This window comes from Astatotilapia calliptera, chromosome 23 (assembly GCF_900246225.1).
Source record: "Astatotilapia calliptera chromosome 23, fAstCal1.2, whole genome shotgun sequence".
In the NCBI taxonomy this organism is placed as follows: Eukaryota; Metazoa; Chordata; class Actinopteri; order Cichliformes; family Cichlidae; genus Astatotilapia; species Astatotilapia calliptera.
The window spans coordinates 31,350,183-31,494,361 of record NC_039323.1 but is presented as its reverse complement, the minus strand read 5'-3'; the positions used below and the strand labels follow the sequence as shown (position 1 = coordinate 31,494,361).

The window sequence follows — 144,179 nt, the reverse complement described above, 5'->3', positions numbered from 1 at the left end:
CTGGACCAGGCGTGGATGAAGGCACAGAGGCTGGACCTGATGGCAGCGGGACGGCTGCAGAACCTGACGGCGGCGATGCTGCAGGCGATGATGTGAATGCTGCAGGCGATGATGCTGCAGGCGATGATGCTGCAGGCGATGATGCTGCAGGCGATGATGTAGAAGTCACAGGGGATGATTCAGCAGGTGACGGCTGAACAGACTTCCCCGGATCGTCAGCAGATGTGAGGATGTGCTGGCTGGGTCCTCCAGGACCCTCAGCTAACGAGGCGTGGTGCTGGGTGGGCTCCTCGGACCCTCCAGCAGACGTGGCATGAGGCTGGACGGGCTCCTCGGACCCTCCAGCAGACGTGGCATGAGGCTGGACGAGCTCCTCGGACCCTCCAGCTGACAAAACTTGAGGCTGGCTGGGTTCTCCCCTATGGGTGACTGAACTTGAGGTGAAAGTGGTGGTGGTGGAGTTGGTGACTGGGGTACAGGCGGCTGCTGAGCAGGAAACACTGGAAACTGTGCTACAGGTGGCTGCTGGGCAGGGGACACTGGAACCTGAGCTGGGAACTGCCATAAAGGTTGTAGTGATGGTGGTTGTGATGGTGACTGAGCTAATCCTCCTGAGCCTTCTGAACACGAGAAAAACTGCTGGAAGGGCTCACCTGAGCCTCCAGCTGACACAGGGAACGGGTGCCGGCACCAGCTGAACACCAACCCCTCCCACCCGAGGAACTGAAACGGGTGGAGGGGAACGCTGGGCCCGAGCTACCCTAGGAGCAGAAACAGGAGGAGAGAGAAGCTCAGGAAGGGTCTCAAAATGCCCAATATTGCCAACTGGGTCTGGGCATACAGCCTTAGCAGAGTGGGCAACCTCAGAAACATTCAACTGGGACACAGAACAGTCCCTGGTAAGAGCCACAGTCTTAATAGATTTTAGAGAGGTGCAACTTGACTCCTTAAATGTCCTTGGGGAACAGACAGCCTCTTCCTTCAGAGAGCCTAAGTTACAGCCTGTAATTTCTGTCCCTACCAACTGCCTGTGCCCCTGCTGAAAAGTACATAGCTAAAGGCTGGCTTAGAAACATTAACCCCCTCCCTTTCAGCTGACTTGAAAACAGAACTTGTAGCCTCCGGAAATTTCACAGCAGTTCGAACATTTCTCCCCCTAGATTTGAGTAGAGTAGTCAAATCCACACAGTCTGCTTCGCTGTGACACTACTTAAAAGTATTTCATCTTACTCTCAAGCTAAAATTTTAAGGTAAATATGTGGTGATTCATTTGTGTTTGGATGAGAAGTCTTAACATCAGTGTTGTTTTTAAGGCAGTATTTGGATCATTTTCTCTAACTTATTATCTTTATGTTTGTCAGATGTGATTAACTGATGGAGGAATTTGTGGAGCAGGCTAACACCAGCAGCCAAATGCTGACAGTGGCAGAGGTACAGTGGGGCAAAAAAGTATTTAGTCAGCCACCGATTGTGCAAGTTCCCCCACCTAAAATGATGACAGAGGTCAGTAATTTTCACCAGAGGTACACTTCAACTGTGAAAGACAGAATGTGAAAAAAAAAATCCATGAATCCACATGGTAGGATTTGTAAAGAATTTATTCGTAAATCAGGGTGGAAAATAAGTATTTGGTCAATAACAAAAATACAACTCAATACTTTGTAACATAACCTTTGTTGGCAATAACAGAGGTCAAACGTTTACTATAGGTCTTTACCAGGTTTGCACACACAGTAGCTGGTATTTTGGCCCATTCCTCCATGCAGATCTTCTCGAGAGCAGTGATGTTTTGGGGCTGTCGCCGAGCAACACGGACTTTCAACTCCCGCCACAGATTTTCTATGGGGTTGAGGTCTGGAGACCGGCTAGGCCACTCCAGGACTTTCAAATGCTTCTTACGGAGCCACTCCTTTGTTGCCCGGGCGGTGTGTTTTGGATCATTGTCATGTTGGAAGACCCAGCCTCGTTTCATCTTCAAAGTTCTCACTGATGGAAGGAGGTTTTGGCTCAAAATCTCACGATACATGGCCCCATTCATTCTGTCCTTAACACGGATCAGTCGTCCTGTCCCCTTGGCAGAAAAACAGCCCCATAGCATGATGTTTCCACCCCCATGCTTCACAGTAGGTATGGTGTTCTTGGGATGCAACTCAGTATTCTTCTTCCTCCAAACACGACGAGTTGAGTTTATACCAAAAAGTTCTACTTTGGTTTCATCTGACCACATGACATCCTCCCAATCCTCTGCTGTATCATCCATGTGCTCTCTGGCAAACTTCAGACGGGCCTGGACATGCACTGGCTTCAGCAGCGGAACACGTCTGGCACTGCGGGATTTGATTCCCTGCCGTTGTAGTGTGTTACTGATGGTGACCTTTGTTACTTTGGTCCCAGCTCTCTGCAGGTCATTCACCAGGTCCCCCCGTGTGGTTCTGGGATCTTTGCTCACCGTTCTCATGATCATTTTGACCCCACGGGATGAGATCTTGCGTGGAGCCCCAGATCGAGGGAGATTATCAGTGGTCTTGTATGTCTTCCATTTTCTGATGATTGCTCCCACAGTTGATTTTTTCACACCAAGCTGCTTGCCTATTGTAGATTCACTCTTCCCAGTCTGGTGCAGGTCTACAATACTTTTCCTGGTGTCCTTCGAAAGCTCTTTGGTCTTGGCCATGGCGGAGTTTGGAGTCTGACTGTTTGAGGCTGTGGACAGGTGTCTTTTATACAGATGATGAGTTCAAACAAGTGCCATTCATACAGGTAACGAGTGGGGGACAGAAAAGCTCCTTACAGAAGACGTTACAGGTCTGTGAGAGCCAGAGATTTTCCTTGTTTGAGGTGACCAAATACTTATTTTCCACCCTGATTTACGAATAAATTCTTTAAAAATCCTACCATGTGAATTCATGGATTTTTTTTTTCACATTCTGTCTCTCACAGTTGAAGTGTACCTCTGGTGCAAATTACTGACCTCTGTCACCATTTTAAGTGGGGGAACTTGCACAATCGGTGGCTGACTAAATACTTTTTTGCCCCACTGTAAGTCACTTTAACCTGACACATGCTGAATAGAAACCTATAGGAGAATCCTGTAAAGATGCCCTAACCCTGAAGAGCCAATCAACAGGCCAGAACATGTGAGCCAAACTCTGCTGCACAGAAGCGATTTATCACAGAGCAAAAGGGCCAGGGGAACGGTTAATTTAGCATATTTGGCATTACAGGTACAACCAGGATATATTTTTACTTAACTTTCACTAAAATTGAGTTTCCCTGCTCACTCCAATTATAGAATGGGATGGGCAAAACGAAGCAATTAATATTAAAAGTTATTGTTGTGTTAATGAGCATGCTGACAAGGGGGGAACATACTGCTGATAGATAAACTTGATGCCTAGTGTGACACCTAATTGATATTAAGGGAGGCTTTCTTTTTTCTGAACATCATCAAAACATCTTCTGACTACACACTTTTTTTCCTGACGCACCTGACAGGAGGAGTTCATGAAAGAAGCACACGACAACTCTTCTGACATTTCCCATTTCCACTTTCTTCATGACAACTCAAATATCAAATATCAATATCAAATCAAATATGGTTGTAGATTGTTGTTACTCTGTCCATCTCTTCTTTCTCTTTAGATACAGACCTGCAACTAGGGCTGGGCGATATGACCCAAAATTCATATCTCGATATTTTTTAGCTGGATGGCGATATAAGATATATATCTCGATTTTTTTTTTTAAAGCCATAAGTTAAGAACAAAAAGAGAGTTCTAAGTCACACTGTGTCCCAGATGTCACACGGGCACTTTTATTTACATACAGCATAGATGTACATGAAGAAATTACTCAAAAATAAATTATCAGCATTTATTAAATAATCATGGTCCATAAATAAAAGAAAATGTTGTTTTTGTGCATAACAAAAAGCTCACAATTGTGCAATCAAAATGTAAACTAATAGACGCTGAGCATAATAACAAAGAGACAGATTTCACAGCTGCACCACGTCTCTGAACAGGTGCCATTTGTGGTCCTTATACACACACAGTACGTATCACTCCGCGAGGCTCCTCCCCGGTAGCCGTAATCCTCCGACATCACGCCGTGCAGCTCCGTAGCTTAGCAAAGTCATATTAAAACATTTTTTGACAGATTGCTGAGCGCTGTGTACCACATAAAATCGGTTCGCGGTCAGTAAGCACAACCAGAATTCATACATAAGGCGCACTGTCGAGTTTTGAGAAAATGAAAGGATTTTAGGCGGGGCTGCATGTCGTTAGCGCGGTTAGCTCGTTAGCGTGGTTAGCTCGCTAACACGTTGACGCCGTCCAGCCCCACGCACGGGGCCATCCGCGGTAACTCGCTAACGGAGATTTTCCGCTTTCATCTTGTCATTGCCTGCAGGTGAAGCTATGGGGGAGGCGGAGTTGTGTTCAGTGAAGGAGAGGCGAGGCAGAGTAACGTTGCGTAGAGACAAAAGTGGACGAAAGAGAGGTAAACCTGCGGCTCCACAAGTATAATTATAACGTAACATAGACTATATCGATATAAACGATATTGCCACATCTTATATCTCGTATGAAAATATATCGATATTTTTAAAAAACTCGATATATCGCCCAGCCCTACCTGCAACCCCAAAAAGACCTCACAATCAGAACACGGTAGATGTTATGGAAGGGCAGCTGGACCTTCCCAGGCAAGATGACAGAAAACTATTCCTCTGTGAGCTGTGTGGGAAAATATTCAATCGATTATGACATTTGAAGCATCATCATCGTACCCACACTGGGGAAAAGCCCTACTCCTGTCATGAGTGTAACAAGCGTTTAAGTCACTCATCAGCTTTGAAGCATCATCATCGTACCCACACTGGAGAGAAATGTTAGATCTGCCACAAATGCAGGACGCGTTTCAGCAACTCCTCCACTTTAAGACATCAGAATTCCTGTCCTGCCCTCTAACCTTTGTTAAAATATTTCATTTAACTTAATCCAAGCATATTAAAATGTTGTTATTCAGATGTTATTTTTAAATGTAAGCCAATGACAGAGAGATTTTGAAGCACTTACAGAGGTGGGAACTGTACTTAAGTAGAATTTTCAGGTATCTATACTTCACTCGAGCATTTCTTGACAACTTCTACTTTTACTCCCTACATTTTTAAACAAATATCTACTTTCTACTTTAATGTACTCCCAGACAGCTTTGCCAAAGTGGCTGAAGAAGGGCAGGAGACAGATGCTGTCCAGTGTAGCAGGTGATTTATTTACATCTGCCGCGACCGGTTGGGGTGAGAGAAGGAAAACAGGATAAAGACATGCTGTGGATGAGAGACAGAGATTAATAACAAGTATGATTCCATGCACTGAGGTGTATTAACACAGATTCAGACAGAAAAAGCAGGGTTAAGAAGACTTTATTCATAAACACAAGAAAAAACTACTCATGGGAATCGTATGTAGCGTGTGAAACTTGAATGAGGGTCTCTGAAACTGAGGGAGAGAGAGGTTAGACTGGAAGAGATGTATCAAATGGTTCCCTATGGCTTACGTGACTAGCAGGTGTAGAGTCCCTGGGGGGAGGCACTGTTGGCTGGGTGAGTGTCCAGACGGGAAGAGAGTGTTTCTTCATGAGTAAAATAACTGCGAAGGTGGAGTATGATGGATCTGTGAAGCTGCTAGAACACAAGGAGAAGAATATAAGTTTACAAGTATATGATAAATCCCAAGAAGCAAAGATGGCCTAACACTAGCGTAGGTTAGCAGACGAATTAGCCAAGAATAGTTTTGTGTGCTGGTCTTAAATATTACTGATTGAATATCCCAGATCACAATCATGTGAGTATGACAGGTGTGTTGATGGGTGTGCCCAGAGGTGGACTCAGCGAAACGGTGGAAAAATGTAGCCATTCACCAGGACCATGAGAGTTTTGAATTATTATTAATTTTATAATCATACTATACCTTTGGAAAGAATCATGCTCGTCCACCATCACCTCAGGACTAGGATCGCACATGACGGGCATCCTCTTGGACATCTTGTCCCACACCTCTCTTATGGCAGCAAGTTTGTCTTCTCCAGCTCCAGCTTGTTGTGTTTGTCTTGTGGCGCGATCACCAAAGCATATTACGTTCGAGTACACGTAAAATATTTTGAGGGACACCGTGGCCCGGAAAATAGACCTGCTGCTCTCTGTGTCTCACAGACTGGTGGTAGCCTCTCTTCGAGACCTGTAAACGATGGCCAAGATCAGCAGGCCCAAGTGGGTGAGTAGGCTCGCCCATGCCTCTCGTCCTTTGCTTAGACAATGCTTGGTCTATTTACTCTGGAGGACACTGTAAAAACTGACAGTCTGTTACAGGTTACTGAGTCAAATGTTCAGGATACGCTGAACTTTTCCGTTCATAAGAACTGCAGTTTTTGATGCCATTACTGTAGCTTTCTTGGACCTAACATCCAAGGAGAAAGTGATTAAACGTGTGCCAAGTCCAAAAAATTGCAAAGTAGGAACTTGTTATTGTTCCATTTAGTGATGTTATTCGTATAGGGTGGGAGCTGGAGGGTATCACAACCTCTGAAATCACTTCAGTCCTGTTGTTCAGTCCTAGAGGCCACGCGGAATACAAGAGTAATGCATTTTTATGGTATTTAAGCAACTCTTACATAACACATATTTGTGTATAATAAACCGACACAAATGCGTCTGTACTTTTGTCCTGGCTAAAGTCAGCGCTAGAGACATAAGGAGCATTTGACATTTTCATCCAGCTGGAATAAACTCTCAGACAGAACAGTGGAGAGCTGACTAAGTGTGGCTCTCAGTGAAGCAGAGCAGGTGAGAGGAGGTAGCATTGCAAAAACATTAGAGTGAATCTCAATATGTTCAGACCTGCAGCACAGGAAGAGCAGACGGGGGAGGAGCTTGTAGAACAGCTCTGGGACAGTGTTGTGTAATAGGTAATACGAGACAATAATGAAGTCGTCAGCTGTTTGTTTTTTTCCACCTCAAAAGGTGGAAACCAAAGGTTTGCTTTAGTGTTTTTATAAATCTCACATAAATCAGCAGTCTGGGTTTTTTTAAGCATTATTATTGTTTTTTGTGCATATATGTTCCCCATTTCTTATATTCAATATTCAGATATTCACTCTTTCATTATTTTCTTGAAGATTATGATAATAATAATAATGTCTGATCTAAAAGTATAAGGATTACAATGTTGGATAGACTGTTTACCTGTATTATTTAACTGACCGTGTCATATATGCAAAATAGAGCACAACTCCTTGATTAGCCACTTGTGTCACGGTTCTGGGTCGGTTCGACCCAGCATTCTGAGTTTATTTATTTTTGCATTATGGAGTATTTTGGGGTTCTCTGGTGTTTTGATTACTTACGATAGATTTTATTACTGTGGTTCTGGTTTGGGGTTTTGTTCGCAGGGTTTGTGTTCTCATATTTTGTGTGGGTTTAGTTCTGTGTCTGGTCTGCGTCTTTGTGTAGTGTTCTTATTTCCTGTTTTATTCTGAAGGTCTGCGTCTCATGTGAGTGTGTTCAGTTTTACCTCTTGTCTCGTCTTGTTGATTACTCCCAGCTAGTCCCCCACCTGTGTGTCATCTCCCTGTGTTTCTCTGTGTGTATTTAAGTCTCGTCTTCTGTCTTTGTAGTTGCTGGTCCGTCTGTGTATCCACCCTGCTTCATCTGTGTGTTTCCCCTGCTGTCAACCGCCATCTGTTTATGCTCACTCTCATTCATGTTCATGTTCATGTTCAGGTTTGTGTTCTGTAGTCAGTTTGTTCTCAGTATAGTTTAGTCTTTGTTCCGTTCGCCATTTGTCCATTTTTATTTTTGTGTTTAATAAACCACCCTCACACCTTTACAAGTGCCTGCGTTTGGATCCTCCTTTAATTCCCACAGGGCTCGTGTCACTTGCCGTGACAACTTCAGGCTGGCCCGAAAGGTGATTTGTTGCATCTGGACCGTTAGGACCATAATACCTAATGTATAATTTGCGCTACATAGAGTTATTTGTGAGTTTTTTAGACTCGTACATCATCAGTGTGAATTTGTTCCCCCGATGAAACCTAAATAACTTGCACAATATAATTTTAACCATTTAAAAAAACATTCCAGATGTCATTCCAGAAATCATAAATCAAAATAATAATTATTTTGATTATTTTAATTATTGTTTTCACGAATTTTTAATGGTTCATAAACTCTCCATTAAAAAAAAGGAATTTTATGGTAATTTTATATTCAAGGACTTAAGGGGTTAAAGTGACACACTATGATAAAAGATACACATAAATCTTGGGCTCTGTAGCTAATTTCGCCTTTCATAACATTCACGAGGGTGATTTTTTTTTTTTTAAGTAAAGACATAAATTTGTGGGTTTAGCTGCTCTGACTAAAAGCTGTTGCTGAACACTGACTGCTAGGCTTAACCTTCATTGCTATTTTAGTAAAATGGGCCTTTTAACTGTGTCAGTGAATTTTGGACCATTTTAAATGGAATTATCTGTATCATAACTTCCAAGTTCAAGTGGTTTGTGCTTGACTTTGGTAATTACTCAGCACTAACCAGCATGCATGTGTGTAGTGCGATGCAAGTGTAAAATCTATGGTTGTGTCTCACTAACTCATCCCTCTCAAAAAACACTCTGGTTGCAGCGGGTTTCATTGTGGCCCTTTAAAAATCAACGTTTCCCTTAAAGGTAACTGCATTCCTCTTTTTGAGTCCGGTCTAAGTTACATGTTAGAATAGAATAGAATAGAATAGAATTCAACTTTATTGTCATTGCACATGCACAGGTACAGGGCAACGAAATGCAGTTTGCATCCATCCAGAAGTGCTTTAGTGATATAGATATATTACAATATATATTAGCAATAATATAGATATGTGAGTATATTACAGAAATGGGGCTATTATGGTGTGTTATAATGTACACGGTATGAAGTATGTTGTGAATATTCTATAAGTATGTACAAGCTGTAGTGAGTACAAGCTATGTACAGGCAATGAACAGGATATAAATATGAAAAACTATACAGAATATGAAATAAATAACTTTACAGAATCTGAGATATACAGTTATACAGAAATGGGAACTATGCAAGTTGTAAACAGTTGTAGGATTAAAAATTATCAAATGTACAGAATGATTATTTACACAGAGCTATAGTGCAGTTAAGATAAGTGAGATATAATTCCTACAGAGGCTATATAAAGTGCTAGTGGTTGTGAGTGGTGGTTCAGTCCATGTTATTATTGTGTGTTTGAGGGTACAGTTGTCCATTTTGGGTGTGTGTATGTTCAGTCCATGTGTTAACGTGGGTCAGATGTCAGGAGGCAGAGTTCAGGAGTCTGACGGCTGTGGGGAAGAAGCTGTTCCGGTACCTGGTGGTCTTAGTCCGGAGGCTCCTGTAGCGCCTCCCAGAGGGCAGGAGGGTGAAGAGTCCATGTGATGGGTGACTGGGGTCTTTGATGATTTTCCCAGCCCTTTTCAGACACCGCTTCCTGTAGATGTCTTTTATGGCAGGAAGTGGTGCTCCGGCGATGCGCTGGGCAGTTTTCACGACCCTCTGCAACGCCTTCCGGTCTGAGGTAGAGCAGTTCCCGCACCAGACTGTTATACAGTTGGTCAGGATGCTCTCGATGGTGCAACGATAGAAGTTCACCAGGATGTCTGAGGACAGGTGGTTCTTCCTCAGAGTCCTCAAGAAGAAGAGGCGCTGGTGAGCCTTCTTGACCAGCTTGGAGCAGTTGGTCGTCCAGGTGAGATCCTCGGAGATGTGGACTCCCAGGAACTTGAAGCTGCTCACACGCTCCACAGCCGTCCCCTTAATGTGGATGGGTGGATGTGGGTCAGCATTCCTCCTGTAGTCCACGATGAGCTCCTTGGTCTTCTCGGTGTTAAGCAGCAGGTTGTTTCTGTCGCACCACTCAGCCAGACGATCCACCTCCTCCCTGTAGGCAGCCTCATCGTTGTCACTGATGAGGCCAATCACCGTGGTGTCATCTGCAAACTTAATGATGGTGTTGGAACCATCAGTAGGTCTGCAGTCGTGGGTGAAGAGGGAGTAGAGGAAAGGGCTCATCACACAGCCTTGTGGTACACCGGTGTTCATTGTGATGGTAGATGAGCAGTGGTTATCCAGCCGGACATGTTGGGGGCGGTTGGTCAGGAAGTCCAGTAACCATTTGCAGATGAGGGAACTGATGTCCAGGTCTGTCAGTTTCCTGATGAGTTGTGAGGGGTGGATTGTATTGAACGCTGAACTGAAGTCTATAAACAGCATTCTGGCGTAGGTGTTGTTGTTGTCCAGGTGTGAGAGCACAGAGTGCAGTGCGATGGAGACTGCATCCTCTGTGCTCCTGTTCTGGCGGTATGCGAATTGGTGGGGGTCCAGGGTGGGGGGGAGACAGGATTTGAAGTGTGCTAGGACCAGCTGCTCTAAGCACTTAGTGATGATGGGGGTGAGTGCTACTGGGCGGTAGTCATTGAGGCAAGATGGGTTGGAGTATTTGGGTATCGGGACGATGGAGGTGGATTTGAAGCAGGCCGGTACCACAGCGTGGGCCAAGGACAGATTGAATATGTCTGTGAGCACTCCTGCAAGCTCCCCAGAACATGCTCTGAGAACACGCCCGGGGATGCCATCAGGACCTGCAGCCTTGTGGAAATTGATCCTGCTCAGCACCGCTCCTACATCGGTGGGGGAGAGAGTCAGAGGTTGGTGGTCTGGCGTCACGTCTGCTTCGGTTGTGGTTGTGGGGTTCCCTTGCTCAAAACGAGCATAAAAGTTGTTGAGCTCGTTGAGGAAGGAGACATCAGAGGATGTGGGGGAGGGTTTGGTGGTCCTGTAGTCTGTAATGGTCTGGAGTCCTTGCCACATGCGTCGGGGGTTGGAGTTGGAGAAGTGTTCTTCTACCTTCTTTTTGTAATGGTGTTTGGCTTTTTTGATGCCCTTCTTTAGATTAGCCCTGGCTGTACTGTAGGCGTGTGCATCTCCTGACCTAAAGGCGGTGTTGCGGGCCTTCAGGAGGAGATGAACATCCCGGTTCATCCAAGGCTTCTGGTTGGGGTACATGGTGATCCATTTCTGGGTGGTGACACTGTCTGTGGTTTCGGAGATGTAATCCAGTACAGATGAGGCGTACTGGTCCAGGTCTGTGTGGGTGAACATATTCCAGTCTGTGTTTTTAAATCTGTCCTGGAGCACTGCGTCTGTCCCCTCTGGCCACACTTTAATTGTCCTCAAAGCAGGTTTCACACGTTGGATGAGTGGTGAATACCTAGGTGTGAGGAACAGGGAGAGATGGTCCGATTGTCCAATGTGGGGGAGGGATGTGGCTTTGTAGGCTCCAGCCAGGTTGGAATACACATGGTCTAAAGTCTTGTCTCCTCTGGTGTGGCAGGAGACATGTTGGTGGAATCTGGGGAGGACTGTCTTTAAGTTGGTGTGGTTGAAGTCGCCAGCAACAATAAAAGCAGCCTCGGGGTGTTTATTCTGGTGTTTGTTAATGGCTGCAGAAAGTTCTTTCATGGCCAACCTAGCATTAGCGTCGGGGGGTATATACACGGCAGTGAGTATGATCGAAGTGAGTTCTCTGGGGAGGTAATAAGGTCTGCATTTGACCATTAAAAACTCCGCATTAGGGGAGCAGTGACTCTCAGTAGTAGTGGAGTTCATGCACCAAGCATTGTTAATATAAATGCACAAACCTCCACCTCTGGTCTTGCCGGAGTCATCTGCTAGCCTGTCGGCTCGGTGTGTGTGGCGTCCTGCTAACTCGATAGCATTGTCCGGGCAGCTGTTGTTCAACCATGTTTTGGTGAAAAACATGACATTTGAGTCCATAATCCGTCTGTTGTTAGTGATGGAGAGCCGTATCTCATCCATTTTGTTTGCCAGAGAACGGACATTGGTGAGGAATGTTGTGCTATTTACAGTTAAAACGAGTACTTAGAAACTTTGTTACTCATCTCCTTCTGTGCAGAACAACTACTTCTCCCCAGGACATAACTGGTCTAGACTGCTGACTTCTCACCCTCTCAACTTTTTAAACACAACACACAAACACACCTCTGACCTAGTCCACTGTGGACACTTGCTGTTGTCTTTGGCATCAACTCTAGACTCACAACACCATGTGTCTGTATCATTAAAGTGCAGAAACACTTTTTGTACTTTGTACTCTGTAACCAGATGTGCCCTGGATGTGCCCTCTCCGGATAAACACAAAATACGGCTACAAACTACAAATTCTTTTGTAGATACTATTAGTCGTTTTTTCCCATCTATGCCTGTAAATTATTAGCATAGTAAATGTATTTAGTGGAAAGTTTGTCCCCAGTTGTTATGAAGAGCAAAAATAGCCCCACTGACCAAAACGTATTTTGTTAATTTCTCCCTTAAAGTTGAACATTTTAACAGACTCAAGTGACCATTAGAGGAAATGCAGTTTTAATATTTATTTACTTTTAGAGTTGGCTGTTAAGATTAAAAAATATATATATTATTGGTTGTTTAAAACATACTTTTTCCATGTGGTTCTCAAAAGACTAAGATCAGAATTACACGAGTATCAGCCCACCTCTCACTCAACCATAACTCAATGCTGATGCATGTTTCACTTTCTGTTGCCTGGAAAATGACATAATTAACCTTTTTTAGATTTCAAGAATACATGAATCCTGTTCCCCCTCTCAACAACCTGTTCAATTATGCACCTCATTGCTCAACTCTGCCCTTATTATGACGGGCAAATCCCCCTTGAGCGTGAAAGATCTCACTGAACTAAGATAACGCTTAAAATCTGAGCACAGCCACATTTAAGGCACCCAGTGAAATGTGTTTTAATTATCTGATCGCATATTTCAGGATCAGCATGGGCCTTTGGGGGTTGATGACACAGTTAAAGATGGTCAGTCTGAATGAAATAAAAGTTGTTATTTGAGAGAAATCACTGCCTTTTACTGTTTTTGTAATGATTCCTAGTGATTTTTTTTGAATAATTGAAAACCAGATTAAAGGAGAGCATTACTTCACATTGTTAGTTATTTACTCTTATTCTTCCATGCAGCTGAACATAAACACGCTCATGCAGCATGAATAAAGTGTAACCCTAACCTATTTCTGTCTGTTTCACATGCACAATGATTGTGATTTTGTATTAGCCCCGAGGACAGTTATTTTTGTCTGAGTGACTTCAGCATTATTATTCAATGTTTCCTTTTCACCTTTATCCCTGTTTGTTGAAATATTCCTATCGCTCCAGCTTTTGGAACAGCCAGCCACACAACATCCAACACTCTGAGAATCTGACTAACACAGATGGTGAATCACTTTCTTTAGAAGGAAAGTTTTTTCCCACATATGTTTTGATGCACACTTGTGACTGTTTGGGAAAGCCTGTGTTTTGCTAAAATTACACTGCGTGTCTAGAGATTATTTTTCAGTGCTGTGTAATTTTGGATATTTCTGTGTTGTGAAATCCTTCCAATCTCCTGGATTTCTCCACGCTCTGTGACCAGAGGTGAAATCCCTCAGTATCTAACCAATTCTTTTTCACTGCCTCAAAATGACCACTAATCTTTCTTTGTTCACCAGTGTTTCTACAAGTGTGTCAGTGAGATTTGGACTGATGTGACAGTAAGCAAAGAGGAAAGCCTTAGTGGTTTGCAGAGGAAGTGGCTTCATGATTAAGATGGGTGAGAGGAAAAGAGGAAGAGATCTATCTTAGGAAAAAGTCTATGACTGTGATTATGATATAAATTCCAAGTAATGAGTTTGTCAGTGATTAAGCTGTATAGAACTTAAGTGGGTAGAGTGGAGGTTTCATGAATCACATGATGCACTGAGTGTTTCTTCACTTACCTTTTTTACTCGCCATTTGTTTACACACCACTCTACATTTAATCTTTAGTTGTTATTAATCTCTGGCTCCTTTCCACAGCTTGTCTTTGTCCTGTCTTCAATTTGTCCCGATTCATGATTGAGGTGTGAGACAAACGACTACTGGTCCAAGTGTGTCAAAACAATGATTTTATTAAACACGTGTGGAAAGATGCACAGCTTTATATTGTCAACACTGATCTTCCGTCAAAACATACTTTCAGCATGGTTTTATTGTGTCAGGGTTAACGCCCCTTCTCACGTCAAACAAAACATCACATATATAGGTTATAATTAACGACAGTTCAACAAGTTTCCGTGTTCAACAGCATTTTTCCCTATATGGTTGTCTGGCCCCTCCAGATGTTTCCTGTAGACCCCAGATCACTAGTTGCTAAGCGGAGACAAAGCAAGATGTCTTTCACCTTTACCCTAGAAATTATACTTAATGTCTATGTAAGCATGTTAGGCCTTCATTCACAGCATACAAGTCATTTCATCAATATATCAATTCAGACATAGCGCTGAACGATGCTTTTAACCTTCATTAGACTGTATGCTCAACTCTATCATAGGTACAAATGCAATGTGTGTAATAACATGATTGAAACTGTATGTTTAATAAATGGAATAAATGTTTAATCAAACGGCACTGCTCAAAGCTAAATAAAAAGATGTAAAAGAACTAACATGATATAAAATGATATAATCCCCACAAATTCAAATTTGAAATCAACATTTGGGAGACATGGATGACCCATCCTCCAAATCAAAGAGGAGATGGAGCATCTGTGCTTATCGAATTGACAGCTTACACGTCTTTAAAGTCAACATCAATTCTCAAATGTATATATAGGATTTCGAACAATGTATGCTCCCTTCAAGATCTCTTTTTCAGTTAAGGCATTTATGGAGTGTTACTGAAATGACCACATTAAGAGTCTATGATCTCAAATCTGAAATCATTCAGATCAAGACTGGACAAAGTGTATGAGCACCCCTAAGGATGAGTTATGGTTCATAAATGTCTGTGAAGGTTCTCAGTCATCCAGGTCATCGTAGTCAAAGGAGCTTGCAAAGAAAAGCGTCTGGACTTCTTTAAGTTGCTTGAAGACGTTTCACCTCTCATCCGAGAAGCTTCTTCAGTTCTAAGGTCAAATGGTGGAGAGTCCCAGATATAAACCTAGTGGGAGTGTCCCCCCACAGAGGGACAAAAGGACCCCCTGATGATCCTCTAATCGCCTGAGCCAAGGTGTGAAACTGGGTGTGGGTCCCAATCAGCCAGAGTTTCGGGTGAGTTCATTGTGTAATCTGGCCCCACCTTATCATGCAAATTCCTGAGGTCAGATGGCCCAGGATGTGAGTGGGCGTTAAGGCGTCTGGGGAAGGATCTCAAAACTGGATTATAGATGGCAGAGAGTTGGTGTCGTAAACCCCCGCCTCTGTTCAAGGATGGTCGCTCACAGTGGACATAGATGGCTTCTTTCACTCCTCTTTCAAACCATCTGTCCTCTTTGTCCAAAATGTGAACATTGGCATCCTCGAAAGAGTGTCCTTTATCCTTAAGATGCAGATGGACTGCTGAGTCTTGTCCTGTGGAGGTGGCTCTTCTGTGTTGTGCCATGCGCTTGTGAAGTGTCTGTTTGGTCTCTCCAATGAAGAGGTCTGGGCATTCCTCGCTGCACTGTACAGCATACACCACATTGTTAAGTTTGTGTTTTGGCGTTTTGTCTTTCGGGTTTTGTCTGAGCGTGTTGCTGGGTCTGAAATGCACCCACTAGGTTTATATCTGGGACTCTCCACCATTTGACCTTAGAACTGAAGAAGCTTCTCGGATAAGAGGTGAAACGTCTTCAAGCAACTTAAAGAAGTCCAGACGCTTTTCTTTGCAAGCTCCTTTGACTATGGTTCATAAAAACTGTACATGTAACGGAGGGAAGGTGATTCTATTTCCACAGTGTTTTTTCTAAAGGAAGGAAACCTTCCTCCAAACGGACAGAGCAGTGGAGCCGCCAAGGGAAAGCACACGCTTAAAAAACTGTATAATTAAAATATAATTTATTATATTTAAATAGTTAAAAATGTAAAATGAATTAAAACAACCCTGGCCAAGGGGTAGCACAATAAAAATCAATAAAACACAACATTAAAAGTCCAGTGGCATCCGCCACGGTATAAAAGTCACAAAGAGCTAAGAAATCCAGCGAAGTGGTGTAAAAGGGAAACCCAGCGGAGTCCTCGCCTTCCTCCCCGCATTCCGCGTCCCGGTACGCTGAAGAAAGGGAGGGAGCGGCAGTCACTATTCTTTTCAGGCAGTTTTCATTCGTAAAAAGGGGATAAGTCGAAGACTTACCCCGGGTGGGCAGAGCTCTCAACTCCGCCCGCCGCTTCTTTAAAACTGCAAATCGGCACCAGCTGTCTCGACGCCTCTGCTCTCCCGCAGTGCACAAGTTGGGCTCTTGTTACTACTGCCGTCCGACTGTTCGCTCCGCGTCCCTAGTCGCTGGTGCTGTATCCTCTTCCCCTAGAACGCCAAGCTCCAGTCTTATGTGTCACTGAGCACTCTGTAAATTACCCTCTTTTTCCTCTCAGGTGTGTCCAATTAGTAAAAACGGGGGAAAGGGCGGAGTCTCTCCAGGACAATTTGACGGTATAACCAAAACATGCAATCTAAATAAAACACTGCACAAAATATGACCAATACATGCAATATAAAAAATAAATAAGTACACTTCACATTAAAATACAGCACAGCAAAACAACATCCGTCCTTCCCTGGATGACATACATACAGTGACCTCATTACAAACCACTATTATAATACAAGAGAAAATAAAGGAACTTCTAAAAGGTCCTCTTCAGAGTTAGTTGCAAATGTGAGTACTGAGCAGGAAAACTAAAAAGGATGCTGGAGTTTGGAAGACCGAGCCAAAGGACAAACATCCTAATGTCAAATAGTCTGAACTACTGTCTGTTTGGAAGTGTTCTTTTTCCTCCCAAACAGACGTGTGAATGAGATGAAAAGCAAGATTTCTAAATGGTTTGGGAAAGCCAGTCATAGATTCCATTGCATGTTGTAGCAAGACCATCAAAGTTACAGCAGTGAGCCAACAACCAGACCTGTCAGTATGTTTCATACAGTTAGTTTCTGTTCAGCCAATTCCCCCCCCTCCCCCAAAAAAGTGGGAGGTGTGTCAAAATTAGTACATCTAAAAAGCCGGTTGTGTCTCTCTTACAAACCTGTTGCCTGAGCTCCCCCATGTTTACATTTGTTTTTTTTCTCCACTACATGATAGTGCAGATAATTTCCCCTTATCTCTTACATGTTAAATGTTATATAATCCTTAAAAACGTTTGTCTGGATCTGCACAGCAGATTAGATGCAACCAGCCATTGGGTATCTGGAATGAATATATTACAATTTTGAACAAAACTGTAATATATTCAATTAGTGGTGGTCTGTGTTACGGTGATCAGTGGACAAATGGAGCATACTATCTTCACTATATCAAGACCTGAAATCACAGATGATTACCAGAGGGCAAAACGGATGAAATCGTCTGATTTAGTGTAATTTCATCTTATCTTTTCATGTATGTGAATTAAACAGGAAGTTAAAAATTTTTTAACTAATACTAGGGGTCCAGTTAGATAAGATAAGATAAGATAAGATAGAACTTTATTAATCCCTCGGGTGGGTTCCTCTGGGAAATTCGACTTCCAAAAAAAGCACAGCAACGACCGAAGTTACAGTTACAGAATTGTTATATACACACACACACACACACACACACACACACACACACACACACACACACACACACACACACACACACACACACACACACGCACACACACATATATATATAAATACAGAGACAAATATAAATAAAATATACAAAGGGGATAAATAGAATAAATAGGAATAAAAAATAAAAATACAAGTGAATTGCACATTTCAAGTATTGAGTCTATTGCACCGTTGACTATTTACAAAAAGTATTGCACAAGGTATTGTACAGTGAGGTGAAGAGGCACTACAGCTTAGTTGTTCCCCCCTCCTTTGTCCTCCTGTTTCCCCTCCCTCTCCCCTCCAGAGAGGAGTTAAACAGTCTGATGGCGTGTGGGACAAAGGAGTTTTTAAGTCTGTTAGTTCTTGTCTTGGGGAGAAGCAACCTGTCACTGAACAGACTCTTCTGATTGTTTATGGCCGTGTGCAGAGGATGCCCAGCATTGTTCATAATGTCCAGCAGTTTCTTTAATGTCCTTTTCTCTGCCACTGTCACCAGAGTGTCCAGCTTCATGCCGACCACAGAGCTAGCCTTCCTGATCAGTTTCTCCAGCCTGGATGAGTCCCTCTTTGCTGTGCTGCTCCCCCAGCACACCACAGCATAGAAAAGTACTCCAGCAACCACTGACTGGTAAAACATCCTCAGGAGCTTCCTGCAGTTGGCCCCAGTTCCCTATACACTCCCAGTTCAATTCAGTTATTTTATATAGCGCCAAATCACAACAACAGTTGCCCCAAGGTACTTTTCGGTGTAAGGTAAAGACCCAACAATAACACAGAGAAAACAGAGAAAGCCTCAGAAATTAGATGTGAGCATAGCTGGACTGGCCATCGGCCCACCGGGCAACTGCGGAGCTTACACAGATTCAGTAACATTAGCAAGTGGTGGAGGCCAGCAGATGCAACACGCTGGCAGGTGGATGACGGAAAGGCAGGAAGAGCAGAGACCCGAGGCGGTGAACTGAACTTCAGGTAAGAAGTTATGGTAAATGGTAAATGGCCTGTATTTATATAGCGCTTTACTAGTCCCTAAGGACCCCAAAGCGCTTTACATATCCAGTCATCCACCCATTCACACACTGGTGATGGTAAGCTACATTGTAGCCACAGCCACCCTGGGGCGCACTGACAGAGGCGAAGCTGCCGGACACTGGCGCCACCGGGCCAGGCAATGGGTGAAGTGTCTTGCCCAAGGACACAACGACCGAGACTGTCCAAGCCGGGGCTCGAACCGGCAACCTTCCGATTACAAGGCGAACTCCCAACTCTTGAGCCACGATCACCTGGGTCACGTTATGACCTGCAGTCTATCTGGGTCAGATATAAACCAAGTTTAGGTGGAGTTTATTTTCGTTATGCTGACTTTTTACAGTCAGTTACAATAACTCGTACTGCGTACTAGCTAGCATGATGGAGTTTCTATACAGCTGGGCGGGTGCTATGATGTTACTGATGTTGAACTTGTTTTATCTTATTTTATTCATAAGGTTAGTTAGCAGAGTTTCCAACCGTCCCGTAAAAAACGGAATTGTCTGGTATTCAGAGAAAATATTGTGCGTTTCGTATTGAGCTGAAAAGGAACAGTTTGTCCCGTACTTCAGCTACAATGAAAAAGATACAAAGCTGGAGTTATTCTGTCTTTACGCTGTCAGCTGCCTCTTCTTCTCTCATTCTCTCCCCCTCCCTCTCCTGTTTCTACTTCAATCATGAACCTGATCAATGATCAGCTGATCGGCTTTTCTCTCTTGTTTGTTTATCGCCCACTTTGCGCCAGAAAGAAGAAACCAGCGGAGGTCGCGTTAAACAACAGCAGCACGTTCAAGCTCGATCAGCTGTTGTTAGAATTTATTTAATATTCATTTCTAGTATCAGCTGATGTTTGCTGGAGCCACAGCTGTAAAAGCTGCTGGTCATGATGTCGGTTTGGTTATCTGGTGAGAGGGAAACATGAAGATGAAACCAGGAGATGTCCTTACTGAATCATCAGAGCTGAACAGGTGATGGAGAAACAGGTTTACCTTTTAGGTGACATGAATGAGTTGAAGGGAAGTTATGAACTGTTTCTGAGAAATAACACCAGGATCCTTTTCTGACAGTAGCTGACAGCTGGTAACTGTGCAGGGGCGAGTCTAGCAAAGTTTTGCCAGGGGGCCAGGTCGCGCATTAACAGGGAGAGGGGGGCACAAAGAAATACTTTCTTATTCTCATTTAAAATGTCTCGCTTTTAAAAAATAATTATCTGAATCTTACAACAAACGTTTTCATCTGATGTAAAATGTATAGAAATCCATTATTGTACATAGTAATTTTTTTTAGGGTCCCATCATAATTTCTTCAGAAGTAGCTAAGTACTGTATATGATGCCAGTATTTTCCCACATTTTCTAGATACTGTACCAGTACTGTGTGTAAAATGCCATCAAAAAGTCAATTAAGATTTATTCTTTCTCACCTGTCTTTCTGTCTCCTTTCACTTTTTAAAGGTTGCCATGTTAGAAAAAATATTTTGCCCTGCCATGCTGTTTATTGATGTGGCAAACGAATAGTTTATGAAAATATATCTAAATCTGTCATCAGTAATCAGTAATGATCAGGTCTCACCTCTAGTCTTCTCTGTCTTAATTTCAGGGTTTCACCATGTGTTGTAGATAGTTCAGGAGGTTAACTCGACCAAGCAGTTTACTTTTGGGTACTGTTTAGAATACCAGAATAGGGAGGATGGTGTAGGTTTAAGTTTATTAGACTGATACATATATACCAACAAGACAGTGTACATCACTGTGACAACAGTGTTTGTTTTCATTCAAAGGCTTTATGCTTTTTCCTATAATACCTGGTGGGCCGGTCACCAGTCAAAATGCCCGGGCCGATTTTTTGTCCCAGTCCAGCCCTGGATGTGAGCCAGGTGGGAAGGAAACCCCTTTTAACAGGAAGACACCTCTGACAGAACCAGACTCAGGGAGTGGGAGCCTTATGAAGCGCCTTGAGGCGACTTTTGTTGTGATTTGGCGCTATATAAATAAAATCGAATTGACTTGAATCTGCTGCGACTCATGAGGTGAGGGGAGGAAGACAGGACAAAGACATCGTATAGATGAGAGCAAGATATAAATAACAACCATGATAAAATGTCCAGTTTTAATAGAGAAATAAACAAAATGTTATTTCTCATGTTACTAGTTCTTAGTCTCATGTCTTGGTTCCCTCTTGTGTTGTGGTAACCTTGGTTTGGTCTCTTTGTGTCCTTCAGTCTGTCATGTTTGTTGCTTGTTTACCTTTTGTGTATATCAGGGCCCTATTTCAGGAAGCCGGTTTAGAAAACTCAGAGTGAAAAACGATACTCAGGGTTGAGTAACCCCGAACTGTCCAACTCGGAATATTCGGTTTCAGAAAGGCTGATAACAATTAGTTCAATCAACGTGGAGTTGCTTTCACCCCAAGTTAAGCGCGCGCACGAGGATACATAAAGCCCTGATTAGTGGAGCACAGATTAAGGGAGTCACCATGGAGACGGAGGGAAAGAAGGCGCGGTCAATGTATTTTACAGCGCTTGAGGCCGAAATTCTGATGGCAGTATAGGGCTTTGGAGCGTGATGTCACGGGGGTGGGCGATAACATGCAAATTTTGCAGAAAAAAAGTAACACAGCCTCAGCTGCAAAAGAAAGGGAGCATGCATGGCAAAACATAGCCGACAGAGTCAATGCGTGAGTGTTAATTTAAACATTGATCTAGGGATTTCCACCCATTTAACACGTTATTTTATTATATTTTATTTTATTTTTTATTTCATACATTTTATTTTGTGATGTGATTTGAGCGCAGGTGCAACCCAACAGGCCCCAAATGTTCCTGGCAGCAAGTAAAAATGAAATATAAAAATATAGTCCAAACAGGTATGGTGTAATTGTATTATGAGCCATAGTGCTTGGTCTGTTTGTCCGATGTAAATCGATTGCAGTTAGAGGCTACATTAATTTCCCCTCTGTAAGCACTTATTGAAATTATCTGAGCACATTACAAGTACATATTTGCTTACTCTGTATGCTCATATGCGACCCGTTATAGCCAACAGAAAAAAAGCGGAGGCCTGAAAAACAGGTGGGGGTCCTCCTCCACCACCACTCACAGAGGCTGAGCAGTTGGCTTCCACATTTGTGATAATGTTGGCAGCATCACATATGATCTTCACAGTGCAGAGAACACAAATTAGCATCCATTACTATAATGAAATAATTTGTTAGTTTGAAATGCTACAGGGAACTATGTACCTGTACATTAATGCTGTGGAAAGACTTCCTGTTCACATAGTCTCCTTCATTTACTGAAGGAGCAATAATTGGAATGTGAGTGCCATCTATACAGCCAATCACGCCTGGGAACCGTGAGAATAAATGTAAAATTTAAGTAGTAGTTCAAGTATCACCACATCATGAATTAAGTTTCGTTCATCCTGCTACCTGCAATTTTGTGGCATCCCTCTTTGATAAATCTTGTGGGTCTATGACCAGGGAACACCACAAACGAGTACAGGAGACGTTTCAGTGCAACTGTAACATTCCTGACTGCTCGACAGACGGTAGCCTTGGAAACGTGCTCAGCGTCACCAATATTATACAGAAAGCTCCCGTTTGCAAAAAACCGAAGTGCAATACAAATAATATGTACAGAACTGAGAGAATGTCCGCGATGTGTCACATGAGCAATATTAGGCCTGAGGATGTTATTCAAATAAATTATAGATTGTGCTGAAAAACGGTAACGTTCACACAGGAAATCATCAGAAAATGATAAAATGTCCGAACGTGCTCTAATCACTCTCTCCCGGCGGAGAGCTCTGCGGAGAATTTGGGCTTCAACATCTACTGGCTCTTCAAGGAAGGGACACGCCATATCTGACACTTCCTACAGTCAGGTTTCCGACAAAGAGGCGGAGAAAGTCAGGGTTAGTTGAAGTAAACCTGCTAGGGGGCAGGTTAGCTTCACGGAGTGTGTTGTCATAGTAACTCGCTCAGAATTAATCTAAACTCGCTTTGTGAAACCGAAAACCCAGAGTTTTCGTTAACTCAGGGTATACTTACTCAGATTTTGCTCTAAACCGGCTTCCTGAAATAGGGCCCAGGTTTGTGTGTCTCTACCTCAGTGTACATGCTTCCTGTTTTAATTTTGTGGTCTCTCGCCTCATGTGTGTTATGTTATGTTCAGTTCTGCTTCCCTTGCCTCATTACTTAGATTCAGTTCTGCTATGTGTTTTTTCCCCAGGTGTTTCCACTTCTCCTAATCGCCGTCTATACAGTTTCTGTCTCCCCTTGCTGATTGTCAAAATGTCTCCCAGCTTCAGTAGTCCTGTCTCCTAGTGTTGGATCCCAGTTTAGGTTTCTGTTAGTGAGAATTTTCAGTTTGCGTCTGTATGTTGTCTTACCTTTATTTTTTACTATAACTGCCTAAATAAATGGCTCGCTTTTTGTTTACTTCAGTTTGTCTCCATGTGTCTGCATTTGGGTCCTATGTTGTGCATTTTCAGCCTCATAGCTTATTTTAGATTTCACTAAAACTGAATAACAGATTCATTTTATGTAAAACATCAGTTTAAATTGAGGTCTAAAGCTGTGCATTTTTAGGTGTGTGGCCAGTTTAAGTGACAGATGGGTGAGTTTATGCATTCATGGTCCCTACTGCTTATGCTAAATGTCCAGTTCTACATTTGGTCATTGAAAATCTTAATGATCATTATAACCAAAGTCCTTTTAAAGATGTGCAGTGGTCCAATGGTACAATCTTATTTCCTCCACACCTTTTCCCCCCCTCTTTTACGCACACAAGACTTACAGAAGCAGTGTTGACAATTAAACACCGAAGCTTGGACAACATTTTAATTGCACTGCAAGAGGTAATGTCACTAAACAGCATGTAGATCTACTGAGAAAGAGCAAAATTCGGGAAAGGAGTACAATTTCAAAAGGTCTCAGTAAGAAATATTTGTTTTTCAACAGGTTTAGAAGTTGCTTTGTGGCAGCCTTTTAATATTGATGTTAGGTTTGCCTTTAAATTCAAATAAAAATAGACTTTATCTCATGCCAGCGTGTGAGAAGTAGCACAAGTGTGTGTGGATAATTCAAAATTCCTAAAAGGTCCCCTGGTATACCAGATTCCATGTGAATTGTTTTTATGATTTTGATCAGCTATAACATAAAATGGTCATTAAAATGTAATACACATACTATTTCAGTTGTGTGGCCTCTTATTCACACAGAAGGTGTAAATGGTGATATTTTTTTCATACGACCTAACTCACCGCCTGCTCACTCTTACAGCAGCCTTAATAAGAACATTTCACTTTGGAAGTGTGTTTTTTCAAACATCTGGGGTGCATGGTAAGTAAACAACATATTCATTTCTGTTTTTATCCTCCCTTTATCTGAATTCCTCTCATTCAGGACAATACAGATAAGGATATGCAACACAGATGTTGGAACACGGCATACTTGTACTTCAAGTTCTTTTTTTCGATTCAGGGCTGTTAGTTAGATACCTGAAAAAACTCTGTGGTTAACCCAAGCTTTACACATTTTACACATTTTTACACACGTAGGTAATGCCGTGGGTATGAGATTACAGAGGTTTCGGGTGCATGAAACATCAACACATGAGCTTGCTTTGGTGGTGGAGGTCAAATGATCTGAAAAATACAAATACGCAGAGAGTGAAAAAAGATGAGTGAGGTTAAGAAGAAACACTCAGAACATCCTGGGAATCCACTCAACAGACTATTATTGCAGCATAACTAAGGGATGGTTCACTGTCACGTTACCAGAATTCTAGTGTCTGGTGTCTTTACCTTACAATTTACAGCATCTAGACATTGTTGTTGTTGTAAATTAGCACAAAATAAGTAAAACTGAATTGAATTGAATCTGCAAACTGGCTTTTTTTTCTCATGACTTTTGCTTCAACAAGCCATTTAGCCATTTAGGGGCCTCAATTTGTCAGCTGCCTGAGGAAAAGCAGGCCTCTTAATTAGATACAGAAGAGGAGGAGAGCAACCTTTTAAATGAAGCTGTGCTTTCTGCAGCGTTTGTGTTTGCGGTTTCAAATATCACATACATTCACATTGTGACAGGATGCGATTTCCGCAATAAAAGCCTTGCAGACACTTTGAGCAGTTTTCAAAGCTATTAGCTGAAGAATGTCTCCAAATTATAGTGAGGACAAAGGAGATGAGTGCCAGTTTTCAAATAGAAGTCTATGTCAGACTGGAAAAGTACAACAAAAGATTCTCAACTTCTTCTGGCAGTTACCTGACTTTCTCATTGGTTATATTAGTATAACTGGGTTATGACTAACAATACTGCAGCAGTGAGAGCATCACGTATTGTAGACTTCCTTCTTAAATTACACAATCATAAGCTGTCAATGTGTTCCCGGACTTTTACAATATAAGGAAGCTTTTGTCACCAGTGTCACCAGTTATAGATGGACTTTGACACTAAAGAAACCCTACACGGTGGTAGAGTTTGTATGTTTCCCTGACCCTGGATCGATTTCTCCAGTTTCTGCCCCACAGTGCAAAGAATGAATGGTTATTTAGTTATTTGGTGATCCTAAAATTGATTGTAAATGTGAATGTGTGCATGGGTGTTCCACTTGCGAAAGTTAGTCCTCTGACTGATTTACAACCTAGGGTTTACTCTGCTTTATATATATATATATATATATATATATATATATATATATATATATATATATATATATATATATATATATATATATAGTAATGACCTGGCTGGGGTTGTTAGCCAGGTGCATTCTGGGTATTGTGTTGTCTCTGTGTTTTCTATCGTTCTGCTAGTTCATATGTGTTTGATTTGCATGTTGTGTTAGTGTTATGTTAATGTAAGCCACAGTGAAGTTGATGTGTGTTCTGTGGAGGGGGGTGAATTGGCATGGTTGGCTGACACCGCGACTCTATGTGGTGGGAGCGTGATAGGGGTTCGGTGTCAGCAGTGTTACGTTGTTGTTGAAAAAGATGGTGAATAAATGCCTGTGGTGAACCACTACTGCCTCCTGCTGGATTATTCTGCTGCTGAGACGCTCGGGGTCATGCGGTGTACGAGGCACGAGCGCTCTCCATTCATTGCGAAGTTTAGCAATAGCTGCTAGCGCCCCGCTAGCCGTTTAGCTAGTGAGCAGTTTAGCCAGTCAGCTCCCCAAACCCACAGTCGTTACAATTGGTGTCAGAAGTGGGATTCATGAGTGTCTAGCAGACACTATGGAGCCGACCATAGGCGAATTAGAGCGTGTAATCCGAGACAACAGCTCGCTTCTGGAAAGCATGGCTGCCGAGACCCAGCGGAGAAGACCCGAGCTGGGGCGGCCAGAGGGCCACAGCGCACCCCGGAACAGCCACCCCCTGCTCTCCCTGCGACGGGAGGGGATTCCTGGGGCCGCACCACAGCTTCCTGGCAGGACGGCTGCTAAGCTACAGCACTACACTGGGGCGACGGAGCTGGAGCCGTATCTGGCCCAAGTCACGCTGGCTGCCACTCACAACGGGTGGGGTCAAGAAGAGACTGCCACCCACCTGGCGCTTGCACTGGAGGGCCCAGCGCTCCAGGTTCTGCTGGACCTGCCCCCAGAGGAGCAGCGCGACCTCCAGGCCTTGACCACGGCGCTTGGCAGACGGTTTGGACAGAGACCACCAGCCGAACAGAGCAGGGAGGAGCTGGCTTGCCGACGCCGATGTGAGGGAGAGAGCCTGGGGTCCTTTGCTGCGGACGTCCGCCTCTATGCCCGACGGGGCTACCCGACATTCCCAGGAGCGGCACGAGAGGAGCTGGGTCTCCACGCCTTCCTGAGGGGCCTCACACCGGAGAGGCTGCGACAGCATGTCCGGCTGTCATCCCCCCGAGACCTGGAGGAGGCACTGAGGGAGGCTGAGCGGGCTGAGGAGGTGCTGCGGGGCGAGCCAGGGACCCGACGATCGGCCAGGATGGTCGAGCGAGAGATGAACGCGTCCCAGTTGGATGAGGAGGAGGAGGCCAGACGAGCCCAATCAGAGGCAGTTCCACGTCGGAGGCGCCGGACGGACTGCTGTTATCGGTGCGGGGAACCTGGTAACCTCGCCCGGAACTGTCCCGCACCTAGTCCTCGGAGCCGAGTGACATCACCGACGGGAAACGGCCACGGGGTGGGACAGTGAGGGAACCCCCACCCCAATCGTTAAACCCTCTCCATGACACTCATCCCGTGGTGGGCCGCTGTGGGTCCACCTGTGGACTGTACCTGGACTGTATAGTTGATGGACGGTCTTGCCGGGCCCTGGTAGACACGGGGTCCACCATCTGCTTGCTGCGAAGGGGGGTGCTCCCGGAGACGGGTGGCTCATTGCCAAAAGACTGGACCCCTACTCACACAGCGTTGTACACTGTCACAGGAGAAAAGACTGTGATGCCGGGGAAAAAGACTCTGCAGGTGGTGGTGGGAACGAACAGTGTGAACCATGAGTTCTGGCTTGCCGACATAACAGACGAGTGCATTGTTGGACTGGACTTGCTGGCCCACTGGGGGGCACGGGTCGATGTACCAGGAGTTGCCATCCACCTTGGTGCTGAGACCGTGCAGCTTCAAGTGGGCCGCGGTAGCCAGGGACAGACCCCCACCCCACCAGCACCCCCAAAGCCCTTACGCCCCGCAGCTCCATGCCACAGCCAGGGGCTGAGGGCGGCAAGGGTGCGGAAGAGGACCCAGGGGGTGGACGTAAGCAGGGCCAACATCCCGCAGCCAGAGTCGCCGCCTAGCTCGGCAGTCTCCCCGTCACCTGAGACTGTCGCGGCAGTAGAGGAGCTTGGGCGGCGAAGTGGGGTGCACCTCAGTGCGACACAGCAGCAGCAGTTGCAGAGCCTCTTGGCAGAGTTTATGGACACTTTTGCCGCCAGGGAAGAGGACTGCACAAGGACGGGCCTGGTGCAACACACTATAGACACTGGAGCAGCTGCTCCAATCCGGCTGCGGCCCCACCGCCTGCCCCTCGCCAAATGCCAAGCTGCCGAGGGACTGATAAAAGAGATGGCAGCTAATGGCGTCATTGAACCCTCGGATAGTCCATGGGCCGCACCTATGGTTATGGTGCGGAAGAAAACAGGGGGGTGGCGCCCTTGTGTGGACTACAGGCGTCTGAACGCGGTCACCCGCAAGGACTCTTACCCGTTACCTCGCATCGATGACGCACTGGATTACATCGCTGGGTCCAGTTGGTTCAGCTCGCTAGACCTCCGCAGTGGGTACTGGCAGGTGGAGCTCGCTGCCGAGGCGCGGCCCAAGACTGCATTCACCATAGGGCAAGGACTGTGGCAGTTTAAGGTGATGCCTTTTGGACTATGCAATGCACCAGCCACGTTCGAAAGGTTAATGGAAAGGGTCCTCAAAGACATTCCCCGTGCCCGCTGCGTGGTCTATTTGGATGACTTGCTGACTCATGCTAAGGACTTTGAACAGGCCGTGGCCAACCTACGAGAGGTTCTGATTGCCATCCGCGGGGCCGGACTAAAGCTGAACCCGGCCAAGTGCAACCTTCTTGCTCGCCAGGTGAAGTTCCTGGGACATGTGGTGAGCGAACAGGGGGTGGCTACTGACCTCGAGAAGGTGGTTGCTGTGGGGGACTGGCCTACCCCATCGAACGTCGCCGAGCTACGAAGCTTCCTGGGGCTGGCCTCCTATTACAGGAGGTTTGTAAAAGACTTTGCCACCGTCGCTAGCCCCTTGCATCAGTTGACAAACAAGGGTCAGCGGTTTGGTTGGACGGAGGGCTGTGCAACGGCTTTCGAGCAGCTGAAAACTGCCCTTGTGAGTGCCCTGGTCTTGGCGTATCCTGACCCCAGCCAGCCTTTCCTTTTGGACACCGACGCCGGCCCGGACATTTGCTGGACTACAGTGTGGACAGTTAAGGTTGTGGGGACACTAAACCTTTTTGGGAGGGGGCTGTGTAATGACCTGGCTGGGGTTGTTAGCCAGGTGCATTCTGGGTATTGTGTTGTCTCTGTGTTTTCTATCGTTCTGCTAGTTCATATGTGTTTGATTTGCATGTTGTGTTAGTGTTATGTTAATGTAAGCCACAGTGAAGTTGATGTGTGTTCTGTGGAGGGGGGTGAATTGGCATGGTTGGCTGACACCGCGACTCTATGTGGTGGGAGCGTGATAGGGGTTCGGTGTCAGCAGTGTTACGTTGTTGTTGAAAAAGATGGTGAATAAATGCCTGTGGTGAACCACTACTGCCTCCTGCTGGATTATTCGGGGATTACCAGTCTGCTGCTGAGACGCTCGGGGTCATGCGGTGTACGAGGCACGAGCGCTCTCCATTCATTGCGAAGTTTAGCAATAGCTGCTAGCGTCCCGCTAGCCGTTTAGCTAGTGAGCAGTTTAGCCAGTCAGCTCCCCAAACCCACAGTCGTTACAATATATATGTATGTATGTATGTACCGTATTTCCCGGACTACAAAGCGCACCTGAATATTAGCCGCACAAGCTAAAATCAGGGGAAAATCCTGTTTTGTACATACATTAGCTGCACCTGACTAAAAGCCGCAGGTGTTTCAATGTTGACTTATCATATGTAAGAGAATATGCACAAAGGGAATTGTCAGGAAAGAGATGGCTGTTTGGAGACACATCACTTTTATTAATATTTTGAAAAACAAGTTATGGGTACATATTTGCATAACTTTTTAGGTATATGTACAAGTACCGGTAATTACAAGTACGAAACATGTACTGTGCTTCATAAATGAGTAACAAATGTAGTACATAACAATAACCTACAGCACACTAGAAAAATAGATTCGGACTACCTTTTAGGCTCAGGTGCAGCGACACGGCTTTAACAAGAAGAAAAGTCAGTCATTCACCACCATCTTTCTCTTCTTCCTGCGCTCTAAAACCACCAAAGTCCTCTTCTCCAGTGTCGGAAACGAGCAGGCTCAGGGTGGCTACGTCATCCACTCTCAGCTTCTCTCCTTCGTTGTCACTTTCAAAACCAAAGAAATCCTCCTTGTCAGTGTCAGAGTCGAACACCCTCAGAAGGGCCGTGGCGGTGTCCTCCTCTCCATCATGCAGCAGTCCAGCCCTTCGAAATCCGTTGGTGATCATGGATGTTTTCACACTTTTCCACGCTGTCAGAATCCACTGGTGGAGTTGAGCATAACTTGCTTTTCGCAAGTTTATCGCCGCTTATCATCCACGCCTCCCGCTGAACGCGTAGCGCTACTTTGAAGTTTGTTTTTCGCGCTACTTCGTACGGCACTACGTTGCCTGGCGGATGGACATGTGACCAGCATACCACTCTTGAACCCCGATACTGTGTGTCTGATCACATGCCCTTCCGCCAGGCAACGTAGTGCCGTACAACAGCGGAACAAACAAAACAATCCTCTTACGATATCACAAAAATCACGGACAATCCATAGAAAAGCCGCACCTGACTAAAAGCCGCAGGGTTCAAAGCTTGTGCAAAAAGTAGCGGCTTATAGCCCGACAATTACGGTATATATATATGTATGTACATAAGCTCAGGCATGACTTTTTTTCATTAAGTTAACAACTTGTTTTTCCTCAGAACTAATGAGGTGTGAAATTTGCATATTAAAACAATATTGTTGATTATTCATCAGCAACTTGAAATTAAGTGGGTGATTACACATGATGGGAATGCTGGTTGACTAATACCAATATTACTCATGAGGAAGTGGTTTCAGGTTCGAGTTTTTCTCGAAATGCTACACAAAGTTAAAAAAAAGGGGGCGGGATCTAAACCACAAGTTTACTGAAACCTAAAAGCAAATGTTCCTAAACATCATTCTTCCACAAAAGACACACTGTAAAAATGCAGAGTGGTGTATAACACAGTTCAGAATAATCCTTATTTATATTATATAGGCCTTGATGCAGCACCTCACCCACTTTTAGCTCTTCTCCCTCCAAGGCCACCCCTGCTTTAATCCAGTTTCCTTTTGATTCACTTTTTCTTGTAAAGCGAACAAAGGTGGGTGGGGGATTGGGGCTTCTGTGACTTATATTTCATGTTAAGCCTATGATCTCTGTTGACATTATGCAGATTCAAGAGTAGGAACAGTCTGAAACTAAGTGTGACGTAACGTGTGTCTTACAGGAATTACTTGTGGACACACTAACCGCATTACAGTGTTTGCAATTTTGGCCGTATTTAATATGAGCATAAACATGGGCTAGTAAAATAAAATCAAAGCTAATAAACACCACTTAAAGCTAATAAGTTCCAAATAAACGGAGACAGGGCTGAAAATGCAAGATCAACTGCCAAGAATCTGCCCTGCATTTTGCTACGAGCTGCCAACCAGGAAATGCAAAATGATCTTACTTCACCTGTGACAAAATAAGAACCAGGAATCTTGACAGTTTATTTTTGTCTTCGTGTTCCCACCAGAACTGAAATGAAAGCACATGGCTATAGCCTGTTCGAAAATAAGTGGTTTTTCCCCAAAACTTTAAACGGAAATTCTGGGCCTCACAGTCTTTGAACCATAGGCCACACTGTTGTTGTTTTTGCCTGTACTTTCAACCAAACACAACTTTTCCCACACATTCAGATGTGAAAGAGGTTAGACCTCAAAAATGCTGAGTTGTTGTCATTTCCTGGTAATTACTCAGCTTGAGCTTCCTTTTAGCTTTTATCTGCTGCTGCTGCTGCTTTTGTCTCCCTATTCCACTCCGAACCTCATATCGAGGTTTCTGATTTGTGAGTCAAGCTGGCTGCCTCCTGTGCTTTAATTTCCCTCCAGCATGTGAGAAATCAGATCAGTCTTCTAGTCCTACTAGCTGTGGATCAGTATCGTTTGTAATTCTACCCACCATCCTTCGGGTAAGCCCACAGCACTACGATGCCACTATCTGGAATTAGCAATCTATAAAACACAAACACAAAGTAAACACACATGGGAGCTCCTTCCTTCCTTCCTCTGACCTAATCGAAACACAACAAGAAGAGATTATAAAATTAACCAGACAGGGTTAATTAATCAGTTTTCAATTTTGCAGAATAAACTTAGTTAAGGCTAATGTGTTCCTGATGTCTGGTCTGCTGACTAGACATTAGCCGTTTGTTGTTGGGACATTAACTAACAGAACACATGGTGGAATACAGGTAATTATAAAGGGAAATGGCATTCCTATCACGTGGAATCAACTGATGTGAGCTTTCAGTGATGACAGTGTGGGTCTGACTCATGAATTAATTTATTATTGGTTGACCTTTGTAGATCGAGGACTTGGTTGTGATGTGCCTGACTGCTAATTAGTGTGTTTCTAGTAATTAAACCATGTCTTATGTACTATCATTAAATCAAGTTGGTATACACACTGATTGCTGATGTTTTAATGGAACATTATTATATATTGTGGTTCCAAATGTCCTAAAAATGAAAGTACTGTGTTAATGGCTTGGTTCCACTGTGTTGTCTACATTGGCCACCATGGAAAAATGTATTCCCCCGGCAAACATGCTAGTGGTAGTGCGATGGCCTTCGGCTGCTTTACTGCTTTTGGATAGCTGTTTTTACTTAATAAATTAAAGCAACATTGAAAAATTGCAATTTGTCATTTATGTGGGTTAGCTCTGGCTAATATTAAAATTTGTTTAGCAATCTGAAACATTTAAGTTTGATAAATATGTCCCCCCCCCCCCACCAGTGTTTCCTGTTCTGACTTGTTCAAATATTATTCACATTTTCTGGGCAGTAGCACCTCTCATTTAGGACAAAGCTGCAGCAAATCAAGTGCTCTTCTGCCAGTTTCACAATTACCCAGCTAAGAATAAATTAGCAACACAGTATATTGGTTAGCACTGTTACATGATGGCAAAAAGGTTCTTATTTAAATAGTTGGGGCCTTGTGTAAAGTTATTAACCCATGCTTGCATAGGTTTTGGCCCAAAGCAGGAGCGATCTTTTTCCATTTGCATTCCACAATTCATTTGGGTGCACGCTGGAATATTACCTTCAAAAGCAAACAATATTAGTTAAATGGCCTTTGGAGTGTCTAAGAATAAATTTAAATGAATAATCTCACATTTCAATATAATACAGCGTTTTTTGTCTCAAATCTGAGTCAAAGGAGCTTGCAAAGAAAAGCGTCTGGACTTCTTTAAGTTGCTTGAAGACGTTTCACCTCTCATCCGAGAAGCTTCTTCAGTTCTAAGGTCAAATGGTGGAGAGTCCCAGATATAAACCTAGTGGGAGTGTCCCCCCACAGAGGGACAAAAGGACCCCCTGATGATCCTCTAATCGCCTGAGCCAAGGTGTGAAACTGGGTGTGGGTCCCAATCAGCCAGAGTTTCGGGTGTGTTCATTGTGAAACCTGGCCCCACCTTATCATGCGAATTCCTGAGATCAGATGGCCCAGGATGTGAGTGGGCGTTAAGGCGTCTGGGAAGGGAACTCAAAACTGGATTATAGATGGCAGAGAGTTGGTGTCGTAAACCCCCGCCTCTGTTCAAAGATGGTCGCTCACAGTGGACATAAATGGCTTCTTTCACTCCTCTTTCAAACCATCTGTCCTCTTTGTCCAAAATGTGAACATTGGCATCCTCGAAAGAGTGTCCTTTATCCTTAAGATGCAGATGGACTGCTGAGTCTTGTCCTGTGGAGGTGGCTCTTCTGTGTTGTGCCATGCGCTTGTGAAGTGGCTGTTTGGTCTCTCCAATGTAGAGGTCTGGGCATTCCTCGCTGCACTGTACAGCATACACCACATTGTTAAGTCTGTGTTTTGGCGTTTTGTCTTTCGGGTGAACCAGTTTTTGTCTGAGCGTGTTGCTGGGTCTGAAATGCACCGGGATGTCATGCTTGGAGAAAACTCTCCTGCCTCAAATCTGAGGCAAAGGCTCAATATATGACTTGCAGAATTTTCCAAAATATGTTAAAGATTTTTGCACTTGTTCTCAGGCTGTATTTAGTCTGCCTCAGTGGTTTCAACTTGGTTAAACAGATGTTTGAACAGGCCTCAGGGGTAGCCCAATAAAATCACTGTGGCCCCTCAATTGAATTCTATTGATACACTGTAACTATGAGTTAGATTAAACCATATAATTTGGTAATGAAAACTAGCAAACTCAATTTAGTAATTTACTTCACAGTTATTTAGTACTTCTGTAGTGATCATGGGCCTGTGCAGGTCAGACTTTTTCCCTCTCAAACAAGGCCATTCATCTCCCCGCTTTGTCCTGACCGTCTTCTGCTTTACCAGGACAGATATTTTAGCACCTTTATAACATAGCATATATGGTTGTACGTTGCATCCAAAAGTAAGAGAGCTGATCATAAACAAAGCAGAAGGTCTTGGTATGTAGTTTTAGCTGCCATATTCGACTCTGTTCTCTACATCTGGAACCCATCCACATACTGCATATAAAAAGTGTGTGTGTGTGTGTGTGTGTGTGTGTGTGTGTGTGTGTGTGTGTGTGAAAAGTTACAAATCTGGTTGCTCAGAATACTTGGTAGATGAGATGTTTATTTACACAAGCCATAAAACACACACACAAGCTTGTGCGCTCAGTGCATTCAATTTCATGTACAGTACTTAATTACAGAAAAATCCAGGTAGGTAGCATTCAGGTTTGACATTACATTTGCTGTCTGTCACACAAGCTGATACATATCACAGGCACACTGACACAAAGACTCACATACACACGCTCATTCTCAAAATCACAAGAGAACACATTGGCATTAGTGCACACAGAAAGAACACATTACCACTGACAGGAAGCAGTAAGTCTCTGTCGTAAACACTGAACATATTGAGCCTGAGCTAAGAATCAACAACATACCAGCAGAGGCAATAAACTGCAGATTTTAACAACACAACGGGCAATTCTCACAGTGATGCTCACTGAATCTTCTGGCCTTTACCACACATTTCTGTGAACATTTTTCCACTTTGTACTCATTTGAGCACCAAACTATTTCAATTCCTAAACCCAGTCACGTCAGTGGGAGAGTTTTCCCTTTTTTTGAGAGATAATGGCAGGAGAGCAGGCAGAAGTTTGCAGTAGCTTTATTTTATTCCCCAGGGTTCCTTTAAAAGAAAGATATTGTGTAATTCAACCACATATAACTTTTTATCCCATTGAAAGTCTGCAAAAAAACAAAGTGGAGAATACTACCCACATTTTCCAAGAAAATCAGTAGTCATCTGATTTCAGCTGATTTGCTAAAAGTGACATCACTGTTGTGTAATGGTGGGTGGCTGATCAGTAAAGCGCGTGAGCTGTGTAGGCTAACTGCAAAATGATTAATGCGGGGTACAATTCTTAAGGACCTGAAAGGAAACTTACATTGGAAACCTTTGCTTTATCAGCTGAATTTCTAAGAGGATCTTAGCTGTGAGCCCTAATTTAGAAAGATGTCTTGTTTCAACACCAGATTGTTACTGTAGGAGACCCCCCCCCCTACAATGTCTTAATTTTGTATGAGCAAGTCAAGTTGCCATATTAGGCTACTTCAGTTACAGTAAAGTTTTATTCAACCGTATTTTCAATTAGAAAATGTGTGTCAACGTTAGATAGAAAGAACTTTGAGAAGCACAGAAAAACTGCTTGTGTGAATGAGGCAAGTTTATAACATTTAAATGGACTGTTTTTTCTCTACCTGAACACTCAAAGCACCTTTCCATTTAAAGTTACAGTCTTTCCACACTATAAAAATAGAGATAAATTCAAAGAAATCATTAAACGCCCCAAACTATGAAATTCATGTCCATGAAACTTCTGAACACAACTGTTTATGGAAAGCTAGAAGATGACCCCAAATAGGACATAGCAAACACAAATAAAACAAAAATCACATCATCGGCTTAGAAGGTGGAGTTGGGTAGAGATGAGTTGGATACATAGCAACTTTAGCCAGACTAAGACCCAATAAATGGCGTGGCGTGGTTCATATTCGCCAAACAGGTGTGTAAAAGGGTATCATCTCAAACCAGCTGATGTAGATGTAGGGCTAAAGCTCAAGACTTCAGATATTTGTCGTGTAAATATTTATAATGAAAACTTTGAGACAGGATTTATAAATGGCCACTGCATATTCTTTGTATTATGCATAAAGATGCATTTGCACGTGTATTTAGTGAACTGCTGCCAATAACTGTTTGCCATTACAGTGATAAATACTGAATGTAATCAGCCATTTCTTTACAAATCACGCAGCTGACATAATTTAATCTACAGTATCACTTAAGGCAGAAAAGGTATGTTTATGCTATAATAGTTAACATATAAACCTACCTGGTCTGGAAAATTAACTTGATCACATTATTTTTAATTGTTTTGTCATTAATAAGACCCACTTTAAAAAGTACCCTAAGTTCATAAAGTGCATCAAAAGCATTACAATAACAGCCACGTGTCATGAGATTATTGATCCGCTTTTCCTTAACAGTTTAAGAAGCTTAAATCAAAATACATTTGCACATGAAACCTTGTTGTTAATAACATGGTAGTGTATCCTGTATACTACACACTATACATAAAAAATAAATACTGTAGCTCTCTACCTTTTTTGGTTAAAAGATAGCTTAATCTAAGACTCTGTAGGCATCCTGCCTTTTGACTTTTCTAACATCAATCTGGCAGCCTAGATTAAAGTACGAGGTTTAGACTCTCAGGGTTGATAAGAGAAGTATCAAAATACCAGTGATCAATATTTGTAACGAACTTGCACATTGTCTATGACATCACTGCCAAACTTTAGATATTTCCTTTCCCATCAGCAGCCATTTTTCTTTCATTCATAAAGAATGCAAGTCATGAGGGAGACAAAATCTCCGGAGAAGTCAGTGTGCATTTAGCTGAAATGCTAGAAGTGTATGGAAATGCCCACTAATTGGCAAGAGACGGCCCGAAACTGATAAGGCTGCTTAGAAGTTCTTATCAGCTTGATGGCATGGACCATTACCCAAAAGAAACACTGCTGTGACCCAGCAAACTTCTGCAGCTTCGGTGCTCAGGTAGGACAGCGCACAGTCTACTTTCATGTCCAGTAAACATAAATATCAAGTGATGGCAAAGCACTGCTGCAGTCACATATTTTTTACTGAATCAATTTGCTCCGTGTACAGCGTTGGCCGAGACAGTTCTAGTTTGGCATTTTCTTTAGCCAGCGATGATTTAAACACAGATCCTCTCTGGTCTATCAGGGTGGACTGGCAGACAGAGGTCCAGCAAAAGTGCTGAACACCAGGGGAGAGTAGGATGAAGACCCAGGGGTCGACGATGGAGTTGACAGAGATGAAGCGGAGAGCAATCAGGTCTGAGTGATGATCATTCTCGCCATTGTAGTTGATGTACACTCGAATCTGAGGGAGGAAAGAGGAAGCAAGGAGTGAGGATAGAGAGATTATGAAGATTCCAAGGTACAATCTCAAAGCGAACATCATGAGAGAAAGACACACCACAGCTAGCATCCTGGTTCCAAATCAAACATTAAGCCTTTAATAGTAAACCATCACATAAAGACAGTTTGATATAGGGGGCTGAATTTGACTTAATTTTAATTTAATGCTGCCTGCATGTGGAAGGAGTTTGGAATCATCTTGACAGTGAACAGTGCAAAAGCTAGCCAACATCCAAAGAAGAAATTACAAGAAAGCCAATGTTGTAGAATAAAAGTGGTAAAAAAATACTACGAATGTTCATGTTTCATGTTTTTGCATTATTGCTCTAGCTAGCAAAATCACATCCGCTTATACTCGCCCATTTATTTATTTATCTATGCAGAATCTGTGGCTCTACTATATATTGATTATTTTGATTATTGAGGAAATACTGTTGGGACATCTAAGAAACTGGAGACTTTTTCTTTGTTTCTTCCAGCGAGATTAGCATGATAGCAATCAATCCAACGGCGAAAATGTTGCTGGCGAGTGGACTAGTGCGAGTGCTGTAAATTTTTAAAAAGGTGGAGAAATGGTCTCCACTTACACAAGAGGCTGAGGATAGAAGCCCAGATCTAAACTAGATTACATAATAACCAATGATAATTTGGGCTCAGTTTATCTTACAACCTGATCTCATTATGCATAGTTTTAATTGTTTCGGTTTTAGTCTGCATAACTGATTTCTCAAAAATAAATAGCACTACAATTTATCCCTAGTAATGCGCACACAAGATATTTTTACTAACTAATGTTCTACATCAGGAAGAATATTTAAATTTCTTGCAACTCCCAAATATGGGCTCTCATGCTTATTCACTCAGTTTACAGACAAAAATAACAATAAAATGAAAGTATTCTTACATATTTCAGTTTTTTAGCTCATCCTACCAATAATTCAAGAAATCTCCACCATTTTCAAAGCACATAGGTACTTCGGGCCGTTTGGATAAACAGACCAAATATTAAAAATGAAACTCCGTACTTTCTAACGTAAAAACCAAACTAAAATCACACTCTAACTACTCTTGTGGTAGTTCATGATGTACTTGTGTCCCCCCGTGTTTTAGGACAAATTTTCCTTTTTTTTTTTTTACGTTCCAGGATATAAAGTTCCCTCCTTTAACTTTGTTTGCATGAAAAATATTTCTCAGGCCAATCACATATCTACTGATATAGTTAACTACTTGGTTAAGGTTAGGTAATAATAAGCAGTTTGGTTAGCTGTACATGGTCTGGATAAAAATCCTCTCTAAAGAGTCTCAAACATATGATCTGCAGGTAGGAAACATGCTTCCAACTGAAGCACCTTTTAAACTCGACTGAGTTCAAATTCAGATCTTTTCCGTTTTTGTAAGCTCACCATATGATTTTCATCTGCCTCGGTCTACAACCTCCAACCTTGTTCAAAAGACAAAATCAAAGAAAGGTAGTAGAAAAATTGATGTATTATAAAGTACTTGAGCTTTTAAATACAGCTGCTTTCATTAGCACCCCTTAGGCCAAGAATGAGCATCAAATTACACTAATTAGTTCCTCCTTTGCAGCTGGAATGTCAGTGAAATCAGCCACTGCATTTATTGGCAGGAAGAAGCAGTAAATTCCCTCAGCACATAACCACAAGGTTGAGAACCAGCATGTTAATACAATCCATGGAAGCTGTGACTAGTCTGCAGGTTTAGAAATGACTGCTACTCTCTCTCGGGGATCGAGGGGAACAATATACAGTTAAAAGGATCAAATAACAACGGACAATAACCTCCTAATATTTTACATGCTCGCTGTATTCCCTAACAGTGCTTCTCTTATTCACTTCCTGTCCTCCACCCACCCTTTTCTCTTTCTCTGAAATTCTTTTTTTTATTGCTATCTGCAAGTTTTTATTTAGCGCTTTCTCTTTTGCTTTCCACTCTACATTTGTGTTAGCACCTATGAGAGCACTCAGATTATCACCTGGAAATAAGGAGTAATTTGCATGAAAAATTTGCAAGAAAAATCAGCATGTATTTCAAAAATACAAATGATGAAGGAACAATGTGAACAACCTTGGAATAAAACACAAAATGTGCCTTTTGCGTGTTCTGTTCTTTAAGTGCAAACCCCAGTGCCATTTTAAACAAAGCCAGATGGGATCATTACTCTGATCAGTGACAGCCTTCACCATGTGTGAGAAACGAGAATGCGAGGAGACAGAAGTCAGACTTTCACCGTGAGCCCACGTTTCTCTCACAGCACCAACAGGAAGCGTTGTTGTGAGTCTTTGAGGGTATTGATCAGAGAACTAATGTCATCTGTTTTAGTTTCATTTCGAAGAGCAAAATGTTACACAGCTACAGTGTATGCTGAGCAGATACTGAGTCAGAGGTGATGACATTATTAATTTTGCCCTCATGATATCGTGTTACTTATTAATGTTGGCTAGCGTTTTCACATTTTAATGCGATCACAGATAACCACATCATCTGTCCACGATTTCATATCCGCAGAAAAATGTAATATGATCTTGCCATGTGGCTGTGTGTATTTGATATCCTGACTGTGGTCTCACATTACAATCTGGACACCCAAGAGTATATACAGTATATCACTGTGTCCTTGGGAATCTCACAATCATTTTGCAAACATGAAAAACCTTAAATATTTATTCAAGCCCCACCTTCTTGAGCTACAGTCATTATTAGAGAACTGCTCAGTGATGACAGTCACAACATCAGATCTTATCATGAAAAGGGTAGCAGTTTTATCACTTTAAAATACACTTGGCTTGAATGCTAACGTATGACTCTACTTTGAAGGCAAACCTCCATCTTCAATGTGTGCTGCACTTGATAATTTGCACTAACATTCGGCTAGTATTTGCAGGCCAACATGAAAAACTACAGGCAGCTATGGCAATCTGCTAGGAACCAAAGCAATGACTAGGAAGTTTTTGGTGCAACTACTTCTTTGCATCCAACTTCACCCAAGCGACCGCCAAAAACCAGCGAGCGGTGGTAAAAAGTCTGATGACTCAGCCACTCAAAATTGTTGCTGCATAATAGCTGAACATGACTGACATGAAGATGCAGTCTGTCCAACAGAATCACAAACTTTTTTTCTATTAAAAAAATACAGAATAAGTTTGCATCTAAATGATGCCATCAAGTCACCATAATCATACACCCTAACTAACAGCTTTGCATGGTAAAATTAGCAGTTTTGTCAATGTCGTCTGGTGGAGTTCAAGAGTTTGACTTGTTAAGAAGCACCACCTGAAACCAGGAAAAGCACTGAAAATGTTCAACATATAACATACATTTAAACTGATATCAACACATGTAAGTTTACTTTCTTGCTAGAAGGCAATACTGCATCGTTGATGGTGTTAAAAAAAGACTACTATGGGTAACATGTAATTAAAGCGGATTATCCCCAACTAAGTGAAAACAATTTACTCAGAGAATATGATAAAAATCTTTAAATGGTTCTATGGACTGAAAAAAGGCAACCCAGTTCTGGAGATATACATCATCGAATACATATTTTATTTTATGTCTCTCCAGTAAAAATAAAACCACCAAAATTTGACTCTTCATGTATTTGGAATTTAGCAAACTTACAAATTTAGTAGGGGAACAAATAATTATTTCCCCCACTGCGTTCTACTGTAGCCCAAGTAGATTTCCTTCCTCCCTCATGTCCCTGTTTACCCTCGCTGTACCAAAAGTCATGCATTTCACTGAGTTGTCTGTTGAGGCAGTGAAGAAACCTGATCTCAGTGTCTTGTACCTGCCTACAGAATTCTACATCTGGCTGCAGTTGTCTGATAGTTGATTCTCATTAACACAATTAGAAGCTGTCAAAATGTTCAGTTTTACGGCATCCTGTGATGATTACGCTCCTCATTACTGTTAAAGACATTTTTTTAAAAGTCCTGTGTATGAATAGCTTATGTTACAAAAGCACTAGAAATTTTAAGTGAGTGGATGTGTGACAATTTGAGGGATTTACATAACGATCAAACAATAACTGTTAAATTAATAATACTCCTTGAGGAACACTCTCTGAAGGGCTCTGCTTGTAAGAACACGGTTCATAAAGTGGCTTCCGCCTTGGCGTCGTCTGCTTTTTATATTGTGGCTGATATTAAGTTAAGTATAATGCACAACTTGGCAGACACTGCAGAGCTGAAGGTTATGACTCCGTATTTCAGGTCAGAGCTGAGAAGCAACAGCACACGGGATGGCACTTTAGCACATAACCGATGTCTGCAACTAAGTGCATGGCATCATATTTTGCTGGGAAAGCTACTCATTTAGCATTTGAAGAACAAAGTGACGCTTAGGAAATCAAATGTTTCTCATATGTCTACTTTGTAAACATGCTATGCTAGTCAGAAATATCATATAACAAAGTCTAACAACATAGAGGTTTTGTTTTTGGTGTTTTACTACCATCCCCTGAGCAATCATCTGTGATATTGTTACAAGTGACATTTCTAATTGCACTTGGAAAGACAGATACTCATGATCTTCTCATTACAGCCTGAATCCAAATTGCTTTCTGATGACATTACTGATAAAATCTTAAAGGTTGCTTCCAGTTACCAAGCATACTGCAAGTGAAGCTTGCTGTTTGGAATGATAACTTGACCTTAAAACATAACTTCTATTTGATGGGGGGGGGTTGGATTGTAGTCCTGGACATTTCATTATCTACTCACTATTTAAATAAAACTTAAGTATAATAATAATGACAATGTTTATGTGTTAGTCCCCGTAGGGGAATTATTCTTCTGCATTTAACCCATTCACCCAGTGAAGCAGTGGGCAGCCACCAGTGTAGGGACGGTACCTTGCTCAGGGGTACCTCAGGGTAGCTGTTCAGTGGATTTGAACCCCCAACCTTCCAATCATGGGGCAACCACTTCACCTACTGAGCTATCCCTAAATATGTGAATCAATATGTGATGGAAGAAATCATTAGGAAAAATATAGCTTGGGATCATAAATAGCTTTATAAATATCTTGGATTGATTTATTTTTAATTTAATAATTTCGTAATTCAGAGTTGTGGCAGTGCAGAAGCCTGGCCAAGCTGTAATAAACCCTTTCACATAGGAAGTGGCATGTGCTGTGCTGCGCTCTGAAACCCAGTCTTTTCTATGGCTTGTGCCATGCAGTTTCCTGCTGTTTTGAGCAAAGCATAGCATAAGTTTGCCGGGCAGGGAGCACTTGTGGAGGCGTGGCTCAACACAAATTTCTGGCTGATCATTCAACATAGCCGTTAGTGCAGCGCATGCTGGAAAACACCCTGAAAAACTCACCAGTCTATTTTATTCATGCATCCATCCATGCATCTATCCATTCATTCTCTTCCGCTTATCCTTATCGGGGATAACTTTTCAGACACAATTTCTCTGCTGTAGCTGCTTAGTGGCAAAGTGCCTAAAGATACCATTTAAGTTTTCTGATATGTAGACAAAACACTGGTTTATCCCTTGAGTTACAGTGGGGCAAAAAAGTATTTAGTCAGCCACCGATTGTGCAAGTTCCCCCACTTAAAATGATGACAGAGGTCAGTAATTTGCACCAGAGGTACACTTCAACTGTGAGAGACAGAATGTGAAAAAAAAATCCATGAATCCACATGGTAGGATTTGTAAAGAATTTATTCGTAAATTAGGGTGGAAAATAAGTATTTGGTCACCTCAAACAAGGAAAATCTCTGGCTCTCACAGACCTGTAACGTCTTCTGTAAGAAGCTTTTCTGTCCCCCACTCATGTCAAAATGATCATGAGAACGGTGAGCAAAGATCCCAGAACCACACGGGGGGACCTGGTGAATGACCTGCAGAGAGCTGGGACCAAAGTAACAAAGGTCACCATCAGTAACACACGACAACGGCAGGGAATCAAATCCCGCAGTGCCAGACGTGTTCCGCTGCTGAAGCCAGTGCATGTCCAGGCCCGTCTGAAGTTTGCCAGAGAGCACATGGATGATACAGCAGAGGATTGGGAGAATGTCATGTGGTCAGATGAAACCAAAGTAGAACTTTTTGGTATAAACTCAACTCGTCGTGTTTGGAGGAAGAAGAATACTGAGTTGCATCCCAAGAACACCATACCTACTGTGACGCATGGGGGTGGAAACATCATGCTATGGGGCTGTTTTTCTGCCAAGGGGACAGGACGACTGATCCGTGTTAAGGACAGAATGAATGGGGCCATGTATCGTGAGATTTTGAGCCAAAACCTCCTTCCATCAGTGAGAACTTTGAAGATGAAACGAGGCTGGGTCTTCCAACATGACAATGATCCAAAACACACCGCCCGGGCAACAAAGGAGTGGCTCCGTAAGAAGCATTTGAAAGTCCTGGAGTGGCCTAGCCAGTCTCCAGACCTCAACCCCATAGAAAATCTGTGGCGGGAGTTGAAAGTCCGTGTTGCTCGGCGACAGCCCCAAAACATCACTGCTCTCGAGAAGATCTGCATGGAGGAATGGGCCAAAATACCAGCTACTGTGTGTGCAAACCTGGTAAAGACCTATAGTAAACGTTTGACCTCTGTTATTGCCAACAAAGGTTATGTTACAAAGTATTGAGTTGTATTTTTGTTATTGACCAAATACTTATTTTCCACCCTGATTTACGAATAAATTCTTTACAAATCCTACCATGTGGATTCATGGATTTTTTTTTTCACATTCTGTCTCTCACAGTTGAAGTGTACCTCTGTTGCAAATTACTGACCTCTGTCATCATTTTAGGTGGGGGAACCTGCACAATCGGTGGCTGACTAAATACTTTTTTGCCCCACTGTAGGTAGTTTTGTATGCTTGAATGATTCATAGGCCAGTGTTACGTGGCTTAACAAAAAAAAAAAAATCAAAAACAAGACAAGACAAAAAAAAAAGTTAAAAAAGGAAAGATGTGAATATTTTAGCAAGCCCCTGTACACAAACTGAAGTGCATCATCTTTGGCTTTAAAATAGGCAGCAGCTTCACAAAGGCACTACAGAAATTCCTGTCTACACATTGGCATCAAAGCAACCGATAATCTACTGCAATGTTTATGAGTATTGCATTTCCACCACGTGTCCACAGAGAAACAGTTACATTTGCATATGTATCAGACTTCACACAATAAACAGTATCGGCTGTGGGTGACATTTTGATACACATCTGATAAGACAGCAGTTTTTCAGCAACCAGGCTAAAAAAAACAAAACAAAAAACAGTTTTATCTTTCAATCAGCACTCGAGATCAGATAAGCTGAAAAGAGATGCATATACATGAGTTGCATATCAGTCAAACCGCTAAGCCAGTACTTCGCTTTCCTTTTGTAAATAGCTAAACATTGTCTCTAATTTTGTATAAGTGGAACGTGGTTTGTGTTCTAGGGGGTCTGAAATAGTGGTAGTGTAGTATTAAGGTAATGTGACACAGTGTGAACCTAATAACAAGTACTCTAACCAAAATATCACTATTACCAAAGTGTATAAAGGATATAAAGTGTCAAAAAAGACTAGCCTGTAAACCTGCATGACCAACAATGTAGCACAAAAACTGCAGTGACCTAATCAGGCCGGTCACAAATAGTAGACAAGGGATGTTAAACATGTGGTCTGGCGGGCAGAACCAGACAGCTAAGAGTCAGTTCAGTGAAGGGTCTTGCAATTGTGAAAATTGTAGGCATTGAAGTAAAAAAAATGTATTTATTTATTTATTTTGTCTACGGAAGGAGGCGTTGACCATTCCTATTGGTCCCCACTCCCTGCTGTAATTAAGTGGGAGAAGGGACATATTTAGGGATGGGGAGAAAAGGACCCCAGTGCCCATCTGACCCCACCACAGAGAAAAAAACTACACCCGCCCTAACATTCAGTCAACTCCCAGACTACATAAGACAATAAACAACAAGGTTAAGTCCATCCTCCACCTCTGGTAGATTCATCCACCTGTAGAGTGGTCTCCTCAAAAGAAGAGACAAAAAAAACTGAATTGGCCATGAATGGCTCCTACGGATTCAGTTCAGCCCAAACAAACTGATGAACAAAGGTCATTTGCAGAACAACACTCCATTGTCACTTACCACTAGTGGTAGTGTACAGATGATAAAGGTAACGGTCATGACGACCATCATGGTCAGATGCTCCACCTCCTCTGACATGGACAGAAGCTTGCGCTCACTGTTGGATCTCATTGTGGACATCACTGTGCCATTTCTCCTCCGGCGCTGGTACATCCTATACAGCTGGTACACCACAAAGGCGTTACACACTACAATGGCCACCACGAGCACCAGCATAAAAGTGGCATACAGAATGGCATAGGCTTTGTTCTGTGGTTTCACTGCATTCATGTCAATGAAGCACCATGTGCCCGGGCAGTATTGTACATATCTCCCAAATCCAGCAAAAGGGAGGAGACAGAATATTATGCACAACAAAAACACCAGCAATATTGTGATGTATGCACACTTCTTGGTGACATGCCGGCTGTACAGGTAGGGGTACCCAATGGCAAAGCATCTTTCTAGTGCTGTAGAGAAGAGGAGCAACATGGTAGCCAGGCTGAAGAAGGTCATACTGGCACCAAAGTACGAACACAAGCCGCAAGTTTTAGGCCTCATACCAATCAGGGTTAAGTTGCGCGAGTATGAAAGCAGCACTAATGGGCTGACCAAACAGGTTCCAGTCAAGTCCGTAACCACCAATGATGTGATGAGGATGTGGAACAAGCTGCGCTGCCATGTGCCTCCACTCCTTACGTTCCTGCGTCGCCGTATTTCCAAGATCACCAGGGCAGCTACGTTTCCAAAGATGCCTATAGCAAACATGGAGGCGCTGACCAGGGGGTTCACAGGAGGGTTAATGTGGTGCTTGAAGTGGCATGTATCGTTGTCTACATCTATCCTTGAGCAGTTGCTTTCACCCATCCTGTTAAACCAAAAATAGGAAAAGAGATCTGTGAGACGTAGTCTTGACAACAAATTTTTTTTTCACTATTATTAGCTTGATCAAAATGATTGGTGAAAAATGTCTTAACAAAATACAACTCAATTGATATAAGTACTTTTAACAGAGTTCCAAATAACACTAGCAAAATTGTATATGGGAATTATTATCACACTATCAGTATGTATTATTTACTTTTAAGAAAACAGAAAGAACTAGACTCCGCAATGCCTTTCTTTCACTGTACCACCGTGGCCCTCATCAGCATACAAAAGTACAAAGAACCAACCATGTTTAGTATGAGCCAATGCCACGGTGACAGTATATACAGTCTGGTACAACAACTTTGCAACAAATTATTAAGACCTAGAAAGATTCAATTCAATTCAATTCAATTTATTTATATAGCGCCAAATCACAACAAAAGTCGCCTCAAGGCGCTTCATAGATACAGAGAAAAACCCAACAATCATATGACCCCCTATGAGCAAGCACTTTGGCGACAGTGGGAAGGAAAAACTCCCTTTTAACAGGAAGAAACCTCCGGCAGAACCAGGCTCAGGGAGGGGCGGCCATCTGCTGCGACCGGTTGGGGTGAGAGAAGGAAGACAGGATAAAGACATGCTGTGGAAGAGAGACAGAGGTTAACAACAGATATGATTCAATGCAGAGAGGTCTATTAATACATAGTGAGTGAGAAAGGTGACTGGAAAGGAAAAACTCAATGCATCATGGGAATCCCCCGGCAGCCTACATCTATTGCAGCATAACAAAGGGAGGATTCAGGGTCACCTGGTCCAGCCCTAACTATATGCTTTAGAAAAAAGGAAAGTTTTAAGCCTAATCTTAAAAGTAGAGATAGTGTCTGTCTCCCGAATCCAAACTGGAAGCTGGTTCCACAGAAGAGGGGCCTGAAAACTGAAGGCTCTCCCTCCCATTCTACTTTTAAATACTCTAGGAACAACAAGTAGGCCTGCAGAGCGAGAGCGGAGCGCTCTAATAGGGTGATATGGTACTACAAGGTCATTAAGATAAGATGGGGCCTGATTATGTAAGACCTTGTATGTGAGGAGCAGGATTTTGAATTCAATTCTGGATTTAACAGGAAGCCAATGAAGGGAAGCCAAAACAGGAGAAATATGCTCTCTCTTTCTAGTCCCTGTCAGTACTCTTGCTGCAGCATTTTGGATTAGCTGAAGGCTTTTCAGTGAGTTTTTTGGACATCCTGATAATAATGAATTACAGTAGTCCAGCCTGGAAGTAATAAATGCATGAACTAGTTTTTCAGCGTCACTCTGAGACAGGATATTTCTAATTTTAGAGATGTTGCGCAAATGGAAGAAAGCAGTCTTACATATTTGTTTAATATGTGCGTTGAAGGACATGTCCTGGTCAAAAATGACTCCAAGGTTCCTCACCGCGTTACTGGAGGCCAAGGTAATGCCATCCAGAGTAAGAATCTGATTAGATACCATATTTCTAAGATTTTCAGGGCCGAGTACAATAACCTCAGTTTTATCTGAATTAAGAAGCAGAAAGTTAGCGGCCATCCAGGTCTTTATGTCTTTAAGACATTCCTGCAGTTTAACTAATTGGTGTGTGTTATCTGGCTTCATGGACAGATAGAGCTGGGTGTCATCTGCATAGCAGTGAAAATGTATGCTATGTCTTCTAATGATACTGCCTAAGGGAAGCATATATAATGTAAACAGAATTGGTCCTAGCACTGAACCCTGTGGAACTCCATAATTAACCTCAGTGTGTGAAGAGGACTCTCCATTTACATGCACGAATTGGAGTCTATTAGATAGATATGATACAAACCACTGCAGCGCAGTACCTGTAATACCTACAGCATGTTCTAATCGCTCTAATAGGATATTATGATCAACAGTATCGAACGCTGCACTGAGGTCTAGCAGGACAAGCACAGAGATGAGTCCACTGTCAGAGGCCATAAGAAGATCATTTGTAACCTTCACTAAAGCTGTTTCTGTGCTGTGCTGAGCTCTGAAACCTGACTGAAACTCTTCAAATAAACCATTCCTCTGCAGATGATCTGTTAGCTGTTTGACAACTACTCTTTCAAGGATTTTTGATATGAAAGGAAGGTTGGAGATTGGCCTATAATTAGCTAAGACTGCTGGGTCTAGAGATGGCCTTTTGAGTAAAGGTTTAACTACAGCCAGCTTGAAGGCCTGTGGTACATAGCCGATTATTAGAGATAGGTTGATCATATTTAAGATCGAAGAATTAATTAATGGCAGGACTTCTTTGAGCAGTTTTGTAGGAATGGGGTCTAAAAGACACGTTGATGGTTTGGAGGAAGTAATTATTGAAGTTAACTCAGAAAGATCAATTGGAGAAAAAGAGTCTAACTTAATATCAATGGTACTAAGAGTAACTGTAGATAATATTACATCTGTGGGATGATTATTGGTAATTTTTTCTCTAATGATAAAAATTTTATTTGTGAAGAAGTTCATGAAGTCATTACTAGTTAACGTTAAAGGGATGGTTGGCTCAAAAGAGCTCTGACTTTTTGTCAGCCTGGCTACAGTGCTGAAGAGACAGGATACCAAGATGGTGCTCAACAAATTCAGTTAGATTAAAATAACTAAATAAAGATACACTTTTGTATGTAACATGTTACAAAGTTACAAAGTAACGTGATTACAAAGTAACGTGATTACAAAGTAACGTGATTACAAAGTAACGCTTGACTGTAATCATATTAGAGTTTTCTATAATGCAGTAAAGTAAATTACTGTACCAACTGCATTATAAGGCTAACACAACTTCAGCTCTTTGCAAGCACCTGCACAGACAGCATGCAAACACAAATCTAGCCAAGAACCCAGAGTGATGATAAAGCCGAGTCCATGATGACTCCAGCACAGTAACCAGGCCCCGAATTTCCACAGTGATGGGCCATCAGCCTGCAGCCTCCATTTCTACCTGTTTTTGTTTCTAAAATAGAATTACTGGCGATTCTACTTTAATGTTTAGGCTGGTTTTCATCTTTGTTTGGCTTTGTGTTTATAAGTAAAATGTAATTATGTTTTACAGAGTAACGAGAAAGTAATATGCCAAGCAGTCAAATTACTTTCTCCGGCATCTAATTTCATTCCATAGTGCATTCTTTTAAGTCGAGTAAAGAGGAATGTGTAATGCAAGTGTAATACATTGCAAGAAAGGCACTTTCATACACATATTATGTAAAGAACTCAAGAGATTGGGTCTCCAGAGCTATGTAGCCCTAAAAAGACCACTTATCAGTGAAGCTAACCAGAAGAAAGGCTTCAATTTGATAGAGAGTGAAAATATTGGTCTCTACACCAGTAGAAAAAAAGTCACATAGTCTAATGAGCCCAGTTTTACCCTGTTCCAACTTTTCCATGAATTCATTTCTTTCTTCCCTGATTCTGTGGCTATATCCCGAAAGCTACATACTATCCTTTTAAATTGTGAAAGAGTTGTTCGGGGGGCTCAAGACATCATTTTCACATACTGTGGCCACCACTGACTCCGGACCTTCACATCATTCAGAATCTTTAGGAAGTCCATGTGTGTCCATGTGACATCATAAAAGCTAAAGTCAGGTCAACGATATAATAGAGTGTATGATGACAAATAAAATGAAAGGGCATGATAGATTCCCCTCCAGAGAAAAACAAACATGCTACATAACTCAACTACGCCCAGTCATAGTCATCTTTCATGTTTGCAGTTGCTCATGTGTTTTGTGGGTGAAACCAAACTGCTGGCAGTTGAAGACAAACTCAAGTCTGTGCAAAGGAAAAACTAGAGGCCTACAAATCTCTTATCCAGGACTTTTAATACAAAGATTTGTTGATTTATGGGTGTAATGTAAATGATAAAATACTGTCTTTAACTAGTTGTCTAAACAACTCGACAACTGCATTAAAACTGTTGGTTTTAATGTTCATTTTAACATAATGAGGGAACATGAACCTCAACACATGATCTTCACTGCAAAGCAAATTGAATTCTGACTCAGCTTTAGGGAATGCTCTAAGCGCTAAGTTCCAGCAGTTTCAAAATGACTTTCATTTGTTTAACTTCCGCTCACTGGTCCAAGAAAATCCAGTGTTGGCTGCCAAGAATGTTTACTGGTGTCATTTAAATTCACACCATTTTGACTGAAGCCAATAACGCTGATAACACATGGCGCACACTTGATGTTTGTAGGACTTTGTCTGACCTTACTGACCGCACGCATGCTGTGCGCAAAGGAAGATCCCCCCCCCCCCCCCCCTCCCATTTCTCCTTTTTTACATTTGCAAAAATTCCACTAGTATATCTTTTGGAATTGTGAAACCCAAAGTTGTTCCTCTTTTTCCTCAGCAGTTAAGAGATATCAGCTGACAGGCAGAAAATCAGAAAGTGTATCTCAAGGTTTCACACAGTTACTTTTACAACGGCTGTGCTGATTTTTCAAAGTCTACGTCTGCATACTAATATTGCACATTTGCGCCGTTTGCATGACTTTCTGTGGGTGTGATTGCCTTCACTTCCACTGGATGTGTAACAGGCTCACTTGCTGTGACTGATTACGCCCGCTGTTACTTTGGGCTTCAGATGCTCCTGAACTGATTAAACAGCTACAAAACAACGTCGGGAGTCTGAAAGATGTGACCAGGTTTTGGTTCTTGGATGAAGTTCTTTGCAGATTTTTCATGACGTCAGTTTTTGACAGCTATTTAAAAAATTCTGGAAAAATGTGACTTTATTAATTAACACGCTTTAATGAAAACAAACAAGCCGGCTTCCGTTTAATTTAATATCGATGACTTCTTGTAAACAAGACACGGCGGTTTGCTGTCTGGTTTCAAAGTATTTATTTAATTGGTAAAAAGATGTTTGAAGCATGTGACGAAGGCTTTCAGTTACATCATTCACACTCAAGAAAACAACGCGACTGTCCCTCACAGAAGCAACACACATCCAAAAAAATTAAGTTCTCACCTGCTTTTTGACTTTCCTTCACTAGTGTAGAAGTTTGTCGTTTATCAATGTCCCAGTCGAGTCGCAATGCAGGTAAAAACACAAGAAAATACCCACCGTATATTCCCTCTTCTTTCACTTACGGAGCCGCTCTGGATTCAAGGTAAGTTGGTGCGAGAGCGAGGCGCGCGCTGCTGTGAGAGTCAGGCATGAGTGGACCCGGGTAAAGGGAATCGTGCGGTGACGTCACACCCAAAAGGTCCACCCACGCAGTGAATGCGTGCCCGTGCAAGCCTTACCTTAAAAATACTGTTAAATAGCGCTCACTGTGAGTTCAGCTGCAGAACAGTCTTTGTTCAGTTTGTCTGTCAGACTGCAGTCACGTGACGGGGATGATACTTCCCTGTTTAAACAAGTCATGTAGCTTCACTTTGGTAAGAATGACAACCGATCACTCCTAAGTTAAAGAAAGTACCACAGAAGCGAATTATCTACATTGTTTGTAACATTATATGTCTTTATTTTTGGAAATGCTGCATTATACTAACAAATAGGTTATTTAATGAAGAAGGGGTTTCACACTAGCCTTCAACTGGCTTACAATGTTTTTAGAAACAAGGCCACTCTCCAGATTGTACACAAGACTTTTAAATGCGACAAGCAGCTATTTTGGGGGAACTATTGTAAAAAAAAAATTTAAACAAACAGCTGTAGCACTAATGTGAAGTAATTATATAAAAATGTAATCTGCTCCCTTTCTTTCTGAAGTCCCTAAAGCAATATTACATGGCATTATTATTCATGGTGAGTTTCCAACACTAAAAACAAAAAGAAAAGTTATAGCATGGACTGTTTCCTGTCTGATAAAATGACGTGTGTGTGTGTGTGTGTGTGTGTGTGTGTGTGTGTGTGTGTGTGTGTGTGTGTGTGTGTGTGTGTGTGTGTGTGTGTGTCTGTCTCCTGCTTTTATCTTGAATGTACAATTAGGAGATTCAAAGAAAGATGTCTGTTTTCTCATATGTAGGGTTTGTGTATTCTTTTGGGGTTTGTTTTTTTCTTCAAATTAATGTACATTTGAGGTGAGTTTCCCAAGAAGATGAATAAAAGTGTTTGTCCCGTATGAATCAGCATAAAAAAAACCAAACAAACCAAACAAAAAAACTGTAGAAAAATTCCATGCCAATATCAATACATCACTTGATAAAACAGATAGAAGAAGAAAACAGAATAAATGCCAAACAAGATCCAATAATGTGCCTTTATTGGAACATGTTGCCATCGTTGGACATTGTAAGATTAAGCTCAATGGGGATTTCAGGTCAGTGAGTGACTTCTTTACCATTTACCTTTTTTCTTTTTCTTTCTTTTCTTTTTTCTTTTACAATTCGTCTCCTCTGGTTTGAAAAGCCTTGTAATCAGCTAATGTCTAAAGCACACGTGCAACCACAGAATTGTATCACATATAATCTCCTGCCCAACACCTCAAATTCTAAATGTTATTTACAGTTTTCACAGCTCACACACAGAAATTTCACACACCCTTCCTTCCTGCCTGGTCTTTCTTCCTTTTTTAAAAACTCTTTCTATCTCTCGCTCTCTTTCATATTGCAGATCTTGTAGCTTCCACTTTTATTTCCTGTAATACCTTTCGCTTCCCTTACAGCTTGTCTGCTCCCATTTTGTTTCCTTTCCTTTCTTTTTCCTACCTTTCCTCTGTCAGCACCTTTTCCATTATGTCCTTTTTCTTGTCATTTCCCCGTCCTTCTACTTTTTGCCCTTTTACAGTTGATTTCATGCTTTCTTTGATCACCTAACCATTACAAATTAAAAGACTCAACCACAATTTTCAGCTTATAGATACAAAACCTACAAATCCAGATTTTTCAAGTAACAGCCCCACCCGTGAGTCGATATTGATCCAAGCAAAGGATTTATAAATAGCGATCATTGTTGTCTGTCTTTGCTCTTTATTTAGAACCATTTCAATTATTGATCAAGGTCTTGATCCACAAAGTCTATGTCCTGCTGCTCTGGTAAACAGCCTTTGTTGGGAGTTTGGCATCAGTCAAAGTGCTGACAGCTGCTGTACAAATTGTTAGTGTCTCGTGATTTCTTTTCTGCACAAACACACACAAGCCCCACTGCTGTCAACAGGATACAACTGTATGTGTGTGCTTTGCTGTAGCCTGCTAATGGTCTGTGTTTGAATCATTGATGAGTTCATCGATTTGTTTTTCTTTTTTTAGTGAATATTGACTTTCACAGCTGAAGCATAAAGAACTGACATCCTGTAATTACACACTGAAACAGTGAAAAGCAAAACGGAAGATGAACACATCAAACCTTCTAATCACACTATGGGAAATGCACTTTGTTATATATGTGTATTTATTTTATGGCACACGGTCGTCCAATTATAAATATGGGATATGATTGCATGTGGGTCTTCCTTTATTACATGATAGACAGACGGTTTAAAATATCTGTGTGTGTGTGTGTGTGTGTGTGTGTGTGTGTGTGTGTGTGTGTGTGTGTGTGTGTGTGTGTGTGTGTGTGTGTGTGCAAAGTAAACCACAAATCAGACAGCAAAATCACACAGAATAGACGACCCACACTGTGTGGAATTTAATCTCTCTGCTTTGTCTTTGTCTCCACCTACTGGTTTCTGTGTGTAAGTGCAAGCTCGGATTTCCTGTCTGAAGAAAAGCTCGCTGATACAGGTATGTACAGTAGGAAATACTCCTCACTTGTGTCCCATCACTTCACAACACATTTGCGGTTGTTTTTAGGTCTCGTTTAACTTAAAGGAGAAAGTGTTCATTTTTTGGCAATCAGTTCTGCACACAGTAACCTCAATGTCAAGAATCTACCTGTATGAACTTCCCTTGGCTGTTGGACAGGGGCATTTTCAGGGTTTTTGAAATGAAAAGTGGACAAGTGGAGACAAAACAAGAAGTGGCAGACCTAAAAAGGACAAACAGTGTGAAAGTCATGTTGTTAATAAACAGGAAATTATTCAGCAAAAACCTGACCCGGGACCTGATCCTTATGTTGGTCTCAGTGGAAGGCTGGCTGTCACAAGGCCATTCTTTAAGAAGGGAAAAGTCTGAGGTATGCTAAATTACACAAACCTGACTAATATCATACAAAGTAACAGGTTATATGTTATTACTGATTTGTAAATATTATCATCTGGTTGTTACACTGTTTTATTGTTAACAATAACTCTAAAACGTGTAAATGATGGTCTTTAAAGTGGAGTGGTTTGTGTCCACATGAGGAGTTCCAGAGAGAGAGAGAGAGAGCTGAGAGGCTATAGCTGGGACACCAAGACAATTCTAAGAAAGGGGAGAAGAGAAACTGGTAAGTACAAAGAGTAATTTAGCATGACACTACAAGTCTGTATGCTAGCTGTTGATGAGGTAACGCAGAGCAGATATGCCAGTTATGTCAGCTCATGCTCCAGCAGTGCAGCTTGGAGGCCGTGTCTCACAGGGACAGTAAGCCTGTCACTCACACACATCAGCACACAACAGGGTGATGGGGGAGAGTGAGAAAAGGGATGGTAAATCACACTGGTGGGATCGCAAAAAAAATCTTATTATTAAGTTGTTTTTTCTCTTGAATCTTTGATTGATTGGTGCCTAAGATACATTTCCCAAAACAATTCATATATGCAGCAAAATACTACAGATAATTGGATACTACGGATACCTTTAACAGTGTCTAAACCAGAGTGGTCAAAATGTTCGGTACCGTCAGAATCACAAAGTGAATATTTCTCCATGGGAGACGTAACCTCTGCTTTTGTCAAATGCTGATTTCAGGGTTTTGCATTCTACTACTGGCATGAATTATCTGCAGAGGACCCAAGGGCAGAACAAAAAAAACAGATTCAAACAAAAAAAATGACCATTTATTTGGGTAAACAAAGTAGTACACTTTACAAAAAAGCAAAAAAATCAAAAATGAAAATCTTCCCATCACTGAACAGAACAAAGCATATGGACCATCTGTACTACAACTATGGAAATAAAGCATAGGCTGTGTACAATAATACACCGCTCACAAAAATGAAAGGAACACTTTTTAATCAGAGTATAGCATCAAGTCAGTTAAACTCCTGGGATCTTGGTTAGTTAGGTTGCAGATGGGGTTGTTAGTCAGTTTCAGCTGATTTGGTGAAATTAACAACAGGGTCAGTAGAGGAGCTAGGCTAGAGAATCTTTTCCCCTCGTAGTCTTTTATCTGACTGTTTTTCACTTGTTTTGCATTTGGCCAGGTTCTGTGTCACTACTGGTAACATGAAGCCATACCTGGACCCTACAGAGGTTGCACTGGCAATCCAATTCCAGATGGCTTGGTGTGTCTCCTAGTCCGGTGTCAATGCATGGAGGAGATTCCAGGAGACAGAAAGTTACCCCAGATGCTACCCAGTTACTAATCAGCAGGACCAGTATCTGCTCCTTTGTGGAACTGCCAGCGCTGCAAAATGACCTCCAGCAGGCCACTGGCATGAATGTCTTTCTCTAAACAATTAGAGACAGGTTTCATGGTGGTGGCCTGAGGGTCTGATATCCTGTAGTGGGACCCGTGTTCACTGCCTGGCACCATGGAGCTCAGTTGTCATTTGCCATAGAATAGCAGAGCTGACTGGCGCCTGGTGCTCTGTGCTTTTTGCAGATGAGAACACATTCCAACCATGAATACATGTGACCGATATGAAAGAGTCTGCAGAACTTGTGGAAAACATTTTGCTGCTGTTACATTCAGCTTGACAAGTTTGGTGGTGAAGGGATGTGCAGACCTTTTCCGGCTAGGCAATGGCACCCTGACTGTCATGAGGTGAAGGGTTTAAAATCCTTGGACCCACTGTCAGACCTGGTGCAGTGGGTCTTGGGTTCCTTCTGGTGCACGGCATTGCCCAGAGTATGCAGGCAGTTCTTGAAGGATCTGGAACTGATCTAGGAACTGATACTACTTACTGGTTCCCAAGCTTGTCTGAACTAAATCCATTAGAACACCTCTGGGATATTATGTCTCGGTCCATCTGATGCTGCCAGGTTGCCCCTCAGATTGTCCAGATCTGGAAGGAGTTCCCCAAGTACACCATACACCACAAACTAAACACACTCTCACTCACTGAAGCACAATTTGCACAATAATTAGATGCAGAACATTGACCACAGATGCCAAAAGTTGAAGCGATAGAAGCCAGAACCCACAAAAACAGAGAGAGACTTAAATTCAACACTAATATGTAGAAACAATATGTGAGACATGTCTGCTTTATATTTTGGTAATCATTGTAATATTGTGAAACAACCACTTGAGATTAAAGGTCCAAGTTCCAGTTCCTGCACCAGTTGTTTTCAATTTTTTTGATGTGGTGTGCTCTGAATGCCCAGTATTTTCTTCATTTGATTGCATGCATGATCAGATAAAACGATGTGGTTTGAAGCACATCAAAACACAGCTGTTTTGATGTGTTTGTGAGATTTTGCAAGAGTGTTTTTGTAAATGTAGGGTGGAAACTTTCAAGAGAAGCAATGGGCTGTGACCTGCCCAGCCTGTCCAGTCCTAAATGGATGGATTCAAAAAACGTTTCTTAGCAATTGCTGAAAATTGTAAATGACTGTTTTCAAACTCAATTTAGCTGGGGCATGGTGCATATTCTGCAGTATGCCTTTGCAGACACCAGGTGGCAAACAAGACAACACAATGAGTTTTTAGGGCTTCTTGCATGGTTCTGGGTTTTCAGTAAGTAGTCTCTGAAATGCTCATACATTGGACGTGGTGTAAATTGTCTGTAAGTGTGTGTCTGAATTTGTACACCCTATAAAAAGCACAAAAGAATTGTTTATGTTATAACCGTACTACTTTTTCTTACTTAGTCGGCTAAGAAAAGTTCGTAATAATTTTATTTTTTGATTTTAAGTGACACCCTCTAAGGCAGAGGTGTCAAACATAAGGTCTGGGAGTCCAAAGTTGGCCCGCAAAGACTCTAGTCTAGCCCACTGGATGGCTTTTCCAAAAATGTGATAAAGTGCATAAAATTTCAGACTTATTGCTGTATTTCCACAAGTTTTACAGCTGGTTCTACTGATAAAGATTACCATCACTACCATTGCCATTCATGTTGTCTGTACCTCAGACAACTGGACTTAGCACTATAAGCTTTATTTATTTCCTTGTTTTTAGCATTTTGCCTAATCGTACAGCCCATCCAAGAAGCAGATGTGGATTGTCAGGTGATCATACAGGTATATACTTAGAAACAAAGGGTGCAAAACCAAGAGTGCTAACTCCTTATTGTTCCATCTAATATCTCATCTCATTCAAATGTGGCTTCCAAAAAAACTGACAAAGAAAAAAACGAAGAAAAAAAAACGATCTATATACAATATATAGAAGTGTGAACCTAACATACTGAATCATTACCTGATGTGTCGGAATTTTATGTTTTCCTTTACATAACGATATTTCCATTACGAATAAATGCAGAAAAGTCACATATTTGTTAAGAAAACTTTACAAGAATTCAGGAAGTAAGTTAAAAGTTTCCCAGGGAAGTCCTCCAGATCCCCTCACTTAATGTGTCCTCCTCGAAAACCTCAAATTAAACCTACAAACTATTTAAGAAAACATGTTTCTCACTTTGTTTGTTTTTTTAAATGACACCACATGTCTTTTCAGTGTTGTGAAACAGATAGAGTTACATCCGGATTAAAAATGCTCTATTTGTCTTTTCTTTAATACGAGCCAGATGTTACCTCCAGCCCCGGCCTGCTGTCACTCACCCCGCCTTTGACCAATCACAGTGGGCATAAACTCCTCCTTCCCTCCCCGTGGAGTTTGCGGGGGCTCGGTGGAGAGGAGGAGTGAGTAAAGATCTCTTTCTGACTCCAGCTGTGCTTCTCTCCTGCTGCTCTCTCTCATAGCGCAGCGCTGCTCGATCACTCAGGCTGTGCAATGGAGAGATGGGCGATGCTGGCCGCGTGCGTGTTGCTGTGCTGCAGCTGCACTATGGTTACTGCCATCCAGAGGGCTGACATGTTTCCTTACGGCACTTTAAATGGAGATTCGGTGTTGAGAGAGGGCGACGATGAGACGTCCAAAGTGCTGTCCCTTCCCAGACCCTTGTACTTCTTCAACTCCCCTTTCTCCCAGCTATATGTAAGTACGACTTCATTACTATTCATTTGCACTCAGTCGAGGTTGTCTATTTTGTGAGCACCTAAAAAGATTCGCTGAAGTTCCCGCTTCACGTGTCTCAGGTGATATTTGCAGCTGTTGAATAATCTGCGCAGGAGAGTTGTGCTGCTGTTTCCCCTCTGCTAAATGGAGCGATTCATTCACGGCTGAATAAAAAAAAGAGATGGACAGCAGAGGAGATTGGGTTTATTATCATCTGTACTCTTTTTTTCATGAAGGACCAATGTTTGAATAGGATTTCAACAAACTGCGCTCCTAATATTTAAATCCAAATCTCTCAGCAACTTCACTTTTATATTCAGCAGATGTCAACAGATGCAAATAAATTAACTCTTTTTCTTTTACCATAACTGCTGTAGGAGCATCCGGTATAAGTAGAAGTGTTGCTCAGTCAAATGTACTTAATGCTTTAAAAGTAAAAGTAATTATTGCCCAGAGTGCCTCCTGTCAGAGCCTGCAAAGTAGCCATGCTGCAAAGTAGGAGTGAACCAATGGGTTCAAAGGAAAAAAGCCACTTAAAGCTTCTACTTAACTATTTTCTAACTGACTATTATTTGATAGCTTGCAGATCTGGGAAAATAACTCAAAATATAACCAAGAAATAAATGATGTTGTATTGTTCTTGTTTGAGATCAACAACGTTTCTTAGATCCAAAGAAAGTGGTAAACTGTTATTATCCTCACTTAAAACTTGAACTAAGTCTCAGCAATGCACTTCTACAACACCATGGGCTGGTATGTGATAAATAGAGATTATGTTGAACTGTGACTCATGCAAGCTATCCAAGGAGAATCAAAGATTTCAGGATAGATAGATAGATAGATAGATAGATAGATAGATAGATAGATAGATAGATAGATAGATAGATAGATAGATAGATAGATAGATAGATAGATAGATAGATAGATAGATAGATAGGTTTAAGTGGTAGCAACATTGCACTGATTAATACTGTCACATGTGAGAATGCTCATTATGCAACATGGCCACTTTAATAATCAGGAATACCAATATTAATGCTTTGATGTGTACATCACTTTAACACACAGCTGGGTGGGGCTTCTGTGCTCACAGTCAAAGGTTTGGGCTCTCAATGACCATATTAGGGATAGTCCCTCTGACTGATGTCATACAGAGCCAAGAGTAGAAAAAACTGATCTTTTGACTCACGGGGATCTATCTACAGCCTTGTAAAAATCTCCTTCTAAAATGTTGTGAAGTAGCATCAAATGGAAATATTGAATTGCTTGAGTACAGCTGTGGCTGCATGTGGTCAGAACTTTTCTAAATCTTGATCAGAAAAATTTGGGAGGGCACCCCGAGGTTGTTCCAGTGGTTTTTGAGGAAAATAGGGGTTCATTATGGAGTTCCACAGGGTTCAGTGCTAGGACCAATTCTGTTTACATTATACATGCTTCCCTTAGGCAGTATCATTAGAAGACATAGCATACATTTTCACTGCTATGCAGATGACACCCAGCTCTATCTGTCCATGAAGCCAGATAACACACACCAATTAGTTAAACTGCAGGAATGTCTTAAAGACATAAAGACCTGGATGGCCGCTAACTTTCTGCTTCTTAATTCAGATAAAACTGAGGTTATTGTACTCGGCCCTGAAAATCTTAGAAATATGGTATCTAATCAGATTCTTACTCTGGATGGCATTACCTTGGCCTCCAGTAACGCGGTGAGGAACCTTGGAGTCATTTTTGACCAGGACATGTCCTTCAACGCACATATTAAACAAATATGTAAGACTGCTTTCTTCCATTTGCGCAACATCTCTAAAATTAGAAATATCCTGTCTCAGAGTGACGCGGAAAAACTAGTTCATGCATTTATTACTTCCAGGCTGGACTACTGTAATTCATTATTATCAGGATGTCCAAAAAACTCACTGAAAAGCCTTCAGCTAATCCAAAATGCTGCAGCAAGAGTCCTGACAGGGACTAGAAAGAGAGAGCATATTTCTCCTGTTTTGGCTTCCCTTCATTGGCTTCCTGTTAAATCCAGAATTGAATTCAAAATCCTGCTCCTCACATACAAGGTCTTAAATAATCAGGCCCCATCTTATCTTAATGACCTTGTAGTACCATATCACCCTATTAGAGCGCTCCGCTCTCGCTCTGCAGGCCTACTTGTTGTTCCTAGAGTATTTAAAAGTAGAATGGGAGGGAGAGCCTTCAGTTTTCAGGCCCCTCTTCTGTGGAACCAGCTTCCAGTTTGGATTCGGGAGACAGACACTATCTCTACTTTTAAGATTAGGCTTAAAACTTTCCTTTTTTCTAAAGCATATAGTTAGGGCTGGACCAGGTGACCCTGAATCCTCCCTTTGTTATGCTGCAATAGATGTAGGCTGCCGGGGGATTCCCATGATGCATTGAGTTTTTCCTTTCCAGTCACCTTTCTCACTCACTATGTATTAATAGACCTCTCTGCATTGAATCATATCTGTTGTTAACCTCTGTCTCTCTTCCACAGCATGTCTTTATCCTGTCTTCCTTCTCTCACCCCAACCGGTCGCAGCAGATGGCCGCCCCTCCCTGAGCCTGGTTCTGCCGGAGGTTTCTTCCTGTTAAAAGGGAGTTTTTCCTTCCCACTGTCGCCAAAGTGCTTGCTCATAGGGGGTCATATGATTGTTGGGTTTTTCTCTGTATCTATGAAGCGCCTTGAGGCGACTTTTGTTGTGATTTGGCGCTATATAAATAAAATTGAATTGAATTGAATTATGTGGTTCCTGGAGTCCATGAAGGGGTTCTAGTGGTTTACAAGGGCGAATGGGATCATTAGGAGGTTTGTTGGGTTCGTGATAGTATTCCAAATATTCCAAACTAAAGCTTTCCCTCCCTTTAGGTGGCCACCAATGGGATCATATCAGCCCAGGACTTGCCAATGGAGAAGCAATACGTTGATGACGGATTCCCCACAGACTTCCCTGTGGTGGCTCCATTCCTGGCTGACATTGACACAAGCGGAGGGCGAGGACAGATTTACTACAGGGTGACTGAAATACCCAGTGTGCTCAACAGAGTCGCACAGGTGTGTAATGATTACAGTTTTAGTGTTGAAAACTCATAAGATGCTATAAAACACTAGAGAAAAAAATACCTGTTGAACTTTAATTAACTACAGATTTGGTTTGTCTCAATCCATCAGTTCAGTGTTTGTCTTTCATTCCCTTATTTCATGTGTCGTCCTTTCCCTTCCTCCCTCATTCGTTCATTCATCTCCTCGCCTAGGAAGTACACCGGGGGTTCCCAGATGCAAATTTCACACCCACACACGCTGTAGTGGCAACGTGGGAAAATGTCCCGGCATACGAAGAACAAACTCGACCCCCTAGCCCTCCAAACAAGGTAAGATGTTTTAAAGGAAGAGACACCAGTAGCTCCAGGGCCTCCCTGTATGGAGGAGTTCTGTTTTATCATCATGTAAACAGCCCACATACCCCACACTAGTATGTTTTGGTTCTTGTGTGACACTTAATCCCAAATTCCTGGCTGTTGTGCATGACTTGTAATCACCCTAAGGTTGGGGAGATTATTTGTAATCCCTCTTCCCCAAATTTGCCTCTTAACCTTTTTAAAGGGTCAAAGATCATCTTTAAGAGTCATCAAAGTGTCCCCCGCCCTCTTTATCCTCTCCAGTTCACACACCAGTAGACACAAACATGTATTGACCATTGTTGCCCTCCGCCACTAATGGTTTTCCTCGTGTTTCACTCTTTAAATCCTTTTTTGTCTTTCCGTTTTGTGTAATCTAGGATAATTGTGCCATTTTTTAAATGCTGTATTTGCCATTTAAAGTATTGGTCGCTGATAGTTCCTGTTTGCTGTGTAACCACGACCGTAATGACAGCTATCACTAAAGCATGATGATTCTCAGGAATGGTCAATATCAAATCAGTGGAGTCTAAGAATTCCTGCCTCTCGTGTGGGTGCAGAAGCAGTGCAGTCATAATGCAGCTCAGCAGTGACCCTTACATGAGACCTTTCCTGCCACCTACATGCTCATGTCTTTTAAAGTGTAACAAAGTGTAGTGACACTAGCAGGGTTTAAATTATGGTGTATCCGTCAGACATTTGTATCGGTTTTCTTTCATATTAATGTCAATATTAATACTTTCTAAAATCTTGTCCAAGCAAATGATTCAGAACTTAAAGAGCTGTATTAAGAAGAGTTAACAGGAGAAGCATTGGTTGCTTTGTTACAGTCCAACTTTGGGAGAGACTCCAAGTAAAGCCAGACCTACTATTGATCAAACAAACAGCTCCTTGATGTTCTTGGTGTGCAGAATTTGGGGTGAAGAGGAATAAAGGGAGTGGTAGGTTTAAGGAAAAACACCAGGGGATCTTTCTTTCTGTCAGCCCTCCTCGTCTCTGTTTGTTCTTTTTGTTGCTCTCACGGTCTGCTTTCTTTTGGGCTTGTTTCTTCCTCCTTGAATGTTTAAAAAATTATCATAGAGTAGTCTAATGGCTACTGCAACATTAACCCTCTTAACTGCTTTCTCTGGAACTGATCGGGATTTACAAGCCCCCAAGTGGACAAGGGCTTTTTCTCCGAGCCCCAAAATTGGAATTTTGTCTTAGCTCAGTTCTTGACAACATGCTAATTAGAGGATGGAGCGTACCTCCTAAAGTACAAGAAGTGACGTGTTTTGCTATTTAAGCGCTCCGTGCTGCTCATCAGATTGGAGCGCTCTCTTAGTTGCTTGAGTGGGTCTCTCTTTAGACTGATAGCATCTTCCTTTGAAGTGATTAGCCAGAGGTGCTGGGTGGTGTGTGTTGAGGGCAGATTGGTTTGTGTGTGACCTGAAGTGTGTGATTGTTGGGGTGGGTACTGGGGGGTGTTGGGATGCTGTTTCAGGGGGAGGGGGCAGAATGTGTGGCGTCTGGAGATGAAATAACAGGAAAACAGAAGACAGAGAATTCAAGCGAAAGAGTGAAGGCTCACACTTCTAATAAGCTGAGCTGTGTTTTCGATGAAATTAGCCTTAGAGATGCTATTATCAAAATTGGACAGAAATTGCTTGACTTAAAATACACACCCATACATCAACTAGCAGGGTGCTCTGTTAGCTAATTACCGCAGTCATTTCGCTAAAGACTGCTTTCAGTGTTTAGATCTTTTAAGAAGTGTTGACTTTACTTTGAGCGATTATCAGTAACACTAAGCAGCCCGAAGTTGGAAAAATATCTCATCCAAAGAAGCACTAGAGTTATCTTGATGTTAAAAGAGCAGGTTGACATTTCACACATACTCACTGTCTTGTCACGAATTAGATAAAAAAGATGACTATCTTAGCTTAACGCAGAGGCCAGATGAAAGGTAAACAGCTAGCCAGGCTCTGCAAGTTACAACAGCTACAGATTCACAAGCTAACTAATTGCATGTTATAACTTGCTTGTTCATCAAAGCAAAACTTGATAACTTCAGTTCCTTGTGTCCTACTGTCATGTTTCATAGCATAAAGGCAAACAATCAGAAACGCCTGTGTGTCCCTTGAAGTGAGCATTCTCTCTGAGGTGATAAGTGGAGGCAAACCGCAGGTTTATCAGTTCATCTGTCAGATGTCTCTATTTATATTTAATATTAATATATTGTAGGGGTGGGGAAAATGTTGTAATACCGTATAGTATTGCAGTACTTTGCTTGGGGGTATTATATCAATATAGGAACACCAAATATCAATATTTTATCAAATACATTTAAAAAACTCTGGGAATACTACAAGCAAAGTGGCTCATCTCATGCACCACCATCCTGAGATAACGTTAGCCAAGCAAACTTACATTAAATCATCTATATTAAAAAAAAAACAAAAAAACAACAACAAACATTCGACACTGGACACACTCTAATTCAGAGCAAGCTAAGTGCCCGGTCATGCGATTGAAAATAGGACAACAGTCTTTGGACAGACTGCAATTACTCTCAGAGAGAGTCAAAGTTTTGCACATAACTTCTGTCTAATGTATAAATGCAGCAAAAATTTTCTGGCACAACTTCATCTGCTTCCAAGGTGCATGGAGAGGATCAATGAGTTTTTATGAACTACACCTCCTTTTTTTTTATCAGTTAAATTACTCTCACATGAGTAATGTTTATTCAATTAATCTTATTATTTTAGCCAAAGAAGAAGTAACGTTTTAGACATCTCATCTTAAGTCTACAATTTAAGTCTAAATTTTAGAGATTTTACATTTTAGAGACATAATTTTTTTTTTAAACCTGTGTGTATATAGCATCCACCTTTTGCATTTCATGCATGTGTTATTTTCAGACATATGGGGGTTATGCAGAATTAATAGGCAAGTTGTATTTTTGAGGAATAATTTTATTATTGAACAACAACCATGTTCTCAATGAACCCAAAAAACTCATTAATATCAAAGCTGAATGTTTTTGGAAGTAGTTTTTAGTTAGTTTTTAGTTTTAGCTATTTTAGGGTGATATCTGTGTGTGCAGGTGACTATTACTGTGCATAATTATTAGGCAACTTAACAAAAAACAAATATATACCCATTTCAATTATTTATTTTTACCAGTGAAACCAATATAACATCTCCACATACACAAATATACATTTCTGACATTCAAAAACAAAACAAAAACAAATCAGCGACCAATATAGTCACCTTTCTTTGCAAGGACACTCAAAAGCCTGCCATCCATGGATTCTGTTAGTGTTTTGATCTGTTCACCATCAACATTGCATGCAGCAGCAACCACAGCCTCCCAGACACTGTTCAGAGAGGTGTACTGTTTTCCCTCCTTGTAAATCTAACATTTGATGATGGACCACAGGTTCTCAATGGGGTTCAGATCAGGTGAACAAGGTGGCCATGTCATTAGTTTTTCTTCTTTTATACCCTTTCTTGCCAGCCACGCTGTGGAGTACTTGGACGCGTGTGATGGAGCATTGTCCTGCATGAAAATCATGTTTTTCTTGAAGGATGCAGACTTCTTCCTGTACCACTGCTTGAAGAAGGTGTCTTCCAGAAACTGGCAGTAGGACTGGGAGTTGAGCTTGACTCCATCCTCAACCCGAAAAGGCCCCACAAGCTCATCTTTGATGATACCAGCCCAAACCAGTACTCCACCTCCACCTTGCTGCCGTCTGAGTCGGACTGGAGCTCTCTGCCCTTTACCAATCCAGCCACGGGCCCATCCATCTGGCCCATCAAGACTCACTCTCATTTCATCAGTCCATAAAACCTTAGAAAAACCAGTCTTGAGATATTTCTTGGCCCAGTCTTGACGTTTCAGCTTGTGTGTCTTGTTCAGTGGTGGTCGTCTTTCAGCCTTTCTTACCTTGGCCATGTCTCTGAGTATTGCACACCTTGTGCTTTTGGGCACTCCAGTGATGCTGCAGCTCTGAAATATGGCCAAACTGGTGGCAAGTGGCATCTTGGCAGCTGCACGCTTGACTTTTCTCAGTTCATGGGCAGTTATTTTGCGCCTTGGTTTTTCCACACGCTTCTTGCGACCCTGTTGACTATTTTGAATGAAACGCTTGATTGTTCGATGATCACGCTTCAGAAGCTTTGCAATTTTGAGACTGCTGCATCCCTCTGCAAGATATCTCACTATTTTTGACTTTTCTGAGCCTGTCAAGTCCTTCTTTTGACCCATTTTGCCAAAGGAAAGGACGTTGCCTAATACTTATGCACACCTGATATAGGGTGTTGATGTCATTAGACCACACCCCTTCTCATTACAGAGATGCACATCCCCTAATATGCTTAATTGGTAGTAGGCTTTCGAGCCTATACAGCTTGGAGTAAGACAACATGCATGAAGAGGATGATGTGGACAAAATACTCATTTGCCCAATAATTCTGCACTCCCTGTAGATGATGATCTCATTTTCATATTCCTACAGAACAGGTGGTTTGCTGACAGAAAATGTAATAGTTAAATGTGAATTTCTGTCTACGTAAACAGCTACAGATATGTCATTTTCAATGATTTATCCCTGTTAATTGCTGGATTATCAGAAACAGATTGCACATAATTGAGAACCTGACCCCATTTAATTGCAGACTGTCTGCAGACTGACTCCATCCTATGGCAACATTTGGCCAAGTTTATTGACAGCGTTGGTATGCTTGTCAATCTGAATTTGCAGCAAAAAATAAGTGAGGTAACTTTATCTTGTTATATAAGATAGATACTGACAAAGTTTAACTTTGAAGACATAATTTATGGTTAACAAAAGGTGATAAATCTTAATTTATATATTATTACAGTACTTAATATATTGCAAAATATTAAAAAATTGATTCTGTTTTTCACAGGTTTTGGAGTGCCTTAAACCTGTGCTCTTGCTAATGATTGGCATGAGGGGAATCATTTGGTCATAAAAACAAAATCTAGGTGTATAATAGAAGTCAGTAGCAAAATGATTCTCGGCTCCCCTGACCTATTATCTCATTACCTGATGAATTTATGATGATGTGATTGTCCAGTGTCCCTCTGTTTCTAAGCTAGATCCGTCTCTCACCCATACGGAGGATGGCAATAATGCTCAACAGCTGGACTTACAAACCAATAAGTGCCATCCATCATTTTGTATAGTTATATATGGTTTTACTCAGCTTCAGTTCAAGATGTAGTTCACAAGCATTATGTAGATCAACTCAGATAGTGCGTGATGCCATATGTAACATGACTGTCTTTCAAAGTGACAACACAGTCATTTCTTAGCAATCGTCCTGGCCTTTTAAGAGGAAACATGAAGAAGATTTGATCTTAGAATATATCTTTGCATGTTTTCTGGTTTTACAAATCTGTCCTCTGCATTTGCTATATGTGGAAAAAGAAAGGTATTGCCAGCTGAACTGTCTTGTTACTGTACCACAATAGGAGGTGCTGTTGCCATCGGTGTTATTTGTTATTTCTGGTGGCTCCTTGCAGTGACACAGGAGGCATCCCCCTGAAATATGTTCATCCCGGTCCAAAGCAGACTGACTGAACTTCAAGTTTTAGAAGATGTTACTCTGCTTTTACGCCCTGAGAAAGATTTTGCTTATTAGTGGACAAAAAGTAAGGGGAAAAATGAGTTTGCCTTAGTGTACTGCTCTGTGATGTCCAAAAAATGACTCATGATGACTTGGGACATCGCTTTAGTAATTATAAGTACACATTCATAGCTGTCTGGTTTGTAGTTACGTAATAGATTCATGTTCGCAAACCTTTGAGGATCTAAGAAAAGCAGCTATGGTTAACCACCATTTGCTCTTGATTTTAAAAAAAGCTTTTGAAAAGCTTTCAAAAGCCCCAAAGCTGGACAGATTTTTTTCAGCTATAAACAGCTGAAGGTAAAAAAAAAAAAAAAAAAGTCACAAAAAAATAAAATTAGTGTAGAGATTTTCATATGACAACAGTAAGATACTGACAGGAGTGTTGGGCTGTAGTCAGTATGTGTGTATGTGTGTGTGCCAGTTCCCACGCTGCAGGCAGTTCCGTTTGTAGCACTCTGGTGAGGCTGGCAACTGGGCTGCAGCTGCTGTCTGCCTCACTTTGCCTGCTTGGAGCTGTGCGGCCGACGAGATAAAACACCAGCAACTAACAAACAAGTGAAGTCCATTTATCCCGAACTCGTTTCCCTGGGATGTTCCAGGCAAAGCAGACTGGGTTCCAGCTTTAAATATCTGTGACATGATTCAGAACATCCGCTACAGTGTGTTGAGTCATTTATTTAAAAGCCAGATGAGACGGAAAATCAACGAAACTGTCTTCAGTTTAATTTATGTGAGGTAAAGTAGACTCAACTATCTCAAGGCAGTAAACCACACTACTAATAAATAAGTAAATAGTAAACAATCCCAAAGTAAGATAAACTATGTTGAGTAAACTGAGAGAGTCCTAAAATTAATTCTACACAACAGTTTGATATATGTTTGCGGCTGCTGTCGTTTATTCAAAGCCTTGTTAACGTAGTGTCAAGAAAAGAGTGTATATAAAAGATGGATACAGCCAGTGTGTTTACACAGCCCTGTGGATTCATGAATTCTAAGTTTGTAGTTTGGTAATCAGTCTTGACCATGCATGACCATATTTGTATGAGATGTTGTCATACACGTAGTTTAGTGTAATGTTGTATGGCATGCTAATTTTGGCAAGAAATATCCTAGAAAGCAAAGTTAACTTAGTGGAAAAACTGAGGAAGCAACTCACTAAAGTGATTTTTAGTACAACTGAATGCTGAAAGCGATGACATTTTAAAGTGGCCGTTTAACAACATTAAACATGAATAGATTTTGATAGGGTGAGTGATATGAATATTATCATATCAGATAGTTTTTAGAAATAGGGAAACAGTTTTTGTACCAGGCTGTAAGAAAATAAGTTAGGCGTTTGGATTGACTCCTTTTAGCTTCTTTTTCATTGCTACTTGGCATCAGCTAAGCAAACTTTTGCAAAAATAACTTCTTGGCTGTAAATAATTGGATCTATATTGCAGTATATGTAAAATGTTGTTTAGATTAGGGCTGATGAGGAATATTTCTTGCTTACATGATCTGTGTATACAGAATAAAGCTTATTAAATAGTATTATAGTATCAAGTCTGTATGCTAAGCAAAGCTAATCATAGCTAACTATCTAAGCTAGTTCTAGCTTCATATTTAGAGTGCAAACTTAAAAGTGATATCAATATTTTAATTTTAATTCTATTCCTTTAAAAGTAAAACACCAAAAGAAGGGAGATTGTTATGAATCATCATCATATGCAATCACATAAATCATTGGGCCACTCAAAATGCAACAAATGACACTTCATAGGCTGCCATTGAGAGACAAAAATGATGAAGAAAACAAAACTTGACACAGGTTTCAGTCTTCTTTCTCTTCTGTTTTGTCCTGTTTGTTGTACCTGGTCTCATTCCCTCTTCTTTTTACCTTCTCTGTCTCCTCAGTCCCGATTTGTCATAGCGAACAGCCGCCTCTCTCTGAGCCTGGTTCTGCAGGTGGTTGCTTAATGTTAAAGGGGAGTTCTTCCTTCCCACCATCGTGATCACCTGATATGTTGGGCGTATCTCTTGAATATTGTAGGCTTGTTTCCTTACAGTGCAGTAAAAATCACTTTGTGACAGCGGTTGTAGAGAACTGGTCCCATGATAATAAAACATAATTGACTTTAATGTGATTTATACACAGGTCTAAAAGGCAAGTTCATGTAAGTGCTTATCACCTTTCTAAATAAACTTCCGGTATTTTTCTTTAGAGGTGTTTTCAGACTCTCTCACCCCCTGCTGTGGAGCAGACAGGCCTAGCAGATGGATGATGTTACCACCTAAACCTTAAAACAGTCAGCATGGCCCCCAAAAGAAACATTTGTTGGTCCCAGAGACAATTAAACGTCTGTGCCTGCGTCTGCTTGCAGCAAAGAGTGTGAGGAAACGCTTTAAAAAGGTGTGACACAACGCCTGTAGGGAGTCTGAGTGTTGTATATGTGTGTGTGTGTGTGTGTGTGTGTGTGTGTGTGTGTGTGTGTGTGTGTGTGTGTGTGTGTGTGTGTGTGTGGGGAGCGGGGGACCTCTCACATGCATACTGAGCTACAGAGTCTAAACGTCTTTGATGTGTGTTGGCTGCAATTTGTTGTTCTCCAGCTGTGAGACTTCTTTACACACTTGGGGAGACAGACAAACACATGAGTACAAAGACAGAGACGGGATGGGGACCAGCACAGAGGACCTTACAGGACTGAGGCTACGTCCACACTAGCCTGGATAGATTTGAAAACGGTGTTTTCACAGAGTTGTGCATCCACATTGAAACGCCCGAAAACGCTTACATTCCAGTACTGCGCATGCGTGAAACGCAAGGAGATTCAACCTGCCTCATTTCTGTCTGCCGTTTATTTACTTTCCGGTTCTTTGAAACATCGCGGCAAAATGTTGAGGAAAAGTTTTTTAAATGGACTAACAATGACGTGGAGTTGCTGCTGTGAGTAACACAAAAGTACAAAGTTGCAAAAGCGAGTGAGAGTTAAAGAATTTGAAGAAAAGCTATCTGAAGCATGTACAAACTGATATTAATCTTTAATATCGCTGTCAAAATTGAGAGTAAACAAAACAACTGCTGTACAATGCCCTCCGCTATCTTAGTTTAATTGGTCACATGACTGCATCATATGACTAATATGCATCATCGTTTTCTAAAGTCTCCGTTTTCGCTGTCCACACTGCATTTGAAGCACCGTCTTCAAATGTATGCGTTTTCGAGAGCGTTTTCAAAACGCTGTGTTTTCCTCCGTCTCAGTGTGGACGGGAGGCCAAAACTGGGAGAAAACGATGCGTTTTCAAACGAAAACGCATTAGTTCAGCATTTTATGAATGGATTTATTTGTTGTGAAAATGAGATCATCATCTATACCCCCCCCCCCCATGTCCATCACCACACTCTATCTCTATAGGCTGGAACAGGCTGGTGTTTGCTCGAACACTTGGGAAAGATTAAATATTCTCAGCTACTTTCAGTTGCTCCCCAAAGTCGTGTTTTAACTTCTTTTATCTGTGTTTTTAGCAACACTTATAGTTCAGGAGTAAATCACATCGACTTGAGGGGTTATTAGGTTTCATACGGTTGTAGTTTACAACAATATTTCAGTGGATAGTACCTATCAAAGTAACATCCACATGGATGTCAGGCCCAAGCTTTCCTAGCACTCACCTTATCGTAAAGACATGATCAGCGTTACTCACCTTACCTGTCACTGTTTTTAATGTTGTGGCTGATTGGTGTATGTTACATGTAGACAGAGAAAAAACAAACAAACTTCCTTTTGCTTTTCTCAACTTAACCTTACATTTTGGTTGATCTGATATCCTCATATTGGTGTTGTTCCCAGATCATCATACTAAATGTTGTTCCAGGATCAACATTGCAAGTGACCAATCAGAATGTTGTGACGTCATACTTTTGCAACTTCGGGAAAAACCGGCGTAAAACAAAAAACTGTACTAAAGCTGCGTGAAACCGCCTCTGTCCGCCGATCAACGGACCCTGACCCTAACCGTAACCCTTTAATAAACGGTAAGCAGAATTGATATTGTCCTTGCAACATTGGAATTTCATAAATGCACGAATGGCTTGGCGCGCAAAAGAATAACGTCACAACAATGCGATTGGTCACTTGCAATGTTGAACCTGGAACAACATTTTCATGATGGTCTGGGAACAACACCAACACGAGGATATCAGATCATCCTTACAATTTTAGTGCTCCTTTTGCTTCTCGCTGTGTCCTTCATTTCTCCTCCTCCTGCTCCCAAGAAAGCAGCAACAAAAACAGGAGAGACATCTAGTTGGAGTATCAGAATCCCCCCCCCCCTTCCCCCCCAAAAAAAGGTACACATCACGTCATGTTGCTCCAGCGTCTTCTCCTCCTTCCCTGAAAACACAAGCCCCCCTCCTCACTAACTGCGCAGAGCCCAGAGGCTCCGAAATCCCTCCCGCCCACAAACAGCAAGAGCATTTAAAGATGTTGATGTAAACAAGGTGGGGGACACACACATGCATTCACATGAGATTAATATAGGTGGAGGAACATCTGTAGGTGTGTGTGTGTGTGTGTGTGTGTGTGTGTGTGTGTGTGTGTGTGTGTGTGTGTGTGTGTGTGTGTGTGTGTGTGTGTGCCCTCCATGGCCCCTGGCTAACACATTGTAGCTGGTCTCTGGTTTGCATGTTGTAAAGTCATCCTGAAAGATGTTGAGACACACAGGAAGACAGCTGTGGAGATCAACATCTGGGCTGGGGGCTGAGAGTATGAGGTGTGTGTATATCTGTTGCTTTCTTTTTATGTGTGAGTCTACGGATAATTGGATTTTGTTCCAAAGGAAAACAACATGGGATCACTCACAGTGTCTCCTTCATTCACTAAATCTGTGTTTGTTCAACTGTGGTTGAGCAGTGGGCTTGGCCTCCCCCATACGTGTAGGAGATAAGTTCTTCAAGTCACAGTCTCCCGTGTAAATGGAATTCCCTCATTCGTCAGTCCATGCAGACTTCATTCAATTCAGCTTAGTTTGTGTAAAGTGAGATGAGATGAGATGAGATTAAGTAGTCGTTTTGGTGACCACAAGGCGTGGGGGGTGTGAAAGGTGAGAAGTCTAAACATGGGACCCAGCAGATGAGAGAAGAAGGGCAGGCTACACAGGGAGGAGGAGAGGGTAGGTGCAGGAGAGGTGTGAAGTTTAAACATGAGGAGTAAGTGTAAAAATAATGAATAATCGGAGGGAGGTTAAGCTGAGCAGGACACACTGGAGGTGATTTTATAGATGTGTAAAAACTGGATTCAACACTATGTTAATCAGAAAAACATAAATATGTAGTGTAGTTTGCTTCCAGTGAGCCAGACTTTCTCATTTTATTTTTAATTTTTGGGTTAAGTAACTTAACCTGCAAATAGTTCAAGCATAAAAAAGGGAAAGGGGAAAACAAGGCTCAAGCGATGAACTGATTTAAACTGTACTTTAGATACTTTCTTATCAGTAGCCTTTCACAAAAACTTTTGTTTCCATTTATTTAGTTCAATCGATGAAAGATTGCAAATATAGAACAGTCTCACAGGCATACAATACAATAGAATACAACAGTGAAGTTTATAACCATCTGTAAACACGTTGGAGGTTTTGTCATGGTTAGGAGCTGCATGTCAGCCAATGGCGTTGGGGACCTTGTCATATCTGTTTAGATGTTCCAGATTTGATCCACCTGGAAAGTGTTTGATTGACGCCACACAAGCCCCTTTTCCATTAGTAGCTACTCAGATCGGTTTGACATGGATCGACTGGTTTTCCATTACAATTTAGTACCTCTTGATGGACGTGGTTGTCGTCATAGCAACGCGTCTGAGTGTACCACAATGTAATCAATATGCAACACAAAACCAACAATAAAAGTGGACTTCGAGGCAAGATTATACCTGCTGCTCGGGGTAACACGGCGTTGTTCAGCCTTGTTGCTAGGTTTCAAAAATGTGGTTTTGATTTTCCTGAACGACACGCTCTCATGACTCATGGAATGACACCACAGACTAGCCAATCGGTGGCATGCAGTGTGATGATGTCACATTTTAGTACCTGCTCAGATCACTTGGAACCCTGGCTGAGCAGGTTAGGGTTATTTTTTCTTGCTGCCCATGTTGTAATCCGCTTTTGCCTCCACAGGTCAATACGTTCCAGGCTGTTATTGGTTATGATGAGACAGACTCATATGTCCTCTTCCTCTACCCTGAAGGCGGTCTGAACTTCTTTGGCACACTGCCTAAGGTAAGCAAACAAGAGTTAAGTCATCACTGTTACAGCTGTAGGGCAAAATGTACACGAGCAAAATGAACCATTGTATTTATATCACTATTTTTATCACTTCACATAGCCACTGCTGCTTTAGGTGCATAAAGGGGTCAACATAACACCTGACCAGGGTTATGTTAGTATCTGTGTGCACGTTTTGGTTGCTCAGATTTTACATATTATTTTGTTCCTTAATGACTATTGAATTATTCTATATAGTTCCTAATTTTTGTTATTGTTAGTATTTGTTGCTAAATATTTGACAAATTATTTTATTTTATTTTATTTTATTTTATTTGAGAACATGGTTATTATGTTGTTCTGTTTTTTTTTTTTGTTTTTATTTTTTTTAATTTTTCTAGGAGTCATATAATGTTGAGATAGAGCTTCCAGCAAGAGTTGGCTTCAGCAGAGGAGAAATTCCAAATATATTAACTTCCCGAAATGAAGGCCCTTACTACAGTGTCACCAGTAATGAGCAGAGTGTTAAAAACCTCTACCAGTAAGTAAAAAAGGTTAAACCATAAATTTCTTTGCAGCCAACAGTTTAACCTTAGAATTAGATGTACGCAAATAATGACTTGTTCTATGATCAGAATCGAAACAAGTAACAAGATGCATGCACACACAGTAATCGCTAAAACAAATACTGGTAAATAAATGTGTATGTAGTAAGAGCTTGCTAATGACAGTGCATGTATAGCACAATAAGGGGCAGATAGCTAATAATTACAGGTTGTAAATGTCAAGCTAAAATTAGTGACTCAAAAAAAGATGTTCACATTCATTGTTATGTGCCTTGCCTTATGTCCTTTGTTGAACCTTTTCTTCAAATGCTGTTGCAGGAGAAGCTTAGGACATTTATAACAACAGAAAATGTTTTTTTGTGGTGCACATAATTATTTACATCCTTCTGTGAATGTCTGATTTCTTCTGCTCTAGGTTTGGTAACAGTGGAATTCCAGGCCTTTGGCTTTTCCACACTGGAAACCGTTATTCCTTTGACAACATTGTACCTGCATCCATTAAAGGTCCTGTTTCTACTCCACCAACTGTAGGATATGACTCCCATATGGTAATTTTGTTATTTGCTTGATTTAGCTTTTGGAAGATAACAATATATCTTCTTGAAATATACTGTAGTGCATCAAAAATCTACATTTTCTGCCTTATTTGCTTGCTTATTATGCACCAGTCTACTGCTTTGTACAGTGTTGTCGGCCACAATTTTTTCTCCCCAAATGACCTCTAACAAGAAAGCCTAATTTCTGCTATTGAGTACATCAGAAATTTCAACTTTCATAAATCATTCCAGATTATGCTAAATTGCAAAAGGCTTAGCCATGTCTTTAGTAAAACCTCTGTAACTTTGTGAAAAACAGAAAAGTTTGCTTTTCAATTTCTACTATAGAAATTTCATTTTTTTATGACTACAGTTAAAAACAAAACAATTAAAAAACAATTTAAAAAAAACAAATAACACAAAACTGGAAGTCAGAGCAATGAGCTACCAGAACTTTTACTTTAATTTTATTTCTTACAATTTAAGTCCAAAGAGCCGTGCTGACAGATTTCTGTTATTGGCACATGTAGAAAAACAGTTAAATATGTAACTTCTTTACAGAATGGGGAGTTTCAGTCGTCCGGACCGCTTAAGATCAAAGTGGGTTGCACGTAGCCCGCCATGTAAAATGAGTTTGACACACCTGCTGTAGAGCATCTCTGCCATCATGGGCTTCCCAACACACACAGTCAGACACAACGTTCTTGCTATGCTGCTTTCTTTATTCATTCAGTGTTATCTCTAACGCTTTTTTAACAGTGACATGTCCACTCAATTTTATCAGCTCTAGTAGCTCTTCTGGCTGCTAGTCCAAGTGATTGCTATACACACCTTGGTCCCAGCGAGCTACTGCATAAATAGAAGAGACATAATGAGACAATTGCTGACAGCTGTGCCAGCCAGCCCAAAGAGCCCTCTGCTCCAGCTCTCCCGGCGCTGAGCCAAAACCACACCCCGCCACCAAATACCCCAATCGCCCAACCTGGGATGCGGAGCCTAAACTTCCTTTGCCCACAGAAGAGGAAATCAGCCACAACCATCTATACCTCAAGCCTTTGGATCATCGTGAATTTGAAAGGCTGTCAAGCTAGATATCGTTGGATGATCTGGGTGTTGGCATCCTTCGTGCAATGGAGCCATCATTCTGCAAAACATTGCCCGAACATAGGGTGAATCAGCATATCAGGAGATAACAGTGGAGGGCTTCAACTGCCTACAGAATTGCCAGACATTCTTTATCTGCTGTGCTGTATTTAGTCTTGCGCTCTGACAGCTTACAACCGATGTATACCTCAGTCGAATCCCCTCACCTGCAAACACAAAACGGCCACCTGCCCTCAGGGAGAAGTTAGGACTATGGAGCATGGTTATCCCCAGAGAGTTTATTTTACCCAGTCAAATGGAATTTAAAGCTTCCTTGGCACTGCTCTGTCAATGGACCAGGTCTGACTCACACTTTCGGGTGAGGTTGGTCAGGGGACTAGTTAGCTCTGCAAAGTTCATGATGAACCCATTCAGCTCCAAGAACCACCTAACAGCATCTGCTCTCTGGGCTTGTGTGAGATGGTCGTCACGAAGGAATGGCGGGAATGGGCCCCAACCCATCTTTGTCTTTCATCAAGCTCACCAGAGAAACAGGATCTGCCTGCCTCTGCACTTTCAGGCAGTATATTTTTGTGGCTCTACCCCTGGCAGAATGTGCTAACTCATAATTGACATCACCCACCCATCATGTGTGACCACAAAAGACCCTTACTACTTGACAAGTACTTTTCAGCTGGAGGATGGGAGAAACACAAGTAGTTTACCTCCTGGTGTAAACTACTTGAGTCTAGCCTCTCTGTTGTCATCCTCTGACATCCTCTCTTCTTTTATTTTTGCTTGGACTTTTCTCACAGTTTTCTGTAAGTAGGTCCAACACCACACGTGGTTTTCTGCCAAACAGCATTTCAAAGGAAAAGAAAAAATCAGTGGAGGCCTGGGGCACCTCCTACAGTGGAAACAACAGTGGGTCTAACCACCAGTCCCAAGTTCATTCATCCTTGTGAATGAACTTCTCCTCAAACATCATGGAATTTAATGCTTTATTCACACACTCCACCAGCCCATGTGTGAGATTTGAAAAAATTGCCCTGGTCAGTAAATATTTCTTTTGGGATTCAGAATATGACCAGAAACAGCTCATGGACCACACTCTCAGCAGAAATTGAAATGCTTCACAAAGCCACCTCTTCATGATATTGTGTTGCATAATTCACCAAGACTAAAAACAAAAGGATATCCTTGTGCACTCCAGTGAAATGACCTGACTGGCATTCCAAGTAGGACTCATCCAGAAGAATTGGGTCACGATTTTATTATGGTTTTATCATATTATATCAGCACCACCAGCAACAGGATGTACATTTCCCACTACAACATCCCTAGTTACAGCCAGCTGGGTGTGGCCAATAGCTGATCTCCCACTCCCAGTCTGGAGTTGTGGAATTGGCAGCACTGGTCTTTATGGGAGTAGCCCAAGCAGTCCAGCACAGTCTTCCAGACATCTTTAAAGTTCCCCTGAAAAACCGCTGGTAGGCTGAGCGCTGCTGCCTGCCCTTCCCCAGACAATAGGGGAAGCAGCCACACAGCCTTTTCCTCCACCAGCTGCTTACCAGCCTCCAACACTGTATCCTCAAACATATCCAAGACCAGCTGCGGTCATACGTCTCCACTGTCTTGTGTGGCATGATCAAAGAACCATGGTAAGTAGAGGCAGTTGAGTTGCGGCCCCAGACCAGACCACAAGGTTTTCCAGCACCGGGTTGTGCCGCTCGGCCTGGGCCTGCAGTTCTTCCATCTGCCCTCAGTTAACCACCGCCTGCTCCTATTGCACAGGGGAAGTTTTGCCACCATCTGATCCAGGGCTTAGACTTGTTTAACAGTACAATCTGTTGGTGTGACCCTTCTTTGGGTGTTGGGTGGAGTTGGCACCAGTGTAGGACATTTCTACCATCTTGGGCTTCCCAACAGATAAGACAGTCAGACACAACCCTCTTGTTATGATTGTTTTCACTGTTCTTTATCTTACACACTGTTTCTGATGTTCTTTTTAGATAATCCCCAGTCCAATCAGTTTTATTAGCTGCCACCACAACCTCAGACACCCATGCTGCTCTTTACTCCTCTGACTTTTCCATTGTTTTTCCTTCCAGGGCACCACCACCCCAGACTATGATGAGTTTGAAGAATATGTGGAGAATACGTTTGACCCTAATACCCAAGAAAGAGAAGATGATTATCCTTTAACAGGGAGGAACCCTGAATTCCAGCCTGCACCTGCTGATGGTGACCGATCAAGATTCCTTCTACCGCAAAACCATTATGGGAGCGACAATATACCATTGACCTTTGAACCTGTGTATGGTTTCGAGCCACCAGAGAGGCAGTACGCTTCCCCTAATCCTCCACAGACAGTCGCAGAGGGAGGTGCTCAGCAGCCCCAGGAACAGCAACCACAGGTAACAGTGGTTCAAATGTGCAAAGAACTGTAGTATAACCCACTAACCATTTATCATGCACAACTTGGTATTATGCACACCTTTTGCCATCACAACTGCCTTAGTTAGATATGAAAAAAGGGAATTGAAACAGCAGGGTTGTCAGGTGTTAAAAGGATTTTAAATTCAAAGGACAATTTAAGAAAATATCATGGTCATAGTGGAATGGTGTTGTCAACAAAATAATGAGAACATAGCGCAGATCATAACTTTCTGGATTATGATATTTGTAGAGAATTACAGCTACAGGCTTGGATTTTATTGCTTTCAATGCCAGAACATATTTCTCCTGTGTCTTCCTCTGCAGCTGCCTCTGAAAGTGGTGAATGTGCACACCCCACATAGAAATGCTCCGCCTCTTTCCCCTGGAGCACATGTGGTCAGTGTGGATGAAGAACAGGTTAATTTTGACACAGGAGGTAAGAAAAAAACAATGAGTATTTTTCTTTTTTTAAAACTTATCAGCAAACTTTATCCTAAAGAAGTGCACAGAGCAGTCAAATCAATATGTGGTACCTCACTGAATCGTCTAGATACACTTTCCAACAGTTTTCCAAGTTACTTCATAGTGTGCTCGTTTCACGCTTAGGCCAAAATAGGCCATTTAAAGGACGTCAGAAACAAAAGGACAGCTGGTCAAAAGTTCAGTCTTTTTCACAGTCAAGTTGTCATAGTGATAACTGGGCAAGTATACACTTTGTTTTGTTTTTCATGCAATTTTATTTATTTATTTGTCTTTGGATTCCTGTGACAATGAAGTGAGTCACATGAGACTATGTTTTGAGGAGCCATTCTAAAGAAAGCCACAGCCAAAAATGTGCCTATTTCACACAGCCACGTTTTGAACAGGCACAGTCAAACCCATACACATATACAGAGAGTGAATTCTCATAGCTGTCCTCTTTTCATATCAGTAACTTTGTCACTGCCTGCATGTGATGCATTTGGGGACATCTGTACATTGTAGCTATAACAAAATAACCTTGGTTGCACTTTCTCTACTCTTTGAAATTAGTTTCATGGAAAACGCTACCTCGCTGTCTTGGCCAGCTGCCGAGCGGTACCTAATACAATACTGCCGTTGTGCTGTGTAGCTACCAGGTGTGTGTGCTCACGCTCCCTCCCCTTCAAACTACTCCCACAGGATTTTGCCATAAATAAGAATGTGTTCTCAGTGAACCTCTTATATAAGGTCAAGCAAACTGTCTGTGTAAGTGAGTTCATCTTATTAGGTCAGTTTGGGAAAAAGAAACAGTTTTTTCTGAGAAGCCTTCGAGATCTGTCGCCAAGTGTTTAATGTTCTATCTGACATTTTTATGCATGTTTTTAGGAAAACAAGATATGTCTTTAAGCTCACTATTTTGTTGTAGAGCTATAGTAAAAGTGGAAACAGGCAGGATGGGATATGGAGCATCTTGCTGCTAAGGCCATTTTAGACCATATCTTGTAGACTTAAAGAATATCAGACTTCATGTACTAGTATACGTACATAGAGTATTTGGCTATATTTATCAAATCAAATCAAATCAAATTTATTCATAAGCACATTTAAAAACAACACAGGTTGAACCAAAGTGCTGTAGATAATGGAAATAGTAAACATTCATAGTAAAAAAACAATGACTAGTCACAATTAAAAGCTAAAGAATACAAGTGTGTTTTCAAGCGGGTTTTAAAAAAGGTCAAATGTCAAGTGCTATATTTATGTGTTTTGAAGTTTTTAGAAAGCACATTTATATTTTTCGGCATTTTTATGGATTTGATGTTTATGAAACTTGGAGTACAATTGTTACGTCTTTGTCTCCCTAGAAAATTCCAACGTCCCAAAAAGAGAGAAAGAAAATGAGAAAGTCAAAGAGAACAATGCACTCGCTCAGGAGTTATGCAAGCTCCATGTGATGTTTTTTGTTAAGAGAAGTTACTTAAGCATGTGAGGTTGTGGTCAGACTTGAGCAGTTCTAATAAGAATAGGCATTTAAGGTTTCAATCTAAATATCTTAAGTCAGCAGTTTTCTTGCTGACTCAGTTATTTATTTATTTTTTTGTCGATTCAAAGAAAAAAATTGTGCAGCATTCAAGTCAGAGACACTTTCAACAAATAAACAGTCTTTTAGTTTAGAGTCTATTTAGAGCCGTAGTCAGAACATGTATATGCTGTGAAGACATTGGGTCTCATCTTGGCCACATCCAAGGACTGTTTATTACTTGGTATTGAGGTTTAGGTTAATATTTGGCTTAGTTTAGGGTTGTGGTTAGCCAGTGAGTGGTGAGGGTTACAAGACTACACAATGTATTATGTCAATGAAGGTTCTCATTAAAGAGGAAAGATGTGCATGTGTGGATGTTTGAAGCAGGACTGCAGCAGCTGGTTTTCTTTTCATATAGCATCTTGGAGTGTATGCATATATGTCTGCATGTGTGTGTGCAAATTTCATGTTGTTCCACTCACCCCCAACCAGCTGCAGAGTCTCTTCCTGTTAAAAGAGTTTTTCCTTCCCACTGTCAGTAAGTTCTTGGTCATAGAGGGTCATCTGATTTCTTTGTGTTATTGTAGGGTCTTTACTTTGCAGTATAACGCGCCTTGAGCTGACTGTTGGTGTGATCTGGTGCTATACAAATACATTTGAATTGAAGTTTTTGTACAATGTGTAGATTGGAGACAAAATATAAATTGTTCAAGTGAATCATCTTACCATCACTCATTTTCAGGTAAAAGTCATAAAAATAATATAGAATGTTGATCATTATAAAAGATTTTTCATAAATTTTGCAGAAGACATTCACAGATGATACAGAGGGAGATGTTGCAACAGTTTGAAAAGATAAGACTTAGTCGGAAAAACTCTTCTCCCCCTAAACCATCAGCAATATGAAGGTTTTGTCTGAGTAGCAACACTTACTGTTCAGGAGAATACTGCAAGTAGCTGCGTCATAACAGAGAGCTTAAATGAATATGGCTGAGTGATGATGTCACCAGTGGAGCGCAAACTAACCAATGTAGTGGGTATAACTGAAGCATTAGAGTGGAAACATTAGGCTAATGAGTTTAAATGTCGTATCATGTATCCTCTAATCTTACTTTTTTTCTCTCATAGTGATTCAATATACTACAGAGAATAAGGAAACATGTGCCAGGTATGTAAAGAGTAGACATGCAATTTAATTTGCTTACCTACACAGCCAATCAGACATTGTTGGTAAGACATTGAAAAGACATCAAAGACAACTTTGTTAGGTGTCTTAACAACACTGAGATTTGTTCAAAACAGTGTAAAGAGTAAAAGTTGCTTTCTCAGAATCTGAAGATCTTTCTTAAAAAAGAAAAGCTCTTTCCTGCAGAAATAATATTTTAAGTTAGTGTCTGCTTGATCTGACACTTGTCCATTCTCATGCCTTGTCTGATGCCATGAATACATATCAAAAAAGCACCGATCGTACTTAAAACTACAACTTTCTCCTTCTCATTTAGATTCCTGCAGCAGTGCTCCCAGAATGCATTTTGCACTGACTATGCCACAGGCTTCTGCTGTCACTGCCAACCAGGCTTCTATGGAAATGGACGCCAGTGTCTGCCTGATGGTTAGATCTTGGCCATTTTTTCTAAGTGCTGTGCCCATTGGTTGTCTTTACATATTAAAGCTGCTTTGTTGTGTGCGTTCTGTGCTGCTCATCCAGGTGCCCCCCAGCGTGTTAGCGGTAAGGTGAGCGGTACTGTGTATGTGGGATCGACTCCAGTATCGCTGAACAACATTGATCTCCATGCCTACATCGTGGTGGGAGACGGGAGGGCGTATACTGCCATCAGCGAGGTACAACCTGAAAAACAGCCCCATTAATCGTGTACAAGCTTCTTCTATATTGTAATTAAGATTAAGGCAGCCAGTACTTTTTCCATAACAAATTTAAGGAACCAATCTGGTAAGCTTTCAGAGTGGGGCTAACTTATCAGATCAGGAGATCAGGAGCAAGGTTTAACTTACAGTCATGAAAAAGAACGTTTTCAGAGGACTGCACGTAGTCATGAGACAAACTAAGCATACCCGTACTGCTTCCACAGGAATTAAGAGGGTAACCCGAATACTTGGCTAATCGAATGTTTTTGATTAATTGACATCAGCAGGTTTGAGCACCTCTATAAAAGTTTTGTCAGTTTGCTGGTCTGGAGCATTGAGGTGTGTTAACATAATGGAAATCCCAGTGAATTCATTCCAATGTCAGACCAAGAACTACATGGGCATGCTGAGGCCTGTAGAGTCTGAGTCCATCAATGTTTAATGTCATGATACCATCGTTATTTAATAAAAAAGTGCATGTATGGTTTGCTTTGAAGTGTTATCAGGAGGAAGCCTCTAAGAACATGACAGCACAGCTTAGGTTTTCCACTTTGCATCTGAACAAATCACAAGACTTCTGAAACAATGTTCTTTGGATGGATGAAACTAAAGTTTGGCTATAATGCACAACACCAAATAAGGAGGAAACCAAACACAGCATATCAGCACAAACACCTGATATAGTGTCCATTGGGGGAATTCGATTCGAATTTTTTTCAACCACAATTTTTTCAAATCCACCTTGGATTTAATCATTTTTAAGTAAAGGAAATTGAAATATGTTGGTTAAAAAGCCTCTGAAAAAAATGAACATCTTAATGTCTTGCGTCATTTATGTAAACTTAGTCAACTTAGCAAACATTATCCCTCTTGATCAGGTACCAGAACCAGTGGGCTGGGCACTGATGCCAGTTGCACCCATTGGAGAGCTATTTGGATGGCTGTTTGCTTTGGAGCTGCAGAATAGCCAAGCGGGATTCAAACTGACAGGTAAACATGTTTGCACAGTTTTTTGCCTTGTACGTCCTGACTCTTGACATTCTGGAGAGACATGAGGGAACTCCTTAATAGCAAGGACATCGTGTGTCTGTTTCTTTGCATGTGTGTGTTTCTGGTCTCCCAGCCAGATGTAGTGTCTCCAGGGATGTGATGTGATATCAGTCTTCCCCCTCCCCTCACTAATGGGAAACAGCTGTGTGGTTGTGTTAGTGTGTAACTATTGTAGACACTGCACTTTTTCTGAAATGTAGCTTCTGCATGTTTGTTATATATAAACCAGTAAATAAAAGATTGATGATTATTTGTGTTACAAGGTGCTGAGTTCAGTCGTCACGCAGAGGTTGTATTTTACCCTGGGAACCAGCGCTTGTCAATTATTCAGACGGCCCGTGGCCTCGATGACCACAACCACCTAACCGTGGGTACTGTAATCAGCGGCAGTGTGCCCTTCCTTCCTCCTGGTGCTGAAGTTACCATGGAGCCCTTCAAAGAGACTTACCAGTACTACCCCTCAGGTAAAGTCAAGGATTGAACAGCATACATCATTCGATTGCCCTTTTTGTTGCTTAAAGTGACTCCATCTCTCTTTCTACAGTTGCAACCTCCACCTCTATTAGAGAGTATTCAGTGGTTACAGCAGACCGAGGGTCCGAGTCCTTCTCTTTCCAGCTGAAACAGAATATCACCTACCGTGACTGCCCACACAACAACCAAGCTGCCACCCCGGAGACTTTGCAGATCCTTATGGAGAGGGTGTTTGTCATGTTCGTGAAGGAGGAGCGGATCCTGAGATACGCCATCACCAACAAAATCAGCCCAGTTAGAGGTGAGACAAACTATGTTTACAGAGATCACACTTTAATAGCAATTCACAGGTGGTCCAGTTACTGTATATACTACATATTTACTCATATAATGTGTGAGTTTTAACATGGTAGTGTTTTCTTAAATCGACCATAGCAAGTAGTGCCTTGACCTGAAGTAAAGTGAACATTTGCGACTTGTCAAGCCTCTGACCACACGTAATGCAAAGTTCTTATAAAATCAAGTCAACAAATTTACACACATAAACAGCAAACAACAACACAACACAACAGTAGTTTAAAAGCCTGAAGTGCTGTATTTATTTAAGTATTTATTGTCCAGCAATAAATAATAATAAGAATAACATAAAATTTTAGCTAACATTAGCAGGAAGAATTTGTCTACTGAAGCCTGTCTAGACAGAAATGTGCTCGCCAAGCGATTGCTATGGCCCACATCAAAAGGGCGTTTGATTCATGAAGGGACTGTTTGGTTTCGGAATAATATTTGTCTTTCCCTGCCGACAGAGACAGATTGCAAGCTCACATAAGAAAATACTGTCTTGAGTAGTTGCCCCTTGTTATAAAATTATAAAAGTATTCGGTAAATCAACTACATTTTCTTTACGCTGTAATTGCCAGCATGGGTGTGGTTAGCAGGCCAGCTGGCATTTTTTGTGCCAAAAGTGAAAAAGTTATCATTTTCATGATACTTGGTATATAGATATAGGTATTTAGTGCACATGCCATTCCCCTACTTGTAATATAAGATAAATAACGCATGGTACAATGGACAGTGTTTACAAGGTTGCACACATTTTATGAACCTAAACTCATGAAAAGATAACTGACACTGCAGTTCACTTAATGACTGGAGTTGTCGATAACTGTGACAGTTTTTGAGCTGAGATTTTTCTTTAAATGGTAAATGGACTGATTGTTATATAGCGCTTTTTTACTCTCCTAGAGTACTCAAAACCCTCTATGCAATATGCCACGTTCACACAAGCACTGTCTTCTATGCTTTTAACTCCTTAGTAACTACCATTCACACACATTCATAGTCCAATGGACGCATTGGAGAGCAACCTGGGGTTAATATCTTGCCCAAGGATATTTGGCATGCAGACTGGGAAAGCCAGGGATCGAACCTTCCAATCAGTAGATGACCTGCTCTACCTCCTGAGCTACAGCAGTAAATTCTGCCATTATGTAAACTGTTTCCCAGCAAGCTGTCATAAAAACATCTACTAGATACTCTGATACATGATACAGTCATACATGATGACCAAAAAAACAGGCTGTTCTCCAAACTGAAACAATTTAAAGTTTTAAATCAACAAATCTTATGGTTCTAATGGCTAAATGGATTTCAGACCATCCCTGTCATGTGTATTTTATGATCTACCAGTTGTGTCTGTTTGCGTATGGCATTCCATATGGACAGTTTCTGGTGAGGGGTTTTCACCCACCGCAAACATCTTCCTGTGCAGTCTTCCAAAACCCCAACTGCACGTTGCTGGATGCAGATCAAGCTGTCTGTTGTCGAATGCTAACTGGTTGACAAGTGGGCCGTAACAGCAAAGGGAGCCGCAACAGAGTTCGCCAGAGGAAAGAGAGAAGCACACAAAACTCCATCAAAGATAATAATAAAAAATACAAAATGAAAACCACAGATAGTGACTGCAGTGGACACGTCCCATCATTTTTAACACTTGCTTTCACTTCAGCTCTTTGTATGTTATAACTTGGATGGACCAACAACACAAGCCAGACTAGTCCCGAGAATGGTTGTACCACATATTTTGTAACTTCAGTCTTTCAGCTTCAGTCACAACGCCTACAGTGTTGGAAACATGACTTCTCTTCCAGAGCCTTTAACCATTCAGCTATTAATTATTGCAGGGTTGCCACAGAAACCTCAGCCAAACCAATGGCACAGAGTTGGATAGAGCACAGGTTTAAGAACACATGCTGTGGATTTACAGATTGAAACCATAGAAAATGTTGTCATAATGTCTCCATTTTCACTTCAGTGTCTACCATGGTGCAGACACACCAGACCCTTTTAAGGATAATTTGAACCACAGTTTACGTCACAGCTGTCACAGCTGTCTTTAAGGATTTTAACGAATTCAGCTGCAGATGAATCCAGACATGTGTTAACACAGTTAACGAAAAGAGCTGGTCAAGGAGTGAAAACTGTAGATAGGCCAACAGAATTTAATGAGAACTTAGCATGAGTGGGGGAAAAAAATCTCAGAGTGTTGAAAAAAAAGATTTGCCTTACTGTTTAAAAGCACCTTCTGTTTCCAGAGCACAAGCCAAAACCACCAAACCAGAACTGGTTCTGTGGAATTTGCCCCCAAGTTTGTGTTCTGCCTTATCGTCTGCAACCTAGGAATAAAAAAGTAATGTGCTTGGAATACTACTTAGTAATTATTATAATTATTAAAGTATTATTGGTACAACTGACTATGTTTACAACTTTTATGGACAGAATTTTTTAGGAGCCATGAAGAGGCAGAGGATATGAGTTTTAGTAAACTCACTTTCACACTGGATCCACTTGTGTGAAGTGGCTGACAATTAGCAGCTCAGAGTCTGAGTCTCTGGTTCTCAGCTGAGAAACTGTGGATGGCCTCTCCAGGATGGGAAGGAGGGTATTTAAAAGTACCTCTCTTCTGTGGAACCAGCTCCCACTTTGGAATTGGGAGATAGACGACCTTTATTCTAGATTTAAGATTAGGCTCAAAACTTTCCCTTTTGATGAAGCTTATAGTAAGGATTGGATGACAGGTGACACTGAACCCTCCCTTGGTACGTCCCAATAGACTTAGGCTGCTGGGGGTTTCCCATGGTGCACTGAGCATTTCTTCTTCTTCTTCACCTTAATCTAATGATCAAGGAACTGACCTCACAGCCCATTGTTCCTTCAGTGGGCTGGTTTCAGTCATTATGCAAATGTGCTGTTTATAAGCTTGGGGAAACCTGCAGTCAGCTGAGACTGAAGAAGTCACTTGGATGGGTGACGAAACGTTTCTCCCACTGAAAACGCTACCTCCAGATGAACAGAATCAACCTTTTGGAACACAGCATCGTATTTCATCATTAGTTACTGTTAATCTCTGGCTGACTTCCACATTGTCTCTTTGGTTCAGTCTTCCTTTCTTACCCCTCCCCAACCAGTCACAACAGATGGCTGTACCTCCATGAGCCTGGCTGTGCTGGAGTTTTCTTCAATTCATTTTAATTAGATTTTATTCGTAATGTCAAATCACAACAACAGTTGCCTTAAGGGGCTTTATATTGTAAGATAAAGACCCTAAAAATTTAGAGAGGAAACCTCCAACAATAAGATAACCCCCTATTAGCTAAGGCTTTGGAGAAAGTGGGAAGAAAAACTTCCTTTTAACAGGAAGAAACCTCTGGCAGAACCAGAAATTTAGGGAGGGGCAGACGTTGCTACCACCGGTTGGGGGTGAGGGGAGGAAGACAAATCAAAGACATCTGCTTTCTGTTAAAAGAGAGTGGGGTTATCTGATTGTTGGGGTTTTCTCTGTAGTATTTTAGGGTCTTTACCTTAGAATACAAAGCCTCTTGAGGCAACTGTTTTTGTGATTTGGTTCTATATAAATTGAATTGAATTGAATTGAATTGAATTGAATTGAATTGAATTGAAATGAATTGAATGATCTCCCTGTGTTTTTGCGTGGGTTCCCTCCCACCGTCCAAAGACATGCAGCTTGTGGGGATAGGTTAATTGGATAATCCAAATTGCCACTAGGTGGGAATGTGAGTGTGAATGGTTGTCTGTCCCTATGTGTTAGCCCTGCGACAGACTGGCGACCTGTCCAGGGTGTACCCCGCCTTTCGCCCTATGACAGCTGGGATAGGCTCCAGCGCCCCCCGCGACCCTGAAAAGGATAAGCGGAAGCGAATGGATGGATGGAATGGACATTAATATAGTTTTACTAATAAAAGGTGTAGCATTCTCATGTGATGCGACAAGCCAATGATCACTCTGGATGTTAGTCCGCTGTAAAACTTTAATGCGTACCCCAGCGTTAAAACACAATGCCAGTACCGGAAAAACAAAACTCCTGCCACCATGCTATTGGACCACAGTTACGGCAGGTCTCATAAACAAATATTGCTTGGCAATCATTTAATGATTCAATAATCAATGATCTACAGAAGGTAAACCTGAAATTAGCTGCTAGCTACTTTTCGCTGCGTTGGTCACAGAATAGTAACTGTAGGCAGTTAGGTCCAGTGATATCCAAGGTATGGGTTGGATTTGAATGTGTTTGGGGAGTGTGTGTGGTTGACAGGCATATTTGATGTTATCTTTTCTATTTACAGTTTTATCGTTGTTAAAGCTTTACTGCACCCAAGTGAATGGTAAATCAAGCACTTTGAGAATCACAGAGGTCTTTGTGGCTTGCTAAGCCAAAGAAAAGATCCTTTTAGATGAATTATGTTACATTAGATGAAAAGTTTTTCAACAATTTTTCCCGCGTTGTTTTTAATTTTTATGTCCATTACCTTCATCTGCTCTCCTTAAAATAATGGAAGAAAAAATGTTCATAGATATATAAATACAGGACAGAACATGTGTTGTGTTCTTTTTCTGTCAACATGCAGCAGTTGTGCTGTCTTTACCCACTTTGTCTGCTGAAAAGCAGATAGTGACAGTTGGATACGTGACCTTGTAAGATGACGGGAAAAAGAAGTCTGAAAAAGAATTTGAGACAGACACCACCACCTTGTTTTTGGATTCAGACCAGGAATCTGTCATTGAGACGTCAGCACGCTGATTAAAAACGTTATGATGACATATCTCACACATGCACATGCTCACACACAATGATCCACCCAGACCACAGCTGGAAGAGCTTTTGGGGATAAGGGATTTTGTAAACATGGGTTAAGTATGAGCCTGTCACACAGAGGGCATACATATGTGCTGTGGAGTGGGGGGTGTCTTGAATGGGGGTTGCCAGGTAGAATAGCTGACTAGTGATGTCATGAGAATTGTGGAAGAAAAGACGCTGAACTGACAGGTAAACCTGTCATACGCTTTATTAAACTGCAAATTAACTAGTTGTGGTATAGTTTATTGAGGGCCCCCTATTTTCAATGATTTAATTTAATCTAATGTAGCCACCTGTTATTTAAAGTATTGGAGTAAATAGTTTTGAAGTAAATATTTGAAATTATTCATCCATCTGGAGCCTATCCCAGCTGTCTTAGGGTGAGAGGCAGGGTACATCCTGGACAGGTCACCAGTCTGTCTCAGGGCTAACAGATAGACAAAGACAACCATTCGCACTCACATTCACACCCATAGGCAATTTAGTGTTTTCCTATCCCCACTAACTGCATGTCTTTGGACTGTGGAAGGAAGCCGGAGCAACCGGGGAGAACCCACGCAACATGGGGAGAACATGTAAACTCCGCACAGAAAGACCCCACCATGCCACGGTGCCGCTAAAATGATTCATCCATCCATTCGCTTCCGCTTATCCTTTTCAGGGTCGCGCGGGGCGCTGAAACCTATCTCAGCTGTCATGGGGCGAGAGGCGGGGTACACCCTGGACTGGTCGCCAGTCTGTCGCAGGGCTAACATACAGAGACAGACAATCATTTGCACTCACACTCACTCCCGCATTCACACCTGTGGCCAATTTAGCATTTTAGACCTAAAGTGATTCATATTTATCTTACTTATCTGGATTTTGCTTTGAACAAACATCTCGTCATTTTAAAGAGTCTGAGTCTGTTAATGAGACTCGGGCCCCTGTTGTACATTCCCCGTAGTGCAAAAGCCAAAGCTGCATATTTTAAAAGAACTACATGTTAATTGCCCCCATGTTTTAAGCACCATGCCTGCAGTTAGTTTTTTATTTGCAGCCTCACTTTAGCTAACTGTTGACACCACTATGGATTCATTTGGGTAGTTTTCTCCTTAGCTGTGCCGGGTTTTTTTTTTTTTTTAGCCCGATAAACCACTTAAATCCAGCTTTCAGTGCGTTCAGATGATTTAGTGTTGCTGGACTTCAAGTGTCCAGTGCATAAACCCAGTTTGTTTGTGTCTACGTGTTTATGCGTGTGTGGAGGAGATTTTTGAAAAGCAACAGGTGGGAAACTGCACTCACCACTTTGATGATGATGATGATGATGTGTGTGTGTGTGTGTGTGTGTGCGTGCGTGCTTCTCCCATTCTCTCTCTCTTTAATTATCCCTCAGCCTTTTCTACAGTCCATGTGTATCTCACCCTCTCATCTCCCCTTTTTTACCGCCACATTCAGACTTTGCAGGGTCTCTCTCTCTCTCTCTCTCTCTCTCTCTCTCTCTCTCTGATAATGAGCCAAAATTGCTCTCTGGCCTCAGGAGATGAAAACAAGCTGCGTGTGTGTATGTTTGTTTTTGTTTATGTGCAAGTGTGTTGTTGTTTATGGCATATGATGAAGCTGACAGTAAAGCAAAAGTCCAGCATGAAACACTCTAAGATTATTAAAAACGGATATTATAACAGATGTGTTCATGTGCATAACTGAGAATATTTTACATCCCAGCCAACTGGAGCCGACTAACTATAGATGTCCTTGAAATAAAAGCGAAACCATGCAGACACTGAAGGTTTGTGTTTGAGCCGAATCTAAATTCCATATTTGGGCCAATATTTAAATTGTGTGGGTAGAAGGAATATTTAAAGAATGCCTGAGCAGCGTGGGGTATTTTACATTAGATAATATTTTTACATGACACGAGACCAAAGTTATCGATCAAAGATGCTGAGACTTGTTTTAACGACACTATAATATTGCTTAATGTTAAAGTTATAATAATACAAAAAAATAAGAGTTGGAGCATTCTTATAACAGGATCATTGCTGTATCCTGCTGTACAGAGCAAATTTGAACTTTAAGCATATTTATTCATCTTTAACATTTCTATTTTTTCCCCCATGGTTTTCTTTGCTCTTTTGTTTATATTTCTGATTTTCTCAAAATTCGTCTGAGGTTTGTTTTTGAAATTGTGTGTCTGAGCCACGCAGCAGTATGAAGAAACCCTGAACTCACATCCGCTCACTCATCCCTCTGTCCATGTGTCTACCCCCCCATATGCGTCTAAGCTTGTCCATATGTTGAACATAGAGAACATGAAGGGAGTTGCTTCCTAAGAGGAGTCCGTCCTGTGGGAGTTTGTCTGGAGTGATTTTACATGTGTGTTTGGTTAACTTGCCCTGTAATCATTGCCCTAATCACTGAAGTTTCACTAAATAATCCAGACCTCAGTTGATCTGAGTTCAGGATATTTGGTGTGTAGCAGATTTTGTGTGGTTGTCTGGTTGAATTTTCTCACACCAGCTTTAACAATGTTGCTCTTTTATGTCTAATGCAGTTTATTTTCAGATTCTAATGTCTGTTAATGTTATTGTCTGCTTCTTTAAATTCTTTCTTTTTTAACATTTGTTGAAGGTGCCACTTTTAATGTGCTTTGAAAGACTAGAAAATGAAAATGAAATCAAATGGACATTACTGACAGTACACAAGCAATTTTTTCTAATAGAGTAGCTTTGCATGAGTTCCATCAGGTTACCTGAAACAAGCCATTTTCCCTGCTTTTGGCTCTTTAGGCCATCTTTCATCTGATTGGCTGCTACTCCTAAACAGAAGGTTTTACCAGCAAGTGGGTGGGGCTTCTGTAACCATAGCCAAAACAATTTGACTGAGATGACTATAACAGGGATATGGTCTCTCTTTGTCATCATACAGAGCCAGTGTAAGACAAAATAACGTCTGAAATAGAAGAAATATTGAATTATTTTTAAGGCTGACCTCAAATGAAACTTTGAACATGAAAAATCCACCATGGCAGAAGTATATATATTATATTAAATAAGGAAATTATATTAGACACTGGTTACAGGGAGTTATATGAAAGTTAGCATATAAAAAGTACTTAAGCTTACTTATTTGTGTAAATGGGAAGTCCTCTTCACACACTAAGGTTAATTATTCCACAGGATTCCTTGCAAGAGCCAATTCTATTTACATTATACATGCTATCCTTAGCCAGTATTATTAGAAGGAATAGCATACATTTTCTCTGCTATGCAGATGATACCCAGCTTATCTATCCATGAAACCAGATGACAAATACCAACTAGTTAGACTGTAGGTATGAATAAAAGACATAAAGATCTGGATGACCTGTTTCTAAATTCAGACAAAACTGAGTTATTGTACTTGACCCTAAAAATCATAGACACCTGGTGTCCAAACGGATCCTCTCTCTCCAGCAGCACTGTTAGGAATCTTAGAGTAATTTTTCACTGTCACTCTCGGTCACTGTTAAGTTGCATCCACTGTGATTAAAAACACAATCCTTTCTTTTTCTTCCCTCATGAAATGGAAGCTCCAGGCCCTGAGCTGCACAACCCTTGCTATGCCGGGACCCACGACTGTGACACCACAGCCCAGTGCATCCCGTTAGAGGACCTGGCTTTCCAGTGCCAGTGTGCTACTGGTTATACAGGAGATGGGCACAACTGTTACGGTATCTATCTGTGTCTGTGTCAGTCCTTCTGTGAACAAGCACGTAGAGTGAATTCTTCTGTGGATATACTGTGCAGCAATGAGATGGTTTATGTACATTTCAGAGTGCTTCCTCTGCCTTTGTTTAGTCTAGCGTTTTCTGTCGCATACAAAATGTCGAAGTCCAAGACAGTGTTTCTGTGTTTTATCAACATCTGTCCAGCCAGTGTAGAGGGGTCAAGTACAGGTTGGTTGAGCAGAATCGTCTGTAATCACTCTTTTCTTTTCTTTTCTTTTCTTTTCTTCATCCTTCCTCTCCATTCGTCTCTTCAAGGTTAATTTTCAAGTTAAAAGGGCCTTCAGGACTTCAAGCTGGTGTGTGGTCTGTCATTAGCCCAGCAGCAGGTCTTTTTCGCTGCTGACAGCAAAGAAAGCCCCAGGCTCATCCTAAATTCTCATGGATGGGCCTCAGTGCGCCTTTCTGCTCAGATGATCTCCATGTTGTATTACACAATGCATTTTACATTCATGTGAGGAAAAAAAATGTGCACAAGACTCGCCACCATTTCTCAGTTTAGCAGCAATAACTTGAAGTAATTGTTTTCTTTACGACTTATCATTATTTCACGTTGTTGTGGAGGAGTTTTGGCTCATTATTCTTTGCAGTGTCACTTCAGGTCATTGAAGTTTGCAGGCATTCGTTCATGCACAGTTCTCTTAATGTCCCTCCACACATATTAATCGGGTAAAGATCTGGACTTCGAATGGTTTGATGCAACACCTTGATTCTTTTCTTTTTCAGCATTTCTGTTTTAGATTTGTTGGCACGCTTGAGATCCTTATCCTTTTGCATAGCCAATGTATGTCCAAGCTTCAGCTGTAAGACAGATGGCCTGACATTTGTCTAGAATACTTTGGTATGCAGAGAAGATCCTGGTCGACTTAATGGCTACAAAGTCCCCAGGTCCTGCAAATTAACCCTGAATCATCACTCCTCCACCAACCTTTAATATTTAACATGCTAACTGAGGTCTGTAGAGTCTGAGTTGTAGCTCGTCAGTTGTACTGACCTTAGACATTTGCTTCTTGGAAGATTGTGGCATCGTGTTAGCACACACCTGGATGTGTCAGAACAGCAAACTGCCAAAACCCCTGCTTTTCTAGAGGTGCTCAAACTTGGTGATGATCGCTTAATCAAGGGAAGCACCTGCCTGTTATTTACCCTCTTAATTCTTTAGAAGCTGTTAAGGGTGTACTACTAGACTGCACAGAGTCCTATGAAACCTTGCTTTTTCTTTTTATACAGTAAAAGCACCAGTAATGAGCCCTAATTACAGCTTTTACATGTGTTGACAAGGAATTCCTGATTTACAGACTTGTAAATTTAAAGAAAAGCTAATTTCTTTGTCTCCCTCTCTGCAGACATAGATGAGTGCGCTGAGGGTTTGGGCACATGTGGGGATAATTCTGAGTGTGTGAACCTGCCTGGGAGTCACCGCTGTCACTGCCAGAGGGGCTACGAATTTGGCTACGATGGGCGTACCTGTGTTGGTGAGTTTGGAAATTCCTTCAAGAAATGCACAAAACATCTGTATAAAATGTGAGAGGAAATTTTTTTGCAAAGTCAGTAGATCTCATCAGTTATTACGGGTTGCTCTGAGGGAAACATGAATGACTTGACATCAATCAATGGAACTGTATCCAATAATTTCATTAGAAGCCAAAAATGTTGTGCTTCTTTTCTATGTTCTTTTACTTCTCGTCCACCTCTTTTGCTATCTCTTGCATGAATTCTTCGTCTTTTGTCTCCCAGATTGTTTACGTTAAGGGCTGATATCAACTTCCTTGCGACACTTGCAGCCTGCACATTCTGAACTGCCTCCTATCAGTTTAATCACATCATCAGCAACAAGTGTGAACATTTTCAGTTGTTCTGCATAAGAACTGACATGTGTTGCATCATCTATCATCAGTTTATTGTTGGAAAACCCTTTCTTATGAGCTCTTATTTTGAAAATTTTCACTATTTGTCAGCTGGCTAGCCAGGTGACTGGTGTTGTGGCGCTCGGTGTTATTCAGTTGCTTCTCTAGAGAGGATCCAGTCCCTCGGTTGATGATGATGATGACGGTGGTGGAGGGCTGATGATTAGCTTCAGCAAACAGACAGTTAATTTCAACTAAACCGAATGTTTAGCATTTCAGAAATCCCACTTAAGAATATCCCCTGTGTGCAAAGAAATCAACTGAAAGCCATAACACCGTGTCAGTTTGATCAATCTCTGCTTAGAAATGTGCTGGTTTCTGCTGACTTTTTAAGCTGTGGCATCCTGTCTGCTTTCACATACCGTACCTTTGATGCAAATGCAAATTTTAACCAAATATGTGCACACATATTTTTTGTGGCAAACACATCATTCTTCCATTCTGCCTTTGTTGCATTTTATCCATTGTCAGCTGGACTAACTGTCCCCCTGAGAAGTATTCTCGGAGCATTTTGTCCTCCAAGTTCCAAAATGAGTTGAATATTTGGAAAAGGTTCACTTGTTTGTCCAAGCAGAGCTACAACATTTCTTCATCCACAGCTGCAAAAAGCTAGAAAACACAGGCAGAGGGGAGGATAGATGAGAAATGTGAGAACAGAACTAATGTGAGAACGACAGGGTGAGATTAAACAGGGCGGGTGGGGGTTAAGGGAAAGACAAATGGAGCAATGGCACAATGTGTTTGTTGCTTTGGAATGTGTGGAGGAGCAAGGTCCTGGCTGTGTGTGTGTTTGTGTGTCTGTCTGTGAATGTGTGCGCGCATACATGTCCTCCTTTCACGTAAAAGTGTGAACTTTTGATGAACTTTCTTTGAGCCCCCCCAAAAAAATAAAAAATAAAACTAAGTATAATACTTTACATTTAGATAATCACACTACTGATAAATCACCACTGAAATAAATAACATCTATTAAGCAGCCAGGTAGTATTTTTTGTGTGAGTGTTTAGTTGTATTGGTAGTGCAGTTTCCAGTCCAGTTGTGGTTTTTGACTCCTTTCTCTCCTTCTGTTTTTTTCTTTTTTTCAGATATAGATGAGTGCAGCTCTTCTCCATGTCACATCAATGCCAGATGTATTAATGGACTGGGATCTTTCCAGTGTCAGTGTCAGCTGGGGTTTTTTGGGAATGGTTTCTACTGCTCTCAGCAGGAAGGTCAGTAGCACTCCATGGATATTGTATTCTGGGCTAAATCTAGTCAACCAGTGCCTTTGCAAAAGATGCCTTTGGTTTAAAGGCAAAGACTCCAATTCAGTCTGATTTTAACCATGAAGGGGTTGTGTCGAAGGCTAATATATGTCCCTGCTGACAAGGGGTTTTGATATGGTTCATAGCTTTACACTAGAAGCTCTTTGTGCCTTAACCCCAGAGGGGCTTTGTGATTTCAGGTGGAATTGAACTGTTCACCCTTGACTTTCCAAACACGTGTCTTTGCCAGTCAGAAACTTCTGATGTTGACAGACTGTCTCTTGCAACTCATGAATTTATGCTTTTTTCTGGTTTGTGTGTTGTTTTTCCTAAATTTTCTGTCTTTGTGTTTTTTTCTCATTCAGATCGACCGGAGCGTCTTAAAACTCGCTGTGAGCACCACAGAGACAGCGTAAAGACCACCAGTGCTGATGGATATCCTATAACTGGAGTCTACAAACCACAGTGTGATGCAGAAGGACAGTATCTACCTCAGCAGGTGAAACTCCAATTAGTACAGTTTGGCTTTGGGCTTTCATCTAAAACTTAATTTTGTTCTTCTAAATAATGTGTTTCTCATCTTTATTTCAGTGCCATGGCTCCACTGGTTATTGTTGGTGTGTGGACAGTAGAGGAGAGGAGAGAGCAGGAACCAGGACTCCACCTGGTGCAGCACCTGTAGACTGTGACAGACCAGGTGAGACTCTTATTCTAGTGTCCTGTACTTCATTCAGATTAGTTTTATTACCCCTCAGCCCTAAAAAGTTGTGGGGTATTGTTGTCACCCTGCAATAACTCGAGAATAAGGCGACATGGGATTTTCAGATTGGTACCACAGGTGTATCTAATAAAAATCTCAGATGAGTTCAAATCTCAGTGACCTTGACCTAAAGGTCAGAGGTCAAGTTTTCTAAAACTCTTATTTGTGAACAAGGATTTTGACATTGATGCATGCAGGTGCAGCTACTATGAAGCTGAGGGGTAGTACTGGCGGCCACCAGTATTTTACAGGTTTATTTGGAGTTGACACAGGAAGGTTTAGATGTGCTTTGTTTCTCTTTCAGATCAACCAGAGCATGTTAAAACTCACTGTGAGCACCACAGAGACAGCGTAAAGACCACCAGTGCTGATGGATATCCTATAGTTGGAGCCTATGTACCACAGTGTGATGCAGAAGGACAGTATCTATCTCAGCAGGTGAAACTGTGACTTTTTATTTATTTATTTAGTGAATAACTACAGTTTCTTCTGCCACTGTTCCTCCCTTCTTTCATGTCTGAAAACTCTTCACTGTTTATCAAATAAAGTTCAAAATGCCCCAAAGTGGAATGTATTTCTCATCTTTATTTCAGTGCCATGGCTCCACTGGCTATTGTTGGTGTGTGGACAGTAGAGGAGAGGAGAGAGCAGGAACCAGGACTCCACCTGGTGCAGCACCTGTAGACTGTGACAGACCAGGTGAGACTGTTCCCCCCCAAAGATTTATGTAATCAGTTCCATTTATTTGGTTTTCTGTCTGTCTGTTTGTTAGCAATCTAGCGTTCCGAACCAGAGACATCATTATCCTTATGGGAGATTTTAATGTGAACCCAAGATTGGGTTTGACAACACAGGATATGAACAAATCATAGGGATACATGGGCTGGGAGTGATGAATGATAATGGGCAGAGATTAGTTGATTTGTGTGCATTCAACAACCTGGTCATCGGAGGTAGCATTTTTCCGCACAAGTGGATCCACAAAAGAACCTGGGTATCACTGGACAGTGTGACAGAGAACCAGACTGACCACATCAGCATTAGCAAGAAGTTTAGAAGTTTTCTCCAGGGTGTTAGGGTGAGAAGAGGAGCAGATGTGGCATCTGACCACCATCTTGTAGTAGCCAACATGCAGCTGAAGTTAAAGAAGAACTGGACAAAAACAACACGGCGTAGAGCGAAGAATGATGTCAGTCGAGTAAAGATAAAGGGAGGAGTTCGGTTCAAGAGCAAGATCAAGGTGCTTAATTAGCTGCACCAGGGAGAGGAGAAAAGCAGCATACAGGCCAATTGGCAGACCATAAAGAAGACACTGAGAACAATCAGTGAAGAAGTGGTCGGAATAAAGAAATAGCATCATAAAGAATGGATCACAGCTGAGACCTTGGGCAAGATAGAAGAGAGAAAACACAAGAAGGTGGCAGTAAACAACAGCAGGACTAGGGCAGACAAAGCCAAGGCCCAAGCAGAATAGGCAGAAGCCCACAGAGCAGTGACAAAGAGCATTAGGAAAGACAAGAATGTCTATATAGATGGAATGGGAGCTGAAGCAGAACAGGCAGCATACAATGGTAACATGAAACACCTTTACGCAATAATCAAGAAATTGTCTGGGAAGTACAGCAAGCCAGAACGACCCATCAAGGACAAAGAGGGAAAGGCCATCACAGAACTAGTGCAACAGATGAAAAGATGGTCTGAACACTTTGAGGAGCTCCAAGAAAAGACCAGCATATTGGCAGCCACATCAGCACAGGTTGGACTCATCAATCAACAAGGAGAAGACCAAAATCCTTAGGATCAACTCCTATAGTAACAACCCAGTCATCCTTAGTGGAAGTCCCCTGAGGAAATACACTCTTTTACTTAACTAGGTGGAACCGATGCAGATGTCAAGACAAGGATTGGAAAAGCAAGAGCCGCCTTCATCCAGCTCAAAAACATTTGGGCATCCAGAGAGATGACCCTGACTACCAAGATCCGACTGTTCAACTCCAACGTGAAGTCAGTACTGCTGTAAGGGGCTGAAACCTGGAAGACAAATAAAACCTCAAATAGAAAAATCCAGACATTCCTCAACAGCTGTCTCAGAAGGATTCTCCACATTCGCTGGCCAGACACAATCAGTAACATCAAACTACGGGAAATAACCTGTCAACTCGCTGCTAAGGAAGAAATCAGGCAGAGAAGATGGTGCCGAGTAGAGCAGGGCGATATGGCCAAAAATATTTATCACGATATATACTTGAAAATTTGCGATAATGATATAACTGACGATATAATTGATGCGAGACAAAAATACAAAATACAATTCCACAACTTTACTAGCGCAAAAAACCCATCCATTTATTTTCACTTAAACAAGCAGCTGTTTTTTATGTGAATTAAAGCTATATAAAAATTTAACAGTGCAAATGCAAATTCCTTGCTGAAAGTTTAACCAAAGGGCATTTCGAGTAGAAATGGGCGGACATATCCTGAGCATAACCATGTATAATGTCCACTAAAGGTAATGTGGTGTCCTCGGATCACAAATGGTCCCTAGGTGAATGGCAAACAAGCATATGGGAATCCCGAGGACACCACAAAGGTTTAAAAAGAGGTGCTTTGCAACATTAAACTGCAGTGTGCCAAATAAAAAAGTCAAATACGTATTCTTCGGACCATAAGGTGCACGGGTTTATAAGGCACATTAAGCAAAACAAAGCGGTCAAATAAATCAAACTTTATTCAACTCATTCTTCTTGCTTCCTCCACTTCTGTACCATTGATTCGTTAATGCTGTATTCTATCACAGCTGCTCTATTCCCATGTTGTTGCAGTATATTAATGACTAACCTCGTATTGTGGATGGATTATCTCAGTTGTTCTCCTGACTGAAGTTTGGTCCGTTTACAGCATCCTGCCATGGGATTGCATTCGTCTCTAACCATCGGGAACCCTCACGTTAACTTTTATCGAGTGGAAAAGTGTTAGCATTCATCCTCCAGCTTCACTGTTTATGTTATGCTAACATAGCTGTGTTGCTAGCGTAGCGTATCATTATATACCAGCTAGCCCAACTTCAGTAACCCTACAAACATCGCTGCTGTTTAGTTTCCTGTCTTCATTTATGTTGGAAGTTATAGCAGAGCTGTACATTTAAATTTTTTCAGAAATCTCTCAGTCAGAACATGCTATATCATGCTTAGCTCGCTAGTTTCGCTAGCTACCTAACTTCCTCAAACTTCCTGCTAACTTCTAACTCCGTTAAATGTAATAAATTCTGTTTTCATGGATGCCTGGATGTTAAACTTAATTGTTACACCTGGTAAAGCAGCAATGCTGATCATTTTATTAAAGGTGAAATAATTTCGACAGTTTTTAACTCTCAATGTGCCGCAGTGTTCGTTTGACTTTGGGACCTGAAGCGGACGGAGTTTTGGACCCAGATTGCTCCCAGATTTACGAGCACCTTAGTCCGACAAATACGGCAATAACGACGGCCCGCTTTGCATGTTCTACAAAAAATAGTGCTTTGGTGGGTATCTTACGGACAAACACCAAACCAGTTCCACACCACTGAAGGTGCACCATTTTTACAAACCAATTCTGGTTCATCCGTTTCAGTCAACGATCCGCTTTCCCCCTTCTCATTCTCCGTTGCTGCCATGCTTTTTCGGCCATGTGCGTATGAAAACAAAGGCACTGCGCATGCGTGTTTTACCCATATTCTATCGCGATATTTTATATTCTTATCGTTGCCTAACATTATACCAGTATTACCGTGAACGGTATAATATGGCCCAGCCCTAGTGCTTGGCAGGGCACGCTTTATGCAAAATACCAACCAACATCACCAGGCAGGCTCTCAGGTGGAATCCCCAAGGCAAGTGAAAGAGAGGCCGCCCAAGAAACACCTGACGACAGGACCTTGAGGCAGAAGCAAAAAAGATTGGCTACACCTGGACCCAACTAGAAATAATGGCCCAGGACAGAAATCTCTGGAGATCTACAGTACCTTTGGAGGCCCATACCCTGGGAGGGGTGATACGCAGTAATAATAGCGTCCACAAATATTAAAGTTTTAGTGGAGTCCTTTTCTTTCAGGAGCAGTTGTTCTCTCTGGGTGCTGTTGGTATTCCAGTGGCCCATACTTCATTCAGATTGTTTTTATTCAGATTTATTTCCTGTTGGCACAACAAAGCATCAATTTCCTTTTTTCTTTTTTCTCATTCAGTTCAACCAGAGCATCTTAAAACTCACTGTGAGCACCACAGAGACAGCGTAAAGACCACCAGTGCTGATGGATATCCTATAACTGGAGTCTACAAACCACAGTGTGATGCAGAAGGACAGTATCTACCTCAGCAGGTGAAACTCTGACTTTTTATTTATTTATTTAGTGAATAACTACAGTTTCTTCTTTGGCTTTTATCAGTGATTTCTTTTTGTTCTTCTTAAGACCCTTTTTATTGGTGTTAGTTTAGCTCACGTGGTTGAGCAGGCAACTTTATGCTGAAAAGCTCAACACAGCAGTCTATGTTCGACTCTCACTCAGGGAGCTTTGCTGCGTGGTTTCCACCACTGTTCCTCCCTTCTTTCATGTCTGAAAACTCTTCACTGTTTATCAAATAAAGGTCAGAATTCCCCAAAATGGAATGTATTTCTCATCTTTATTTCAGTGCCATGGCTCCACTGGTTATTGTTGGTGTGTGGACAGTAGAGGAGAGGAGAGAGCAGGAACCAGGACTCCACCTGGTGCAGCACCTGTAGACTGTGACAGACCAGGTGAGACTTCTTCACCCTACATCCTACAGTAGTTTGCCAGTCTGCAGATGGAACTGATGGATCATCCAGTTGTTGCTCTTTTCCAAACCACCATATTTAGTGGGTAGTCTGAACATTAAATAGAAGCAAAACCAAGTGATCCAGAAGACTAAATTGCAACATGCTAACTGCCACTATAATAAACACTTCTGGAAAAGCTAACTGCATTAATATTTTGGTTTGTCTTTATCTCGCAATAGAGAACTGTTCCCTTTCAAATTGTGTCCTCCCCTCCTTCTCAGTCTACAAACAGCAAAGTCTCACATTCAAAATTGACACTGAGAGAGCGAGGCTAGCGTAAACACAAGTAGAAGCCAGAAATGCTCTGAGGTTTAGTTTTAATGCTCTCCAATAAAGCGAGTCATTAAAGGGATTTGAACGCGGTAAACATTTCTGACAAAAGTACGATGTGTGTATATGTGTGCCTCTTTAAACACGAAGCATCCCCTCACCATTAGCTTCCAACTAACACTGTAGTATAAACTCAGCAAAGTAGGGAACATCCTGAGAATACAATTGAATAAATAATGATGAACTACAGAAGAATATCATCTGACTTGTAATTTATCTTTAGCTTTATGAATGGAAGTACTGATGGGTTGTTTTGGGGTTTTTGGCTTCCCCTTAGTTGCAGTGACTCCAACAGAACGCCCTGAGAGCATGTGTGAGCGATGGAGAGCCAGTTTGATTGAGCACTATGGTGGGAAACCTGGCCCACAGCAGTATGTACCTCAGTGTGAGCCAGATGGAGAGTTCAGGTAAGCAGCAGATATGCAGTCATCAAAGGAAGTTCTCAAGGAAAAAATAATTGCATTGCTGTTTAAAAGTCTTCTGATTTTTCCGTTTGCCTGCACCATCCCAGTCCAGTCCAGTGTTACGGGGAGACCAACTACTGTTGGTGTGTGGACCAGAATGGACGCATGGTTCCCGGAACCAAATCAGATGATGCTGTCAAACCTGCATGTAAGCAATAATCGTCAAAGATATATGTCATTGTACTGTATTATATAAGTTTTGTCTTTCACTAATTGTGACTCAAACATTTTTATCCATCCAATTACATCCCAGGCATCTCGTCAGTGCCACCGCCTACGGTGCGTCCAACATCCCGTCCAGATGTCACCCCTCCCATAAACACTGGCATCACACTGCTGTACGCTCAGGGCCAGAAAATAGGAGCGCTGCCTCTCAACGGGACCAGACTAGACGAAAGCCGATCCAAAACACTATTGGCTCTACATGTAAGAAATTAATGGGTAGATCACATACTCTATAAAATTATTTTTTTAATCTTTGTTAATTTTTGTAATAAATTTGTTTGCTACTTAAAAGAAAGAAAGAAAAAAAACTGTCAGCATTATGTCTTAAGCAGAATTATGTCTTAGAATTATAAGTAAAAACTGACTTCACATCGTGTATTTCAAATTGTATGTCATTGTAAATACCCGGCACCTTGATTATAGAAAATATCTGACTAGTATAATAAATATTATGTATATAAATATAAAGTATTACATATTTGGGTAGAAAGTTTTAAATTTGTCAGATATATAAATATGGTGTTTTAGTTATTTTGTTTAGTTATTTCTAGTCCTCTCAGGGCACTTTATACTTTAGGAAAAACTACCTAAAATATTAGAGAAAGAACCCCAGGGAATAGGCAGTCCCCAATAAGCAAGCACTTGGTGACAGCGGGGAGGAAGAACTTCCTTTTATAACAGGAAGAGACCTCTTGCAGGATCAGGCTTAGGGAGAGGCAGCTATCTGTCTCGACCAATTTGGTGATGGGAAAGAGAGACCACAATAGAAGAAAAGCATATAGTTCATAGTATCTATAACTAACTTTGAGTTTTGTTGTTGGTTCACACCATGACCAAAATGTTGGAGGTGAGTTCTCATCTTTGAGGTACACTTGTGTGAACTGATGTATGTCAACACTTGTGAAGCTTGTATTTATGTGTGCGTCTCCAGGGTTCCATAGTTGTTGGTATAGCCTATGACTGCAAGGAAAACCAAGTCTATTGGACAGATTTGTCTGCGAGATCAATCAACAGAGCTTCAATGGTGTCTGGTGCTGAGCCTGAGGTTCTCATTAACACAAGTAAGCTTTCACAGTTGTGTGGTGCTTGTTCCTGTAATGATTGTTGTGGAATGCCTTAAATGATTTCAATATCTCCTCTATGATGTCTGGATCTCTGTTCTTCTCGCTTCTGCAGATCTCGTCAGTCCAGAAGGTTTGGCAGTGGATGTCAAACGCCGGCTGATGTTCTGGGTTGACTCTACTCCTGATGTGATTGAAAGAGCCAACTTGGACGGCAGTGGGAGGAGGACCCTGTTTGACACAGACTTGGTGAACCCCCGTGCAATCATAGTGGTTTCTTCCACCGGGTAAAACCATTTGTTCATCTTTCTTTGCTTTCACTAATTTCAAAATGCCAATTTCCAGATCCGTAGTGTTATTTGAAAAAAACTGTCCTTCTTGCTGTTGACGTCAATGTGATGCACTGTCTGAAGCAACCCGTCTCTTCCTCTAACTCCTGCTCTCCTTCCCTTAAGCCCACTGCCTCTCACAAAGAGCAGATTTGAACAGATGGAGTCACAGTGACGTCTTCCGCGGGGTTCTGGATTCCCCATACGAAAGCTTCAACATTAGCAATTTGGCTGTGCTTATGTTGTTTTTTTTAAGACCCTGACGTAATCACATTTGGATGAGATGACTGAATGTTGAGTTGTCAGCTAATGCTGACAGAGTTCTTGATAGTCTGTGCCACATAGCAAGTTGTTAGATAATTCCAATAGTAGGGACCTAGCAAACAGCTACTAGCTACATCTGCTGTCAGCACACCTGCTAATAAAAGCAGCCAATTGTTCTTAAGATATATATTTAAAAAAAAAAAACATCCACCATATGTTCATGGATACAGATTGCTAGCTATAGCTTGGGTAAGAGATATGCGTATGCAATCTAATCTGTCGGGTTGAAACTGGCTGCAGAATTATGACAAAAAAGATTAGGGCTTTTCGATGTCACTATCAAGAATATTTTGCTTAAATTATTTTGTCATAGTTTGAAGAATTAGAAGAATTGTAAGAAGGGATAATATGAAGTCTGCCTTGAACACAGAATACCATTGTTGAGCAGTCAAACAGAGGCATGCAGGTGATGTTCAAGAAGTACAGCGAGTTGATGGCAAACTTACATCTCAGTGTCTGCACAGCTTTCATTTTGAAAGTATTTTTCAGACTAGATAGGATAAAATGTACTGAACATTGAAATGTTTGCAGGGTTACCACTCAGTTCTCCCATACAAATAAGGATAGCCTTGGCTGAGTGTTTAGAGCAGTCTGAAGCCTCAACAACATCACAACATATGTATATGGAAAAAAATACAGAAAGGCATAAAAGCTCTACTTAGAAATGAAGAAAAGTATGTTAACATAATCTGGATTTGCAGACATGGAACAAGAAACAAACAAGAGCCCACACACTGTCTTGCAACAACCTGGAGGTGCTCTGCTGAGATAGCCTTCACTGTATCCACAGAGATTTTATGGAAGAAGAGGGCACAGATGGTTTTCAGTCTGTTACTACGAGAATGAAAATTAAACACTAGTTCTTTAACAAGCTATGACTCAATGAGGCCTGTACCTAATTCATTAGTACAGTGCAAACTCTGTTTTAAGGCTATTTGGCAGTAAGGGGGGTTGTTGAGTCTGGATTCTAAGATTTAGACTGTGACCAAAACATGACTTCATCATTATGAGACTGGCACTCATAGAAAAAAAATGGCAATGGGGATTTTTAGGTGGAGTCTGTCTTTAGTAACACATGTTTGCTAATTCTATCACAAGTGACTTTTAGTGCTGTGTGTGTCGCAGCAAACTGAGCCAAGAAGACTGTCCTGAATTTACTGATGCCATTAATCCTGGACACACACGCTCATAGGATGAAAGCAAGAGGCCTTGATTGGCCAACTCGCCAGGAATAACATCTGCTCTTCATCACAGCAACTAATCACATAATCAACAGTTATGCGCGTGCATGTTTGTGTGTGTGTGTGTGTGTTAGTTAATGTGGTTGTTACAAATGATTAAACACAGCAGCAATAACCCTGGTCATAAAACCTGAAACGTTTGCTTGACATTATTGATTTTACAGCTTAGTTTCTGACTTAGGGGTAAATATATGGGGTGTGTGTGTTCTGACAAAAACTCAGGTTTGAAAAGTAATTACTGTTCCATACGGGCACACTTATGCACTTATGATTAAGCATGTCCTCTGTGGTTTCTTAGGCTGTAAAGTGAACACATGCAGTTAACCCTAACCAATAACAGGCGAATAGACCGAATTGGGGAGGGTCGCTGAATATTCTCATCTCTAACCACGACACTCAGCGAAGCAGACACACCAAAATGACACGCAAAGGCTTTATAAAAGCATATACACGTGTGAATGTGTCAGACATCTGCTGCCCTGCACCTTCACCAAATTCATAAGTGTGTGTGTGTGTATAAGCTGAACGTTCATGTGGTGTGTATTACCTGTAGTTCCCAGAGGACTGCCAGCACGTAAGCAGCCCACACACAGTGCACTGTTTAAAATAGTATTTAAATCTTCATTAAACAGGAAATATGAAAACACTGATAAATATGCCTGCATGTGTGAGGCAGTGTGGTCCACGTTCTCTATGTACACAGATAAAGCATGACCAGAAACTAAAAAGATAAGCCTGACCTTGACCTCAAATCAATGCAAAATGACTGTAGTCAACAATCCAGATGGAAGGGTGTGGAAAGGGGTTCATTCTGCTCATGTCCAGCTCCATATTTTTAATGTTGGACTCTAGAGTAGTTTTGCTTGACTCCCACAAGTAGGTCCCTTTTAACTCTTTTAGTCCCTGAAAGCTCACTAGAAGAAATGCTTGAATTTCTTTTCTCAACAGAGTAGTTTCTGTCATATTCCAGGCCTGCTTAAGAAGGAAATGACTGGGTTTGCATCAGATATTAATGAGGATGGTTTCTGCATATGCAGCTACCTGTTGGAAAAACCTGGACACTATTCTAACGGTCGTCAAATCACATCTTTATTAATATATTCTGAGGTGTAAAAAAATCACCATCATGGTTTCGGGGGAGGTTATCAAATGTTGTCTTTATGGAGAAAAGAGTAAAGGAACAATCAGAGTGAGAGTAATAAGTTTTCCCCTCCTGTGTCTCCCTGCAGTACTCTGTATTGGACAGACTGGAACAGAGAGGCCCCTAAGATCGAGAGCTCATCAGTGGATGGTCAAAACCGCCAGGTGATAGTGTCTGATGGGATTGGTTTGCCAAATGCTCTAACATATGACTCTGCTACTGAACAGATCTGCTGGGCTGACGCAGGTAAACATGGCCTCTATGCTGATGCTGCATTCATGTGAATTGGTCCCTTATTTATTGTCCCAGGGTTTTAAGACATCTGTAAACAGTGTACAGCTGCCTCTCAGACTATATACTGTCATATCTTGCTTATTGAGATAGTTGAAAACTCTTCAGTTAAAAGTTAATACTCTAGAATTTACCTAACCTATATTTTCTTGATGTTGTAATGAGCCATGCTGTCTTCCTGTGTCTGTCAGGTACAAAGCGTCTAGAGTGTATATCCTCAGATGGTTCAGGTCGAAGAGTAATCCACGCCAACCTCAACTACCCATTCAGCATGGTCTACTACAGGAACCACTTCTATTACACTGACTGGCGGAGGTAGTCTTCATTCATCTCCTTCTACTCAGATCACAGTGGTGGTTACAGTTCAATAAGTTGATATGTGTATATCGCTGATATCATTCCTCTCTAACCTGTTACTCACAGGGATGGTGTGATTGCAGTGAACAAACACAGAAGTCTGTTCACTGATGAGTACTTGCCTGAGCAGCGCTCTCATTTGTATGGCATCACCGTAGCAACGACCCACTGCCTACCAGGTGAGATATATTGTGTAATCAGAGTCCGTCTTTCAAGTTTGAAGGAACATCCACCCATCCATCCATTTTCTTAACCACTTGTCCAGTTAAGAGTTATGGCAGGGGGCAGAGCTGGAGCCTATCCCAGCTGTCATTGGGTGAAACGCCGGATATACCCTGGATAGGCTGCCAGTCTGTCACAGGGCTAAACTGAAGGAAAACTAACTGTATTATGCACACACTCTAACTTAAAGGAGTTGCAGACAGTGAACTCATTAGTTTGTGTACCAACTTTGCTTTTCCTGCACTGCACTTTCCTATAATCTCACAGATCCTTTGAAAAACATGACATTTGACAGTATGAATGAAATGAAACTAGATGCCTTCAGCAACATGTTGTGCAGGCTGCATATCCACTGATTACAGTTCCTCTGAAATGAATGGTGTTACTTGTGTGAGATTTACATTTCTCTCAGTTCATCAGAAACATTTCTGAGTAGGGTATCTTTCTGCCATCTGTTGCTATCCTTAAGAATCGTTATCACCCATTATTGTTCTCTCTAACCAGGACATGCAGCTACTGTGCTCAGTTTTTAAAACCTTACGATGTAACTACAGCCCAGCCCATGCAGCAGTATATTAATAACTAACCTCATATTGTGGATGGATTATCTCAGTTGTTCTCCTGACTGAAGTTTGGTCCATTTACAGGATCCTGCCATGGGATTGCATTTGTCCCTAACCATCAGGAACCCTCATGTTAACTTTTCTCAAGTGGAAAAAAAGTTAGTGTTCATCCTCCAGCTTCACTGTGTTTGCTATGTTATGCTAACCATAGCTGTGTAGCTAGCCACCACGCAGCACTTCATTATATACCAGCTAGTCCAACTTCTGTGACCCTACAAACGTCACTACTGTTTAGTTTCCTGCCATCATTTATGTTGGAAGTGATAGTAGAGCTGTACGTTTTAATTTTTTCAGAAATCCATGTTACTGATAAAGGTTAATCAAACTGGTTTCTTTGGGCAGTCTTTGTTGTTGGAAGTAATCACAGCTCGTGTTTGATCATCACACAGCTGGCTAACACCTACCACTCTGCAGATACCGGTATATGTGTCTGAGGGGTGACTTCACATACACCCATGAAATAGACAGGAACAAAGATTGCACAGCTGTCTGTGACCCTCTATTTGTGACCTGCGTGTGTGAGAGACCAAAGAACAAAGATTACACAGCTGTGTGCGACCCTCTACCTGTTTTTTTGCACGCATCATGTTTGATGTGTTGTCTGCAGATGGCTTCGAGTCCTTTCAAAGCCTCACGTTAAAGTACAAAGTACACAGGATAATCCCTAAAGTAGCACTTTGGCAAATGTCACCATTAAAGCTACACACATCTGCAGAGTACATAATCTCGTCACAATGCATCTGCCTTTGAAAACAGTCGGAAGGAACACTATCACTGGTGTGTGTTGCTGTAAAAGTCACATCCTTCAACAGTCAGACTAGATTATAGTCGCTAGCTTTAAAGATGACGATGTGTGGTGTAATTGTTGCCATGATGACAGGTCTAAAACACAGATCCTGAAGTTTTGGGAGGAGCTTGCGAGAGGCTTAAAAGCTCTTATTGTGCAATACATAAATATACACACATTCTTTACAGAGATAATTCTCAGTCGCTTCCAGTTACAAAGTGCACGACTGTTTGTTCTGTCATTAGAGCACTGCAGCGCCCAAGTTTTCATCCTGTCACATTTGGATTCACACAGAAAATGAAACCTTTAACCTCTCATTTTAACTTATCCTTAAAGTACTTCCACTATGGGATGATGATTCAAAGTGATGAGCTTTTATCTTTGTGTGTGTGTGTCACAGGGAGCCACTAACGACAGCCTGCACCCGCAGTGTGCTTTGGTGCTAAAGTTCTGAGGCGATTCATGGACATAAGGCAGGTCCAGGCCCTCTGGTGTCCCTCTGGAAGAAGGACACTCAGCAGGGAGCAAAGATGGCTTACGACAGCCAGATCAGCAATCAGAGCAAATTTACACCCACTTCAACCCCAGTATCTCACCTTAATGTAACCCAAAGTAAATGATTTGTAAATTTGTTTTATACCTCATTTTTAGTTTTTTTCTACTGTATTTTTGTATTGCTTGAGATTTTTGTTTTTCTGTTGAATAAAGGTGCAGAACAATGAAATCCGATGTTAAAATGCATGGTTGTAGTTTTTGGGGGTTTAATTGTACTTTAAAGCCAAAGAAGAATAATTTGAAGCTTTTCCTTTTGGGAAAACTAACATCAAGCTGTTGGGTTTTTTTTTAATATATCAACAAATAACATTGGCCATTAAGTTGAGAAGTTACAGATGCACTCATAGTGGTCTCTGGTTAACAACAAGAACAACTGCACATTAAAGGTGCAGTCTGGCTTTTTGGGGAATACTTTTTGGGAATAATACTGCACTCACATCTGTGAGCTAAATACACAGACTAAGAAAAAACTAGATATATGGACAAAAGTCCTTGCCACACATTACACTTAAAGGAGTTGCTCAACCATGGAAACCCATGCCATGAAGTTCCTAGCACACAGCTTTTTGTGCTGATGTTAATGACAGAGCAGGTTCGAAACTCAGCGGTAACTGAGTTAGCAGATTTTGGCGACTTTTGCGCACTTCGTGTCGCAGCACTTTATGTGGTTTGATAATGTGTCCAAATTGTAATAAAACAACACTTATGTCTTTGTTACACTGAAGCTAGTTCTGCCCATAAAATGCTAGCATTATGCTAATGTCTGTTAAAGATTTACATCAGAAAATGCTTGATTGATGTTAGACTTTAGGTACACTTTAGAAGTTGGTTGTTGGTGACTGTTATTAGGAGACATTGTCTGGCTACTGCTCCACCGAGCCCCTTTCATTTTGGACTGTCTTGTAAACCGTCTGTAAGAAATAACAGTTAAGAGAATAAGAGCTCTGAGACATTAAACTCTCAGCGTGCAAAGTCCTAGTTTCTCAGTGAGATCTATGCCATGCTGTCTTACACCTTGGCATTTCACTCAGGCTACGTCCACACGTACACGGGTATTTTTGAAAACTGAGATTTTCCGTTTCCGTTTTTTTTTTTTTTTTTAAATCCTGTCCACGCGTAAACGCAAAAACGAAGGACAACGCTGCTAGGAACATGCCAAAACAATAGGTGGCGATATATTCCTAACCGTGTAGAAATATTGGCCAATCAGAAGCCTAGAAGCCTGGGTGGGAAAGGGTAAACAAAGATGGCGCATAGAAGCAGAACTGAGTCCTATGTGTGGCGGGACATAAACTGTGTGTATATATGTAAGCATTTAAACAGTAAAATTAACAGTAACAGTATTTTGTCTAAGTCCACCATTGTAGAAATTTATTTCACCGAAACAATAACGTGGCGCACAGTGTGACGTCAAAAAAGGCGCACACCTTTGACGCTGCGTTTTCTCAGTTTTCCTCGTCCACACGTAAATGCAAAAACTGAGTTTTTAAAAATCTCTGTTTTAGTGACCGGAAATGTCGTTTACGTGTGGACGAAAGGTGCAAACGCATAGAAAAATCTGCGTTTTCAAAAATACCCAGGTACATGGGGACATAGCCTCAGTGGGTAAAGTCACAGTGGCTACTTTCTTCTTTTATATACAGTATATGCTTAAACATAAAGCCACAGTCAGAAGAAGACTGGTTTACCATCACTGAACGAGTGGAAGCAGGGATAAAATACAGCACCTAACACTAAAGATTAAAGATGACTTGATTCTTTTATTTCAGCAAAGTAAAATGTAAGAACATCTTTTTCCCCAAATGTATCGATACCTGCCAAGGAATCATGATAGTTGTAACCCTTGTCACTGATACTGTTGTATGCTTACCAGTTTTTGTAATCCGATTACTATAATCGGAGTATGTTTCTCCAGCCTCCCCCATCCAATTAGCCCTACTATATATAGCTGCACTACTAATTGTATTTTACACAAATGACATTTTTTTTAGCAAATACTTTTTCTTCTTCTACTTTTAAATTTTTTCACAAGGTGTGATATTTATAAAATAAAATGTGACTTGTTACGGGAGATGCTTTTTGAACATTTGTCTGATTCACCACAGAAGTGCAGGAGTCAAACTGTGTGCAGCTGGATTTATATATTTTCCCCTCCCACCTGAAAATAACAATTTCTGTCCATCTGCAAAGAATATTTCATCAGAAACACCAGAAACAAATATAACAGTCAGTTTGAATATTGCAGAAGAAAAGATGCAGTTTCAGAACCTTTAAATTTTGTTACTGGATAATTAATGGAAACCATTTTTTTTATTATTATTATTTATACATTATTAAGTTTTAAGAACTTATCCAGGCTGTCCACACATGAACACTTGGGTCTTTTATTTATGAGATTCCCAATTTAAACAGTCCGATCTCATGCAACAACGGAAAAAAAAAAATCAACAAAAATTCTTTGATGTCCTTTAACCAAACAAAAGGTTTTTCCTCTCAAAAATCAAATCAGGTTCAGTCCCTCACTCCCTTTGCGGTCCGTCACCGTCCTCGCTCTCATCTGCCAACCTTGCCCAGCCGGTGGTCTGTCTTGGGGTCGGCTATGATGGCCTGAACAGCTACGATGGCCTCGTTGATCTTGGTTTGCAGCTCCCTCAGCTCCTCAATGTGCAGCAGGCGCAGGATCTGAGCCGCTTCGTTTAGAGTTGCATCTGAGGAGAAAAGACAGAAGTTTTACCAAAAGCTGACCAATACTTTAAGAGAAGCAATTCTTATGAACTGTGGGCAGACCGATCGTCATAGCATTTGCTCATCGGCTTTCAGCCTTTCTGCTGAAAAAATTCTTTAAATAAATAACTCACCTCCAGTGTCAAAACCCAAGATGTGCTTGTCTAAAGCTACTGGAACACCCTGTAGGAAAAAAGAAAATATAGCTGGTTGAGTTTTGTCAGTAACGCCGCTGAAATCATGGCTCTAGACTTGCAGCAGTCTATACACAGACATATGATTTTTGATGCATATTATGCACATGTGTCTTTAGTTTACCTCTCTATTGTTGCTGGCTTTAGCAATGGCTTCTGGAGAAAGTCTCTCTTGGATCAAAATACGAATGGCCTGGCAGTTGCAAAGAAAAACAAGAAAAACTCTTCTTAATGATTTGAGATCATTCTAATACATAAGACTTACATTAAAAAACAAAAAAAACCATTCCCTTAATATGGTTAACAGGATTACTTTCTATTGCGAGTGGCAAGTGAGAGTGCAAAATTTCTATTCTGCATTTTTTGAGTGCCAACTATTATCTCCGTGTTATCAGTCTGACCATTACCCTGCATTAAAAGAACGACTCAGGGCTGCCGGCTCACATGGAAAGCATTAAATCATTTTAAGGGCTTTTATTGTGAAGCAAACGCAAACTTCGCCTTCCTCTGTGCCCAGGTAAGCTTTGCTACAGTATTAAAGAGCCCTTTAGTGCGCTCTCACCTTAAGCATAACCAGGTAGTCGTCATGCCGCTGTATCTTGAGGATGTTGGACAAAGCTGTTACTCCTGCTTTGAAATCTGGAGAATTACCTGAAAAAAAACAAAAAACAAAAAAAAACCAAATAAAAACACACACACACACACACACACACACACACTCTTTAACTTTTATCCTGCAAAGATTTAAAGGAGGGAAAGAAGAAAGAATGCCAGGACAGAGGAAGCTCAAATCCAAGTTTTACTTACTGTCGAGGTTAACCAGAGGGTCCATGGCTTTATTGCTGTTACTGGAAGCTGCCAGGGGCTGACAGTTTTTGTACTTCTCCACTGTGAAGAGACACACAAAACACGTCACCGATGAACAGACTGACTTGCACTACATTAACAGGGGAGCTCACAGTAACGAGTAGAAGAGTAACAATTTGTTCTTCTTATTCTGCAGTAAAAGTAGACATATGATCTGGCACTTAGCAAAAAGTATTCCTTTTGTAATGTCTCCATCTCCTGGTCATCGGTGGCATTTCAACTAGTGACACAGGCTAACATAACCCTAACCCTAGGGAACTGACTGGCCAGTAGGTGGCAATTTTGTGTACATTATCCCTTATCCTAACCATAACCTACTAAAAGTCCGATTAGGAGTGTGGCACACAACCGTGTTGATGTGAACCCCCTCTGCAAACCTGTAAATCCAAGTTAACCCTCAGGTTTCCCCAATAAACCTCTGCTCTGTAGCACAGCTCTCTACGTACTGCATTCAATTCAGTTTTATTGATATAGCACCAAATCACAACAACAGACACCTCAAGGCACTTTATATTATAAGGCAAAGACTCTACAATAATACAGAGAGAAAACCCCGACAATCACATGACCAACTTTAAGAGAACACTTGGAAAACAGCAGGAAGGAAAAACTCCCTTACTTTAGCTACTTGCACTTTTGCACTTGATGGTGGTCCCCTCCAGTCTGGTTCTGCCAGGAGTCTTTTTTTTTTCTTTTTTTTTTTTTTTTTTAAGGGATTCTTGCGCTATACAAGTAAATGTGACCCAAATGAAACCCCTTACCATTGTCTCCATATTCATACCGCACAGCAAGGCCCAGTAACCAATCTACAGCCTCCTTCCTCTCATCAACTTCAAATGGACAGTTCACATCCTGTAGGTACTGCACACAGGTAAAGAAAACTCAAACACAACTCACCGTGCTCCTCATATTATATCAGAAATGCAGTGTTATGTTAGTAATACCCATTAATAACAGCAGTGATTACTTTCAGATGATCCAGCAGTCTTACCTTTTGGTAGGCTTTGGGCCACTCTGAGCTGGGGATGTTTCTCAGGTTGCCTCGGTCTTCGATTTTATAATGTCGAATCTTCTGGTCCTCCAGCCACACAATGCAGTTCCTAAACTGTGTCTCATCTGAGAAGAAATTAGACAATACCGATAACAACACATCAGCAGCTACACATGGCAAGTAAGTGAAGGAGTGAATAAATAAAACTGAGGTTCCAAGACCATATCTGCTGAATCACTCACTACAGGACGCAAACAATTTACTTTGGCACCAGGGAGTAGCCAGCGTTTGAACTTACTGGTATGACTGTGCTAAACTGGTATCTGCAGCCTACCTACTAATGAAGCCCGAGTGTGTGTTTATTGCGTGTAAAATGCAAACAACCTATAGTCAAAACTAGTTAAAATTATTAAAAGTGTCGAGCATAAGCACCTTGTACATTGCTTTTTTTCATAAATATACACGTTTGTCTCATACTGAACATACATGTTCTACGTTATTAATCTGGCAGCTCTCTGTCTCCATACAGACAAGACACGTTAGCCGGCTCCACGTTCAACTCAACTGACCAACCGAACTGCTCTTTCATAAGTTTATTCTTACCTGTGCAGTCAAAGCCGTCGGGGTTGTGATAATCCAGAGCGCCCAGTTTTCTCCGAAACATTTCACCCCGTGTTTAATACGGAAACCAAATAGTTTCTTTAGCTAACAGTCGCTTGGATTTTCTGCTAGCCTTCAGTATGTAGCTTCGCGCATGCGCTGACGGAGAGCGTACAACTTCCTCTTATAGGTATCAAAATAAAACTTTTCCCACACTGACTACCGCCGTTAGACATTAACAAGAGTAAAATTGCAGGTGCAAGTGTTGCATTTTGAGGGGAAATTTATTTTGAGCGAAGAAAAGCTAAATTTGAGTGAACAAAATTCATTGCTGTGTGCAAAAAAATGTATTTCAGTGTTTACTATTATCCACACACACACACAGCCCCCTCTCACTCAGTTTTTGCATTTGCGCTGGCTTGCAATGTGTTGCTTGTGCTCTCAACATTTCTGCCCGTGCACATTCAACTCTTTCTGTACACCATTATAGTTGTGCCACAAAACCAGCCAATCACAGACTTGGATGCAAAAAAATCTGATTGGCTGTTTTGGTCTATAAGGCTGAACTGACAAAAAAATCTGCCGACTACACCACCAGGTATTATAGGAAAAACCATAAAGCCTTTGAATTAAAACAAACGCTGTTGTGAAAGTGATGTACACTGTCTTGTTGGTATATATGTATGATTTGTATCACCTTCATGTTTCCCTCTCACCACATATCCAAACCGATATCATGACCAGCAGTTTTTACAGCTGTGGCTCCAGCAAACATCAGCTGATACTAGAAAGTAATATTAAATAAATTCTAACAACAGCTTATAAAGCTTGCTGCTGTTGTTTAAAAAAAAAAAAATCAATAAGGCTCTGACTTGTATTATGAGTCTGTGGTCTGGGAGAGAGTCCTGTAACTCTCTGTCTGCAAAATACAGTAAATAATGACCACTGTTGGGCAATTAATTATATAGTTACTTCTTCAAAAAAGTAACTGAGCTATGCAAACAACAAAGTTTTTGCAGCTGTTTACCTAAAAATGCAGCCAAGGCTTTTTTTAAAATAAGCATTTCAAACTATTTACAGAACAATCAGGTGTTCTGCATCAAATTTGATGCCACAGAAATTATTTGTGCCACTCCAAAAAATAATTTCTGTCCACTATGAGATAAAGGAGAACAACAGCCTGATACCTGCAGGCCTGACAGCAGGAGATGTATCACTGCCGTAACATTAAGTAGTCGCCTCATTGTTCTGACACACACAACAAAACTATTGACTACACTACACACTAACTACACAAAACTTGCGCTAAACGTCGCAAATCTCTCACATCTCAAAACACCGCCGTCACTCCTAAAACTTCCCCCTTCCTAAACAACTAAATGCCATATCATTTTTTGATTGGTCGACATGGTACTTTTTTCGTTGAATAGGAAAGGTGGGGTGTTTGGTTTTGCTCACAGGCAGAGAGTGCTTTCGAGCATTTCTTCCCGCAGTAAATATAAACAACGATAGTATTCAGGAAGAAAACCAAACATTGCATATATTTTTATCATAACTCTGGTTTTACGTGGCCTATCAACACAATTTAAAAACTGGTATAAAGTCCACACTTTTTCCGTCAATTGTTCCGTCTGTCCTGCTCACATCTCCAATGGTTGTGTCGGCACATAAGGACGCTGTTATAACCTGTCAACGACGTTGATTAGCTGCGTATATACGAATGTGAATCGCATTATTGGCTGGACTATGGGATAAGGTAGCATCGTTCTAATCCCATACGGGAGCAGACAGTCACTTACTAACACTGCAAAACAGAATTGTTAAAGTTTTAATTTCAATTTCAATTCAGGTTAGATTTTTTTTCTGTGCCAGCAGTGCGCAATTGTGCACGCGCGCAGTTTAGAGGGAACATTGATGGCAACCATGTTTTTCTCATTGATCTTTAACTATAGATTTGCATTCAAAAGAAAAGAACATTTTGATCAAGCTGTTCTTGCCTTACATGTAGCTTGGACTCATTTGACATTGGTGATTTGTGGGTACTGTGAATATTGAATATTAACTTTTTTTTTTTTCACTTAATTTGTAATATTTATTCATGTTTTTAATTAAAATGCAATTCAGTTAATTTTAATATTATAGCTTACAAATACAAAGGTAGCGAAATAATGTGCATTCAGTAAATGGCTACATTTCCAATCCTGGAAATTAATACAGCATTCAAGGAAGAGGCGAGCTCCCTGCTTCACTTCTGTTTCTTTGCTAGTTTAACAAGTTCAATAATCACCTCACAGTGACACAGAAAAAACTATTCAGACTTTGGAAAAAAAGGGACAATTTTATTACAGATCACATTCTAAAAAAAACTGAGTCAAAATCATCCCAAGATGATGAAAATAAGACAAAATACAGAAGGTGTAGGTTTGTGCATGTGTATTTTCAGAATGGCCTCATGCGTGTGCCAAGGGGCGGTGCTCTGTTGGGTGGTGTGATGGCTATATCCAGATAGTCTCCAATCTGGAAGCGCTGAGACTGCAGTGTCATTGAGTCATCTGCACCTTTTCTGCCAGACACAGTACTGCCAATCTCTTTCAACCTGAAGGAGGTGGGAGAAGAGAGGTTATTAAAGATGCAATATACATAGATCACCACATTCTTTAGCTGCGTGAATCCAAAGAGCGCAGTCTTTGGTGTGATACTCACTTGTACATCTTCCCTCTGGGATCAGGGTAGACAATGGCAAAGCTAAAGTAGGTGCCCTTTTTCCTGGCCTCTGGATATACCTCCTTCACCAAGCTGGTCAACTCTTTTAGTGTAGCATCCATCCTGAAACACATAAACACAATCAGAGACCAGCTCCAGTGTCCTTATTCAAAAAGAAAACAAACCGAAAAACGACACCCATAGCTCCTTAACTTTTTCACAATATTGTTTTTGTCTGTGGGAAAAATCCACCGTATATGAAAAGAGAGCCAGAGACAGGTGGGATATGACACAGAGAAAACAAACTGGACGACTCATGCGAACTATAGCTCTAACTTAAAAAATTAAAGGGCCTGCAAATATTTTTATTTAGTCCTCTTTAAACTATTTAGCCGATGTGCTCCCAATTATGTTAACCATGACTGCCAAATCAATCAACGTCCTCTGTCACCACAGCAACAATGCTATCACTGATCAGCGATGCTACAGGGAGATGGCCAGGAGCACTGATTTGAGAAAATTATCCAACCCCGAGAGCATTATAACACTATGTTTCTGTTGTTTTACAAACTCAGCTTAAAACACTGGCAAATCCTTGACTCCGGCCAAAACACCCACACTCACAAAAAAACCAACCAACCACCCAAACAAAAAACAAAAACCAGTGACACATCTGTGATCTTACCAAGTGTATATCTGCAGTTCGCTGGAAGGAACATTTCCTCGAGCAAATTCATCGACTCTGTGGTGTCTCCCACTGTTGGTGGTGAAGACTCGCAGCAGAAGGGGGCAGGTCTGCAGCAAAGAAACATAATAATAATATTACTGAACAAATTCAGTTTACAATGGAAGAAACACAATGAAAACATTTGATTCATAAGAGATATAAAAAAAATATTGATTTCAAATAATTCAGGTGTGTATTCTCTGTTATTTTTTAAATGACTACTAAGAAACCCTGCACAAAATAACAGAACCTGATACTAGAGCAGGGCGATATGACCAAAAATATTTATCACGATATATATTTGAAAATTTGCGATAACGATATAACTGACGATATAATTGACATTAGACAAAATACTTTATGACTCCACAACTTCATTAGTGCACCCCCCCCCAAAAAAAAACATCAATATATTTTCACTTAAACAAGCAGCTGTTTTTTATGTGCATTAAAAGTTATATAAAAATGTAACAGTGCAAATTCCTTGCTGACAGTTTAACCAAAAGGCATTTCCAGTGGAAATTGGCCGACAGATCCTCAGCATAACCATGTATAATATCTACAAAACTTAAAAAGAGGTTATACACACACAATACGGTAATATTATGTTGAAGCACAGTACGTATCACTCCTCGAGGCGCCTGCCTACGATAACCGTAATGCTCCGACAATCCATCAAGCGGTGCGGGTTCGTAGCTTAGCAAAGTCGTACTAAAACATTTGACAGATTTTCGAGCGCCGTGTACCACAGAAAATCGTTTCGAGGTCAGTAAACACAACCAGAATTCATACATAAGGCACTCGGGATTATAAGGGGCACGGTCGATTTTTCAGAAAATCAAAGGACTGATTTTAAGTGTGCCGCATTTTCCGAAAAACACGGTTCATCCGTTTCATTCAACGATCCGCTTTCGCCCTACTTATTCTTATTTTTTACTTTGTCAGAGCACTAAACACTCCAGAGACTGCAGCTGAAAGAACAAGGTACAAATTGTTTTACAGTTGTAATGCACTAGCATGGCCAAGGCAGCTCCTTTCATGTGAGCATAATGTAGTCTGACTGGAAAAATCTGGGTTTACTTTCCAGTTGACAGAAAGACTGTATAAACTCTCACTACCAATGTCACAGTAAGTGAAGCCAGTTAATGGAAATGTGGTCAAAATTATTTTACGGCAAGATTAAATTAAGTGAAAGTTTTGTTTGCTTTGACTTCCATCTCATTATTCTGCATTGAAAGATGTAAGATCTACTTCCCAATCTCAATCAAGAAAGCAAGCAAAGGGAATCTATGGTGATCGACGCGATCACCATAGATTCCCTTTGCTTGCCTCACAGGCTTATTTACAATTCAATCACAGTAGTAAGATCAATGCGTTTTCATTTTGTCTGGTGCAAACAAACTGTTCTAAAGATATGTAAGAGACGCATTAGAGTAGGGCTGGGCCATATCATACCGTTCACGGTAATACGGGTATAATGTTGGGCAACGATAAGAAAATGAAATATGGTGATAGAATTTGGGTCGTACGCAGGAGCCTCGCGGAGTAATATGTACTGTGCTTCAACATAATATTACCGTATTGTGTGTGTATAAGCTCTTTTTAAGTTATGTAGATATTACACATGGTTATGCTGAGGATCTGTCGGCCAATTTCCACTGGAAATACCTTTTGGTTAAACTGCCAGCAAGGAATTTGCACTGTTACATTTTTATATAACTTTTAATGCACATTAATAAAAAATAAAAATAAAACAAACCCAGCTGCTTATTTAAGTGAAAATACATTGATTTTTTTTTGTTTTGCACTAATAAAGTTGTAAAGTATTTTGTCTCGTGTCAATTATATCATCAGTTATATTGTTATCGCAAATTTTCAAATGTATATCGTGATAAATACTTTTGGTCATATCGCCCTGCTCTACATTAGAGCCTTCACATTTTACTGACCGATTTATTTTACGCACTTCACAATGTTTCCCTTATTGCTAATTTCTGAACTTTTGCGTACAAATCTAACTTTAAACTGCAGCGCTATTTTATTTGTTTACTCAAAATGCCACAAAAGTAAACTCATAGTAAGACATCACTGAAGTTCTTTAACGCTAAATCTAACAGGACAACTGAGCTAAATTAAGTGATAAATGCTTTTTCTTGCAATTGCCTACAGGCACATTTCAAAACGCCAGGATTTCGATAAAGACCTTAAAGGTATTCTAGCTTTAAAAAAGGAAAGAAATGCCTCGTGCTTTTGCCAGCTGTGAATTACGATTCAATAACAGCTTTGCTTTTTTAATTTAATTTAATTTTTTTTCTTACTATTTTACGACGCAAACACTAAGCAAACAGTTACTAATCAGCTGCAAAATTATATTAGGTTATATGCAACGAAAAAAACTGCATAAATCATATGCAACAGTGCCGCTGGATGCTATCGAACTGATTATTAGCTAACTAGCACACTTTGTATCCAAACTGGCGACTCTCTGAGCATTAACGCTGCATATCCTGAAAACAAAGCGCAAATGCAGCTTTATCTATTCTTACCCCTAAAACTGCGACAGTTCTGAGCAAACATCAGGCAGTCTGCATCAAACTGACCAGTTAGCTTTCAGGGCTAACTCAGAGCTAATAACAAAAACAGCACGCGAATCAAAATCCGCTGGTTACCTTTTCCCTGTCAATTGGCTTCTCTGGTTCTTTCTTTATTTCCTCCTGTGTGATCCGCGATTCAAGTGCCATTGCTACTTTTTAAATAATTTACTGCTTCAGTTAGGTGACTTGTGCCTCCGTGTTGGATATTTCAGCCAGGCTGCAGCCAAAAATGAGGCGGATAGCATGTAGTTTCCGTTTCCCGTGTGCTTTCGTCCACCGCAGAATAAGTTACTGCCACCTTCTGGTCAGGGACGGCTCCAGATTTTCTTTCACAGGGGCGGCTGTATGGAGGGCCATTAAAAATATTGGGGTGGCACACCAAAAAGAGAATTAGCGGTTTTATTATGTTGTTGTCAAATATAAGTTATATAAGAGAGAAAGAAAAGAATTATATGCCTTGTTAATTTCCTGCTATTAAAGTTAATATCACTGAAAATAGGTACATATGAAAGCAAATAAGATTTTGAAATCTGAATTCGCTCTCTCAGTATGGAGTGGGGGTGGCCAGTGCACCCCTGTCTGAAACACCTGTAGTAGCCTTTCAGATGATGTTACTGAAGGGGGGTAAATGCTCATCCTGCAGCACTTGTACAGACTTCCACAGAGTGGCTGATCTGAGATCAGGCAGCCAAGTCCACCTACAGATGTGAAACCTGCTATTCAGTCACATGCTGCTCTCCCCCTCACTCATTACATGGTGTGAGGGTGAGCGTGTGTAGATTTCTGGGTAACATATATGTGAGCGTTGTACAGTGCGTCTTTGTACAGTATGTATGTGTGTGTGTTTGTGCAGTGTGTGTATCCTAACAGTGCCTCTCTCTGTTCTCCTGCAGTTGTGGCTGATCAGGAGCTACTCTAACAATCAGCTCTATTTTACCTCTCTCTTTTTCTTTCCACCCATTCACTGTGTGTGTGTGCGTGTCTTTGAGCCCCCCCACCATCACCACTGCATCACCACCTCCTCTCATCAGAATGGGCAGCCAATCTGCCAGCTTTCACCCCTCTGTTTTCACCCTGTGCTGACTGAGAGATCAAACAGTGGCTCTTTGAGTCGGGCCCTGACACTGATACTCATTCATTGATATGCATCAAGAATAAGTGGCGCTGTTATTCCCCTAATGACTCCATTACAATCACTAACGCCCTCTCTGTCTCAGCTCGTGTCTCCTCATCATGCTGGGTCATGTTACGTGTAGTTATGCACATGAGATTCCAGCCAGGACGTCTGCAATTCTGCACGGGGACGCTTCTGCTTCATTCGTCAACTTTTAACAAGCTGGCAGCTTTTTGTTTGCAAAATATTTGTTTCACAGTTTATATCCGCACCACTCAAACTGCAGCACAGAATGCAGAACTAGTTAGAGCTTCCTCAATAGTCTTCATTTCTGAGCATCCTTATTGTAAACTGAGGAAGTTGTGCTTTATCCTCCCACACGTTGACAAACAGTGGGAAAGGCTCATCGGTCACAGCCATCAGCAACACACAGAGCTGCTCTGTCCTGCAGGGTGACTGTTGCCAAGTTCTGGTTTGGACCTGAAAAATCATCTGACTCTACCTGTTTCAGCTTACAGCCACAAACAGATCGCGCGCACACATTAAACCCCAGCGCAGCTTTGCTTCTTTCTGCTCTCTGACTTCCACACTGCAGAGGAGGTGCAGTGGATGGTCATCCAAACCAAGTTTATTTAGTTGGGAAAATCCAGTATGTCAAAGAAAAGGCAACATGACTAGTCCCACTCATCTTGCACATGAAACTGAGCTCTTTTCTAAAGAGCACTAACCAGCCTGTGAAACATTAAAAAGTGGAAAATTTCTATGAAACTTTACTGGAAGCAAACCTTTCTTGCATTCCCTTTGTTCTTTTACTTCCTGCCAAGGTTATCTTTTTTTTCCCTCTTTAGCAATTGCCTGCTCTGTGTTAGGGTACCTGGGTCGTTGACCCAGTGGTTTCAGTTTTGTACCTTTTATTTGTGTTCTCATCTTAGTTTATTATTGTGAAGGTCTTGGTTTCTGTTTTGCATTTCTATTTTCCCAAGTTCTTCTTGGTGTGTGATTATGTAGTTCTTAAGTTTTGGTTTCCATACTCCCTCTATTCTGTGTCCAGTCAGTCCATGTCTCTGTTCCCTCTGTTGCAGTGCCTGCTTGTGAGTCTGTGTCTGTAAGTTCAGTCTGTAGTTCCTGTTTTACTTTGAAAGTCTGTCTCATGTTATCTGGTTTTGCTTCCTTTGTCTTGTCAGCCCAGATTTGCCTCAGCTGTGTTTCCCTACTGTCTCTCATTCCCTGATTGTTCCCTCTGTGTATTTAAGCCCTGTGTTTTCATCTGTCTGTGTCGTGATCCACCCTCATTCAAGCTGTGTGTTTTGGCTGCGTGCTTGAGTGTTTGTATTTTGAAGTTTGTTACTTTTGAGTTCGGCATTAAAGCTGTTTTTTTGAGTTCATGTTTTGTCTCTGGAGTCTGCACTGTAGGTCCTCCATTTCACCACTCCTGCCTGCACACGACGCCCTGTCCTTATTAGTCGTGATCAATAATTGGTGTTTCATCTCATTACTACTTTGAATTTATATTCCTGAATAAATTTTGATAAAACTTTGTAGAGGTGTAGAGTGAGGTCATGTGAACAGTCCATTATAAGTTGATTTACATCCATCGAGGACTTCAAGGTCAACTTAATAGTTACTGGTGGAAAATGGACGAAAACCTTATAACTTGAAACTATGAATCTCACAAGTTTTGATGTGTATTATCAACATACAGAAAGCACTGAATAAAAATACATTTGGCCTCTGACCTCTGCTTCAAGATCAGTAGTTTGATCTGAAGGTCAAAGTAATAATAATTCTAGACAAGGCTATTTAAAGCTATGTTTTTTATTGCCATTGTTTGTATTATATGTATATTGACATAAAGGGAGTGATATACGGGGATTCTAGCTATCACCTTTCTTTGGATCTCTGACCTCTTCTTGAGGTCAAATAAGATCAAAATTTAATAAAATGCCTTTTATCCTTAAAATCATGCTTAAAAATCTTTGTCTTTGTCATGTACAGGGTGGGCCATTTATATGGATACACCGTAATAACATGGGAATGCTTGGTGATTTCAAAGTCCTGTTTGTGGCACATTAGCATATGTGAGGGGGTAAACTCCTCAAGATGGGTGGTGACCATGGTGGCCATTTAGAAGTCGGCCATCTTGGATGCAACTTTTGTTTTTTCAATAGGAAGAGGGCCATGTGACACATCAAACTTATTGGGTAATGTCACAAGAAAAACAATGGTGTGCTTGGTTTCAATGTAACTTTATTCTTTCATGAGTTTTTTACAAGTTTCTGACCACTTATAAAACGTGTTAAATGTGCTGCCCATTGTGTTGGATTGTCAATGCAAGCCTCTTCTCCCACTCTTCACACACTGATAGCAACACCGCAGGAGAAATGCCAGCACAGGCATCCAGTATCCGTAGTTTCAGGTGCTGCACATCTCGTATCTTCACACCATAGACAATTGCCTTCAGATAAAAGTCTAAGGGGATCAGATCGGGAGACCTTGGGGGCCGTTCAACTGGCCCACGACGACCAATCCACTTTCCAGGAAACTGTTCATCTAGGAATGCTCGGACCTGGCACCCATAATGTGGTGGTGCACCATCTTGCTGGAAAAACTCAGGGAACGTGCCAGCTTCAGTGCATAAAGAGGGAAACACATCATCATGTAGCAATTTCAAATATCCAGTGGCCTTGAGGTTTCCACTGATGAAGAATGGACCCACTATTGTTGTACCCCATATACCACACCAAACCATCACTTTTGTTGTTCCAACAGTCTTGGAGGGATCCATCCAATGTGGGTTAGTGTCAGACCAATAGCAGTGGGTTTGTTTGTTAACTTCACCATTCACAATAAAGTTTGCCTCATCACTGAACAAAATCTTCAGCATGAACTGAGGGTCTTGCTGAATGAAGCTAGGACAGCCACTGATGTTTCTTCATTAGTGACAGTTTTCTTGCGTCCATATTTTGGCAAATCCAACACTGAACCAGTTTCACGAAAGCATGGGAGATGGGTGGTCTCGTAGGGTGTCTTGCACTGAAATCTGCTGCAATGACCCGGTTACTGCGTTCACCAGATATCAACACAATTTAGATCCGCTCCACACGTGTTAACCTCTTCGACATGTCAATGGCTGTGAACAAAGAGAAACTTGTAAATAACTCATGAAAGAATAAAGTTACGTTGAAACCAAGCACACCATTGTTTTTCTTGTGACATTACCCATAAGTTTGATGTGTCCCATGGCCCTCTTCCTATTGAAAAAAACAAAAGTTGTATCCAAGATGGCCGACTTCTAAATGGCCACCATGGTCACCAGCCATCTTGAGGAGTTTGCCCCCCTCACATATACTAATGTGCCACAAACAGGACTTTAATATCACCAACCATTCCCATGTTATTACGGTGTATCCATATAAATGGCCCACCCTGTAAATTACAATAACAGGCTATGATCAGTTAAATATGTAACAATATGAATATCCTTGCACAATGTTCCTAAATAAGGTTTTTGTTGAAAACAATATAAGGTTGTGATCAAAAACATTTTAAATTTGACATTGATTCCTAAACAAAAAAACTGATTTTACTAAGTAATGAAATTAATGCGTTATATCCACATAAAAATATTTCAAAATTATGTCAAGCCTTTTAAAATGGGTTTTAACAGAGCAAATAACAAAACTCTCAGAGTGCTTCTTGTCACAATCCAGAGTTTTTCTTGTTGCTACATTTCTGCTAAAAATATTATCTGTATTTCTCCTCTCTGTTATCTCTTCCTCCTAAAATGCACAATCTGCGCTGTGTTGTTTTATTTTGAAAGTCATCACAGGAAGCTATCAGACATCATCCTGTCTCACTTCACACTGAGAGGCACATCTTTGATTTCATGCAAAGAAAGCAGGAGCTGCAGGTTTGTGTTTTAGTTTCTTAGACTGAGATTTTCTTTTAAATGTGACTGATGCAACAACAGGCTGTGTGTGTGTGTGTGTGTGTGTGTGTGTGTGTGTGTGTGTGTGTGTGTGTGTGTGTGTGTGTGTGTGTGTGCGCGCGCTTTTATACTGAAAAGGATCATGTGGAATACTTTCATGGAGACATCCTGACACTGAAGACACAAGGTAAGAAAACAACAAAGACAAAACAAAAGTTAATCTTAATTCATTTTGGTAAAAGTTGCTTCCAGTTTTTATCAGAATTTCTGTTTTTACTTTACGACAAAACATCTCCAGCTAGAAACAAACCTCTAAATAAGCATGACATGTGAAGTATATCCCAGGTTCTTTCAGTGCAAGTACACATCATCTAAAAAATATGAATGAACCAATCAGTGACCGAGTGTGAACAGTGAAGCTCAGTGAGAACCGCAGCAGTGTGCTTGTACAGTGTGTTTCAGTGTGCTTTTAGATGAGTGGGCTCGGTTCAGTACAGTCCACAGTGGGCAGAGAGGTTCATCAGTTCACATGAATGCTGGCAGTGGACCTTCTCCCCTCCTCCTCTCACTTTCATTCCTTTTCATCCCGTCCTCTTTCAAACTCGTCTTTTGTTCAGCGACGGTCTCTGCTTTCATCGTTTGCCACTGACTTCCTTGTAAATCTGAAATCTGAAATCGGTGTCCATGTGTCAGACGTGTAGAGGCTGTAAAAGTAGCATATAAAAACGACCGTGTAATGACAAGAAATGCAAACGAGTATGCTGATGAATCCCTGTTCTGTAGTGCAAGCATTCCCATTCCCTTGTCACTGTCCTTTCCCCCAGGATGTCTTGGCCCGCTCTGTACACTCAGTTGGTCGGGGCGAACCGTCATGCCACCAGCCTGGGTAAAATCTGGCTCTCTGTGCTTTTTATTTTCCGGGTCATGGTGCTGGTTGTTGCCGCGGAGAGCGTCTGGGGGGACGAGCAGTCTGACTTCACCTGTAACACATTGCAGGTAGGACGTGTCCATTTTTACATCCGATCCACACATGGGATGTAAGTTATAATGACACTTATTTGTTAAAATAAGATTTGGGTTTTATTGTCTGAGCTTGAATTCTGCAGCTCAAAGAATCATTCTCTCACCCCTAGTTCTCGAAGAATACAGAATCTACTCTTCTCACTGGTTTTAATAGATGGCTTCTCTCCACTGGTTTCCTGTCTAAGAACTGACTTCAAAGTTATACTGTAAAGTTTTATACTACATAAAGTATTAATAATCTAAAAAGTAGTCACTATCTATCACCACTTAATATTTTTATTGTGCTTTTATTGTGTCGGGCGCCACTCCTGTCAGCCAGGAAACGGAGACTCTGTGACAAGTTTAAACGACAGCTGAGTGATGGCATGGACCGCAGTATCAGAGGAGTGTTTCGAGCTCTTTGTTGAATTGGTGCCACGAAGAATTAAGACAGTTCTGAAGGCAAAAACAGGTTCATCCCTAACCCTAACCCTAACCCTGTTTCCGGTGTCCTATTCGCGCCTTGTTTACGGTCCAAAACAAGTTAAGCAAGTGAATGAATCAAGCGGCGATTTACATTTCTCTAGATGTCTTGGGCATTTACCCAATATATCTGTAAATGATGTTCATCGACTTGTTGATATTTTTCCCCCGCGCCTCAGAGCAAAAGAGAAAAGGGATTCAAATGTTATATTTCTCAGCTGTCCCTCGTTTATCGTGGGTGTTATGTTCTAAAAAATAACCGGCGATAGGTGAAATCAAGTAGCCAATTTTATGTTTTGAAGGTGCAAAACGTTTTGTGGACATTGTTGACATACAGTTCTGCACTTCAGAGTCACACTGCTAGCGATCGATGCAGTGATTCTGTACTGTACAGGAGAGACGTCACGGAGGAGATTGTCTGCAGCGATCAGGACGCAGGACACAATGTGATGTAAAAATAAGCATGCAAACTTGCACTAAAAAATCCGCGAAACAGCGAGGTGAAAGGTGAACGGGGTTATTAGCGAGGGACCACTGTAATTGTGAAGGTAAGTCACAACATACCCATCGTAAATACTAATGTATAGAAACCCTTACCAGCAATCGTTCATTTTTTGTGTGGCTTTTTTTCACGGTTTGTTGACATGCTGTGTAGGTGTGTACTTGACTAGCTGATATCGACATAACAGGGAAACATCTGGTTTGACTATTCTTCACCTGTAGTTTGAATGCTGAACATTTGCCTGTTTAAATCATAATAACTGTCACTATACAGAGATGTGCTTCTGAATGTGGACGATGTGTCTTCTGCATGCAGTAATGCAGTTCTGCTTGTGTTGAGTGATGTAAACAACTGATCGATCTAAACTCTTTAAACGTCAAAATTGATCATTAGATTTTTTATGACACAACAGTGGTGAGTGTTCCCACCTTCTGCTCTTTGTAACTTAACGCGATCTTTCCGTTTTCGAGTTTTGGACATGATTTTGGAGTATATCTTCGCAGTAGCGATTGACCGCAAAGTAAAGCTACCGGAAATGTACAACCCCACATCCGGTCTCAAACCAGGAAGTTAGCATTTTCTCGTACACAGGGTCTAGTAACTATACACTGATGTTGTCATAATTGTGACGATCATGGTTGGTTTGTTTTTCCCTCAGCCTGGCTGTGAAAACGTCTGCTATGATCAGTTCTTTCCTGTGTCCCACATCCGTCTCTGGTGTCTTCAGCTTGTCTTTGTCTCCACGCCAACACTCCTGGTTGCCATGTATGTGGCCTATCGTAACCACAGAGATAAGAGGAAGCTCCTTCAGGTGTGTGCATTGTTTTATTATGATTACGGCAAAGTCATCGTGATGACAGACAAAATGATGATGTCATTTGGGGCAGCTGTGACAGAGACCTAATTTGCCCCCAATGCATCAATCAGTGTGTGTAAGTTAATAATAGATAAAAAGGCACTTAGGCATGTATGAATGTGTGTGTTTGGGTGAATGAGACTTGTAGTAGAAAGCTCTTTGAGTGCTCAAATGATCTCATCCTGTGCGACAGAGTCCTGGTAGAGCTGGGTTTCTCAGTGCAAAGGGCCAAGATGAGGAGTTAGAGACTCTGAAAAAGCGGAGGCTCCCAATAGCTGGTGCCCTCTGGTGGACATATGCCTGCAGCCTGGTGTTCAGGCTGCTGTTTGAAGCAGGATTCATGTAAGATCAGTGCTTCCTTTTTCCGTCAGTCTCACATGGCTGTTTTGGTTTGATGGTACGATATCTGTGTCTCCAGGTATGCTCTGTATGTGGTGTACGATGGTTTCCAGATGCCACGGCTGGTGCAATGTGATCAATGGCCATGTCCTAACCTGGTGGACTGCTTCATCTCACGTCCAACTGAGAAAACCATCTTCACCGTTTTCATGGCCACTACCTCATCTATCTGCATGGTCCTTAACATGGCTGAACTTGTATATCTTGTCATCAAGGCTGTCTCTAGGTAATAGTATTAATCAGACAGTCAGGTGATTAATCAGCTGATTGACGCAATTCTTTTGTGCATTATTTTTGTTTTTAAGTTTTAAGCTGTGCATTCCATATGCACTTCTTTATATTATATATAATTTATTTATTTTTTCTTGTAGGGGTCTCTGTGATCAGAAGGAGAGGAAATTAGGCAGCAGAGAGAAGATGCGGATCAGGACTAACCAGAAGTCACTTGTTTCAACCTGATTTTGAAATGTAGCTAGAAGACGGAGGGTGGAGAAGAAACTGATAAAAACATTGTCATTTTAGAGATATAATGCATGTGTGAGAATCATAAATGTAAATACAACTCACAAATTGGACATTTTCAATGATAATCTATAGAAAATCAAGGGGTGGAGAGGATGTTAGCATCTTAAAACTATACTTTCATGTTAAATGAGGTTGTATGTAGATAAGCTGTTTAACAAATAAAAATGTAAATACATCATGTGCATTTAACTACATGTGTTTAATGTTGAAGTCATTTTAAATACTTTTTATTCTGTTCAATGTCCAGAATCATGTTCTATAAATTGTTTGTAGAAAGAAAAAAATGGGGACAGCTACAATTTCCTATGAGTACAAAGCAAGCAGACCACAAGAAGGCAGTAATGTAAAGCAGCAGTCCCCAACCCCTGGGCCTTGTCCTGATTGAAAGGTCCTGATGAAAAGCCACTGATGTACAAATATTTACAAAAAGTTGTATTTTTCATAATAATTAATTGAATGCAAAAAGTCTCCAGATAACATTTAATCTTCTTTTCATTTGACTGGTTATGTAGTTTATTCTTATGATATTTATGATGTTTGTTTTTAAAGGAATGAAAAAGACAAACCCATGAATTCTTTTGTTCTGTAATGAGATACTGTACTCTGCTGACCCCTGCTGGTGAGCAAACAGGTCTGCAACAATTCCTTCCCCTACCCAGAGGGACTTTTTTTGGGTGACACAAAACTAAGTGATAACATAGGTGAATAGATGGTGTCACCCCATTCTTTGTAGTTGTTAAGAAGCAACAACAAAAAACTTGTTTTCTTTTACAGAAAAAGAAAAAACTTTGCAACATTTTGGAGTGAAAAAAGGTTTTTAAAAAAGATACAGTGACATTTATAATTTATTTGTCTCTGCCTGCATTCCTAAGACTGTGGATGTTATTTATCACTCTACTTTTCACATTTATTGCAGTCAACATTTATACTATGAATCACTTAATCTCACATGAATACTGAGGTAGTCTTTTCTGTTTAAAAGATGTGAAAATGGGCTATATGTCAGTGTTTAATTATAAGGCTGTCATTGGGTGGATAGAATTCATTTTATTGTACACTGGCGCTCTGGGCCATATTAAGCTTGGCCACACGGCTGACTATTGCTGCAAGATTTTCATGTCTGTACTAAGCTTGGGATAACTGATTTTAGTTTCTGTGTTTTCTGCTTCTGTTTATATTTTGTCTTTACATTTGTATTTTGTTGTGTTTAATTTCTGTTATCCTGTATCTTTTATTATTAAAACTTGATGGTGTTTAATGCGTCTATTCTTTTAAATTTCATTTAAAATATCATCTTTGTAACTGAATGTAATTTACTTGTAACTAAATGTCATGTATGTAACACTCATGTAATGTAACACTTTAACATGTAAATTCCTTTTGGGGGCTAAAAACTGTTGCAATATGAAGAACTTGTAGAAAGATGAGCTTACTTTTACACTTCAATTTTTGTCTGTTTTTTTTCTGATTTCTCCATTTTTGACATCAGTAATCTTCCATATTGATGTTTATTTGTAATGACAGTAAAAAAGCTAGTAAGTTATTAGCTAATACCCAGAGGGTGTTTTACCTCATACTGCAACAAGGAACAATCCAAATATTTATTTTTCCCTTAACAGAAGTTGTTAAATAAAATTTTTGTCTGGTCAGGAATGTGATAGTTGCGTTACACCACATATACACGCGCGCGCACTCAAACGCGCGCCTTCCCCTTACCACCCCCCTCCTGCGCCCCTTGCACGGGGACACCAATGTTTGACAGTGGCGGATGGCCTTGGCCACGCGGGACGCAGCCGCTGTGCTTCGCCTTCGCGGGACAGGTTCCACACGCGCCCTTTTTTTTTAGACTAGACTAGCCTCGCGTATTCTTCTTTTCTTTTTCCCTCCTTTTTTGTTGTTAACTTTCTCTCTCTGTTACTCTGTGTATTGCTCTCTCTGTGTCTCTCTCCCTCCCTTCTCCCTTCTATCAATCTGCCCAATCTTCTCTTGGTTGCCCCGAGAACCTCCGTGGGACTAAAAGAAAAAAGAAGAGAAGAAACGCGGTAAGCAGGGTCACCGTAGAGTGATGCTGGAGGTTGAAGTGGGAGGGAAGAGGCATTATCATCTTTCCACCTGCTGGATTATCAGCACCTCTCATGATGCGTTCACATCCATGTGGGAAAGACGGCAGACAGGAAGCCACAAATCCAAACCAATATCGTCCAGGCTTAAATAATCTTTGGGAAAAAAGAATGCATTTTGTGGGGTCTTAGGCTAGATTTTGATACTTTAGTTAAAAAATAAGTTTTTTTTAAAAGAGCCATGGACAAGAAACTAATGGAAAACAGGCGGTAGGACTGTTTTTTTGTTTTTAAATAAATTTGAGGTCAACTGTAGGGAAGCTTACATTTTAGTTTTGATGGATATTTAAATGCAACCATTGCTAGTTGTTTATCTTTTGTATAGGAGACACACTGTCTAATGTTACCACGAAAGGAAGAACCTTCCTGTAGTTTTTCTGCTTGTTGGAATTGTACTGTGTGACTTGCTGTAGTAAATGGAGGAAATAAGTTGCTGCTCCTAACCAGCCAACCAGCTGCTGAATTGATTATTTCCATACTCTCTTTAGATGCTGTGTGCCATTCTATAAATCTTTGCACACTTTAAAAAAAAATTTGTTTTGTACTTTTAGTATCTTAGGCAACTTTGGGCCCATTTATTCACTTGTGTGTACAGTTAGAAACTCTTTCCACATTTTTGGAATGGCACTTTTAGACATACATTTACATTTTTAATATATGTATCAAAAATATCTTTTCTTAAAAGCAAACTGCATTTAATCATCTTCAGTACTATTCCACACCATGTGAAACTAATTGCTTAAACACTGAGCACGGTCTTCTCAGGTTTCTGGATATACACTAAGGTAGTTGATTAACTGAGTAATGAACAGAATTGTCTTTTATTGTGACTGTGCATATTTTCGGATTTCGTTGTGCAAATGGCAGGCCAGGAGTTAACTGTTTGGGCTGTTTTAGCACAAAGACCTCTGATCCATCAAAAGCACACAGCAGCCAGAACAATATCCATCTGGCAGCTTCCCTATTGTCTGCCATGGCCGATGGTATTTCATCACGTCAACACATCATGTACATGTACACATACCACCGTTAGACTGGTGAATTAGTAGCCATTTGTCATTTGAGAATATGTTTCACGTGTAAGACATCTGAAAAGTCTTTGTTATTTATTTATTTGTGTTTCTAAGCAGTTTTTTAAGAACACAGTTAAATCAAGACCACGATATTTCCTTTCTGTCTATGGAGCTTCCGTTCTCTCTCTTTCTCTTTTTCTTTTACTCAGTTGACCTACCTCTCATCAGACACAAATTCCTGGATTTACATTTTATTTTGGAAGTAAGTTACACAGTATGCAGGAGTACAGAACACTGCTGAAACTTTAGAATGCGTGTATATGTTTGTGTGCGTTCATATCAGGGAATCCCAGGCAAACATTTGCCCCCATCAGCATTCCTGGGATGTGATGAGTCCGGCATTCAACAGCGACAACCTGTTATTCACTCACTTCACTTCTCACAGATGGCCAGCCATTGTCCACTAACCAGCCAGTCTCGCATCACACACACATACCAATGCAAGTACACACAAATTTGGCACATCCAAAAGCAAATGTATACCATGGAATAACTATCAAACAATCAGACACATGCAGTGCTACTGTGAGCATTGGATTGCACCAAAATGTCAGATGAAGAAAAAAGAGTGAAATTAAATCAAAGTAGTGATAAATGAGCGCTTTTAAACTGCAGCTACCAATTCTTAGTAGTACACTTTGTTCAGAGTACTTGACTGTTCCGGGTCCTCTGTGGAACCTCTTTCTCCTTTTTCATGTAATTCCACATGGAATCTATGAAGCTAAAACCTGGACTCTGTGAAGATCCAACACATTCTCATCCCAAAACGTAACATACCGACACTATGAGATAAGTTGTCGGTATGTTAAGCTTTCGGAGGCACGAGAACTGTTTGGAATGAATCTACACATCTGATCATGCATCGCTTTGGAAAACACTATCTGATATGGTTAAGGTTAGGGTTAAGGTTACGGTTAGGGCTGGAATACACAGCTGGAATGTGTGTTACCTCCGCGAGCATCATTCTTTTGGATTCCATCCACAATCCGGAGCGTATCATAGGGATGCGGAAGGTTACCTTTGAGATGCCATGGGACGTGACAAATCGTAGTTATGCTACATGTTGGGAATGAGAATGCTCTGAAAGGTCATACCATTCGCTGCCGGACTCAATTTAGCTAGTTCTTTATGTCTTATGCTATGTTTCTGGGGTTTTCATCATGCTGCAGAATTAATTTTGAAGTTATCACTCTATAGACCTGTGTGATTGATAATTTAAAATATCTGAACTGTTTAAAAAATTTGGACAGTTCTTAGCACTGGTACTAATCCTAGCATCAGGTGAGGAGTAACAAGACCCTTTCCGATGCCATACTATAAGTATATGGCATCATTTGTACCTACTGTGCACTAAAATGTTTCTGGTTAAAAAAAAGATTCATATTGGCATCAGCATCAAAAAGCTCTGTATCCTTTTTTGTGTGATGTCTGTATGATGATGAGCCCAAAAAGCTAATACAAAGCATTTTGTGTCTTCCTTCCAGATATAGTTTTTGTTCTGATTTCTGGTCGATGGATTTATCACTGACAACACAACAATATTTTAGTAAGTCAGCTTAATTTGTCTTTTTTTTTTTTTCCAAAACAATCCAACTTATTTGAAATTTTATTTTGAAGTCTTTTCTCTTCTTGATTTTAGCATTGAAGTTCGAAAGTAGTTATGCTTTCTGTGCTCAGTTGAAAAGAGCTTTTTGGGCAGCAGCCAAGTTTTTGTAAAATTTCACAGTGAAACACCAAGGTTTAAATGGTAAAAGAAGATATTTCTAGGTATTGTAAGGCAAGATACTGCTTGAGATGTTCATGCAGTTATTTTGTTGGTAAGTATTAACAGCACTCGTTTATATGAAGCAATATTTCAGAATATCAAAGAATTTTGTTTTTGATGATGATAGCCTTTATATTGTAAGGTCTTTACCTTATAATATAAAGCCCCTTGAGACAATTACTGTTGAGATATAAATAAAATTTAATTGTATTGAACTAAATATATGAATAACTGTGGCTTAGATGAATACTTTCAAAAGTTTCTAGGCTAAAGAGTTTATAGATGAACTGGCCGTTAGATCTCATTAGGACTCTCTAGTCTGTGTTTGACACAGACTAAAAATGGAACAATGCTAGTTTTTTATGTTTCATGGAAAAGAAGTGTCAAACTGATTGCAGGAAGAGGAAGCGAATGTTTGGCATAAGAAAAAAGGGAAACAGACTGACAGAGATCGAATGATTCCTCATAAACGTCCTGGAAAATACACTCACCGAACACTTGATTAGGACACTTGCTAGTACTGATTTTCAGAACTGGCTTAATTCTTTGTGAATTCAACAAGATGCTGTATACATTCCTCAGAGATTTTGATACATACTGACATGATTTGCTGTGATGAGAGACACAGACACACACAGACACCTACAATCAGACATAGAGACACAAGGTAAAACAGTATCAGCCATAAAAGTTCAGATAAAATCCTAAATACTGACTTTCTGTGGTATTGTTCTTTAATTGACTTTTTGTTGTTCACCATAGACTCTCATGTCTCTCTGCAGGCTAGAAAACTGAGAGAAGCATGGGTGACTGGAGTTTTCTAGGGCGACTGCTGGAGAATGCTCAAGAACACTCCACTGTGATTGGAAAGGTGACCGACTATTGATAACAAAAACATGATCTGTTAAACATATTAAGCTTACCTTTTGATGATTTTCACTGTATTTCCTTTTCATAGAACTTTTGATACGCCAACATTGTTGATGACATTTTCTGGTTTTCAGTTTGGTAAAGGGTAGACCATACTGACACTGTGGAGAAACCACAAGCTTTAGTTACCCTCTGCATTATCCAGGAAGTACTAACTACTGTGCTTCTAACTGTCGTGTTTGTCCAACCCAGGTTTGGCTCACAGTCCTCTTCATCTTTCGAATTTTGGTGCTGGGTGCAGCAGCTGAAGAAGTTTGGGGTGACGAGCAATCAGACTTTACCTGTAACACACAGCAGCCCGGTTGTGAAAACGTTTGCTATGACGAGGCATTTCCCATCTCCCACATCCGTTTCTGGGTGCTGCAGATCATCTTTGTCTCCACACCAACCCTCATCTACCTGGGCCATGTACTACACATTGTTCGCATGGAGGAGAAGAGGAGGGAGAGGGAAGAGGAGCTCAGAAAGGCCGGACGACACCAGGATGACCATGACCCTCTCTATCACAATGGAGTTGGTGATGGTGGAGGGAAAAAGGAGAAACCCCCAATTCGTGACGAACATGGAAAAATCAGGATACGCGGGGCATTATTGAGGACCTACATCTTCAACATAATATTCAAGACTCTGTTTGAAGTGGGTTTCATTCTGGGGCAGTACTTCCTGTATGGATTCCAGCTGAGGCCTCTCTATAAATGTGGCCGCTGGCCCTGCCCCAATACTGTGGACTGCTTCATCTCCAGGTAAGAAAGTTCAGTTTTATTGTTTTGCATCACAATCAAAGATTTTTTTCTTTGTGTCTGTTTAATAATTCTTCATTATACTCTACACATACATCCTGTCACTCAGTTATATTTACTGAGTCTATCACTCTCTATGTTCTTGTACAACACTAATAGTCTAAACAACACCCCACATAGCAAAATTGGTATGGCCCAGATCTGGCCCACACAATGTGCTTAGACATGGCCCACATACCGCAAAGAATGACGGCCCTTTGGTGGCCCAGATCTGGTTTGCAAGAGGTGGCCCACACATGGGCCAGCACAAGGCCAGTTGCAGACACACTGGTGGTCCTGTGCTGGCCCCTGTGTGGATTACCTCTGGCAAACCAGATCTGGGATACCAAAGGGCCGTCATTCTTTGTGGTATGTGGGCCATGTGTAAGTTGTGTGCAGCCATGGGCCAGTTGTAGACACACTGCTGGCCCTGTGCTGGCCCAGAACAGTTTCAGCTCTGGCCCCAGATGTCAGCCTAATGTGTACCTTAATCAAGCCATGTAATAACAACATGTGCCAGAACATAATAGTGCAAAAGTAACATGACGAAACTCTGTTCAGACAGTGAATGGACTAATTCTTAGATAATGCTTTACTACTCTCCCGGATTACTCAAAGTGCTCCACATTCACCCAATCACACACTCTCTCTAAACTGGGTGCTTCCTAACTACATTCATACACATTCACACTCTTGACATGCAGACTAGAGGAGCCAGGGATCGAACCAATAACCTTCCAATCAGTAGTGATAAACATGAGTAAACCCTCACTAGGTTTTGGATAAAGTGTACACTCACAAACCTGTCAAACCTGCATTTGAAACGCTGGCTACAATAGCAGTATAGTATTGCAACATGGCATTTGGGTCTTCTAACTAAAATAGGAAAATAGGAACATAAATAGTGCCATCATTGCCAGACCTGGCCCACATCTGGTAGACATACATCCTGCCATGACACCAGTCAGTCAGAAGTGCTAGCTTGATGCCAGATCCGGGCCAGACCTGTCTGCGATGTGGGACCTTTTGTTTCTAAATGAAAAAGAGCAATTCTGGCTGGCATTGCAGTTTGATCAGTTGTAGTGTTGTGGCTAATAGACTGCTTCAAAGAGTTGAAAGAAAACAACAATTAATATTCCTGTCTCCAACAGGGTTGCCACTAGGGATGGGTATCGTTTAGGTTTTATCCGATACCGGTGCCAAACCGGTACTTTTGAAACGGTGCCGGTGCTTAAACGGTGCTTAAACCGGTGCTTAAGATAAGATAAGATAAGATAAGATAACCTTTATTAGTCCCACACGTGGGAAATTTGTTTTGTCACAGCAGGAAGTGGACAGTGCAAAAGTTATGAGGTAAAAATTAGAATACAATAAGAATAAATACAGTACACAACTGTACAGAATAGAATAAAATAAAATAAATATACAATAAGATAAAAATAGAATACAAATACAAATACTATATACAACTGAGTAAAAATACAACGATGACAGAAAGGATTATTGCACTTAGTATTATTGCATATGTATGGATGTGTGTGCTTGATCAGTTAAAGTCTTTATTATGGAGTCTGACAGCAGTGGGGAGGAAAGACCTGCGAAATTTCTCCGTCCCACACCGTGGGTGCCGCAGTCTCCCACTGAAGGAGCTGCTCAGTGCTGTCACAGTCTGCTGCATGGGGTGGGAGATGTTGTCCAACAGGGATGACAGCTTAGCCGCCGTTCTCCTGTCACTCACCACCTCCACTGGGTCCAGAGGGCATCCTAGAACAGAGCTGGCCCTTCGGATCACCCTGTTCAGTCTCTTCCTGTCCCCAGCAGAGATGCTGCCGCCCCAGCAGACCACACCATAAAAGATAGCAGAAGCCACAACAGAGTCATAGAAGGTCTTCAGGAGTGGGCCCTCCACTCCAAACGACCTGAGTCTCCGCAGCAGGTACAGCCTGCTCTGCCCTTTCCTGTAGAGGGCGTCTGAGTTATGAGTCCAGTCCAGTCTATTGTTCAGATGAACACCAAGGTACCTGTAGCTGTCCACAGCCTCAATGTCCATACCTTGGATGTTCAGTGGTTGCAGTGGAGAATGCTTGTGCCTGCGGAAGTCTACCACCAGTTCCTTGGTTTTACTGGCGTTGATCTGGAGGTAGTTCTGCTGGCACCAGTCCACAAAGTCTTGGGTCAGACCTCTGTACTCCTTGTCGTCCCCATCAGTGATGAGGCCGACTATTGCAGAGTCATCAGAGAACTTCTGCAGGAAGCACTGGGTGGAATTGTGGGAGAAGTCTGCAGTGTAGAGAATGTAAAGAATGGAAAACACAAAACTGGTCCAAAAACCTCTCATGTTCAGCTGTTTTTTTGTAAAAAGATAACAATGTTAGCCTTTTCTGCAGCTATAGGGGATTTATGACATCACTCTTGGCTGGAAGCAGTGCTTAAACAATGGAAAAAACACAAACTTTGTCCAAAAACCTCTCATGTTTAACTGTTTTCCACTTTTTCTTTGGTCATTTTAGCCTTTTTGGCCAGGGTGAAGGGAGTATCTGCCATCAAACAAGAAGACAGCCGCATGTAGCTATGATGATGTTTGCTAGTTCACCTTACATGCATTCATTTAATAACGTGGTTAGCCTACTCAACGTAAATTACACACGGACAACATTAAGCTACTCACGCAGAGAAGAACGGCGGCTGCTGCCATCATCATCCGTCATCATTTCTGCTACACTGGCAGGGCTAGGGGCCAGGACTCTCCTCTTCGTGTTTTTGGGGGATGTTGCTAACTCCGGGTCCGATAACAGGTAACCCACCCGCAGGGTGCTCGGTGTGAGGTCTCACAGCAAGCTATCAAATACGGCGCATTTCTCGGCTTTTAAAAAAAACGCTATGCGTCGCCAGGTGCTTCATCGGATTTGAGGTGTTACCTCCTTTGACAGTATCACAGTATCAGCTTAAAGCACTTGTTGCAGGCTGCTGAGTTTGCTAATTTTGCTGTGAAGTACAGCCAGACTTTTGACCGCTTTGCCTTGGTCATTTTTAATCTGTAGCTCTGCTCTAAAAGAACGTACGTACCTGGCCCCGCCTACTATCCTGGGAAACGTAAAATGATTGGCTAGAATCTAAAGCGTATCACAGCTCATGAAAAAAAAGCACCGAAATAAAGCACCGAAATGTGCGCTGCTTTTCGGTCTGGTTACTACCGTTTATGTCAGAACCGGTGCCATCATGGCACCGGATACCGGTACCCATCCCTAGTTGCCACATTACTAGAATTTTGATACCCAATAGTATTTAAATACCACAGGGGCAAAAAAACAAAACAAATTACGAATCATCTTTCCTTTCCTGGAAGAGGTAGAAATAATGAGCTAAATGAGGGTGGTTTAAGTGTCTGATTAGGTCTGTTTTTAAGAAGCTTTTCAGTGTCAGAAGTCAGTTTATTTATAAATAAACAAAATGCTCTTAACACTCATTATCAGACAGTTTGTATCACATTAGTATGTTGTATGATGTCAATAATAGTGATAACCTTAGCATGGTCAAATCAAATCTTTTGTTTGTAAGTGGCAGTCAGTATGAATCAAGGCAAAGGGCTTAAAGAGAAGCCTTATTTCAATATCTGGATGAATCTAGGGCCTGCAAAAAGGCTCAAGGATTATTTTGAATTATTTTGAACTGACAATCATGCAAAGCTACTCTAGGAGAGAGACCCAGTTGGAAGTACAGTGTACAAGCGAGTACAGTAAGGTTCATTTCAGTTAACACAAGAGGATTTTGTGTTTACAGAGGGAGTCTAAAGTAAAAGGACATAGTATGAATAAATAGTATATTGAATAGTAAGGAGCTAGTTACTTTAGTCTATGAAGATATTGTTCAAATACTAACATTTTTCCCCTTGTGGTTTATTTAAAATTGATTATCACCAAGTGTTCCCACTGCAGCCTTTATCGCTTTAACAATGAGAAATCCAACAATAACATTGGATTTTCTTCCTTCTTTTTCTTTTAATGTTACATTTCCTATTATACACTGGTGTGATTTGTTAATCACAACCTCTTTTTGTTCCTCTGTTACCATAGGCCCACTGAAAAGACAATCTTCATCATCTTTATGCTGGTCGTTGCCTGTGTCTCTTTGGTCCTCAACCTGCTGGAGATCTATCACCTAGGCTGGAAGAAAGTAAAGCGAGGGGTCACCAATGAGTTTGCACCTGACAGCGAGTCACTGATTCTGGCTGAAGATGAGCCCACAGACGCAGAGACAATCCCTGAGCAGACCTCTCCTTTGGTGCTCGACTGTCTGCCGACATTTGGCAGCGTGAGTGTGACGGGAGACGGGGCAGCTGAGGGAGGGGCCTACAGCCCACCAGAGTCTTCCCCTGCTGTGACCTCCTTAAACGCTGCGACCACCCCTGTGCCTGCTGGGATGAAGATGGACAACACGGCGTTCCACCCAGACGACTTCTTGTTGGATGCTGCTTCTTTTTATAGCAGCAGTGAGAAAGTGGGTGTTGGAAGTCAAGGACAGCTGGTGGTGATGGAGCAGAACTGGAACAACATGGTGCTGGAAGTCCACGATCTGAATGGAAAAAATTCAGCCTCAGCCTCCTCCTCTCCTGAAGTGGAAAAGACCCCAACACCAGAGGAGCAGCAATCTGCATTTCCCACACTTCCGCGCAACACCCCTCTTTCTTCTCTCATGCCAAAGGAGACGGCAATGAAAGAGGAAACTGCTGTCATCACAGCACCTAAGGTCCTGCACAGTGACTTCACTGTGGTAACCAGGGCAGAGATGCATCAGCCTCCTGCTGCTGCGGGGACAGACAACCGCAAGCCAAGTCGGGCCAGCAAGAGTGGCGGTGGACGAGCTCGCCCCGATGACCTGGCCGTGTAGCTAAAACACACACTCACTCACACTTTTACCCAACTATGCATGCATGCTCTATACTCAGAGAGAGCCTACACATGCTTTTTTTTTTCTTTTAATATGCACTGCAGCATAAAACCACACCTAAGCATGCACTTCAGCATGAGCCTGATGCCTACTGGAGTTGGCTGCTTAGTTTATAGTCAGCATTGCGAATCTGAAATGATGCCCTACATAGATATTGACAACATCAGGGTATGTCCACATTAGTTTCTTAACGTGTAAGTTTTCAGTTCAAAGGAGGTTCAAATTGTTTAGAGTAATGGCTGTGCACATGGGGGTCCATTTTTTTCGTTTACGAACATATAAAAACATCCAGATTATTTTTATTTTATTTTTTTATTATTAGGTTTAGAGGCTAAATTAAATAGACCAAGAAACTATATCTTTTGTATGTAGATTTTTTCAAGACCAAAAATCCTGTCAGGCCATGGTTGTCATTCCAGCTTAGAGTTTTCAGGAATTTTCTTGTAGCCATGATATTGCCCACTGAAAAAGTATCACTAAAACAACCCCCAGCCAATTTAAGCTAATCATATCAAATCCATTGTTTTAGTAGTTTACTGACACAAAGACAGAAATGCAGAAGTCAATTTTGCTGCTACTTAATTTTGCTTCTCTGGCCATTCTCTCACTCCTCTTTGACAAAAGAATAACACAGGATAAGAAATCTAGATGATATTTAATGTAACTGCACACTTAAAATATCCACACAGCCAGCAAAAATACATATAAGGAAAGGTTATTGTGATGATGATGATGACTGGACCTACTAATAAGTTTTTGTGCAGTTTTTTTTAATTTTCATCTTTCTTTTATTTCTTTCCTGTGAGACATCAGAGGAAAGGTTTGCACTTTTGTTTCTTGAGCTTTAATTTTTCTTGTGATGTGATGGTGGAGCTGAAGTGTCGTAAGTGTGTAGAACTCGTCCATCTCTGTGTACGCTCTCTACACAGCCTGTAGTTTTAATAAATAGAGGGATTCACCAGCATTAGAAAATAGCAGGTGACCATAAAGCAGGCCCACCCAGAGATGTAGTTCTAAGGCTTTACAGGCTGTGTGTGTGTCTGCATTTAGGTATATTTATAATGTTTCGTGTTTACAAAATAATATCTCTGCGGTTACATCAGGGTAAACTATATATAAATATGTAAATACATAATAATTAACAGCATTGATATGCACGACAAGACTTTATACAGAACTACCTATGTTTTTAAAAAGTTTGTCTCTGATCAAACTGCAGTTTTACATAAGAAACCAAAAACCATAAATGCTTTAACATTTTACTGACTTTGAGCCAAAGTTTGTCACTATGCAAAACCCCTTAGCATAAGAGTTGAGTCGACTAATAAGACAGTATTTCAAAGTTCCTTACTGAACAGGTTTAAGTTTTGCAGCTTGAACTGAGTATAAAAACTGCCTTCTTTCTGCTGGTTGTGTTTGCAGTGTGGCACGGAAGTGTTGAGTTCCCTGGAGCTCTTTTGTTTAGGAGGACTCTTAAGTTAATTTTCTAGATGAGCTGTAGATTATGCTGTAGCTCTTAGATTTTTTTGAGAGAAAAGAAAGCAATATGATCTAAGAAGTGTTCATTTTTACTTTGCTGTTAGTAATTAACACATCCCACATAGGAATGTTCATTTATGTCCTGTTTTTCTATTAATTCCTGCCAGATTAAAAACACAAGAAAACACATGGATAATGGTTTATGCATTCTAGGTTGTTATGTTGCTTATTAGTAACTTCCCTAAAGCTTTAATTTACCCAATTTTATCCATTGGGGGGAAAAAAGTCAGCCTTGCATCAGGACAGCAAGAGAGAGTGGTTTGGAGCAAACTGTGTTTTGTATTTTTGCAACTTTGTGTTCCTCTATGAACAGATTTGAGTTGCTTATAAATGACACGCTTGAAAAAAAAATGCAACCTACCAAAGAACAGTCAGTGATTAACATTTGAATTTAAACACTTTTTTCCTCACATACTTCACAGCTCAGCTGTCAAATATCAAAGTGCTTTAAGTAATGCTCATATACTGAAACCAAATGCATAAACATAGATCTAGTGATTGTTCGATAATGTGCATTCATTTCAATTTGAAAAGGTTCATATTTTACACTTTTTGGATGGCGTAGACATGGTGTAGTGGATAAAGTCAACTTAATATTCTTAATAAAGCTAAGTTCTAAATTTCCAGAATAAACTGAATGTTGCTGATGTTGTGCCTGGAATCTGCTGGAGCCACTCTTCCAGTTTTAGGGTTAGAGCTCCTTCCATTCCCTTCCTATTGCAGTTGTTCCTTCAGTACTTCTCTGTTTTCATAAGCGCTTTCTTCCTGATGTTTCTATCTGCTGGAATTGCCATATTTATCACGATTGCAGTCTTCTGCTCCTTTTCAACCACCGCTATGCCTGGTTGGTTGGCCAACATCTGCTTGCCTGGAACTCAAAGTCCCACATGACCTTCGACCTGTTTTTCTCAGTCACCTTTGGCGCTGTTCTCCCATCAGGACTTGGGGACTTCTAGTCCATATGCAGCACAGATGCTCCTGGACGCCATCCAAGCAACTTGGTTGTGCCTCTCAGTGTAAATGGCCCCAGCTTGCATCTTACATCCTGCTAATATGTGGTGGATAGTCTCCTGGGCACCTTTGAACAAGCTGCAACTTGGGACCTGTTGGCGGTGGTAGGCTCCTTCCTCTCTGGATCTGGTGCTTAGGGCCTGTTCTTGTGTTGCCATGATCAGTGCCTCTGTGCTGTCCCTTAGGCCGGCCTTTTCTAGCCACTAGTAGGAAATCTTGATGCCATCTAGTTCCTCTATCTGTCGATGGTACATCCTATGCTTGGTCGTCCATCGCCCTCTGTCTTCAGCTGCCAGAGGCATTCTTGCAGCTGCTTATTTCTGGGGTCCATCCTCCCGATGTATTCGTGGATGCTCTATGTTTCATCCTGGACTGTGGATTTGACACTCACTAATGCTCCCCTTCCCTTTTCCGTTGCTCAGAGAGCCTTAGGGGCTTTGCCTCAGGAATTTGGAACAATAGGGTCTGACCTATTGTTCCAAAGATGCTAATGCCGCTACTAGACTAGACTGCTAGCTTATATATTATATATAGCTACCCTTGCTCCCAGGCATATTGATTAGCACAACCACCTATCTTTTGGATTTACAGATTCACAGATAAATAGTGCTTCAATTGGATCTGCTGGATCGTTTGTCTAGTATAAATTTTAAACAACATAGCAAATGTGGTTGTTTC

At 41.3% G+C, this 144,179-nt stretch overlaps 6 protein-coding genes and 1 long non-coding RNA gene across 9 annotated transcripts; 3 read left to right on the top strand and 4 right to left on the bottom strand.

Moving 5' to 3' along the window:
- Window positions 1–34,209: 34,209 nt before the first annotated feature.
- On the bottom strand, window positions 34,210–51,329 carry ptger2a (prostaglandin E receptor 2a (subtype EP2)). 2 transcript variants are annotated; one of them, XM_026159329.1, is made up of 3 exons: window positions 51,079–51,329; window positions 45,225–46,071; window positions 34,210–37,073 (listed from the first exon to the last, which is right to left on the bottom strand). In XM_026159329.1, exons 2-3 carry the CDS (start codon window positions 46,068–46,070, stop codon window positions 36,798–36,800), a joined length of 1,122 nt encoding a protein of 373 aa, XP_026015114.1. In that variant the 5' UTR covers window position 46,071; window positions 51,079–51,329; the 3' UTR covers window positions 34,210–36,797. The 2 variants fall into 2 exon arrangements, with proteins under 2 accessions (XP_026015114.1, XP_026015115.1); XM_026159330.1 differs by lacking the exon at window positions 51,079–51,329 and having other exon boundaries at window positions 45,225–46,491.
- Window positions 51,330–57,956: 6,627 nt separating this feature from the next.
- On the top strand, window positions 57,957–109,302 carry nid2a (nidogen 2a (osteonidogen)). Its single transcript, XM_026158608.1, has 32 exons — window positions 57,957–58,233; window positions 61,130–61,315; window positions 61,516–61,632; window positions 73,453–73,554; window positions 73,941–74,080; window positions 74,521–74,653; window positions 77,836–78,141; window positions 78,488–78,599; window positions 81,276–81,315; window positions 81,650–81,759; window positions 81,856–81,989; window positions 82,892–83,003; window positions 83,327–83,527; window positions 83,608–83,838; window positions 92,243–92,383; window positions 93,784–93,912; window positions 95,430–95,555; window positions 95,954–96,087; window positions 96,180–96,285; window positions 96,653–96,786; window positions 96,942–97,047; window positions 100,568–100,701; window positions 101,013–101,118; window positions 101,786–101,915; window positions 102,020–102,120; window positions 102,226–102,398; window positions 103,129–103,258; window positions 103,374–103,545; window positions 106,382–106,539; window positions 106,776–106,899; window positions 107,008–107,120; window positions 108,974–109,302. Exons 1-32 carry the CDS (start codon window positions 58,030–58,032, stop codon window positions 108,982–108,984), a joined length of 4,356 nt encoding a protein of 1,451 aa, XP_026014393.1. The 5' UTR covers window positions 57,957–58,029; the 3' UTR covers window positions 108,985–109,302.
- A 1,566-nt stretch (window positions 109,303–110,868) lies between these two features.
- Window positions 110,869–114,689, bottom strand: rtraf (RNA transcription, translation and transport factor). Its single transcript, XM_026160023.1, has 8 exons — window positions 114,508–114,689; window positions 113,905–114,029; window positions 113,675–113,774; window positions 112,854–112,934; window positions 112,609–112,697; window positions 112,171–112,239; window positions 111,987–112,035; window positions 110,869–111,836 (listed from the first exon to the last, which is right to left on the bottom strand). The coding sequence occupies exons 1-8, from the start codon at window positions 114,566–114,568 to the stop codon at window positions 111,682–111,684; spliced, it is 729 nt and encodes a 242-aa protein (XP_026015808.1). The 5' UTR covers window positions 114,569–114,689; the 3' UTR covers window positions 110,869–111,681.
- A 2,133-nt stretch (window positions 114,690–116,822) lies between these two features.
- On the bottom strand, window positions 116,823–120,825 carry sap18 (Sin3A-associated protein). Its single transcript, XM_026158978.1, has 4 exons — window positions 120,604–120,825; window positions 117,893–118,002; window positions 117,208–117,330; window positions 116,823–117,100 (listed from the first exon to the last, which is right to left on the bottom strand). Exons 1-4 carry the CDS (start codon window positions 120,673–120,675, stop codon window positions 116,944–116,946), a joined length of 462 nt encoding a protein of 153 aa, XP_026014763.1. The 5' UTR covers window positions 120,676–120,825; the 3' UTR covers window positions 116,823–116,943.
- Window positions 120,826–125,489: 4,664 nt separating this feature from the next.
- On the top strand, window positions 125,490–130,052 carry LOC113016595 (gap junction beta-2 protein-like). Its single transcript, XM_026159521.1, has 7 exons — window positions 125,490–125,552; window positions 125,709–125,757; window positions 126,395–126,566; window positions 128,216–128,368; window positions 128,607–128,755; window positions 128,832–129,038; window positions 129,184–130,052. The coding sequence occupies exons 3-7, from the start codon at window positions 126,396–126,398 to the stop codon at window positions 129,269–129,271; spliced, it is 768 nt and encodes a 255-aa protein (XP_026015306.1). The 5' UTR covers window positions 125,490–125,552; window positions 125,709–125,757; window position 126,395; the 3' UTR covers window positions 129,272–130,052.
- Window positions 126,489–135,467, bottom strand: LOC113016596 (uncharacterized). Its single transcript, XR_003271264.1, has 3 exons — window positions 135,414–135,467; window positions 135,219–135,326; window positions 126,489–126,550 (listed from the first exon to the last, which is right to left on the bottom strand). It is a non-coding gene; the product is annotated as an uncharacterized LOC113016596 (long non-coding RNA).
- On the top strand, window positions 131,277–141,673 carry LOC113016594 (gap junction alpha-3 protein-like). 2 transcript variants are annotated; one of them, XM_026159519.1, is made up of 5 exons: window positions 131,277–131,379; window positions 134,015–134,076; window positions 135,078–135,166; window positions 135,418–135,968; window positions 140,078–141,673. In XM_026159519.1, exons 3-5 carry the CDS (start codon window positions 135,098–135,100, stop codon window positions 140,889–140,891), a joined length of 1,434 nt encoding a protein of 477 aa, XP_026015304.1. In that variant the 5' UTR covers window positions 131,277–131,379; window positions 134,015–134,076; window positions 135,078–135,097; the 3' UTR covers window positions 140,892–141,673. The 2 variants fall into 2 exon arrangements, with proteins under 2 accessions (XP_026015304.1, XP_026015305.1); XM_026159520.1 differs by lacking the exon at window positions 131,277–131,379 and adding an exon at window positions 132,703–132,732.
- Window positions 141,674–144,179: the final 2,506 nt, after the last annotated feature.

Coding starts and splice junctions, on each gene's coding strand:
- nid2a (XM_026158608.1), top strand. CDS start 58,030: ATGGAGAGATGGGCGATGCTGGCCGCGTGCGTGTTGCTGTGCTGCAGC. Junction 101,119..101,785: donor TGTAGACTGTGACAGACCAG/GTGAGACTTCTT, acceptor GCTTCCCCTTAG/TTGCAGTGACTCCAACAGAA. Junction 106,540..106,775: donor GATCTGCTGGGCTGACGCAG/GTAAACATGGCC, acceptor TGTGTCTGTCAG/GTACAAAGCGTCTAGAGTGT.
- rtraf (XM_026160023.1), bottom strand. CDS start 114,568: ATGTTTCGGAGAAAACTGGGCGCTCTGGATTATCACAACCCCGACGGC. Junction 114,030..114,507: donor CGACGGCTTTGACTGCACAG/GTAAGAATAAAC, acceptor ATTTCTTCTCAG/ATGAGACACAGTTTAGGAAC. Junction 112,698..112,853: donor CCCTCTGGTTAACCTCGACA/GTAAGTAAAACT, acceptor GTTTTTTTTCAG/GTAATTCTCCAGATTTCAAA.
- LOC113016594 (XM_026159519.1), top strand. CDS start 135,098: ATGGGTGACTGGAGTTTTCTAGGGCGACTGCTGGAGAATGCTCAAGAA. Junction 135,167..135,417: donor ACTCCACTGTGATTGGAAAG/GTGACCGACTAT, acceptor TGTCCAACCCAG/GTTTGGCTCACAGTCCTCTT. Junction 135,969..140,077: donor GTGGACTGCTTCATCTCCAG/GTAAGAAAGTTC, acceptor CTGTTACCATAG/GCCCACTGAAAAGACAATCT.
- LOC113016595 (XM_026159521.1), top strand. CDS start 126,396: ATGTCTTGGCCCGCTCTGTACACTCAGTTGGTCGGGGCGAACCGTCAT. Junction 128,369..128,606: donor ATAAGAGGAAGCTCCTTCAG/GTGTGTGCATTG, acceptor CCTGTGCGACAG/AGTCCTGGTAGAGCTGGGTT. Junction 129,039..129,183: donor GTCATCAAGGCTGTCTCTAG/GTAATAGTATTA, acceptor TTTTTCTTGTAG/GGGTCTCTGTGATCAGAAGG.
- ptger2a (XM_026159329.1), bottom strand. CDS start 46,070: ATGGGTGAAAGCAACTGCTCAAGGATAGATGTAGACAACGATACATGC. Junction 37,074..45,224: donor TCTGTACACTACCACTAGTG/GTAAGTGACAAT, acceptor TTCCTCCCTCAG/ATTCGAGTGTACATCAACTA.
- sap18 (XM_026158978.1), bottom strand. CDS start 120,675: ATGGCACTTGAATCGCGGATCACACAGGAGGAAATAAAGAAAGAACCA. Junction 118,003..120,603: donor AGCCAATTGACAGGGAAAAG/GTAACCAGCGGA, acceptor TCTTTGCTGCAG/ACCTGCCCCCTTCTGCTGCG. Junction 117,331..117,892: donor GAACTGCAGATATACACTTG/GTAAGATCACAG, acceptor TATGTGTTTCAG/GATGGATGCTACACTAAAAG.